This window comes from Podarcis raffonei, chromosome 7 (genome assembly GCF_027172205.1).
Source record: "Podarcis raffonei isolate rPodRaf1 chromosome 7, rPodRaf1.pri, whole genome shotgun sequence".
Classification (NCBI taxonomy): domain Eukaryota; kingdom Metazoa; phylum Chordata; class Lepidosauria; order Squamata; family Lacertidae; genus Podarcis; species Podarcis raffonei.
In genome coordinates, this window is record NC_070608.1 from 86,624,007 (window position 1) to 86,745,902 (window position 121,896).

Below are 121,896 nucleotides of genomic sequence, written 5' to 3' on the forward strand. Positions count from 1 at the left end.
ACTGCGCTGCCCCTCCACTCAATCACTGCTTCCCTGCTCACCATAACTTCCAGAAACCTGAGCTCTATTGTGGATATGCACCTTAAAAATATATATACTGCTATTGAAATGTTTCTCAAAATACTCGTATCAACACCTAAACGAGTTTGCTAATCATTGGATATCCCTACTTCTGCTTGTTGTGATTTCTCAATGTGATTAGTATTGCGATATTGTGAACATTGTGATTAATATTGTGACGAGCAAAACTGGTCTTGCTGGACTGTTAGCAGGAAACCTTGATTCAAGGGTCTTTTGAGATGGGGGTCCCTTACTGCCTCCTGCTGCATCTGCCTTGTTACACTCAGATCTGGAGTAGGGGAGCTCCTCTTCCTGGGTCGGGTGCATCCCTAACTGTGCTGGTCCCGTGGGTTACCCAAGAGGCGAGGTCCAAGTCTGATCCGTGGTCAAAGATGTAATGTGGAGGCAGTCCATAGTAGCTGAAGCTGGGTGCAGGGCAGGGAGTCGGGTGAAGTCAGGAACAGGCTTGCAAGCAGGGAGCCTGGGCAGGTCAGGAGCTCAGGCAGGAATTAGCAACCAACAATGTTGCTCCCACAACTTGGACCTGGGGCTGGCCGGCTTTTATCTGCCCCGAGGCATAGGGCGGCCCCGATCCTCTGGTGACTCGCCTCTCCTGGCCTGGAGGCAAGCACTCCTTCTGTGGGAACTTAGTTCCCTCCGCCTCTCTGCCCTGAGCCTCTGCAGCTCAGGAGAGGATGGAGGGTTACTGGACCCAGAGGCAACCTCAGCTTCCTCTGATGGGGCTGAGAGTGGAGCACCTGCAGGCAATGGGTCCTCCATCACCTCAGGAGCCAGAGCAGAGTCAGCTGATGTCCTCACCTGAGGATCCAGCACAGGTGAGGACCCTTCAGGCTCATGCCCCAGCTCAGCTGGTTCTGGAGGCGGGGAATCCTGTGCAGGCTGGGATCCCTCAGGTTCAGTATCCGAGTCCAAAACCCAGCCCATCACACTATCTCTAACAAGGCCACAGCATTTTGAAAGCTCTGAACACAACATTCTAGCTTCGTCACAGCTGAAGGAGTTACAATCTGAAAACCCCTCCCTTTATGCTCCGGTACATCTGGAATTTCCTTTTTGCCTCAGAATGTATTGCCAGGAGAATGGCCAGTGTGAGGCAATCCCCACAACCTTCTCTCTGTTCCAGAATCCCTGTTCCACAATCTAGAATTTTCTCTAGCTCCCCCACAACGGTTCCATTGCAGGGTAAGTAGACTAGTCTGCATCCTGCATTAACAAGGCCATTAACCATCTGCAGAACTGAACCCAGCGGCGGCTGCTGCTGCTGCTGCTGCTGGCAAGTGCCCAGCTGGTTCTGCAACTCAGTGCGGCAAAGTCAGAGGCAGGTTAAGAGAAGCAGAAATTAGGAGAGGGATAGGAGAGAGGCATGGGAGGAGGCACTGGAGAATGCTGGGGATAGAACACCGAAATGGGCTCTGTGTGTGTTTGTGCACTTACAGATTATTCACATAAATAGCAGAAGCTTCCCAGGGGGGCCTGGTGCCCTTTGGCAGGACTGAGAAGGCATCCACACTGCCAGCAGCAGCCGTGACTCTTCTGCAGGAGAGGAGCGTCTAGGCTCTGAAGAGCCCACGCCATGCAGTTGATGGAGGCACTGAATGTAGCAGTAGCCGCCGCCATCCCTTCTCTCCCAGAGTCAGGGCTGGGGGCCCAGAGAGGCCCCTGACAGATCCGGGGAGGGAGAGTTATGAAGGAAGAAAGGGAAGTGGCCAGGTCAGCGCTGAGCCCAGCGTAGCTTCCCCAGTAGCCAGCCAGGAACCTCTCTTGCCTGGGTGGGTATTTGCACAGCTCCTTCTCTCAGGCAGCCTGGCGGCCCTGCAGGAAGCTGCACCTATGTCTGGGGAAGGAGAAAGAGCCTACATCCCAGATGATTCCGACTTCAGCACTTTCCGGGACCAGTGTGAAAGCCAGGAAGGCTGGAGCAGCCGGTATAACAAGGGAGGAGTGGCAGTGTGGACCCAAATGCAGCAGGAGAGCAAGACTGTCCAGAAAATCAAGGTAAGGGGGTGGCATTCAGCTATGGTTTACTCAGAGTAGACCCATTGGAATTAATGAACACGACATTAATTCCAGAGGCTCTGCTCTGAGTAAAACTTACTTGAATGCCACCCAGGGGCCCCTGCCTGGGCTTGGGAATCATGGGTGATGATGCAGCACTGCCCACCCCCTTTCTGCCCCCTCTGATTTGCCCAGGAGCCTCTTCTCCTGCTCCTGCCCCATGAATGCTGGACTCCAAAACAAAGGTTGGCTCCAAAACAAGCATCCCTCTTGCTGCGCTCAGTTCTCAAATTAATCCAGGCTGCAGAATGTGCAATGCTGCAATTCAGCTAGAATGTTAGAGGTCCTGGAAGATCCTTTGGGCTCTCACATTCCCCTTTCCTCATCCTCTTTTCCCCTTTCTTTTTATCTCTGAGGGATCTCTGCTGTTTTAGCCTCCGAGCACATTTTACAGGCAAAAATATCCCTGTTCAGGTATCTTGGACATGAACTGAGATAGATATAGGGGAAGATAAGGCTCATTCTGTGTTTTTGAGTATCCTGCCCAGAGAATTGAACACTGTATATGGATTTGATAGTAGATAAAGACACAAGCTTTTGAGTTGTGGTTAGCCCTCAGAAGGAGGCTGATTCAGTTTTCACTCACTGGCTCCACACATCGTTTTCTTGAGCTCACATATTGACATTGAGGCGCTACTTATTCCATATCTGAAAGGCCTGGGATCAATACAATGGAACCTGGTTTACTTGTGTACATGAAGATTCTTTATTTAACAAACGGTTAATTGTGATTTACATGTTTACTAAAAAAAAAGTCACACTGTGCTTAGCGGAGTTTATTTATTTTCAGTAAGTGTGTCTAGAATTTCTAAGCAGAATGTTCAAAGGGATTCCTGTGACTTTAATGTTTGCATGGCTGAGAGAAAGTTCTGAGATAATGGCTTCTTTTCTCATGCCTTACTGGGCTGGGCAGATGGCAGGGAGGGAGACTGATGGTGAAATCAGTGCTGCTTATGCGTGGAGGTTTTCACGCTGCTCACATGATGTAATGGTCATCAAAATTCCAGCCTATCAGTGGCATGTGTGTACTCCAGAGGGCCCTGGCCCCATGTGCAGACTTCAGAGGGAGCACAAAGCAGGCGCCCCCAGCCTGGCCCAGAGCTTTTCTTCTGGGTTTGGAGGAACCAGCACTCATGGAGAGAAGCACTAGGCTGCACCTGCGTGGGGCGTGTGCTTCGTGCCCACCCAGTGCTGCCAGCTGGCCAGGCTTCCCCCTGTGTGGGTGGGCAGGCACTAACTCTCCCGGTCCAGGAATGGCCATAGCTCTCAAACCAGCCACTGTTGGTGGAAGGCCCTTCTAGATGGTATACACGTATCTGAAATATTCCTCTGCTGGACTAAATAATTCCTGTGCAGATACATTTAATCTTCAGGCAAGGGAGACTGGGCATCTGGAGGTCTCATTTCCAAACAGTGGAAGCCCCCAGCCCACCCCCCTGTGTGTGCGTGGATTGCCGATGGAATAATATGAGCTCTTCTGTACATGAGTACCAAGAAGAAAATAAGCACAAAAAAGAGAAAAGCCAGTATAAAAATGGGATAGCTCTTTTCATTCGGCATCTGGCTAGTATTTATTTAAAAAGGGGAACAGGATAATGAGCAGCAGATACCATCTTGCTAATCTTAGTCCATTGCTTTCATTGAACTGAGCTGAGATAGATGCAGATAGATAGATCCATGAAGTACCAACTGCCTGAGGCACTTAATCCTACAGACAGCTTTAGTTACAGGTGCCGTCATGACTTTGGTTACCACTAATCTGGGGTGGATCTAAACATAGGGGGGTAAACGCTATCAATAAGCCAGAAATCAGATTGTTTTAACAAAAGAAAAGAAATCTCTATGGGAAATCGTGTTTTAAAATTTCCTGCTCTCTGGCGCCATCTTGTGTTGCATGTTTATAGCACATTCAAATTGCTGTTTCTTTAAGAATGTAGCCGAGTCCTCGGTCTCTAGTTCAGGGTAGAAACCACCTGCAGACTTATGAGATCTGGAATCGCTTTCTCAGGCTGGATCTAGACACATCAAAAAAGTGTTTCAGGAAAACACATTGTAAACTTCAAAAAGGGAAATTATGATGGCGAAAGACGGGACTCCACAGCCCCATCTGTTGTCACAGTGATAAAATGCATATAAAGCGCTTTTTCTTTACTAATGTAGTTGAATGCTCAGCGGCAAGTATGTGGTTGCCCCCACCAGACATTGAGTGAAGAATTTCCATATTTCTTTCACTCCCTTTTTGCAGGGTTTCACCACCATGACATCATCCAGTCATGGTCACCTTGTATTGGTGGAGGGGATAGATGGGCTTCTTTGAACAACAACATTTAAACATGTGGAGATGAAGAGAGGGGATGGATGTCCCCCAAATTCCAATGCCTGGATGATGTGTTCAAGATGCAGACCCTCAAGGAGTGGCTGAGGAATTTCCTCTCGGGCCAGCTGCCTCTCTCCTGGAGCATCCTTTGGGATTCTCCGTCTCCTTGGGAACTAGAAGCTCAGAGCTGTGTCATGCAAGAAAGACCTTAAGAAAGCCAGGGAGGCCCAGGCACTGCCACCAGACAACCTGAGAGGACTATGTGGCTCCCAATTTTATACTGTTCATTTGTTTTAGTGTTTGAAACTGGTAAACCACCCTAAAGGGGAAGGTGCTATATAATTGCAAGAAGCAAAGACGTCGGACGCAGGGGCTATTGCATTGCACCTCACAACTGAGAGTAAAACCTTTGGGATTGTGAGAGGTTATATGTTCAACACCAGCAGATGCTAAACAAAATACCGTATTTTTAGCTCTATAAGACGCACCTTTTCCCCTCCAAAAATTAAGGGGGAGTGTGTGTGCGTCTTATGGAGTGAATGCAGGCTCCATGGCTTTGCGTTGCTTCCACTGAAGCCAGAGAGGTGCGTGTTATGGTCGGGTGTGTCCTATAGAGCGAAAAATACGGTAAACGAAATCCACTTATATTAATAAATCACACAAAATATTCACATAGCTGCCATTTTATTGATTTTGCATAATCCTTAAAGTTTCAGAATCCAGGTTTTCTTGGCACATAATTGACCTCTCCCCAAGTTATCTGCTTCTGTTCCAAATGGACTCCTGCTCCACACAGTTGCTTGTGATGGATTGTTTGAGCTAAGCCAACTGAAGAGAAAAGCTTGGTCTAAGTGCACTTGACCTTGTTTTGGGTTAAGGCGTCTCATTACAGAAGATCTGACTAATAACACAGTGATGGAATCTGAAGAGCCACGTGATGCAACTCTTGCTGGATTGTACCAGCTCAGACTGAAGCTTAGGTAACACTAAACTCCCTGCATGCAGAAAATTAATGTGTAAAGTAAAAGGAAGGCTCAGTCACACTCACTTTTTGCCCCATTCTTTCCAGGAACAGATCTGTGTTTAAAAGCTCTGTCCTAATGTGTTTCTTTTGTTTGTTGCTACTGCTCTGGAGCTTTTCCTGTGAAAACCCGCTCCTTAATAGCCAGTCAGGACAAACATCCATTCAGGTTTTTAGTGGTTTGCTCTGATAGAGCTTTAAAGAGCAAGTTTTTGTGAGGAAAAATCTGGAGCAAATAAAGGAGCTTTAAAGTGCAGACCATGCCTGGAAAAAAGCAGGGGATGCAAAGTTTAGCTTGTTTTATTACAATTTCCCTCTCACTTGCCCAGCCTTTGCCCTACCCCTTGGTAAAATGTTTTGCCTCAGAGTCTGATGACACAGCTGCTGTGCTTGCTAGCAGTTTTTCAGTGCATGATCACACAAATTCCTTGCCACACAGATGCGTATCGTCTGCCGTGATGTGCCTCCAGAGACGCTCTATGATGTTCTACATGACACCAGTTACCGCAAGAAGTGGGACTCCAACATGATTGAGACCCATGACATTGGACGCCTGACTGTCAACGCAGATGTTGGGTATTACTCCTGTGAGCAACCTTGCTTCTTGCACTTGACTGGCATGGAACCCCTGACAGATTATGTGGCTTCCTAGAAGAAAGCACTTCTTGTGCCTCTAAGCTACATCCCCATCTGTGCCCAGAGGGGCTGCTGGGCTTGGGGCTGGTGTATCTTGAGAATGCCACTGGATTACTCCGCTGCAATCCTAGACCCACTTACCTGAGAGTAATTCTTTCTGAATAGCCATGGGTAGGCCTGCACTGAAACCCTTAGTGCTGAGCTTCTTGCATTCCCCAAAAGAAAACAAAAAACTCAGCAAGGATTTTAAGCTGTAGCTGGATGGCCACCTATCAGGGGTGCTGTAACAGTGGGTTTCCTGAGGTCCCTTCCAGCTGAATGGTTTTCTGAGCAGAACACCACATTCTACATTCTGCCATGCACATTAAATAAAATGAATATTTGCTCAACTAACGTCTGCCCAAAACATGGCATGCAAACATGGCGTTTCTTTTTCTTTTAATGTGGGGTTCTGAATGGGCATTGGGGAAGGAATGGCTGAGGTAGAACTAGCAGTGAATACTTTGCTGCTCAGGTCAGGAAAACATTTAGCAAGGAGGACAGGTAGATCCAGGTACACACATTGGAGCTGCTTCATTAATGCTTGGCATTTATATGGTGCTATTCAAAACACATCTCTGTAGGCTGGTGTTATGTCCCCAGAACAGAATGGGGGTGAACCATGTTCTCTAGGCAATGTCTCTAGTGAGGCAGTATTTCCTCCTGGGGTTTTTAATTTCAGTATGTTCTTGCTAACCGTGTTTTTTCTCTTGCAGGGAGGTGCCCAAGTCCTCTGAAGAATAGGGACTTTGTTACCTTGCGCTCCTGGCTGCCCCTTGGCCACGACTACATGATCATCAACTACAGCGTCAAACATCCAGTGAGCCACATGCTCTCAGCTCCTTGCAGCTGATCCTTGGGTGGTGCTTGCGGTCCTGCCATGCTGCTCAGAATAGGAAGCAGGGATGGGCACCATCCCTGGCTTGGTACCCTGCTGGCAAGGAAGAGGAAGGGTTATAGAGCAAGGGGTTTCCCTCCACCCCATCTCTTCTCTTCCTTTGCTCATGCAGAGGCACAGAATTCCTTCTTCCTCAACCCCCTTCTCTCAGGCATGCCAGTTTCTCAACCCCCTTCCCTCATTTGTCATCCTTTAAGCCCCATTAAAAGCACGCCTTTACTCAAAGGAACCTAGGAAGTTGCCTTCTAGAGAGTCAGACCATTGCTCTATCTGGCTGAGTAGCTGGCAGCAGCTCTATGGGGTTTCGGAGACAGACAAGTCTCTTCCAGAGCTAACTGGAGGTTGAACCTGGGGCCTTCTGAATACAAAGCATGTGTTCTAGCACTGAGCCATGGCCTTACACCAAGTCAAGGGAATCATTTCTATCTGCTGTGCAGCAAGAATATCTCACTCACCTCTTCCTGAGTTGGCCACTGTGGGGAACTGGCAGCCTCCACAGTGGGATTGCCGCTGCTGCTGCTTCTAGGCTTGGCTATCCACCAGTTTCCTCCTTTCCCTCCTTCGCTCCCTCCATGGGCCCTGCTCCTACACCTGAGGGCCCTTAGTGCATATGCATCTGTTTCTACAAAGGGCTTATTGTGTGATTCAGTGCCTTCACGAGTTCCCCTTCAAGCGGACACTCATGTTGGTGACTGCATGTATGAACCAAGCCTTAAACTGTGGGGTCTCTCTGCAGAAGTACCCACCCCGAAAGGACTGCGTGAGGGCCGTATCCCTGCAGACGGGCTACTTGATCAAGGCAACGGACAAGAGTGGCTGCATTCTTTACTACCTCACCCAAGTAGACCCTCGAGGTGAGCATTTTTACGCCCAGGTTGTGGCTGGGAAAAGACAAAGCCTGAGGGGGGGGGGTTGTTCCAGGCAAGTCAATGTTGAGGGTTAAAGGCGGTAAATAAAGGGGAGATTTCCTAAGGCACAGATAGGAACCATTTTTGGCAGAGCAGGCCAGATTGCAATTACAGTGGTAAGTCGGGTTAAGTACTTAATTCGTTCGGAGGTCCGTTCTTAACCTGAAACTGTTCTTGACCTGAAGCACCACTTTAGCTAATAGGGCCTCCTGCTGCTGCCGCGCCACGGGAGCACAATTTCTGTTCTCATCCTGAAGCAAAGTTCTTAACCTGAAGCACTATTTCTGGGTTAGCAGAGTCTGTAACCTGAAGCTTCTGTAACCCGAGGTACCACTGTATCTGAGGTTGTTATGACACCACTCGCGAGTCGAAGCCATTGGCACCATGTTTCCCAAGTGCCTGGCAGTGAGGCAGTGCGCAGAAGGGGGGCTTTAACCCTGCTCTCTGCAGGGATTGGCTGTGCGATCAAATTCCACATGGAGGACCTGCTCACTCAGCCGATCCTGCAGGACTGAACTCGCCACCATCAGTTGAACTTGATTGTGCAGCCAATTCAGCCACGTCTCTACTTGCACCATATCTCAGGTGTGGGGCTGGTGGGTGTGCTTTGGGGAGAGGAGCCTTGCAGGATAGCAAAGGATAGCCAAAGGACCCACAGCGATGGGTGACGCACCTGTCCCATGGGGCACAATAGACTGGGCTCTTCTCTGTGTAGGAATGGTGGGAAAATACAGCAGTTATCATGGCAGAGATACTTGTGTGCAACAGCTTTTGGTAACGAGTGGATCTGGTTTGCTTTTAGGTTCATTACCAAAGTGGGTGGTGAATAAAGCGTCTCAGTACGTGGCACCAAAGGTAAGTTGGAGTTGTGTGGGCACATCCATGTGGCAGGATGGCGATGACTGAAGAAAGTTGCTAAGCAGGCTTGGGGGGGGGGATAACTGTCCATATTGGCACACTTGTGGGAATGTTCAGGGATGCAGGAGAGGATATATTGCCTGATAATAGCCTTTCCAACTTGTGTTAACAAGTTCACAATTTAGCAGAGAAACATTCCCCTTTTAAACTCAGCGGATGCGTTTGCTCAGGCTCGCTAAAGCCTCTATAATAACTGTTCTGGTATTTCCCCCTTATTCCCTCATAAAAGATAAGGCACAACACAATCTTCTATAAAAGCATAAAAAGAGTTTACTCACATTCTGTTCACAATCGGATCCCAGAAGGCAGACTTAGCTTAGAAAAGTAACATACACCTGGAAACTATCTCATAAGAAGACAGTCCCTTTGTCCTATCTTGGCTGGAAGCCAAGAGAGCATCTTTGGCTAAGTAGATGTTGCTTCTTCGATGCATGTAGTCAAAAAGAGAGAGAGATGGCTGCCCTGCCCTGTGCTTTTGTCTTACCTGCACAGGTGAGGCCACGCCCACCTCTAGTCACATGCAGAGGAAGTCTGCCCCAGCCCAGAAGGAAACAGGAAGTTTACCTGCTGGCTGGACAAACATTCCTCCCCATGTGTAAACATGTTCACTCTAGGAATGTTGTACTTGACTGCTCTTGTGTTTCACATCCCACAACACTGTCAAAAAGTGTAGCACAGCTAGAATATGGAAGAGCTGTGCTATGGGTGACACCTCTGCAGTTTTTAGGCCAGCAGCTCCCAAACAAGCGTGGCCCAGGATGTTTTGCTGCTTAAGGCAAACACCCCCCACACAGACACACACACCATGGGCACTCCCTGCCATTGCCATGGGCCCATCACCACCTCCTACTCCACAGGCACCCCCCGCTGCCACTCCCATCGCGGTGCAAGTGTGGTGGAGCCCATGGCAGCATCATGCCCACAGAGGAGGCAGAGGCAGTGTGGCGACGGGGGGGGGTGCGCTTATGGAAAATGTGATGCAGCTGTGGAGGAGGGGGCAGCAAGAGGCACGTTCCTCAGGCTCAGATCTGCTGCCCGAGGCCACCACCTTACTGCACCTCATGGGCATGCCAGCCCTTCAACCAAATTGTTTGCTCGGGGACATTAGGGAGACTCAAAAGAACTGCTAGTGTGCCCCAATAAAGGAATTACCGGTAAATAGCTGGTAGCTCTTAGGAGGGGCATGGAGATTTCTTCTATCAATCAGCCTCCTCTGAGGGCAGGAAATTTTGCCGTGACTGAATTCTATTTTATTTTGATTTTATATACTGGGATCTTTTTATGTGAACCACCCTGAGACCTCCGGGCATAGGGCAGTATATAAATTATTATTATTATTATTATTATTATTATTATTATTATTATTATTATTATATGAGCCAAAGAGACCTGATGTTCACAAAGGTCATCTACTGTACCTCTGTCTCAGCCACAGCCCTGAGCCTGCTGCCTCTGTCTGCTCATGTAAAAGTGGATCTTTGCTTTCAGTTCAGAGACACAATGCACATTAGCAACCAGATTTTTGGCTAGTACCAACTTACTCTCCTTTTACAGGCTATGAAGACGATCTATAAGGCAGGGCTGAAGTACCCAGAGTGGAAACGGAAGCATGACCCTGGCTTTAAGCCTTGGTTGTACCCAGAACAGAACACATTGCCCAGCATTAGCCTAGCTGAGCTCTCCCTGCAGCATTCTGACTCCCTGGAGAACATCGACGAGAGCGGTCTGTCTGAAGCCAAGATGAGCCTCAGTGACGACGAGGCCTGAGGCCAGGATCTGGATGCACAGCTCATCGCCGTCCTGTGGGCTGGGTGAAGCCTTCCACCATCCAGAACACAGCAGCTCCCACAGAGCCACCCAGCGCCCACCCACCCAACAGAACACAAAGCTCCCTGCCCTCCAACTCCCCACTTTCCAAGAGACGCGGACACACCAGGGGCATCGTTCAGCACTACTTTTCAAGAAGTGAATATATGACCAGTGGCCACAGTTTGCTCTTGCCTACTTCCCTGTTTGTGAATCTTGTTGGGAAGCACCACAATTGTGCATGGGATGATGGTTTTCAGGTGGCCATGACAGGTCCGCAGAATCTCAGTGCGCAGGAAGGGACACCACAGGACCAACGACCTGAGGTATCCTTTCTGCGCAGACTGAAGTGCAGAGTATCATTGCGGATCTGCCAAGAGCTTGTGGGGGTGGGGTTCTCTCACTTGCTGCTATGCATAATAGCCTTTTAGAGCCATTTGGTGGCACTCGGGGGACAATCCCACTAGCAGTGTCCTGGACTATTCACCGAAAGTTGACATTACGTATTGTAAGTGTGGAATGCGGCAGCCTCCCCTCAGACGGCACAGGACCTAGGAGGGCTGGAAGGTGGCCTTCACACATAATGCTAAGTCACAGATGCCAATGGGATAACCTGGGCCCGGTACACTGTATGCGGATTGGGGCCCTTGCATTCCTCCCTCTGTAATCTATTAGCAAGAACTGCTAGTTATGCACATATATTAATTTAGCCTGGCCTACCTCACAGGGCTGTTGCAAACGGGAAAGGCAGGATAGATGTACATGACCGTGAGCTCTTGGAAGGAAAAGTCACATGCAAATACATAATGCCATTCACAGATTGTGTAAAGAAAAACAAACCTGTACAATCCCAGAAAAGCAGCCCCCCCTTGTTTTAAATGCAACATTTTATAATTCTGTTACCTACTGCAAGATACCAAAACAATAATAATAATAATAATAATAATAATAATAATAAAGTTGGCCAACCCTGACAAATTGATAAACAGCAACAAGGAAAAAATATTGCAAGTATGTGCAGTTTCAAACTTTGCTATCTGAAGTACGAACTCTCAGCTGAGGCTACCTCACAGGGCTGTTGTAAAGATAAAAAAATGGGGAAAGGAAGACAATTATACTCCTTGAGATTCCAGCATTTAAAGCATGATACAAACAAAAGATAAAAAGGACCCCTGGACAGTTAAGTCCAGTCAAAGGCGACTACAGTGGTACCTTGGGTTAAGAACTTAATTCGTTCTGGAGGTCTGTTCTTAACCTGAAACTGTTCTTAACCTGAAGCACTACTTAAGCTAATGGGGCCTCCCACTGCCACCGTGCCACTGCCGCAGCACGATTTCTGTTCTCATCTGAAGCAAAGTTCTTAACCTGAGGTACTATTTCTGGGTTAGTGGAGTCTGTAACCTGAAGCATATGTAACCTGAAGCGTTTGTAACCCGAGGTACGACAGTATGGGGTATGGTGCTCATCTCACTTTTCAGACCATAGGCAGCTTTCTGGGTCATGTGGCCCGCATGACTAAACCGCTTCTGGTGCAATGGGACACTGTGATGGAAGCCAGAGTGCATGGAAATGCCTTTTACCTTCCCGTCACACTGGTACGTATTTATCTACTTGCACTGGCGTGCTTTCGAACTGCTAGGCTGGGAGAATCTGGGGCAGAGCACCAATCTGGAAGCCCAAGAGGCTCAGTGGTTTAAACCACAGCACCACCCGCTCCATGGTACAAACATACAACAGCAAGAAGCAACACTCTCAGCTCTCAGCAAAACACACACAAGGTGACATTTTGTCAACCTTGATAAGCAAAGCTTGTGTTAAAAGTAGGAATTTTAACTTGCTGCATCTGTAAAGTGCTGTAAGGTGGAATGTGACACATGAACAACATAGGAACATAGGGAGCTGCTTTGTATTGAGTCAGGCCATGGGTCCTTCTTTCTCAGTATTGTCTGCACTGACCAAAACAAACAAGATGAATTTTAACAGGGAGAAATGTAAAGTATTGCACTTGGGCAAAAAAAATGAGAGGCACAAATACAAGATGGGTGACACCTGGCTTGAGAGCAGTACATGTGAAAAGGATCTAGGAGTCTTGGTTGACCACAAACTAGACATGAGCCAACAGTGTGATGCGGCAGCTAAAAAAGCCAATGCAATTCTGGGCTGCATCAATAGGAGTATAGCATCTAGATCAAGGGAAGTAATAGTGCCACTGTATTCTGCTCTGGTCAGACCTCACCTGGAGTACTGTGTCCAGTTCTGGGCACCACAGTTCAAGAAGGACACTGACAAACTGGAACGTGTCCAGAGGAGGGCAACCAAAATGGTCAAAGGCCTGGAAACGATGCCTTATGAGGAACGGCTAAGGGAGCTGGGCATGTTTAGCCTGGAGAAAAGGAGGTTAAGGGGTGATATGATAGCCATGTTCAAATATATAAAAGGATGTCACATAGAGGAGGGAGAAAGGTTGTTTTCTGCTGCTCCAGAGAAGCGGACACGGAGCAATGGATCCAAACTACAAGAAAGAAGATTCCACCTAAACATTAGGAAGAACTTCCTGACAGTAAGAGCTGTTCGACAGTGGAATTTGCTGCCAAGGAGTGTGGTGGAGTCTCCTTCTTTGGAGGTCTTTAAGCAGAGGCTTGACAACCATATGTCAGGAGTGCTCTGATGGTGTTTCCTGCTTGGCAGGGGGTTGGACTCGATGGCCCTTGTGGTCTCTTCCAACTCTATGATTCTATGATTCTATGATTCTATGATTCTATGACTGGCAGCTGCTTTCCAGGGTTTCAGGAATGAGCTTCTCCCAGCCCAGATGCCATTGGGAATTGAAACAGAGACCACCTGCTTGCAAGGCGGATGATCTACCACTTTCCTAAGGGGGGTGAGAGAGAGAGAAGGGAGAAAGAGATCAGAGGGGTAGCACAACTCCAGATGACTGAACAACACTGGAGAAGCAAGTCACCACCAGGGCCACGAACAGTGGTGGTGAAGAAGGCTTTCATGAAATCTCCTCCCACACTGGCTCAGAATCAGTCATGACTCACCAGTCTCGTAAGTAGCAAATCAGAACTGGATTTCTAGACTCAGAAACAAGGAATTATCTGTGCTTCCCCATTTAAGGGACCTTCCCAGATCAGATGCAGACAGAAAATTATGTCTGTATAAAGAATTAATATTCATTCAGTGTGAATCAGTTTCAAGTTATTCTTTAAAGTCACAGCTTCTGTGTGGGGGTGATGAGAATAGGAACATCTTTTTCCTGTCAGAGTCCAACATTCATTCTCTGCTAGGAAAAAAATCTCACTCTATATAGAAAGCTGATGTATATAGAAAGCTAAGGAAGCGGGTGGCGCTGTGGGTTAAACCACAGAGCCTAGGGCTTGCCGATCGCATGGTCGGCGGTTCGAATCCCCGCGGCGGGGTGAGTTCCCGACTTTCGGTCCCAGCTCCTGCCCACCTAGCAGTTCGAAAGCACCCCTAAGTGCAAGTAGATAAATAGTTACCGCTTTATAGCGGGAAGGTAAACGGCGTTTCCGTGTGCTGCGCTGGTGCTGGATCGCCAGAGCAGCTTTGTCACGCTGGCCACGTGGCCCGGAAGTGTCTGCAGACAGCGCTGGCTCCCGGCCTCTTAAATGAGATGGGCGCACAACCCTAGAGTCGGACACGACTGGCCCGTACGGGCAGGGGTACCTTTACCTTTTACCTAAGGAAGTGAAACCAACTCCCAACACGCTGATATGCAGAATACTACAACAGCACAGATTTTGAGACAACTTCTTGATTTAAGATTTTGGCCCAGAACAGAGTTCAGTTTAGTTGGTGGTTAACAGCAGCACTCTTCCAGTAGGAGTAGGGAAGGGAAGACAATCCTTTTTCAGAGACCCAGCAAAGACATCCAGGAAATGAGGTGGCTCAGGAATGGAGGAGGGGTCCCACTAAATACAGCTGGGGAGCTTTCCTGTTTGGCCTGTGACTCAGGGAGCCTCCCAGTGTCCTGAGATTGGTTGGAAAGGAAATAGGAAGTTGCTGCTAGGCCTGAGATTAGCTAAACCCATCTGCCATTCGTTCAGATCCAGATCCGACTGATAGACATCGCACCAGCAAAGAGATGAGTTCCTACTCTTCCCCAACTCACATCCAATTTCATTCCAAAAATAATAATTTTTAAAATGCTTTAAAGTGCAGCTGCATGGAAGCCTTTTGTGTGCAATTTAGCACTGAATTTGATCTGGGTGGTGGCTGAGGGGGCAAATTATTGGATTAGTTAGATTAGCCTTTGCTGCAACCCACAGGATGTTTTGTTTGGGGAATCCAAGCCCCACCTCTGACCTGCAATATTAACACTTGACTCATTGCAGGGTTGTTGCTTACTAATCCCCAGCAATCCTAACAGTACAGAGCAGACTGCATTGCTAGGGCTATCCTATCTCAGCCTCAATAAACCTGCATAAATTTAAAACCGTAAGGACCATAATCAATTTCACCGTAAGGATTGGGTAAATCGGGGCCAGATGTAACTTCTGCACAACAAGGGAGTGGCTTGCAGGGAGGTGGGACCGATTCGGATGGTCCGCCCCTGCCACTTAATGGATCCAATTGGCTTCCAGAGAGTGGTAGGGGATGCTTTATCCCAAGTTGATGGCCTTTCAGCTGATTCCCTGGTGGCACGCTGGAATGCGGAGTTAACCAGGGCTATTGACTGTCTGGCTCCGAAGCGCCCTCTCCGATTGCATGGAGCCCGGACAGCCCCGTGGTTTTCCCCGGAGCTGAGGGTGATGAAACAATCGTTGAGACGGCTAGAGCGCCGGTGGCGGAAAACTCATTCTGAATCAGACCGGACACGGGTTAGAGCTCAACGTCGAGCCTACCAAGTGGCAATGGCGACGGCGAAGAGGGCCTTCTTCGCCGCCTCCATTGCATCTGCAGAAAACAGCAGCAGGAGACTTTTTCAGGTGGTTCGCAATCTATCGGAACCACCTGTACCACCGGGGCCTGGTAGGGACCCCAAGATCTCCTGCAATGCTTTTGCCAAGTTTTTTGCAGATAAAATCGCTCAGATTCAGAAGGAGGTAGACTCCACCGTGGGAGCAGGGCCAGGGCGGGAGAGTGCTAGAGTTCTGTCTGGTCCTGTTACATGGGATCAATTCCAATCTGTTACCTCCGAGGATGTGGACAGGCTGCTTGGACAAGTGAAACCGACCACCTGTCTCCTTGATCCTTGCCCATCCTGGCTGATAAAAGCAAGCCGGGAAGGGCTGGGCGATGGGCTCTGCGGGGTGGTGAATGCTTCCCTCTGTGAGGGAGCCTTCCCAGACCCGCTGAAAGAGGCGGTCATTAAACCGCTTCTTAAAAAAACATCTTTAGACCCGGCCAATTTGGCCAACTATCGCCCAGTCTCAAATCTGCCATTCTTGGGCAAGGTGATTGAGCGGGTGGTTGCTGAACAACTCCAAGCACGCCTGGAGGAAACGGACCATTTGGATCCCTTCCAATCGGGATTCAGGCCTCACCATGGGACTGAAACTGCCTTGGTCGCACTGGTTGATGATCTCCGGCGGGCTAGGGACAAAGGTGAGAGCTGTTTCCTAGTTCTGCTGGATCTCTCAGCGGCCTTTGACACCATCGACCATAACATCCTTCTGGACCGTCTAGAGGGGCTGGGAGCTGGGGGCACTGTCATACAGTGGTTCCGCTCCTTCCTCCTGGGCCGTGTCCAGAAAGTGGTGGTGGGGGATGAGTGTTCAGACCCCTGGGCTCTCACTTGTGGGGTGCCTCAGGGTTCTGTCCTCTCCCCCATGCTTTTTAATATCTATATGAAGCCGCTGGGAGAGATCATCAGGGGGTTTGGACTGGGTGTTCATCAGTATGCAGATGACACCCAGCTCTACCTCTCCTTTAAATCAGAACCAGTGAAGGCAGTGAAGGTCCTGTGTGAGTGCCTGGAGGCGGTTGGAGGATGGATGGCGGCTAACAGATTGAGGTTGAATCCTGACAAGACAGAAGTACTGTTTTTGGGGGACAGGGAGCGGGTTGGTGTGGGGGATTCCCTGGTCTTGAATGGGGTAACTGTGCCCCTGAAGGACCAGGTGCGCAGCCTGGGAGTCATTTTGGACTCACAGCTGTCCATGGAGGCGCAGGTTAACTCTGTGTCCAGGGCAGCTGTCTACCAGCTCCACCTGGTACGCAGGCTGAGACCCTACCTGCCCGCAAACTGTCTCGCCAGAGTGGTGCATGCTCTAGTTATCTCACGCTTGGACTACTGCAACGCGCTCTACGTGGGGCTACCTTTGAAGGTGACCCGGAAACTACAACTAATTCAGAATGCGGCAGCTAGACTGGTGACTGGGAGTGGCCGCCGGGACCACATAACACCGGTTCTGAGAGATCTGCATTGGCTCCCAGTACGTTTCCGAGCACGATTCAAAGTGTTGGTGTTGACCTTTAAAGCCCTAAACGGCCTCGGTCCTGTATACCTGAAGGAGCGTCTCCACCCCCATCGTTCAGCCCGGACACTGAGATCCAGCGCCGAGGGCCTTCTGGCGGTTCCCTCATTGCGAGAAGTGAGGTTACAGGGAACCAGACAGAGGGCCTTCTCGGTAGTGGCGCCCGCCCTGTGGAACGCCCTCCCATCAGATGTCAAAGAGATAAATAATTACCTGACATTCAGAAGACATCTTAAGGCAGCCCTGTTCAGGGAAGTTTTTAATATGTAACGCTGTATTGTTTTTAACACTGATTGGGAGCCGCCCAGAGTGGCTGGGGAAACTCAGCCAGATGGGCGGGGTATAAATAATAAATTATTATTATTATTATTACTTGGAATACAAGATTTCTACATCACAGCTGGAGCCTGGTCTAGAGCATGGGTAGGTGAACTAAGGCCCAGGGGCCGGATCTGGCCCAATCGCCTTCTGAATACGGCCTGCGGACTGTCCAGGAATCAGTGTGTTTTTACATGAGTAGAATGTGTACTTTATTTCAAATGCATCTCTAGGTTATTTGTGGGGCAAAGGAATTCGTTCATTCCCCCCCCCCAAAAAAAATAATAGTCCGGCCCCCCACAAGGTCTGGGGGACAGTGGACGGCCCCCTGCTGAAAAGGTTTGCTGACCCCTGGTCAGAGATATGACCAGGTGATGCTTCTGAGAACATCTCCGTGATTCTGAGAGGACCTGAGCACTCCAGTACAATACAAATCTTTATTGTGGTCTTCGAGCAGCTTAAAAGGATGGGATATAGTCATTTAAAATCTGGAAAGTGTTTTGGAAAGCTAAAAGGTACTAAAACAGAAGGTGAATGTAAAAGTCTATAAGAATTTAAAAGAAGCTAAAAGAATAAGGTTGATATATAAAAGACTTTTAACTATCAATTTACAGAGCACTCATATGTTCATTAAGTCTGGGTTTTGGCGCAGATCATCCTCGGAAGAATTTTGAGCACTGCTGTGCAGAATCCAGCAACATTGTATGTTGTTGCAAGGACTGGTATCTGAGAGCAGCAGGGAGGTATAGAATTGCCCTGTGCGCCCTGGGTACTTACGAAGTAGTGGGGAAATCAGGCTAATGCGAATGTCTCTGTGATACAGGCGCTAGAGAAGGACATGCTCTACCGTTTCTATTTGTCCCGAGTCCCAGGGGCATTGTCTCTCCGAGTAGCCAATCTTCCTGTATGCCAAGCACTCCAGAAAGAAATCGTGCGCTGAAAGGGGGCGTAGGGCAGCCTTGGACTTGTCCGTATGTATGTGTGCATATAGATGGCACAGCACCATGTGGGTGGATCCATTTGCAGGCTGGATGACCATGCCAATACCGCATGCACACTTATCACTGGTGTGCTAACTCTACAGATGAATGGGCTGACTTGCAGGTTACTCCTATCCAGTCCCTACGGGGCAGCTATGGCTGCGTGGGGGCATGCCTGAGAGTGACCCCTCCGTGCTCTGAATTGTCAGCCTTTGTCACTATTAAACGTAACTCAGTACAGTACTTTTTTCTTCTTCTTCTGCCCATTTCCTCCCTAGACTGCCGAGCGGCAAGGGCCGGGATCCCTGAGCAGGGCGAGCGGCGCCCTGCCCACCCGCGCACGACCCCTTTCTTCCGTCGCTGCCGGCAGAGCTCGGCGGCCCGCTTCCCCGGGGCTGCTCCGCCCTGCTGTTCTGCCCCTGGTTCCCCCAATCCCGGCCACGAATGCCGGCTTCTCCGGCCACCAGGGCAGCGAAGGCGGAGGTTCGCGGGGCCAGAGCAGGGCCGGGGAGGCTTCCGTCCGGCCCGCGAGTTGCGCAGCCCCGAGGAGGCAGGCGGAGGCGCCGCTGCTGCGCTGCGCGGAGAGGGCGATCCTGCCGGCGACGGGCCTGCAGGGGCGGGGGAGTCGCGGCTCAAAGCAGGCGGGCGCCACCGAGGGAGGGAGCCTTGGCTCCCGGCCAGCCCTGACCCGGCGCGGGGCGCGAGCTTCATCTCCTGGTGCGGACACGGGGACTTCGGAAGCGGCGCTGCGCCACTGGCCCATCTCGCCCAGCGCTGCCCACACTGGCTGGCAGCGGCTGTGCAGGGTTTCCGGCAGTCACTCCCCGCCCCACAGGGAGACGCTAACTTTTCTTTTAGCCAAAGCGGTAAGCGTGGGGGGGACGGGGACCAATGTTATTTCAATACTACTTCACACGTTTTTTCTGGCTGACTGCTGGATTTAGATTACCTGAGGCCGCTAAAGGCAGTTTCCAGGGAGCGAGCCCTCAGTATTTCCAAGGAAGCCAACTGTTAGCAGTGAATCCGTATGCAGCAGTGTGTGTACACATTCACCAGCTTAGTTGTAAATCAGCTGGCTGATTAAAAACTTTTTGTTAATAGAATAGTATATATGCTGGCTGCAGAGTTTTGATTTAAGTAAAGTGCGGAATGAATACAGTGCGGATTGTGATGGCTTGAGACCCTGCTGCTCCCTGGATTCCCCAGCCCCCTCACTCGGGTGCACCATGTTGTCTCCTCCTCCTTACTCCTTGGAACAACTGGACACTCAGCTTTTCCTGTCATCTTTGTTTAGACTTAGTTATGTTTGAGAGGACTCAAACCTTTTGCCTTTTGACTGTGGCAAACCCTGCTTTCTCTCATTTCCTTATATACAGACTTGCACGCAATGGTGTGTGCGGACTCACATGACAGTACACCTGCATAATACCTGGTGTGAAGGATCAGGCACAGTTCTTACTAAGGTCGTAAACCTGTGTCTTGGCTCCACTGCAGCAAATTGCAGGTGGACTTACATGATCAAATACTTTCTCCATACAAAGCATGTACTTTTTAAGTCAATGTTTTTTGTACTTTTTATTGATGGTTTTTTGTGCTACAGTGGTACCTCGGGTTAAGAACCTAATTCATTCTGGAGGTCCGTTCTTAACCTGAAACTGTTCTTAACCTGAGGTACCACTTTATCTAATGGGGCCTCCCACTGCCACCGCACGATTTCTGTTCTCAACCTAAAGCAAAGTTCTTAACCCAAGGTACTATTTCTGGGTTAGCAGAGTCTGTAACCTGAAGCATCTGTAACCTGAAGCATATGTAACCCGAGGTACCACTGTATATGCTGGCTGGTTAAACCAGGTGAGGGTAGCCGAAAACTCAAACTCTCCGTAAGTGAAGGACTTCCCCTGCATGCAAAGACAGGCTCCAGCGGATTGAGTGGGTGGGACCAAGAATGAGTCCAATGATCCAGAAGGTGGTTTCTGCATTTTCCGTAGGCAGTGGTGTCCAAACTTTTTTCAAAGAGGGCCAGATTTGATGAAGTGAAGGGCTTTGAGGGCCGACCAAAGAGCCAACCACAATTGAAGTTGTTGAGGGTTTTTTGGGATTTTACCCCAGGAAATAAACTGCCACAGGGGCCGGATTAAATCAACCGGCAGGCCGGATTAGGCCCCCAAAACGGACTTTGGACATGCCTGCCCTAGAGGGAAGTGAAGGGCAGATGGAGCCCATCAAGGTAGCCCATCTAGGAGAGGGAAACCCCTGATCCCAAACCTCAGCTGCCTTGCAGGACATATTTGGAAGAAGAAAAGGCTAAACCATACACAAATCTGGAGTGGAGTCCCTAAGACAGCTGGATGGCATCTTGGATGCCTCCATCTGGCAACTCCTACAGCCAAGCTGGTACCAAATGTCTTGGTCTGCTTTCCTTTGGACCACATCAGCAAGGCCAAAAGTGTGGTCTTGTCAACTGGGCAGTCCACTTCACTGCTGCTAATGCAGTGGTTGGACTTCACCTCTGGAGGCACACTCCACTGTCTCATCAAGGCAGATGGATGCTGACAACAACAATGGCTAATATCCTCCTCTCTGACATCCAGTTTTCTTTTTTCTTTTTTAATAATATTTATTAAAGTTTTAAAAGTATAACACAAGAAATGACAACAAAGACATCACAAAAAACAAAAAATCAAACAATCAAACAAAGAAAAATACACAAAAATAGAATAAACCTTCTATAACATGACTTTCATTAACTTGTTTCTTTGACCTCCTCACACCTCCCTTTTTTGTATTCTGCTTCAATTAGCTATTTCAGCAAATCCTTTCCATCTTTCCCAAATTTTTATCCATTAATTAGTCTTAAGATAGTGTAATTTTACCTTTCCTGCTTTCCATCAACAGTCTGTTTAACATAAATCCTTTATAATACTTATGCAAAAGTCACATAACTTCATTCCAGCCTCCTTCTAAACTTCCTTAATTTTACTATGTTTCTGTAAATAGTCTTTAAATTTCTTCCAATCTTCTTCCACCAACTCTTCTCCCTGGTCTCGGATTCTGCCGGTCATTTCCGCCATTTCCATAAAATCCATCACCTTCATCTGCCAATCTTCCCGGGTAGGTAGATCTTGTGTCTTCCAATATTTTGCGATGAGTATTCTTGCTGCTGTTGTAGCATACATAAAGAAAGTTCTATCCTTCTTTGGCACCAATTGGCCGACCATGCCCAAGAGGAAGGCCTCTGGTTTCTTCAGAAAGGTATACTTAAATACCTTTTTAATTTCATTATAGATCATTTCCCAGAAGGTCTTGATCTTTGGGCATGTCCACCAAAGGTGAAAGAATGTACCTTCAGTCTCTTTACATTTCCAACATTTGTTATCAGGCAAATGATAGATTTTTGCAAGCTTGACTGGTGTCATGTACCACCTATAAATCATTTTCATTATATTCTCTCTTAGGGCATTACATGCCGTAAATTTAATACCTGTCATCCAGTTTTCTATGTGCAGGGAATTTAATTTATACAAAAAGAAACATTTGATCAGTTGAGACCCCCACCTCACCCGCATGATGCATGCACACAATATGAAGCAGTTCAGCTCAGACACAGGTTGACCACCTCAGGACTTTGATATCTGGAGAAGTACACGGACACATTTCATGCCAAGTAGAATGAACAAGCTACCTGCATGCACAGTGCCATTGGCCTATGCACAAATATGCACTCCTAGTGCATGGCTGAAGTAATTCCTGTTTGGGGGCGGGTTGGAGAGAGCAACAGGAAGGAAGCCTGCACTGAACAATGGGAGGAAATGGGACAACTGGGGGGGGGGGAGGCTCAGCGAGCGCAAAGTGGTGTAATGTGCAGCAGCTAGATTCACGGAAAAAACATTCAGCCTGCGATGCTTTACAAGCAAGACTCCTAAGGATACCTTATAGCCTCCTGTGGCACCAGCCGCTGCACCCACGATGAGTGAAGAGGGGGGTGAGAACAGGTAAGCCATTGCCGGAATTACAGTAGTTTAATCCAGAGTAGTATCAGACTAATTCCAGTTTCTGTAGCAGTTGCGAAAACTTTCCTAACTGGGGATGGGAGTGAGTCAGGAGAGCTTCCAAAGGCGCATTGTGGAGCCGATACACAGCCATGGCTAAGAGACTAGCAGAAGCTCCCAGCTTCAGATCTTGAACGTACCATGAATGTGCTGGGTAGCTCTAAGCAAGCAGCTCAGCCCCCATCACCCGCAGCCTCCCAGAGGCACAAGACATTTCACAGCAGCGTAATGGAAGAGAAGCTCCTTGAAAGGGAAGTGCCAGGTATACAGGCCAAGTATTTTTGATATACATAATGTTGGGGAGAAATACGAGTTCTGGTTAATTCTTTTCAATAACCATTTTCTTTATTTCTTGAACACGAAGTGATTTGCACCCAACCAAGTGATATGGCCACATCCCTGAGAATGGCTGTGAGCAGGAGACAGACTGTGGTCCCTCCAGCAGCTGCTGCCGTTCTTACAAAGTAGAACGTGGTCTCGTTCAGTAAGACATTTGTGTTTCTTAAGCAAAAGAGCATACCTGGGATCATTTAATGCAGATTAGATACAGATCACAATTTTGCATCCTTTCTTTGTAAATTAAGCACGTCTTGATGGACTGTTGGGAATCTTTCCTATTCCAAGACTTTTGTACAGTGCCCAGAAAGCATTTGCTATTGGGCACCTAATTTAGGAATGAGAATACATGAGTAAATTCAGTATGTTGGTTTTTTTAATGCTGAAAAAAAGACCATCCCTGTTTTTAGAACATAGGGATTCTCTTGCTTGATTAGATCCAAATAATCCAGCATTCTGTTTCCAACAGTGGGCAGTCAGAATCCTCCAGGAAGCTCACAAACAAGGCATGGTGACATAGACCCTGTTTGCCCACCACCCCACTGTCGCCCCCCAGTAGCTGGCATTCAAGGGTACACTGTTTCTGAACTTGAAGGTTCCATTTAGACATGATAGCTAATCACAGTTGACAGACCTACCCTTTGTGAATTGGCCCAAACTTTTTAAAAAGTTTCTAAATTGGGGTAGAACTACATACAGCTGCATGCATCTGCACAAATGTCTGATGGCTGCTTTTCCAAAATAAATGCAGGTTTTCAAGTGGGATTTGGAGTTGAGAAGCCAAGGGTGGGAGGGAGATGGCATTTAACTCTTTTCTACCCACCATATCTCTGCTCCACATCTCTTTCTCTCTGTCATTAGATCAAACTAAAGGCCTATATAGTCCAGGATTCTGTCCTCACAATGTCCTGGTGCCTATGGGGAGGCCCACATGCAGGAAGTGCATGCAACAAAACTCTCCTGCTCATGGTCTCCTGAAACTGGTTTTCAGAGGTATACCACCTCCAATCCTGACAGCAATATAACACAGAGAGAGAGAGAGCACACACCACAAGCCACTTTGCCTTTTGCAGTGTTTGAAGCATGTTTGGAGATGCTGTCTCAAAGGTTTGGGATGAGGGTGGGGATGAAAAACCTGGTATAATAGCAGCATATATCATTTTAGAAATGAATATGGGACCCGGGGGAGCAGCTGGGGGTGGTTTTGTGCAGAAAAAAATGTGCGTGGAGAAATAAGCATCCCACCCCCCCTGCTTCTGCCACTTCTCCATTCCAAATCTTCTCTTCCCACAGCTTCCCTCCTAAGGGAAAGCAGCTGTTGTGCTTTTGTTGCACCCCTTTGCATGTAACATTTGGTTAGGATCTGACTGGTTAGGATCCCCCCTTGGTGCATCTTGAGGTCTGAGGCATCTGCCCTTCCAGAATAAATCGTTTTATTAAATTTGCTTAGTAACATAACATTATTATATATATTCTATAAAACAAAGAATACAGAACAAAATTCATTTATACTACAATGCCTAACTACATGTTAATATACTGTATATGGTTTCTGAAAAAAGGCTTACATAACAAAATCAATTCAAAATACCAGCCATGGCAAAGTTCCCATATTCCACCTTCTACAAAGCACCATGATGTGAAACTGAATTAAACAACTAAGGGAAATCAAATGAACACAAGACTTGGGAGTCAGGGAAATAAGTAAGAAATATATTATTTTAATTCATTTTGCAAGAACGATGATTAATCAGGAGTGCAGATTGCCCAGGAGTGAGACTTGCCGGTTCCAGGTTTAGACTGAATTTTTGTAAAGACCAGCACGCGCAAAGGAAAGTCATTGGTCTCCATCTATTTGGAGAAACCAGAGAGATTTCTGAGCCGATAGCAGGAAGGGCTTCTGCAAAACAGTGGGGGGGACCCTCCCATCCTGAGTCTGCCTAGCAGGCTGGATGCTGTCTTAGTTGCTGGCAGACGGGCTGTGAGAAGGAGGTCCTTGCTGTGTGTGACTCACAGTTTGGTGACCTCTCTCATGCCCTCAGCCAGCAGTCAGGCAGATTACAGCAGTGCCTTTCCAGTCACAAACCCCTCCCCATATTGGTCACCCCGGCAGAATCTCACTCCAGCCACAATCCAGTTGTTTCACTCTGGGATGGGCCTGCATCTTCCTGCACAGAGGACAGGGTTCTGAATGCCCTGCTGGCACTCTCACAGAGACAGCACAAGAGGAAGCTAGGCCTGACTTCTCAGGACCCGCAGAGACTGCATATCAGCCCAATGTCAGGACTCTGTGCAGAGCCAAGTTTTGTGTGACAGAAGTCTGTCAGCCCCATCTTCCTGAGAAAGTGGGAACTTTTGTCTACGCGAACTTTTAGCATGAAAGGTATGAGCACTAAGGAAGCCAGGCTACAGGAAGGACAATTTTATGCTGCTGAATTAATCTCAAGGTATATGAACTCCTGAGCCTTTTTATCTGCACAAATTGGACACAAGGATGGGGGTTCATGAGGCAAGCCAAGGATTCCCATACACTTAGCTCTTCTCCATTCCTCCCAGTTCCAGGAGAGATGTTCTGCTGCCTTCCTGTGCCAGGTTTTTAATTGCTTTCTTTCCTTTCCCCCAGGTGGTAGGCTGAAAAAAGCTCTTTCCTCCCTTGCCAAGGGGACATGCACCACCAGTGCTCTGTGGACTCTGACATTGCAGACTGGCTGGCCCTCATCCATCTGGAGAGATACTGGGATACCTTCAAGAAACATGGATATGGCTCCGTGAAAGATGTGATCTCTCTCAGTAAGGAGGACCTGCAGAAGCTTGGCATCACCGCTACTGGGCACCGCAAAAGGATTCTGAATTTAGTGCAACAAACTCGACTGCTTGTGAGGGACAGAAGTGGGCACATGGCAGGAGATGCTCGTCACAGGTCTGGCAAGTGTGTGGATTCTCTGGATGGGACTAACGCAACAGAGAAGAATGAAGTGGGCTCAAAGAAAGAAGTCTTGGTGGAAACTATTCCCAGCCTTGGGGCTGATCTTGACTCTGAAGACCATAGTCAGCATCCACGGTTGAACAAGGAACCAACGGCTCCTGTGACCAAGCCAGTGCCCAAACCCAGGACGTTGTTTCCTCGTGCGCACCAAGCAGCCAAGCCAGAGAAAGTCTCATTGGCACAAACACCTGCGTCTGTCTGCAATCCCACGTCTTGCTCTGAACAACCTCCAAGAACGTTTATTATTCTGGAGGGATTTGATCCAGGGGAAAGTACCACGGATGCCGAGAGGCTTGAGTTCAGTCCAAAGCACCAGGCAGGGCCAGGAGACAAAGTCCAAGGGGTCACCTTGCCACCTCAGAGTAGACCAAGGGAGGGCCACTTGGAATATGCTCTGCAGTGTTTTGCTCCTGAGAGCGGCATGAGTGGGGAGGTCAGGAGTGTGCATGAACTCACCTCCTCATCCACCTTCAAGAGCCAGCCTGAGGACACTGTCAGTCCAACGGAGTCGAGGCTGCTTCCTTCTGCCCTCACCAAGTCAGCCTCCCCAGAGGAGCAGAAAGAGTCTGTGTCAGGTGTCACTGGGCCCTTGCCAGTGAAAAGCATGGAGGCGAAGGAAACTGTGAGGAGTCAGCCTTCTGACCTGGTCAAGCAAAATGGGACTGTGACCATGGAGAATGCCAAGTGAGTATCTATGCCTTTCCTAGCAGTACTCTTTCAGGAAACCAGCAGAAAGGCCTCAGGTAAAATAGGAGTGGGGTCATTTGGTTGTGGCAGTTGCAGATAATTAGTTCTGCAGCCCGGTCCTTTGGAGTTGGTGACTGGATCCCTGCTGGACCTTGCAGCCAGCCAGCCAGCCTGCCTTAAGTGATGCACAAGGCTAGGGAGTATGTGGGCTGGAACAAAGGCCTTTTCATGGCTCTGAGAATGCATTTGTGCATTCCTGAGGAACAGCGTCCCACAACTGCACTACCTAGTATGCCAAAGGAAGCTGGTCCCATATAGCCCTCATCTTGGGTGATAGGATGGCATGGAACCCAGGCTAATTCGCATCCTGAAAACAAAAACACTGACCTTTTGCTCCACAGTCAGTTTGAGGCTTGCCAGGGCAGCTCTAGGGATCAGGGTCAGGTGGGGATGTTACAAATGAGTCCTTTAAGAGGTGCAGTGAGTTTTAGAGTTTTAAGTTCACACTGCAGGGCTTCACACTTCTCATGAATGTGGTTGCCAGGCCTGGTTCAGTGGTGTTAACTCTTGAGGACAGCTTCACTCCTAAAAATCTAAAATGAAACCCTATTACACTGTCAGCCAGTTCCAGGCAAAGTCTTAAAGTTAATACATAAAATGAGAAAGAGGTCAAACTTAACAGTGACCATGACAAATCCAGAATGCGGCAGCTAGACTGGTGACTGGGAATGGCTGCCAAGAACATATAATCCCAGTCCTGAAAGACCTACATTAAATTGTGCTCGGAAACATGCTGGGAGTCAAAGTGTTGGTGCTGACCTTGAAAGCCCTAAATGGCCTCGGCCCAGTATACCTGAAGGAGATTCTCCACCCCCATCATTCTGCCTGGACACTGAGGGCCTTCTGGCGGTTCTCTCCTTGAGAGAAGTGAGCTTACAGGGAACCAGGCAGAAGACCTTCTCAGTAGAGGTGCCTGCCCTGTGGAACGGCCTCCCATCAAATGTCAAGGAAATAAACAACTATCTGACTTTTAGAAGACAGCTGAAGGTAGCCCTGTTTAGGGAAGTTTTTAATGTTTGATCGCGCATATATATATATATATATATATATATATATATATATATATATATATATACATTCTGTTGGGAGCTGCTCAGAGTGACTGGGAAAACCTAGCCAAATGGGCAGGATATAAATAAAATATTATTATTGTTATTGTTATTGTTATTTGCTGTATGAGAGCAGTGCGCTCTGAAAGATGGAGCACACACGGACACACACATTACTGATATATTGTGTTAAGCACTTTGTCTGATTACAGCAGCATAAAATTCAGGGGTGGGGAACCCCTGACCCCTGACCCCAGCTTGGCCTCCAGACTTCCCCATTTGACCCTCTAGAATAGGCTTCCTCAACCTCGGCCCTCCAGATGTTTTTGGCGTACAACTCCCATGACCCCTAGCTAGCAGGACCAGTGGTCAGGGATGATGGGATTTGTAGTCTCAAAACATCTGGAGGGCCAAGGTTGAGGAAGCCTGGCCTAGGACATTTTGGAGAAGCTATGCTCTCCCACCCCCACCTTGCACCTGGCATTATACATACATTGGGAGCTTGAGGTGGTCTCCCGATGGTTCCTCCATCGGAGCAAGCCTCACTACCACCCACCTGTCAGAAGACGCATGGCAATAGCATGCCTTGTTCAAGGCGGGAAAGCAGCTTCCATTACTGGTTGCTTTGGCTGCGTGTGCTTCAAAGAACAGTATTTGGAAAGAGAAGTGTTTTCATCCTCCCAGTGCTGCTCTTTGAAGCAGCCCTGCGCTGTCCAGCACTAAGCAGGATAGACCTCCCCCCCACACACACACAAATTAGCTGGTGTGAATGGAGATCAATCCAGCCTGAGTTGGGTGTGTTGAGCGGTCTCCCTGCAGGACCCTCTTACCCACCCAAACATACTCAGTTTGGCTGGGCTTTAGAATTCAAAGCACCTCACAATCAGCAATGCACTCCTAAAAGGGAGGTGAAAACTTTTAGCCTTGCATTACTGCCTTCAAGGTGCTTTGAAGTTCTGACTCTGGGACTTCAAAGCACCAGATGTCATTTGTGATGTCACTTGATGGGCAGACCCACCCACCCTGTCACTTTTGTCCTGCGAGGCAAATCCTTATGAGGTTCTGGTACATAGAGCCAAAATGGTTGACACATCCCTGATATAAACGAATAAAACCACAAACTACATGGCTGGCTGTAGAGTAGAGGGAATGTTGCTGTGGATGTGGTTGGCAGGTGCGATAGTTTTGAATATGATGCCTGGCTACTTGGCTAGGTGGTAGGATGAAAAGGATGAATTATCCAGGAGTGGCTGTGAGCAAAGTGGAGGTCTGAAACATGGTATCCCTCCTGGGTTTATATCTCTGCTCCATTCTTGCAGGTCCTTGGGACAGCTCTGCCTAGATCATCCTCCACAGGGACTTGATAACAGATCAGGTGAGAGCGACAACAGCATCCTTTGTCCACGTAGCTATAGTTCCTTGGAGGTTTAGCTATTGCTACATGGGAAGAGCTAGAACCACATCAGACACAGGAGCCAATGAGGTGGATGGACACTGTGAGAGTAAATGTTTGTTTGGGTTCCATATGCTCCTAAATCTGAAAGCTGTACAGGGTCTATGCACACTTCCTAGGGGAACTGGCTGTGTTTACCCTTCATGGGCACAGGAGCCTAGGAGTTCAGAGCCCACCTGAGAAATGCTAAACAGACAAGACACAAGGGGCTCTGAATTTGTTTGGAACAGCAGCGGTGAAGAAGGAAGAATGTAAATCCCCATTGTCAAAGCTCCTACATGTGTGTGTTTTGCATTGTGAGAAAAATAGCAGTTGGAGGGTGGATTAAGATTGGGGGAAGGGCCCTTTTTATTCAGGGGACTCGGCTATACAGCTGCAAATAAAAACATTTTAAGTGTGTTGTAAAGCGCATTATACAAATGTGACACTAGATGGCGTATTTTTCAAAACGTTTTTTTTAAAAAAAGCATTTTCACGTTTTTGTATCTCATCTGTTTTGGCGCTCTTGAGAGACAAGAGACCAGTGAGGGCTTTTCTTTCTGCCACTTCAACCCTCCTGACATTTCAGCTTTTGTTTCCCCACAGGACCTGTTGAGGACTCCATCAGTCCCTACTGCGAGAGCATGTTTGGGCAATGGTGGCCTACCCAGGAGCAGGTGAGGAGATATGCAAATATGGAGTAAGGGGCAAGGAGTGGGAAAGCCAATGAGAATGCTTTGCATTGATTCCTGCTCAGGCTCAGTTCTGCTAATTCAAGAGTCCACCTTATCCCTTATACACCCAGTCGATCACAGGAGAGTTTCTCCTGCAAGTTCCAAAGATCTCAGAAGCCCGCTCCACGTTAACTCCGAGCGGGGCTTTTAGTGTGGCTGCCTCTGTCCTGTGGAACAGCATTCCTGCTGTGATGCAACAGGCACCCATGAGCTGCACTTTCGAGAAGCAATTGAATACATTTTTGTTCCCACAGGTTATTTCAGCTGGATAAATGGGCTGCAAGGTTTCAGTCTTGTTTAAAATGTATTTGCTGCTTTGTTTTGAACTGTTTTTAATTATCCTACTTGTAAATTGCCTTGAGATGGTGGCTTAGAAGATGATTAATAACAAGCACAACAACATCAGCCACGATCAAAGCAGCTGCTCATTACACCTCAGAAGTGGTTAGGGAGATGCCAGAGGCCTAGTATGGCACCCCACTTTCTATGTTCACCCCCACTTTTCTGAGCAATGAGATGCCCCAGGCACACAGCACTTAACCAGCATTTGGTTTCCCTTGGAAGGACATTCTCTGGAGGCTCCCAAAGTTCTGTAATAATGGAGCTTATGTCCAAAAGCACATAAGGTCTAGCATAGCTGGAGGCACAGCTTAGCACTCCCGACAGACAGCCAAAGGTGGCCAATACCTTCCTGCCCTGATTGTGAGCTTTCTCAAGGCATCTGGGTAGCCACTGCTGGAAACTTAAAACTAGGTTAGATTGATCTTTTGATCTGATCCAATCTGGCAGCTTGGTGTGCATCAATTTGTACACAGGGCATAGAGTTCTGGAGCTTGTCTTTCAGCAGGCAAAGAAAAGGAAAGGAAACAAGAACTACCTTTGTCTCCTAAACATTCTATGAGAATCTTCTTCCAGGCTGCAGGATCCCTTGAGTGGCAGGAATACGAAGAGTTGCCAGAATGTGCACCAAACCAGGGAGAAGAAAGGCCCGTGTAAGTGGTTTTAGCTACTATTCTCTCCCTACTTCTCAACTCTTTTTTACCAGTGTTAAAAATAAGCTGAAAGGGGGGCAGGGACACACTGGGAAATATCTCCGAAGATGGCATCTCATTGGTGCAGACTGCAAAGAAGTTCACCAGACTAGACAGTGCAGCGTAACTGCGGGCATGGGCTTTCACCAGGTGATGATCTGGTTCTGCACTACTAGTGGTTGCCTGTCTTTCACGTGAAGCAGAGAGGGACTCACAGGACCGGCCATCACTCAGGGCTTGTCCACACTTCCGCTTGTCCTGTGCCTAGAAAGCAAGGCTCTGGGCAGTTTTTTGCTTGACCTGCACTTTCTAGGTACGGGTCTGAGTGGTTTTCCCCTTGCCCCACTCCTTTCCCAGGGAAAACTTGCTCTTTACCTTTGAATCAGAACAAATGGCAATCTGCAGAATATCTGATTTCCATTTGCTCCAGTTGAGTGCTAAAGAATGGTTTTCCCCAGGGGGAAGCAGTGGGACCAAAGGAAGTGTGCATAAGCCCTAACTGTACTCTAACTCCCCCTCTCTTGTCAATTTCAATGAGGAGAGCAGGACAGAGGAATGGGACTGGCAGGGGCTGGTGTTCCTGTTTCCTGATCTTCTGTCTTCATTGTTCCTCTAAAGGGCATTTTGAAAGGAACAGGATTGCCCTTCTTGCTACCAGCTGTTGTGCGAGAGAACTGAATCGGTTCTATAGCTGAAGGGCTGTCCATGCTTCAAGAAATAGGTCTGACATCTTTCTTTCAGGAACAGAAATACCAAGATAGAAGAAAAGAGCCAGTCCATGCAGCCAGTCCACATTGTCCAGAATGAGACTGAGGGATACTTTTCAGTGGAGGCTCTGTGGGCCAAAGGCTCCCCATTCAGACTCTCTGACCACCTGTATCCTGATGAGACTTCAGAGGACCTAACCATCTCCCCCTATGCCAGCTATACCTCGCTGTCAGAGCGCTCGGTCACTGTGCTCAACGGCTGGCTGGACAAGCTGTCTCCACAGGGGTAAGTGGCAAGGGAAATGCGCCAAGTTAAAACAGGCTCTTTGCTTACTTGCAATCATTTATTTGCCTCTTTCCCAATAAACTGCCTAGAGCAGTGCACACAATTTAAGCATCAGAAATCACGCAAGCTGAAGTAACTACAAACACAAAAACAATAATTACATCTCTGCCGGAAAACTGATAGTTCTGTTTTGGTAAAGAGAAAGGTCCTGGACAGGAAGAAGAAATGCTGAGATTTATACACACCCAGAAGTGAAGGGCAGGAGGTCCTTCTCTAAGCCCTGATGTGTGAGAGGAGGCTGCATCACTCTGTGAAGGAAATGCACTCTGCACATGTGCAGAGTATTTAATCAGTAAACAGATCGACTTAGTCTTTGGTGGATCGATCAGCAAGGGCAATTTTTAATGAAGTGCCAATTAGGAACGTAACATGTTTTGGGGTATTTGAGGCTTTTATTGTTGTTGTTCTTACTCTTTCTCTGATTCTATACTCCAAATTGCCCCCAGTTGAAGATGACCATGGGGGGGGTGTCACATGTGTTTCCAAGCAACATGGCTTTAGGTGTTCAGATTATCTCTGAAAGGCACATATATTGAAGTTTTGGTAATAAGCACATTTATTGAACAACTGAAAGGTGTATGATTAGTCCATTAAACAGCCTTTACTCTTCAGCCTTAGTTGAGAGGCTTTCTACTCGAGAGCTGAAACTTTTTTGCACTAAGCCTTAAACCAGGTTCTAGGACTGAGCCCTGCTGGTACCAGAGTCAGGCCTTTCATAAGCTCTAGCAGTGCAGAGAGGTGCCCCTGATAAAGGGTCCTGGACTCAGCCTGCTCTCCTTTTATTCCCATCAGGAACTACGTCTTCCAGCGACGCTTTGTCAGATTTGACGGGAAAAGTCTCATGTATTTCAACAATGAAAAGGTGGGACCAGAAGAAGAGAAACTCTGGCTGCTAAACGCTGCACATTTGCTGGGGGGGGTGCTCAGGGAGACCCAAGTGGGAGACCAAAGGGAGAAGACAATGGGAGGTCCTGGCTCAGCTGAGGAAGGGTGGGCCTTTCTGTGCATGTGGAGGAGATATGGCTGTGGGAGGGGTCATTGTGAGACAACCATCCATTTAGGGCCCCAACATCCCATGCATGAGCCTTTGACCCATCTGTTTATTTTCAAGAGCCCGGTTGCCAAGCTGGTTTGTTTTGTTTTTTTGCCTTCCGGCTGGGGAGGGAAAACCAGATCAGCGTAAGATATAACTAGATTGGGGAAATGGCAACACTGAGCTCCCTTTGTCTCTTGCAGGAGCCGTATCCTAAAGGTTTGGTTCCCCTCTCTGTCATTGACGTGGTGCGCTCCACCAAGGACAACAAATTCCAAGTTGTCACGAAACACAGGATCTTTGTCTTCAGAGCTGAAAGTGAGGGTGAGAAATCCCATCTTGAACCCCAGAAGAGAGCACCCGCTCTCTTATTTTTATCTGTTTCAAATATTCGTACACACACCCCCCCCCCCTTGTGATCCTGTTCACTGCTCACACTTTGCCCTTTTCACTTGACTTGGTTGAGAGAAGGAGAGCGGCCTGTAGCTATAGCAAGAGCTGTCTGACAATGGAAGGGACTCCCTCAGGAGGTGGAGATTCTAGTTCCTTGGAGGTTTTTAAGCAGAGGTTGGATGCTTTACATGATTAATTCGTTCAGACCCCTGGGCTCTCACTTGTGGGGTGCCTCAGGGTTCCATCCTCTCCCCCATGCTTTTTAATATCTACATGCAGCCTCTGGGAGAGATCATCAGGGGGTTTGGGCTGGGTGTCCATCAATATGCAGATGATACCCAGCTCTACCTCTCTTTTAAATCAGAACCAGTGAGGGCGGTGAAGGTCCTGTGTGAGTGTCTGGAGGTGGTTGGAGGATGGATGGCGGCTAACAGATTGAGGTTGAATCCTGACAAGACAGAAGTATTGTTTTGGGGGGACAGGGGGCGGACAGGTGTGGGGGACTCCCTAGTCCTGAATGGGATAACTGGGCCCCTGAAGAAGCAGGTGTGCATGTAACTGGGAGTCATTTTGGACTCACAGCTGTCCATGGAGGCACAGGTCAATTCTATGTCCAGGGCAGCTGTCTACCAGCTCCATCTGGTACGTAGGCTGAGACCCTATCTGCCCGCAGACTGTCTCACCAGAGTGGTGCATGCTCTAGTTATCTCCCTCTTGGATTACTGCAATGCGCTCTACATGGGGCTACTTTTGAAGGTGACCTGGAAAGTACAACTAATCCAGAACACAGCAGCCAGACTGGTGACTGGGAGTGGCCACTGAGACCATATTACACCAGTCCTTAAAGACCTACATTGGCTTGCAGTACATTTCCAAGCACAATTCAAAGTGTTGGTGCTGACCTTTAAAGCCCTAAACAGCTTTGGCCCAGTATACCTGAAGGAGCACTCCACCCCCATCATTCAGCCCAGACACTGAGGTCCAGCGCTGAGGGCCTTCTGGCAGTTCCCTCATTGTGAGAAGCCAAGTTACAAGGAACCAGAGAGAGGGCCTTCTCAGTAGTGACACCCGCTCTGTGGAACGCCCTCCCATCAGATGTCAAGGAAATAAACAACTATCCGACTTTTAGAAGACATCTGAAGGCAGCCCTGTTTAGGGAAGTTTTTAATGTTTTAAGTTTTATTCTGTTTTTAATGTTCTGTTGAAGGCCACCCAGAGCGGCTGGGGAAACCCAGCCAGATGGGCGGGGTAGAAATTGTTGCTGTTGTTGCTGCTGTTGTTGTTTGTGCTGCGTGTGTCAGTTCCCACTGAAACTTTACTCTGGCCTTTGGCAATTGCCCCTGCAGCTCAGCGGAATGAGTGGTGTAGCGCCTTGCAGCAGAGAGTGGCTGAGCAGCGGCTGCTGTGTCCCCGGCCGTGCCTCAGTGGCACCACTCATCTCCAAAAATCCGGGCACCTGGAGCTCAAAGGCTACAAATCCAAGCTATATGTGGTGCTTGTCCTGGCTGAGATGTGGTTATACAAAAGTGAACAGGTGAGCGCCAGAGCCTTTCAGCAGTCGGAAGCCCAGTCTAGAGAACTTTCTCAACCTCCCCAAATACTTTTGAAACAGATTTTTTGCTGCTGTGCCTAACTTAGGAGTTCGGAAGAGCAACCTGGGGCCACTCTATGTTTTTTCTGCTCCTCGCACTTGATAAACTGGGGGAAGAGGTGACCTTTTGGCTTTGAGGGCTTTCCTTGGGCGGAATTGGAAGGAGAAGGACCCTTGCTTCTCCATTAGTAGAATAAATAGTATTGTGTCTGGTAATGGGATTGGGATGATGTCAGCACTGAGGATTTAACTGAAGATTTAAAGCTGTTGGAAGAACAAGTTAGCAGCCAGCATTTCTAAACAAAAGAAATGGAAGGAAACGTGTTTTGGCTAGTTTTTATGGCCTTTGCTTTTGTCGGGGATAGAGCTGTAACTCTGTAATGGGAACATCACTGTGACTATAAGCTGAAGTCTGATTATTATTGTACCAATTTCACCCACAGTTCTTTAAAATGGGCGTCGCCATCTGCCTCATTGAGATGCATGGCGCCACTATCCGAGAAGCCAAAGGCCGCACCTTTGAGCTCATCACCCCATTCAAAATCTTCAGGTAAGACACATTGGTGTTACAAAGTGGGGGGTGCATGTGCTGAAGAATTGCATGCTGGGTAGAACCAGCATTAAGCACTGGCATGACTGAGCTCCTGCCAGGCCAACAGCCCAGCAAGACCCACTGCTGATCCTAGAAGCTGGGCCAGTCTCTCATTTCTACATAGAGGTGCCTGGCAGCAGCAGAACAAAGAAGAGTGCAAGAGAGCTGTGCACCCCACTGCCTCCTCCATGTACACCTTCCACTGAGAAATGGAAGATTGTCCCCAGAGAGCCCTGCAGCACCACAAGGCATTGAGCAATGGCTCTTCCACTCTTCTTAGCCATTGGAGCACAAGGAAGTCTTGCTCCACCACTGCTAGGTGCTCCACGCATGAGAAAATGGCAACTTGCCCCATAGACAACATTGGTAGGACATCTGGGTAGAGTAGAATACCAGCTCCATCATGCTTCACTCCCTCCATCAGAGCCCTGGAAATTTTTGTGGCGGCTGGAGATGGAGGCATGATGGAAGGTAGGCAATCCTGTGTCCAAGAGCTCCCCCGAACCTGATGCCAGCACCCCACCTGCTCAGGTATCTGAGAAGGGCAGGGTAGAAGAAGAAGAAGAGTTTGGATTTGATATCCCGCCTTTCACTCCCTTTAAGGAGTCTCAAAGCGGCTAACATTCTCCTTTCCCTTCCTCCCCCACAACAAACACTCTGTGAGGTGAGTGGAGCTGAGAGACTTCAAAGAAGTGTGACTGGCCCAAGGTCACCCAGCAGCTGCATGTGGAGGAGCGGAGACGCGAACCCGGTTCCCCAGATTACGAGACTACCGCTCTTAACCACTACACCACACTGGCTCTGGGTATTGTTTTCTCAGGACATGGGGAGGGTTTGAGGAAAACTGCAGTTTATTTAATGTCATCCTTGGCTTTGTCTGGAGCAGAAGCAGCAGCCCATTTGGGCTCTGGGTGTTGCAAGCAGAATGTTTGTGGCACTGCAGGGTGTTTTCTGGGAAGACATAACCTGCAGTGTGAGATCTGTGTTCCCTTAGTTTTGGAGCAGAGTCTGAGCGAGAGAAGAGGGAGTGGATGGAGGCCCTGCAGAACTCCATTGCTGAGACACTCTATGACTATGAGGTGGCTGAGAAGATCTGGTCAAACAAAGCCAACAGGTTCTGTGCCGATTGTCGCACCTTGAGCCCGGACTGGGCTTCCGTCAACTTGTGTGTGGTGATCTGCAAGCAGTGTGCAGGCAAGTGTATCTGTGTGTTGTTGTGCTCCTTCCCATCTGCAAGATGGTGTGGATGAGGATGTCTTGTTTATGAGGATATGCAGGAGGAGAGATGGAGGAGAAGGCTGCTCCATACCTTTGGTGGAAGGCCAGGACTAGGCATTCTGGAACTGGAAGCAGTACCAAAATGTGAGTCCCACAACCTAAGCTACAACAGATTTAGTGTTTCTGACAGTGTGCCTGAGGCCAGAACAGCTTCCAATCACCCACTCAACCGAGTTTTAAGTGCTTTATACTGGAGTTAATGAGCAGCTCTGCATGAGGCTGGAGCTCAAGAGCTATTCTCATGGCCTCACATGCAGATGCGGCTACTTTGGGCCTGGATGTGAGACTGGCCCTCTGTGCCACCTGCAGTTGCATCGCATGTGTGTCATATGAAGTTTATGCTTTTATAGCCTCCCTGCTTCCACAGGTCAACACCGGAGCCTGGGCTCCAGCATTTCAAAGGTGCAGAGTCTGAAGCTGGACACAAGCATCTGGAGCAATGAGATGGTTCAGGTACTAAGCCTTTCCTTGAGGGCCCAGAAACTGAAAAAAATAATAATAATGGTAGGGACTAGGTAAAGGGTAAAAGGACCCCTGACCATTAGGTCCAGTCTCGGACAACTCTGGGGTTGCGGCGCTCATCTCGCTTTATTGGCCGAGGGAGCCGGCGTACAGCTTCCGGGTCATGTGGCCAGCATGACTAAGCCGCTTCTAGCGAACCGGAGCAGCGCACGGAAACGCCGTTTACCTTCCCGCCAGAGTGGTACCTATTTATCTACTTGCACTTTGACATGCTTTTGAACTACTAGGTTGGCAGGAGGAGGGACCAAACAATGGGAGCTCACCCCATCGTGGGGATTCGAACCGCCGACCTTCTGATCAGCAAGCTCAGTGGTTTAACCCACAGCGCCACCCGCTAGTAGGGATCTACAGATCTAGAAGGGACTAGATCTGTAGAAATGCAGAGCACAGTTGTGGAAAGGAAGGATGGATGGATCTAGTATTAACTTGAGATTCTTGACTAGCTTAAGGTGCTCTTCTTCTTTGACCCCCTCTGGGGATCTGGAGTGTGCTCTTCCTCCAAGTTGAATGTCACCCCAACCCTCTTTCTTAAAGCTATTCATCATGCTGGGGAACGAGCAAGTGAACAGGTTTTGGGCAGCGCACCTCCCACCTTCTGAGGCTTTGCACCCCGAGGCCAGTGCTGAGCAGAGGCGAGAATTCATCACTCGCAAGTACCGCTATGGGCGCTACCGCATGCCACACCCACAGTACAGCAGTCAGGAAAATATTTTGCAGGTAAGGCCATGATGTAAGTTGTTATGTATTTGGAAACCCTTCCTGAGGATGCGAAGCAGCTATGAAGGGGCTGCAATTCCCACATGCGAATTTCAGGGCACTGTTCCACAGAGGCAGGAGGCGGGAAGCCATTACTGTTACCCAGAGGGCTGTTGAGCTGCCTTTCCCAGAGATTCAGACTGCAGCATCTGAAGCTGCTGTAGGAAGTCGGCTACCTTGATTAGCTCCACTGACCGCTTTTATTTTCTCAGGCTCTGTGTGTGGCTGTGTCTGGGCCTGGACTTCTGAAGAAAATGTTGCAGTTCTTTGCAACCACCAAGGAAACTGAGGCAGGAGGTTGCGGGTTCGTTTCTAAAGCCAAGCCCTGGGGCAACAATGGGCAGGACCAGCAAGGCAACTGCCCAGGTAACCTCAGACATGTCTCTGTGTGTGTGTTTATGCAAGAGGATAAGCATTTTATCCATTTAATCGCATCACATCTTTCCCAGCGGACACTCCTAAATTTTGTTGCTATGTACTTGTTTCCTGGTATCAGCTCATAAAAAGTCTGCTAAGTGTGTTTAATTTTACATCACAACCTTCTACAAAAACATTAGTTTCCTTTACCAAAACTACTCCTTGGAATTTGAAGCAAACTATAGGAGTATGAAAGTTGGTTTTGAGCAAAGACAAGCTATTGTTTTTAAATGAAATTATTTGTACAGAAGGTTTCATGTTTGTCAGCTATTGAACTTCCACTCAGTTCTACATAAGTTCTTTGCACTTCCTGCTTGCCTGCCTCATTCGTAGAATACTCTGTAGATGTGTGTTCAGTGACAATGTATGAGCATTCCTTAAACAGGATACGCAAATGAATTTTGTGCATTTGATAGGCAATGTCAGTGTGGAGGAATTGAGCGCAGAAGGAGTCTACAATGAGATTACACAACCTGTGGTACACCAAGGCTACTTGTACAAGGCCCCAGTTGTGACAAAAATGGCTGCCACCAAGAAGAGCAGAGAGGGTAAGTGTGAGGAAAGGGTAGGCCCCACAACCTGTGGGTCAAATGGAGTAAGGCCTTTGGCCAACGCGCCCTCTCTCTCTCTCTCTCTCTCTCTCTCATGTAGACTTTCAGAAAGTCTGGTGCTCACTGGAGAAGTTTTTCCTCTTCTATGAAACTGACAGGAGCTCTGAGCCCGTGGGGAAGATAGAAATGGCTGATGTGATTTCACTGGGTGTGAACAGAACAGATGGGCTGGTTAGCCCTATCTCCTCAGAAAGGTATGTGAGAATATGACATATTCAGCTCTTGTCCCCTTCCATCTAAAAGCTATCCCTAAAATGAATCATGACAGAAGTCAGGTCACATCTGTGTGGTGTGTTGCTAGTGGTGATGCCACACAGTTGCTCTCCCTGGCAGCCACCGGATGTTTCGTACTACTTCTTGTCATTCATGTGCTACCAGAGCCGTCTTTCCCATTGGTCTTAGTGGTTCATTGCGCCAGGGTGCCGGCCTCTCAGGGGCACCCTAGCAAGTGGAGGAGCTGCACTGCTTTGCCGGCAGCCTCCCCTTTCCCTGCACGCCCGCCAGCTGCACCCCACCAACTGTATGGCTGGCGTGCATGCAGCTTCCTTCCCAAGCCTCCGCAGGAGGAGAGTGATCCCCACAGAGGCTTAGGATGGAAGCTGTATAGCTTCCCTCCCAAGCCTCTGCATCTGCTAAAGATGGCCCTGCTCCTGGTTGTTGTTCTCCTACTGCTTCCTGGCAAAAGGAGGCACGCAGCCTTCTGGGGCTGCCTTCTCGGGCACCCCGACACCAGATAGCATGTCCACCAGCATGTTTTCCTACTTAATCACTGCCACCACGCTGGGGATTGGAGCGGTGAGAGAGGCAGAGGACATTTTCCACCACCCTCTCCCTTGTTTTTTAGTTGCGGGGTGGGGGGGCGCCGGAGGGATCTTTGCACCACGTCACTGGATATGCTTAAGACAGCCCTGTGTGCTACTGTTGGTTTTCACAGTGCTTTGCCCTCTTCATAGTGGCTGCTTTTGCAGTAACTACAATGAAATGACTTACTATCATTCATGTCTCAGATGTAAATGGCCAAATAATTACTCCATATGTCAGAGGAAACCATGTACAACATTTGTACAGCACTGGAACCATTTAAACCTACCCCTCACATAGACTCCTGTAGAAGTTAAAAAGCACCTAATGTAACCACCTTACTGAAGAAAATACACAAGAGAAGGTTACTTTAAAAAAAACACCACTCCCTTAAATAGAATTAACTATTCATTGCAGAGAATGCGGAAGGGGGCATTTAAACATGGCAACAGTTGGTATCTCTTTTTTAAATATGAAAGAAATATTGGTGTCTAACCCAATGCTTTCAAGTGAGATCATGGGAAAGAAAAGAAATGTCAAAAAGCAGTACACCTGCCTGATATCTTGTTTTACCAGGGCTAGGAGTTTGCAGGGAAAGCGGTAGCAGAGTGGTTTCTTTAAGAAAGTTACACCACATAAAGACCCATCTGCGAAGGTCACATAAAGTAACAGAAAGCGAGGACAAATCAAGGAAAGTCAGATTCAGAGGACTGTTGCTTGGCAGGGCTTTGGCAGGACAGCCGCCCATGAGCTCTGCTGGCCGTCCCTGTCGCTCACCCCTTCTGGGATGAAGTTGCTTCAGCAAATATCTAAAGCCTTACAAAGGTTGGCAGTGCCTCTTCTTCTGTTCCCTCCCCCGCCCCCGCAAAAAAACTGGCTGTGCTCTTTGGAGGGCCTTGGTCCAGTTCTGTCACCGCTTGTTTCTGTGAGGTGAATGAGAAGGAGCCACTGCTGGGAACTGGCCCTTGGAGTCTGAGGAAGGCAGAATCACACCAGTTTCCTCCTTGTGTGAGCAGCCTGTGACTCTTTCTCATGTGAGGCATGTTCCAGGGTGTGGCTGAGCACTAACCTCCTGCAAGATGGAGGAGATCCAGGACTGCATTTCTCAAAATTTCTGTTTTATTCTTTTTAAAAAGTGCCTGAATGGGATTGAGGCCACGATGCTCTGGGACAGGAGTTCAAACTTCTGTCTGCACGGTTTTCCCAATCTAAATTGTCCTCAAAACTGCTATTTTCCTTGCTGGGGAGAATCGTAGAATTGTAAAGTTGGAAGGGAACTTGAGGGTCATCTACTCCAACCTCCCTGCAAGGCAGGAATCTCAGCTAAAGCACCCATGACAGATGGCCATCCAATGTCTGCTCAAAAAGCTCCAATGAAGGAGAGTCCAATGCATCCCCACTAGCAGTTCTGTGAGGCTGGGGAAGAATTTGTGTTGGGGAAATGACCAGAGGTGAAAGCACTAAGACGTCTCTATTTTAGCACAGAATCATAGAACTGTAGAGCTGGAAGGGACCACGAGGGTCATCTAGTCCAACCCCCTACAATGCAGGAATCTTTTGCCCAACATGGGGCTCGAACCCATGACCCACAATTCTGAGATATTAAGAGCTTTATGCTCTAAGCTATCCCATGCTTTATGGCCTCATGTCTTGCCTGTTCTGGCTCTGAGTAAAAGTGGAGGAATTGCTTCCCCAGACAGCCATTCTCCATGACCCTATCATTTGCTTCAAGCAGGTTCCACTTCACACTGGAACTGTATCTGAGCAGCGAGCGAGTGCAGCAGCTGGGGACTGATGGGCCAGACAGTTTGCAGTCCTGGGCCAGTGCCCTTGGCAAGGTAATGGTGTGGAGCAGTAGCATCCCATGAAAAGTGTCAAAACACTGGAGTATTTATGAACCTCCAAAGCACAGGCACCACCTTCTCCTAACACAGCCAGTCAAACTATCCTTCATTAGGGCACTCTAATCCCAGGTCCAGAATGTGATCTCTCTTTTGTCTACCTTTGTCCCATTTATTGTTGTTGCTGTTGTTGTCATTCTTTATTTCAGTATTAGTCACTTGGCACTTAGGAGTCCCGAAGTGTCTCACACAGTTTTAAAAGCATAAAGCATGTCATTGGAGAAAGGAACAATTGCTATGTGGTAGATTCCTCTGCTCTGGTTTCATGCCAGACTCATCTGCACACAGCCCTGTGCCCCGTCCGTCTTCCAGTGAGGCTGTATCCTTCTGACCTGACCATATACCATTCCTGTCCTCAAAGAGGAGGTTGATGGGCCAATACCCAGCTTGCATGCTCTGGCCAACCTTTACAGGGCCTGTGCATTAGCCTTTTGGCTTGCCTCTCCAGGTCTGCTTTCTTACTCCTTTGCAGTGGTTCACCCCTCTCAGCTGCCACTGCCTGCTGGGCTACGAGTTCCAGAAAGTGGGCAGACTCTGCTACAAGTCAATGTTGAATCCCAATCAGTGGCTGCAAGGTTTCTTCATCCTCCAGAAATCTCATCTCTTCATCTGCCCTGGAGAAGAGGGGGCAGCTGAGGACAGCATCAATCTGCGGCAGCTTCAGGAGCTCAGTGAGTAATCCCTGCCCTAAGAAAAAAGAGAACAGCCCCCAACTTTCAGAGCAGCCCAGATGCCAACATTAGCCTTTGAATGTTATAAACTTACTGCTTTTATTATTATTAGTTTTTCTGGCATGGAATAGAAGCCTCATTCAGGCTTAGTTGAAGGCATAGGGCTGCACCCTTCTGCACGGAGCTCTTCTCTGATTTCCCTATCCACTGCTTTTTTCTCCCTTGTAGGTGTTGTTCCCCTTGCTGATGATCCAGAGAAGAAAGAGATGCTGATCCTGGTGGAGATGGGGCGGTGAGATGTGTGAGGAGGAAGGGCCCTCAGATAATTCAACAGAGCAAAACCCAGCTTTCCTTGGGAAAATGTGGTTAGCAGCAGTAGGGACTGGCTGACAGAAACAAGAAAAGAGCATGCTAGGAGTTGAGCCTGCCCTGAAAAGCAGAGTCAGTCTGCAGCATTCTCTTCCCCTTCAGCAGCTTCCTGGTGGAAAAAGCCAACTGGCTGCATTCTAGATGCAGAGTGTGCCTTCCTCCCTTCAACCCATCCTCAGGGGTTGTTATCCTGTCTGCAGGTAGACCTTCCAGTGCTACAGAGTGAGTAGAAGAGCCGACAGCAGCAAGACAATCTGCCTTGGTTTTGCCCACCTTGCTTGGCTCCTATTAGCCAAAGAGGAGGAAGATAGGGTAGCTTGCAAAACCTTCACAGGCAAGGAAGTATCTAAAAACTACGGATTCGGGAGCAAATGCCACCAGTACCTGGTGATGACATGACACTTCTTGAGGAAGAAGCAGGCCCTGAGCTATGAGTCCTCACTTTCATCTTCCTCCTGCTCTTCCTACAAATCCACCACTCCTACAAAATGGAGATAGCTGCCAGTCGCTGCTGATCCAGCAGTAGTTCCAGTCCAGCTCAAGCTACACCTGAGCAGTGAGTGGCTCAAACACTTTCATAAGGTCAGGTAGAAGGCCTGTGGTCTCTTGTATTGCCTGATGGCTTTCCCAAACTTACTTTTCCTCTGCACTGTCCAGGCATGGCCTGCACTTTAAAGTTCCATGTCCAAGTGCCCCCCTTTTTTTTGCACAGAAGTTTCCCTGTGAAAACCTACTCTTTAAAGCTGAATTGGAGCAAACAGCAATCTGCAGAAAACTCAAATTGACGTCCACTCCGATTCAGCTTTAAAGAGCGGGTTTTTGCAAGGAAAGCTCAGCCCACCCCAAAAAAACAAACCACCATGCTCAGACATGGAGCATTAAACTGCATGACCTGTGCCTGGAAAGAGCAGGGTGAGAGCCGAGTGTGTCCCCAGAGTTCCTGACAACTGATACAGAGCTCACTGCCTTGGCTGTCCCCACCTCAGCATCCATGCCTGGGAATAGCTTTGCCTGTTTCCCTGTTATTCTGCCAGTTTCCCTGCATCCAGCAAGCATAGAGGAGCAAGATCTAGGATATGTCTGGTTTTAGAACAACTATATAAAGGTAAAGGTACCCCTGCCCGTACAGGCCAGTCTTGACAGACTCTAGGGTTGTGCGCCCATCTCACTCAAGAGGCCGAGGGCCAGCGCTGTCCGGAGACACTTCCGGGTCATGTGGCCAGCGTGACAAAGCTGCATCTGGCGAGCCAGCGCAGCACACGGAAACGCCGTTTACCTTCCCGCCAGTAAGCGGTCCCTATTTATCTACTTGCACCCGGGGGTGCTTTCGAACTGCTAGGTTGGCAGGCGCTGGGACCGAGCAACGGGAGCGCACCCCGCCGCGGGGATTCGAACCGCCGACCTTTCGATCGGCAAGCCCTAAGCGCTGAGGCTTTTACCCACAGCGCCACCCACGTCCCTAGAACAACTATACTCTGCGCCAAAAAGAAGAGTTAGTGGCAAGCAGGGGAGTGGGGAGGAAACAGTGTTAAATTATTGTGCTGTAGAGGACAGTATTAAAGGAGTGTTAGTAATAAAGGGGTGGGAGTAATATCCAGAAAATAGAGGGTTGCGATGGAGCCAATGAATTGGGCTTGAGTGTGGCAGGGGGACGGGTATGTAGTTCTGAGAACAGTGGACTTGAAGGAAGAAAATCCCAAGTAAGAAAGAATGGCGTCGTGCTGGACATGGAGAGAACTATTGCACTCATGTCCTGCCTGTGGACTTCCTTAGAGGCATCTGCTTGGCTGCTGCGAGAACAGGATGCCGGACTGAAATGGGCCTTTGGTCTGGTCCAGTGGGGCTCTTCTTGCTCTCCTAGGTCTGGCCCAAACTCTAGAGACAGGTGCCACCCTCCTCGCCTTCCAGTCGCACTCATTCTGTGTTCTGTTTTAGGACATTCTGTCTTCAAGGAGCATCGCGGCTGGACTTTTCCGCATGGTGCGCAGCTATTCAGGCTTCAGCAGGGGGGCAAGGGAATGCTCTGCGTGACCAGCAGCTCAGCAGGAGTGGCATCCCCATCATCGTGAACAGCTGCATTGCCTTCATCACCCAGTATGGTGAGTCCCTCAGGGGCTCTTCCCATTGGCCAAAAGTCAATATTCTACGGGGAGCCAACGCATCAGTGGCCGTCCACCACCAAAAACAACATGGGGAATTTTACCTGAAAGTGGTTGAAGGAGGTTTTAAGGAGTGAAAGGGTCGTACAGTCTCCATTATCTTCTCTTTGCTGGTCTTCTACCCAATATTGCAGCATCTGTGGCTGCTTTGTGCAAAAGAAAACTGAGCATTGTGTGTAATGTGAGTCCCACTCTCACACAATGCATATAAATCAGTTGCAACTTTTCCTTCCCATTTCCTGCCTGGGATCTCCTTGCTGATTTTTCATATAACAACTGCAAAGACACAGCCCTTAGGTGCCATTTTTTTCACTGGACTACCTTTCTCTCATTTCCCCTTCTCCTCCATCAGGGCTACAACATGAAGGCATTTATCGGAAGAATGGAGCTAAGTCTCGAATCAAGACTTTGATGGAGGAGTTCCGACGGGATGCTCGAAACGTCAAACTGCGCATCAGTGAGAATTTCATTGAGGATGTGACAGACGTGCTGAAGAGGTTTTTCCGGGAGCTGGAGGATCCTGTTTTCACCACATACCTGCACCCTCAGTGGAAGGAGGCGGCAGGTACCAGCCTTCCTGTGCTGCTGCTCCTTTATACGCCAGCCAGCAGCTGAAGCCTCCTTTCATTCCTTAGATCCCAACTGCAGTGGGACAACTTTTGGAGTTACATACAAAAAGCTTTGCTCGCTGCAGGGATACATTCGAGCCACAAAAGAAGTTGTCTTCCAGTGCCATATCCCGTGAATTCTATGATGTCAAGAAAAACAAAACTGAGAGTCTGCCTACATGTGACCCTAACAAACTGATGTGCTTTTAAAAATTAAATGCCAGCTTTTTCAGGGCATGGGGGTGTCAAAATTGTAACATGCAGTGAGGAGAGAAGGGGAGCTTTAAGTCTTTGGCCCTGGCTGCAGTCTCCATGAAATTCACCTCTTACGCACACAGAGAGAGCAAGAAAGCTTAAGAAAAAAAGCTTCATTTGGTTCTAAAGGGAACTTTCCCCCTAATGCTACTTGCCATGCTGGGCAGGTGGCTTTCACAGAGATTGTGGCTACAGCTGGAAACCTTTCCTCCCTGCATGCTGTGATCTGGATAACAATCCCCACACACCAGAATTGCTAATCCCATTGTTAATATTACCTGCAGTTGGGCTTGTCACCCAAGAAAGCCAGTGCCAATCAGAATAGTTGATACTGAACTTTTGTTGTTGTTGTTTAGTCGTTTAGTCGTGTCCGACTGTTCATGACCCCATGGACCAGAGCACGCCAGGCACCTCTGTCCTCTACTACCTCCCGCAGTTTGGTCAAACTCATGCTGGTAGCTTCAAGAACACTGTCCAACCATCTTGTCTTCTGTCTTCCCCTTCTCCTTGTGCCCTCCATCTTTCCCAGCATCAGTGTCTTCTCCAGGGAGTCTTCTCTTCTTATGGATACTGAACTAGATTGGCCAAATGGACAACCTGATTTGGAAAACAGAGTAAACTTTTTTTAAAAAAAATCACAGCCAAGCATTCTTTGTACCAGGTTGCTCAGGAAGAAAAGCTCTGTTGCATACAAAAGATCTCCCCAATTGTCAGAAAAGGCTCCCTTCTTTTTTGGTGTTCTTCTTGCTTGTATACAGCCCAGTATGTATTGATATAATTAAAGCAGAAGAATGTATCAAAAGCCATCTGAAGCAGCACATGTTGACCTGGGAGGTTCAAATCTCCACTCAGCCATGAAGTTTTCTGCCTCTGCAGCTAATCTGCCCCTTAGGGTCGTTTGGAGGATTAAACAGGGAGGGATAGAACCACTTATGCTTTTTGGAGGGAAAGTGGGATATCAATGTAATAAATAAATAATAAAACAGAACATAATATAATATTTAGAGTGCATGTTTACCAAAATTTAATTCTATGCTGCTTCCTTTCAGCAATCTCCCAGAAGTCCCAAAGATTGGAGCGATACAAGGAGCTGATAAGCCGCTTGCCCCGCCTCAATGGCCGGACCCTGGCTGCTCTGATTGGCCACCTGTACCGGTCAGTCTATACTCGCCCTCAGTGGCCTCTGCAAAAATATCACTCTGTGCTTCCCAGAGCTCCTGTGGAAGGTGTTCTGTTTAGAACAGAAAACACCTTTCAGACCCTGGATTTAAAATCAGGGAAATGGTGCCAGGAGGGATTAAGTCCCCCTCCTGTAGTTCCACAGTCCCAGTCTAAATTCCCTCCTCCTTCACCACTCTGGTTGCTTTTAAGTCCTAAGAAAAGATGGCACACCTGGATGACACAACGCGAAATGGTGATGTGCATGAGAGATCAGAGGCTGCTAGGATTTCCATGGCTGGAAGAGTGGTAGACATGGAAACTCTTTCTAGTTGAGTTCCCTCTTCCAGGGTTATCAAACCAATCCAGTGCACAGTTCTTCTGCAGGCTGCTCTTCTTTGACAGTCCAGCTTCTGCTTACCAACTTCAGTAAATGCTGTGCTGTGGCATTGGTCTGTTGATATCAGGACATGGAGAACCACCTAAAAGTTGCAGTTCTTCCCACTCTCCCTTCCAGCATACTCATTCAGTCCATAATGGAGTAGGGGGAATGTGCATGGACTGAAAAATAACCCCCCAAAAAATATGTTTGTGTCCTATCAAGCAGTTAACCTTTTGAGTAACATCCCCTGCTTCCCCCACCCGTTTGACTCAGATGTTGGAAGTGGAGAAATTGAGAAAGTTATGCTCCATTCCATACTGTTCTCCAGACTTCAAGGAAGATGTTAGGAGAGATGGGAAAGCGTCAAAGAAAAGAAGATACTGCATGCAGCCTTCTGGTCCACCTGTGGAGGAAGGACATCAGAGATATAGGAGATAGAAGGGAAGCAGCAGAGGGGGCCATGTCTGCACATGGGGGAGATTGGTGGATAGATGCAAACATGGCTACCAGAATGCCCCTTGCTTGGAAGAGTGCTGGCCATGGAAGCGCCTCCGCTCACTCCTGCAGCTACTCATGGCCTTCTCTCATTTGATATTGCAGGGTTCAGAAATGTGCTGACCTCAACCAGATGACCACCAAAAACCTGGCTCTGCTCTTTGCACCAAGCCTTTTCCAAACGGATGGAACGGGGGAACATGAAGTCAAGGTGATGGAGGAACTGATTGACAACTATGTTCCTATCTTCAATGTGAGTCGCCTGCCTCTTCACCCAACTGCTCTCCCTGTTACTTCACAGTAGGCCTCTGCCTTTTTGCATCCATGCTAACTGCATTGCTTCTCCTGCCCTGTAGATAGAGGAAGACCAGGTGTTGCAGATGGACCTGGAGAACAGTTTGATTACTACCTGGAGGGATGTCCAGGTATTGCAGTTTCACTTGCCCATCCTTTTGGCATGTTGCCCAGCAGATAGGTAGGCAACCACAACAGCCCAAGAGACATTATGCGAGGGCTTGGATCCATGAGGATTCATAAAGGCTCCTGATTCTGTGTGGTTAGCATCCCCTGCAGACAAATCTTCACTGTAGCCTAGTAAAAATAATACTTAATGTTTGTGGGTGGTCTGAAATACTGAACATTAAGATCTTGTCACAGAAAAGTCCCTGTTCCACATGCTTACACAACAACCCACACGCATTGGCTGTACCACCAGAAGGGTCTCCTCCACAGACTCTGCAGATCTTGGGAAAGGCACTCCTTCAGGTATTTAGGCCCCAAGTCATTTAGGGAATTCTAGTCCAAAGTTTACACCTTGAATTGGGCAAGGTAGCAAACCAGCAGCCAGTTCAATTTCTGCAGGACTGGTGTTGCATGGTTAGCTCTGGGTGTACCTCTCGGAACCCTCACATCTGCATTCTGCACTATCTTCAAGGGTATCCCTTTACAAGTAGCCTAAACAGAATTATCCCCTCACCTTACTCCCTACAGCTCTCACAGGCTGGTGATATCATCCTTGAGGTTTACCTAGAGCAGAAGAACCCTGACTGCTGTGTCACACTTAAGGTGAGCAACAGTCCTCTCAACAGCCACTGTCCCTTGGTGTCATTGGGTAATATGGGACTGAGGCCGCTGGCTTTTTTCACAGAGGTGGAGAGATCAGCCCATGAAAGGCTGCTTGTGTGAGGAAATCCACTGGAGTGGCCAGAACCACAGAGCTGCCCCTGGGCGTGATGGAGGGGCTCTCAGCTCTAACAGAGACATAGAAATGCCTTTGTACTTCATGGCCAATTTCCAATTCTACGCTGAAATGCATTAACTGATTGCAAGATTTGTGTATAATGTCACTCTGCACCTTTACTTGAGCACATGCTGACATTCCTGCCTCTGGGTTGGCTGACTGAATCGTGCTTGCTCACCACCTCGCAGGTGTCTCCCATAATGAGAGCAGAAGAGCTGTCCAATCAGGTGCTGGAGATGCGAAATGTGGCACCCAGCCTGGACATCTGGCTTACCTTTGAAGTCTTAGAGAATGGGGAACTAGGTAAGCAGATGATACCTTTCTGTTGAGTCTGTGTGCCAGGAGAGCTGTAGAGGGTTTTCAGAGCTTCACAGATGTGTCCAAGACATTCTTTTATTTGTTTATTAATTACATTAAAAAGGCCCACCACTTGCTTAACAATAATTACATTAAAATACAGCTTTAGAATATGTTCCTAAGGTTTTCATGCCACACACATGAAATTTGCACAAAATCCTTGACCCTGTAATAACAATCATTTTTGTGAATGCTCTTCCCGCTCCCTGAATCTGGTCTCTGGACATGCATTGGACTCTTTCTGGCCCTTGTTTTTCAGAGCGCCCCCTGCATCCCAAGGAGAAGGTCCTGGAGCAGGCCCTGCAGTGGTGTAAGCTGCCCAAACCCAGCTCTGCTTATTTGCTGGTGAAGAAGGTTCCCATTAGGGAAGGCAGTTGCCTCTTCACAGGTGAGTGAGCATGCCCTTCTCACGTAGCCCAGCTTGTTGGTGTCCTGGAAACAAGCAAGTCAGCCCCTGCTCACTTTTGCGATATAGCGGTAGAGTCTGGGGCCAGTGTGGTGTAGTGGTTAAGAGCAGTAGACTTGTAATCTGGGGGACTGGGTTCGCGTCTCCGCTCCTCCACATGCAGCTGCTGGGTGACCTTGGGCCAGTCACACTTCTCTGAAGTCTCTCAGCCCCACTCACCACACAGAGTGTTTGTTGTGGGGGAGGAAGGGAAAGGAGAATGTTAGCCGCTTTGAGACTCCTTAAAGGGAGTGAAAGGCGGGATATCAAATCCAAACTCCTCCTCTTCTTCTTCTTCTTCTTAGCCAAGGTAGCAGGACTGAGAAATTCTGCTTGAAATTCTGCAGAGTTGTGCCAATCAGAGGGGAAAAAATGCTGGTCTCAATGGGCCACAACTCTGATTCAGTATTTCCTGTGTTCATAATGTACTGGCCAGGTATTTGTACAAAGTTATTTTATGGAGGGGCTGTAGCTCAGAAGTAGAGCATTTGCTTTTCACCCAGAGTCCCCAGGTTCAATCCTCACTTTCTCCAGTTAAAGGATATCAGGTAGCAAATGATGAGAATGATTACTGTGCAAGACCCTGGAGAGTTTCTGCCAGTCAAAGTGGAGCACTGTGCTTGGTGGGCCATTGGTGTAAGGCTGCTCAGTGTAAGGCTGCTTCGTTCAGATTCATCACAGAACCTCAAAGCTGAAAGGAGCTACGACTTGTCTGTTATTTGGCCTCTGAGTGCTGGCTCCATAATTCCACCGCCCTGAACATTGTTAGGCAACAGTGCCTTGCTGAGTGTAAACCTCTCCGCCAATGTTCCCATTTCCTTGCAGGTGCTAAACGCGAGAGCCCCAAATGTGGTCTGCTGAAGTGCCGCGAGGAGTTGCCCAAACTCCTGGGCAACAAGTTTCAGGAGCGCTACTTTGTCATCAGGGACCGCAAGTTGCTTTTACTGAAAGAGAAACGGGTATAGCAACCCAACTAATACATTTGTTTATTTTAAAATGTCACATCCTGCCTTAGCTTGTAAAAAGCAGCCCAATACAACTTCCAAAAAAACAACCATTAAAGCAAACCAGCAATAATCGCTCTTAAGGTTTGGTTGTAAGTTGCTTTGTGACCAACAAATTTAATAATAATTGAGGGCTACTGGTTTTTTGGCTGCCATTATCTTGGTATACCAAGTTTCAGAGCTTGGTACCATCTCAATAGCTGAAAAGCACCATGTATTTCACAAGGACTAAATGATCCTCTGTACTAATCCTTCCTTCATCCCAAAGATAGACTCTCATTATTACAGATTTCAAGGAGTGGTCCTTCCATTCTTTTGCCCCAAACCACAAAACTGTAGGATACCCAGAGGGCCCTGAAGATCTGTTTTAGTAGAACAGAGTCCCTTTGTCTCTCCAACTTCCTTTTTGTCTCTTTCCATCCAACCTCTCTCAAAAAGGCAGCATCTCCCCCTTCCATTGCCCAGATAAAGGTAAAGGTACCCCTGCCCGTATGGGCCAGTCGTGTCCGACTCTGGGGTTGCGCGCCCATCTCGCTTAAGAGGCCAGGGGCCAGCGCTGTCCGAAGACACTTCCGGCTCACGTGGCCAGCATGACAAGCTGCATCTGGCAAGCCAGCGCAGCACACGGAAACGCCGTTTATCTTCCCGCTAGTAAGCGGTCCCTATTTATCTACTTGCACCCGGGGGTGCTTTCGAACTGCTAGGTTGGCAGGCGCTGGGACCGAGCAACGGGAGCACACCCCACCGCAGGGATTCGAACCGCCGACCTGACGATCGGCAAGTCCTAGGCGCTGAGGTTTTACCCACAGCACCACCCGCGTCCCCATTAATTAACCCCAAATAGCAATAACCCCAATTGCCCAGTTAATTAACCCCAAATAGCAGATAAGAGTTCTGCCCTTTCTTTATATTTTGGAAAGCTAATAATGCCTTATGCCTTTGGAATGATGATTGCACCTTCCGGTTCTCTATCCTCAGAGTGCTAAGCCAGAACGGGAATGGATGCTAGACATGGCCAAGGTTTACATGGGGATTCGAAAAAAGCTGAAGCCCCCTTCACAGTAAGTGACTACGGGATCCCACTGAATTTACAGTAGTGGGGTTGTGGGGGAGACGCCTGGCCTGCAGGCCAGACTTGAACCACCAGACCTCCTTGTCTGGCCTACAAGGCCATTTTGGCCAGCAGTTGCACTTGTTGTCCTATATGACATGGGAGCTTGGGAAGCGCTGCCCCCTTTGAACTTTGACAGGTGTCAGTCACCTGATGTAATTATGACATCAGATGAATGACAACAGGTGATTGTCTCACTCTGTATCCATCTCTGCTACAGGTGGGGTTTCACTCTGGTTCTAGAAAAGCAGCAACTGTGAGTATCCTTTCTATGTTGCTTTGTTCTTTCAGTGTGAGATGAGCTATTCCTCCCACTTTCCCTTCCTTCCTCCCTCCCTCCCTTGGCTCCAGGGCTTTTCTCATCTCAAGCACTGTGTGGGACAGGATGGAAAGAGCCTGTCACAATGGGACTGCCTCTGATGCATGAATGTGACTATAGTCCGTATTAAAATGGCAGGTGGAGTACCACCCACTTTCTTACAGGCTGCTGTTCAGCCTGAGAGTGCAGTTGCTCAGGGACACACCAAAGGGCTGCTTCCATCACTCGTGAGGGCAGTTCACTGGCTAAGACCAGCCGTGTCTGGCTACCGCTTACAGCTCCCATGCCCATCAGGCAGTGTTAGGGAAGAAGAGAAACATGAATCAAATGAGGTGACGGTGTCCTGTTCACTGCCTCCTTTTGGAATCTGTTGTAGCATAACTGGGTAAACTTGGAAGAGATTCAGGTGCAAGCCTTTCCCTCAATTACAAATCCTCCAGTCCTAATCTCAGTGGCTGTGAGTTGCAATGGCTGAATGAAACTTCCATAGTCAGAGACAGCAAAGCCCCTGAGATTCTGAGGACAAAAGAACAGTGGGTGGTCCATTCCCTATCACTGAATTTAGGAAGGCATCTGTCTGGCCATTGGTGGAAATAGAATGCAGGTCTTAGGTCCAATCCAACAGGGCAGTTTTGATGTTCTTTTGAGTCCTTTCCCTGGATAAACTTCACCAACCACCTTTAGCTGCTCCAGGGAATGCACCACAGCCTGTTGAGCTAGGGAGTAGGGTGGGACAAAAGTCACCAATGTTGGCAGTAACAGGGAGTGTTTGTTCCACAGGTATTTAGCATGCATGGGGCAATCTGATCTGTGGGACTGGACCACCAGCATCCTGAAAGCCCAGGTGTGTAAGAAAAGCACTCAGCCAGGAACATGAAGTGTTCCCTTCAGTCCAAGTTATGCATAGGGAATTGCTTTCAAGTAGTTTGCTAATGAAATATCTGTGATTGACCATAACACTGATGTGATAGTTTTGTTCTGATTTGTGGTGTCATCTCCACAAAAAACGTTTTCTGGATTGTTCATCCTTTTATCTGGCAACGACTTGCCTTTGTGGTGACAACACCCAACAGAGTCTTACCTGAAAATATATTCAGATGGGAGATCTGCCATGGGTCACCCCTCAGGAAAAAGCTCAACTATTCCTCCTTCAGGTGAAACTCACCTGTTTTCACTCCAAGGACAAGTTGTTTCAGATTTTCAGTGCATTTGTTGGAGAAAATGGTTAGAATCCAATGTGCAAGCATTTATGCTTGCATGACAGGACTTCTCTTTCTCCTCCTGCCCCCATGCATACCTAGCACCCTCCCCAAATTTGCTCCAGAGGTTTGGGGGAAGTTCTGAAACAGATATGAGGGGGCCACAGGGAGAAGAGAGGAGGGAAAGTCCCTTTGGGCAAGTGTGAATCTTTCCACCAACAGAGTGGTAGGAGGAGGGGTTCTTCAATCGCAGCAATCCTACATGAGAGGGCCAGAAAATGAATGCCTCCCTTCTTTGCTATATGGCTACTTCTGTTTTGCAAATGAAGGTGGGCAAGAAAAATTGTGGCTCTTTCACCCAGCAAAGACGGGATTCTTTCCTTTCCTACAAGGCACAGTGAAATGGGGCGAATTGTGTGTGTCTGTACCCACACTCTTGTGCAACATAGCAATGATGTTGTTGAAAAGCCAGAAAATTAAAAGGGAAAAGGAGAGGATGATGTTGCCCCTTTTCTATTCTTTTTTTTTTAACCATAGCCTTTTTAGTGTTGGGGAGGTACATTGGCTGTGCTTCTTTTTACTAAACATTTTGCAGCCGCCGCCTCCTCCAGATGCAACTCTTTCATTACTAATGTGAAGTTCCCTAAAGGGTTAATGATGAAACCCAGATAGAAATAATCAGAAGTGCCATAAATAGTCCACTGCTTTATAACAGGTTTTTGCTTTGCATCCATTTTCTGCCTGCAACGATAAAAGGGAAAATCTTTGAACTCCGTTCCAAATAAAAAACCATTAACAGAGCTGCAAACTTTGCACGCTAAGCTTTCTACCAAACATCATCTTTGCCTCTGACAGCAGGTGCCTGTGTGATTGTGGTGGGTGCTGGGCTTATTGTGCATTTTAAATATTCCACATAAGTTAATGCTGCATTTCCAAGTCCTATACGCAGACAGACTGCATTTGTGACCAACTTATGGTGGAAGACAACACCCATTCTCTGTTAGCCTGCCCCTTACATAGAGACCCAATATATCACTTTCTGAAACCTTTGTTCACACAAGCCACCAAGTACACCCCAGCAGAAAGGGTTTGGTTTCTTTTAAGTGACAATAATAGCTTTGTAACACAGAGAGTGATCCTCTATGCACTGGCTGCAAAAAAGAGAGGAAAAAGGAGATATGGCGATTTTATCTAAGTTGTTTTGGTGATTCAGTGGTTTAATATGAAATCAAGGTACAGTGGTACCTCGGGTTAAGAACTTAATTCATTCTGGAGGTTCGTTCTTAACCTGAAACTGTTCTTAACCTGAGGTATCACTTTAGCTAATGGGGCCTCCCGCTGTTGCCGCACCACCGCGGCACAATTTCTGTTCTCATCTTGAAGCAAAGTTCTTAACCCGAGGTACTATTTCTGGGTTAGCGGAGTCTGTAACCTGAAGCGTCTGTAAACTGAGGTACCACTGTACATTTAAGAGTGTTGGTGTCTCTGGTATCTTCTCTCATCATGGATGCCAGCTTATATTATGGTTGTATGTTCTGTAATATTTTATTCATACTATTGCTGCAAGTTGGTCATGACCTTTGGCTTGAACAATAAACTTCTGAACTTAATAATAATAATAATAATAATAATAATAATAATAATAATAGTTGCCTGCCTCTTGTGAAGGAAGCATGTTGGTTCAACAGGTAGTCACTGCAAGCGGTTAGTATCTATTACTAAGAACACACTTATAGAATAACCAAAAAAAAAATCCATTGCATCTTCTACTCAAAAGGGCAAAATAACCTTGCAGGCCTGAAACAAGAGATATCAAAGGATGTCTCTCTCCTAAAATCAGTCTCAAAATGTAGCAACTAGCCAGATGAAATGTGGAAGGGGCAGCCATGTTTTGATGTATTTCTCCACAACTCAGCTCACTTCCAGTGTCAGACCTGGGTAGGGAGAAAGCATCTGAAGCAATGGCACAGATTAAGGCAGGCTATCAGCTGCCCTCATGCACATCTTTTGTTGTATGCATTAGAGCCCCATACCTAGGAGTAGGGAATGTCTGACCCAACGACCAGACGCAGGGCCCCACTGAAGCATGCCATGGGTGGCATGACGTCAGTGAATGTGTTGTGACTGGTAATATAAAGAAATCGTTGTTGACTTCCCTTCCTTTAGCATGACAGCATCCGCCCGGTCATCCTGCGTCGGCGCTCGTCTTCTGACCTATCCAAGCAGAAGTTTGGCACCATGCCCCTGATCCCTCTACGGGGAGACAGCACCAATCCCACCATGCTCTCTGCTAACCAGACCCTGGTAAGGCTGCATGACCTGGCTCCTGCTGAAGCCCTGTTCTTCCATGAAACAAGAGCAAGCTGCAAAGCATGCGCAGCTTTACAATCCCTGTGCTCAAATGTAAAGCATTTCCTTCTGCTGGTTGTATGTCCTAAGAAAGTGGTACAGTTCGTGCCAGAGCCCAAGAAGAGTAATTGGTGGGTGATCTATTTCTGTGTTTAGCCGCAGTTATGAGAGAGTCACTTCCTCATTACAAGAGGAATTAATTCCCACATGATGTCTGAATGTGCTTTATTGAGAACACTGTCTTTGCTCATGAGTAAACCTCCCCAGCCTCATCCATGAAGCCAGGGCCTCTATCTTAGAAGAACAATTGGCAATGAAGCAACCAACGAATTGCTTCTAAGAAAGCTCTTCTCAGCCAATAAATCTGAATTGGTGTTCACCTTGAGCAGATCTCTTAACTGGTTGAGGAGGCACCAGCCCCTTCACCTTGTGGGCTGGAGGGCCTCCTCATGACTTATTCTTCTGGTGCCCTGGATTGTAGGTGGAAACTGCATGCCCAGAAAGAGCAACAGCAGAACCTTCTGAGAAGAGAATGAGGCATACTTTGCCCCTCTTGCTTTTTCTCCAAAGGAAAAATGGGATGGTACAAAAATAAAACCCAATGACCCCAACCTCTGGGTCTCTGCTAAGCTTTCCAAGTCATAACCAGGACTGATTAATCTGCTCTTCCTTCTTGTCTGCTTGTGGTGTGAATTGCATCATCTGATCACTTTTATTCCTCTTGTTTGCAGCACCGCCTGCACACACGAAGGACACTGTCCATGTTTTTTGTAAGTACCTATGCATTTACAGTATTACATACTTATCCTGTATCCCTTACACTGTTAATAGAGGGGGGAAATACAAAGCTTTCTCTCAGAGTTAGATCTTGAACCTTTGTCTCACACAGAACAGGGTGAACCCTCCCAGCTCTCACCTGGGAGCTTCCCTTTCTTCTTCTCCCAGCCTCCCACCCTGGGAGACCTTCCCTTCTCTGCCTCTCGCACAGGGTCTTTCATCAGCCAGCCATCACCTTCCTGTGTGTACCCTCATTAACCCAGAGAAGAGGACATCAAACAAAAAACAAAGCAAAAGCATAGTAGATAAAAGAGAGAGAGTAAAAGCAGGAAGGAAACGATAATGAAAAAGAGGTCCCCTCCATTTCATCATCTGTTGCCTCCCACTTTACTATTCCACTCTCACATTCTGGCAGACCTTGATCGGTATTTTCCTTCAAAGGTTCTGTGCATTCTTTGGTTTGATCTTCCTCTGATGCATTTTCATTCACCGTTTTATGCATCTCGGCTCCAAGCCAAGGAGGAATCCGGGCCGTGGTGCTGCAGAATGTCTGTGGAGTGGGCAAGCGCTCCCTCTTCCAAACCCGGTTGGATCTGGGCCATCCCAGAATGGAGACTAGCCAAGCTGTCTCCCCTGAGCCTTGTCAGAAAACATTGCCCATGCATGCCAAACAAAGTGTGAGCCACTGACAAGCTTAGTTGCCTATAGCCTCACCCAGGACTGCCATCTGCTATGGCAAGGAGAAGGAAGGGTGGCAGCCTGGGCCTTGACTTGTGGTTGAGGCCTATTAGACACTCACACCTGCAGTGTCAGAGCCAAAACAGGGCAGGAGGCCAGACTTCTAGGATTTGTGTGAGTGCACACATAGTCCTGGGTAGCTTACTAGACTAGGCCTGAGCCTCAGGCAATTAGGTTATTGGTGCAAGCTGCAGAGACCTAAAATTGCAGAACCAGGGCCAGCCCAACCTTGAGGCGGACTGAGGCAGCCACCTCAGTGGCAGAATCCCATGAGGCAGTGTCCCCGTGGTGTCCCACCTGCTCCTGCTGCCACTACCACTGCAGAAGCAACAGTGGCTTCCGGTGAGATTTTGCTGGAAACCGCTGCACAACCCCAGTAAATGAGGTTCAGTGGTGGTGGAGATGGCACCTTCCTGTTTTGCCTCAGGCGGAAAAACAGGACAGGCAACCCCAGCTCAGAACAATTTTGGAATGTTTCTTTCTGCCTCGAGCCCAAGCAATGGCAATTCCATTAATGGCCTCCTTTTGCCTTGACTCCTCACAGCCAATGAAAATGCATCAGGATTCACTAGAGGAGCAGCAGGAGGCGGCCGAGTCTGAACCTGTCTATGAGGAGGTGGGAAACTTTGCCGACATGGGCTTTCTGGAGCTCCAACAGTCCCTGCTGCCTCCCGTGGACCGAACCAAGAAGCCAGTTCCATGCTCAGAGCAGGCAGTATCCAGCTCACTGCCCCCCTGCCCAGCCCCCAGGACATCTGGAATCAACGTGGCAAAAGGATGCTGCTTTGAGAGGACCCTCAGGCTGGAGGAGGGGAAGGACCTCCTCCCAGACAAGCTCCCAGGACACAGTGTGGCCCCAAGTGCCGCTGTAGAGAGAATGACCGAGTTGCCTCAAGGGTCGCCTGCCCCAGACTGGGAACAGGGGCAGTCAATAGAGGCACCTGCCTCCACTCCAGAACATCCAATGGGAGAGGAGCCTCAGGCTGGTGCCCCCAGGAAGAAAAGCTTCCAGTCAGACTTGTCCATCAGTGACAAACTCATGCAGGAGCTGAGTTCTGCCATCCTCCGGAAGAAGGAGTGCCAGGAGACACCTGCCACAGTGGGGAAGCAGAACCCCCGGGATGGGGCCCAGGCACAGCTGGAAGGGTCACGGGATCAGAGGACAGAGATTCCTTAAACTGGAACTAGGCTCAGCGCAGTCCTGAGCATGACATGAGTCGCGGGAGGCTGCTGGTCTGCATCACGTCTCTGCCTGTGATGGGTAGAACCAAGTACCCTGCCTGGAAGCGTTGCATTAAGAAATCCTCTCCTCCTCTCGAACTATTTTATCCTTAGAGTTCCCAGCCACTTCTAGAGAGGAAGCGTGGTGTAAAGCAAGGTGGGGTGATATTTACTAAGGCAAGGGTGGTGCCCCCCTCAGCTCCACCCATATCCACGTGCAGAATGTGGTGCTGCGTGCAGGATTCAGGTTCCTGGGAACCTCAGCTTTCATTTTTACAAGTTTCTAGCCCTCATGCTAAGATTATACTCCTGCCTGCCTATGCGCAATGCCTGAATGAAATCATAGAAGTCAAATAGGTGGCTGAGTATGTCCTGTGATAATCTGAACATGTCACAGACTTCAGCTGTTCATGGTGCAAAATTTGGATGGCATGGCCATCTTTTTCTGTTTCGACAGGCCTGCACAGAGAATAGATGTTCTTGAAAAGGTAAGGAAATCCTGAGCATTCCCAGCAATATTCATACTGCCACTTGGAATAAATGAATTTTGTACAACAGAGAGCAAGAGAGTTTGTTTATGCTGAGTTATCTGGAACAGAGCTGGTTAATGTGCACAGTAGATATGGGAGCCAAAGGTTTGTTCATACCGTATTAGAGACAAGTAAATTAGCCACAACTGCTTGAAGATTGGAGAAGGGAATGCGGTAAACCACTTCTGAGGTGGTGATGGTGACTGGGTGAAGCTCTGAGGAAATGTCTCAAGACTGCACATTCCAGTTGGCCCTCAGGATCCTGAGGCAGTTAAGAACACACTTCACTCTTCTCAGTTGGACATCTGAACTTCATAGAATCATAGAATTGGTCATCTAGTCCAACCCCCTGCTATGCAGGAATCTCAATTAAAGTATCTATAACAGATGACCATCCAACCTCTGCTTAGAAACCTCAAATGATTTGGATCACCACTGGGACATGTGCCATTTTCCTGATGAAAATTCCCCTTCCCTTTTTGCCCTAGGCAGCAAAACATGCAGCTACACATCTCTAGGTTTTGCCCTGTGGGACAAAAAGCACCATGGAAGTTTTTTAAATCAGGAGCTTTAAATACCCACCCATCCCTACTGCTATTTTATTTTTTTTAGTTGTGGCTTTCCCAATGGTAACATCAAATCTGATTCTCAGATTCATTTATGAGCCAGGCAGCGAACTTGAAATCATTGGAATCAAATCTAAATATTTATGAAAGGGAAGCCAAAAACAGAGCCAGCTATTCATCTCTGTTCAATAAACAATTTAATTCCCAATATATTATAAAGGAGGAAAGAAGTGTATTAAGGGAACTAACAGGGTAATTTGAGAGAGGACAAAGTTTGAAAGAAACACATGTGGGCTACATATAGCAAGTGTTAAAAAATAACATAACATTTAGTTTATATTCAAAATGTCCTTTCCAACATTCAACAAAAGGAGAACTCTCATCTGCCAGCTGAAGTCAACATGGCCCAAAATTCAAAATCCAGCCAGGTGAGCGCTTGCTTCCAAAGAGGCAAGCTGGACATCCTGACCAGGAGATGCCATATTATGGGCAAGAAAGAGATAAGAGCTATGAGGCATTCAACTCTGCTCTTAGGACCTAGCCACTTAACAATTAATATACAGTGGTACCTCGGGTTACATACACTTCAGGTTACAGACTCCGCTAACCCAGAAATAGTACCTCGGGTTAAGAACTTTGCTTCAGGATTCGAACAGGAATCGTGCTCTGGCGGCACGGCAACAGCAGGAGGCCCCATTAGCTAACGTGGTGCTTCACGTTAGGAACAGTTTCAGGTTAAGAACAGACCTCCGGAACAAATTAAGTACTTAACCCAAGGTTTCACTGTATATAAATATTCCCCAAAGTGAACAATTGATCAGAGGTGAATAAATAAATGCACAGGGAGCATATGTTTACCCTGTTTTCATATTTTTAAAGGGCTGCTGTGGCATTCCTACGGAGCCCCTGGTCATCTCACGGACTATTGACCCGTACACCACTGTTCCGCTGCCACCAACCAGGTCCTCCCCGGTAAATCACTTAGCCTCAGTCAGGTTCTCAAATTAGCAAAGAAGAGTGTAGTTTATTGCAGACACAAACAAAGTTTAACTGCATTCCAAACGTTGTTACTCTTTACCTTCTTAGTCTTATTTTATCCTGTCTCTATCTCTACTACCTCCCCTCACACAAGAACCAACTGCACTGTCTCTCTATTTCCAACTCTCTGCCAACTGCTTTTCCAACTGCCTTTCCCAACCAACCAACATACTAAAACGAACCAACTACCCACTAAAACCAACCAACTACCCACACCCAAACCTCAGGCTAAACCCTTTTATAAACAGGTAGGCTCCACCTCCGACTTTCCTACTGGTCTACATATTAACCCTTTCTCTCCCCCTGTACAGACATTTTCAAATGAACAGGCAAACACCACATCCCTCCCCCCTTAAAGAAGTTTGATCAGGAGGGATAACTGAACAGAGTTACACTCCTGATCAAACTGCATTAGACATTTAAAACAACTCAGTTATCTACAGGAAAAATTATTAACTGTCCATGGTTAACCTTCACCGTCGGGTCTCTTGATAAAGCATCGGCCACAATGTTCAGGGACCTTTCACGCTTCTTATGGGGAAATTGAACTCCTGCAGCAACAGGGCCCTCCTCATCAGTTTGCTATTAGTTCTCATCATCCTTAGCCAAAGCAAGGGTGAATGATCGGTGCACAGTATAAATTTCTGGCCCCAGGTGCATGGTTTTAATTTCTGTAGGGACTAGACGATAGCAAAACATTCTTTTTCTATCATGGTAAGGTGTTTCTCTCTGGGTAGCAATTTCTTGCTGACATACCTGATCGGATGCAGGTTGTCTTTCTCTCCCGGTTAACACAGCACAGCTCCAATCCAGCATTCTCAGTAACATATTATAAAAAATTAGAGGAAATAATAACACCCAAATTACAATTAATTATGAATGAAATTTTAGATAAAGGAGAAATACCCAATTCGTGGCAAGAAGCATTGATAACCCTTATCCCAAAGCAAGGTACAGATTTGAGACTTATAAAAAACTACAGGCCAATATCTTTATTGAATATAGACTATAAAATATTTACTGGAGTTCTTGCAAATAGAATGAAAACTCTGCTAAAAAGGGTAATTTAAAAAGATCAGGCAGGATTTTTGCCAGCCAGACAAATAAAGGACAACACTAGAATAATTATAGACTTAACAGAATATGCCGAAATGAACCCAAGTAAAGAAATGCTTTTGGTAGACGCTGAAAAGGCATTTGACAGTGTCTCTTGGAAATTTATGATCAAAACCTGTGAAAGTTTAAATTTAGGTAAAAGATTTATGAATGGAATTCAAGCAATCTACAAAAAACAAAGAGCCAAATTAATCCCAAACAACGAAATTACAGAAGAATTCGACATCGAGAGAGGGACACAACAGGGATGTCCTTTATCCCCACTCCTATTTATAGCAATATTAAAAAGGTAAAGGTACCCCTGCCCGTACGGGCCAGTCTTGACAGACTCTAGGGTTGTGCGCCCATCTCACTCAAGAGGCCGGGGGCCAGCGCTGTCCGGAGACACTTCTGGGTCACGTGGCCAGCGTGACAAAGCTGCATCTGGCGAGCCAGAGCCAAACACGGAAACGCCGTTTACCTTCCCGCTAGTAAGCGGTCCCTATTTATCTACCGGGAGTGCTTTCGAACTGCTAGGTTGGCAGGCGCTGGGACTGAACAACGGGAGCACACCCCGCCGCGGGGATTCGAACCGCCGACCATGCGATCGGCAAGCCCTAGGCGCTGAGGCTTTTACCCACAGTGCCACCCGCGTCCCATTATAATAACAATATTAGAAACCCTATTAATAGCTCTGAGAAAGGACGAAGAAATAAAGGGCATATGTCTTGGTACACAGTGTTACAAAGTAAGAGCATTTGCAGAAGATGTGATCATTACAACCGAAACACCAAAAGAAATTATAAAAAAGCATTAGGAAGAATGAAAGAATTTGGTGAAGTAGCAGGATTTAAATTGAACAAAGATAAATCGAAATTGATAACTAAAAATATAGGTGAGAAAGGGAAAAAGGAACTAGAGGAAACAACAGGACTTAAAATAGAAAATAAAGTGAACTATTTAGGGATATGGATTACAAATAAAAATACAAATTTATTTAAGGATAATTATATCAAAAAATGGAAAGAAATTAAAAGAAGTATGGATAAATGGGGAAAACTAAAACTATCATTAGGAGGAAGAATATCTATGATTAAAATGATGATACTCCCCAAAATTCTATTTTTATTCCAAACGATTCCAATAGGAACTAAATATTTTATAAGCTGGCAAAGAGATCTTGCAAATTTTATATGGCATGGGGAAAAGGCAAGGATAAAATTAGAAGTAATGACGGGCCCAAAGGAAAGTGGAGGATTCGCAGTGCCAGATTTAAGAAAGTATTTTGAGGCAGCGTGTTGGTGTTGGATAAAAAAATAGATATTATTAAAAGATAATGAAGTCCTAACACTAGAGGGCTGGGACAAAATATACAGCTGGCACGGCTATTTATTCTATGACAAAAAAGAACGACATAAAAAATTTACTAATCACATAGTAAGAAAGGCTCTATTGGATGTCTGGGAAAGAACAAAAGGAAAAATTATTGAGAAAACTCCCCAATGGGTTTCACCAGTGGAAGCAACCACAACATTAAAGAGTAATGTAAAAGAGACTTGGCCAACATATAGGGAAATATTAGAGGATGTAGAGGGAAATATTAAATTAAAAGCATACGAACAATTACAAACATTTAGAATAAATTGGTTACAATATTATCAATTAAAAGCAACATATGAAAAAGACATAAAAAGGAGGGATTTGAAAATAAAACCTCAAAATTAGAAAAGGAAATATTGCAAAGCAATAAAAAAATACTTGCAAAAATATAGATAATGAAAACCACCTTAGAACAAGAGACAAAAGGGGAAAACATGTTAAAATGGGAGCATGATTTGGGATATGAGATAGATCTGGAAAGATGGAAAACTTTTTGGGAGGAAAACATAAATTTTACTGCGTGTGATTTATTAAGGGAGAATTTCAGAAAAATTCACCACAGATGGTACCTAACCCGTAACAGATTGTCAAAAATAAATAAAAGGAGCAATGACAAATGTCGGAAATGTAACAGAACAAAAGGTACGTTATATCACATGTGGTGGACTTGCCCAAAGAGTAAAACCTTTTGGGACATGATCCATGACGAAATAAAAAAATTGATAAGGACATCACACACAAAAAAGGCAGAGGCATATCTATTAGGAATTCTAGATAAAGATATCCCAAAAGATAAAACTAACTTATTTCTATACGCAACAATAGCGGCAAGAATTTTGATTACTAGCTATTGGAAAGAAGACAGCATCCCAACAAAAAGAGAATGGTTGGGGAAACTTTGTGAGTACCTGGAATTAGCAAAACTGATGGATATAATAAGGAGAAAATCCAAAACTATGGTTATGAAGCAATGGGAGTTCTTAAATGATTATTTACAAAATCAGGGCTCAACTACAAAAATCTGGTTGTGTTTAGAATACTCTTGTGCGTAATATAAAAAAAATACAAAGTGAGACATTAAGGAAATCCAAAGGGAAAATATGAAGAACAGAGGTTCTGACGAACGGATTATTAAAAACGCGTGAGGTAAACAGTGGAAGTCTTTTTTTAAAAAAACAATTTATTTAAGGTAGTTAAGGACAAGATGAAATTATACAATTGAATATAAATATAGATGGGAAACGGCTATGTATTGTGAGTACTTACCTACTTTTAAAAATTTTCACTTATGATCTTTTTCTCTTACTTCTTTATTCTTTCTTTGCTCTTTTTTTCTTTTTTCTGATATCTTTCATTTCACTGCTTTATCGTGAATAGCATTTTATAGAGGTATAAATAACTGTAAATATGAAAAGAGACAAAATATTCTCTAATTTTTTTTCCTTGGTTAGATGTATTTTATTTTCTTTTGTATTTTCTTTCGTTGTGAATATATATGTTTTCTAATTTGTACTTAATAAAAATATTAATAAAAATAAATAAATAAATAAATAAATTGTTATTTAGGGGAATTGAATTTAATTCTAAACTATATACTGGAAACGTGGGAGATTACAAGGGGTAAAAAAAACATGGATGTACCGTGCCATACCAGAAGCAAAAAAACTTGTTCTGATGAATTGGAAGAGCCGCAAAAAGATTCCACAGAGCACATGGATTGATAATATGGACAGACTAGCTACATACGAACGAATTGCATGTCAACGCAAATTAATGAATAAATATGAAGAAATCTGGAAGGAATATTTAAGCGATAAGGCGGACGGTGGTGGGAAGTAGGGGGATGAGAGGTGGGGAAATATTGTTAAAAAGGTGTAGTCATAGGTATATCAGTACTCAAATTTTAAATGTTAAATTGTGTTATAAGCATTATTGCAGTTTTTGTTGCGTGTGTTTTTTGTGGTTGTTGTTTGTCTTGAAAAAATGATTAAATAAAAACAAAAACAAATACCAAAGCAGCACAAAAGAGTCCAAGATGCTGGTAAAATAAGTAGCAAATTCAAGACACAAGTACCAGTGGCTATATGGACAAAATGAGGACTGAGAAATAATAAAGATGTATCAGCAGATGCTTGAGGCCTGAAGAAGTACCGTATTTTTCGCACCATAAAGGTAAAGGTACCCCTGCCCGTACGGGCCAGTCTTGCCAGACTCTAGGGTTGTGCGCTCATCTCACTCTATAGGCCGGGAGCCAGCGCTGTCCGCAGACACTTCCGGGTCACGTGGCCAGCGTGACAAGCTGCATCTGGCGAGCCAGCGCAGCACACGGAACGCTGTTTACCTTCCCGCTGGTAAGCGGTCCCTATTTATTTACTTGCACCCGGAGGCGCTTTCGAACTGCTAGGTTGGCAGGCGCTGGGACCGAATGACGGGAGCGCACCCCACCGCGGGGATTCGAACCGCCGACCATACGATCGGCAAGTCCTAGGCACTGAGGTTTTACCCACAGCGCCACCCGCGTCCCACCATAGGACGCACTTTTTCCCTCCTAAAAAGCAAGGGAAAATGTGTGTGTGTCCTATGGAGCGAATGCAGGGGGAGGCAGGCGGGAAAAGCCCTCAAGAGCTGCACACAAGCTCCGTGCGCTCTTGCGGGCTTTTCCACAGGAGGGAGAAGGGACTGACTGGCCGCATCAGTCCCTTCTCCCACCTCCCAGAAAAGCCAGGAGAAGCCGCGATCTCTTTAAAGGGGTTGCACGGCTTCTGCGGGCTTTTGCGAGAGGTGAGGGAATCCCCCCCCCCTCCCAGGAAAGCCAGAAGAAGCCGTGCAGCCCTTTTAAAGTGTGCGCGGCTTCTGCCGGTTTTGCGGGAGGTGGGGGAATTCCCCCACCTCCCAGGAAAGCCCTCCGGCAAGCCGCAATCTCTTTAAAGGAGTTGCGCAGCTTCTGTGGGCTTTTGGGAGACGTGAGGGAATCCCCCCACCTGCCAGGAAAGCCCTGCGCAGCGTCTCCTGGCAAGGAGAGGCTGCACGGGGCTAAAGGGGAAGCCAAAACAGCGAGCGGGATCCACCCCACCCCCTGCCTTGGCTTGCTCCATAGCTGCGTGCAACCCCTCCGGCAGGGAGAGGTTGTGTGCAGCCTGTACGCTGCTCTTTGGGGCTGGGGGGGGGAGATTTTTTTTCTTGATTTCCCCCCCTAAAAACTTGGAGCGCCCTATGGTCCAGTGCGCCCTATGGTGCGAAAAATACGGTACATAGAAATCTTTTTGGCTGCAGGCCCTACTTGTTACCTTTAATGCCACTGAGGTGTCACTTTTCAGGCCATCCAAGATGGGTTTGAATCGTTCCACTTCATCCATTTCTGCTCGTTGTGTCAGTGCCACCAGAACGTGCTCATGCCTATGTAAGAGTAAGGAAAATAAATCAGTAACAGATTATCTGGCAGTGCAATGCTAGCCATGCCTACTTGCTAGTCCCAATAAGTTCAATGAGATGCACTCCCAGGTGCTTTAAAGATGGCAGTCTGACTTTCATACGCTCGCAACAGGAAACTATGTAAGAGTTTGATAAATTGTGCATCTACTGTATTAAAATTTCTAAAAACTGTTAAGAAACAATGTTGCCTTGGATCCAGGGGACCAAAAACCCTCCTAAGCAATATGGAGTAAGATGTGGGGCTTCAAAGTGGGGATGACCCCAAAGCTTACACATGCTTTGTTCAGCTTCTGCTTCTTAGGCTTCAGGCCGTTGTGCAGATTACATGCACATTAAAACTTGCAATTCAAATGTAGCCTTCCGTTTTTAATGTATTTTGAAAAGGATCCCAAGTGCTAGACTGCCCACCTATGAAATACAACTAAACCAAAAGATAAATCGCCTACAGTCACTTACATATCCACAGGCTGAGGCAGAATGCAGAGGGCAGACAGTAGCATGATAGCATCAATCATCATGGATGGGACTTTGGGGTCAACGGCTCTTGCCAAAAGCAGGATCCCCTCCTCCGTTTCAAGCATCGTCTTAATTCCAAACTAAAAGAATGGGGGGGGACACCCATTGAGTGCATGCACATACAGAAAGGTTGCCAATGCCACAGGAAGAGAGTAAGGCAACTGTCTAACCTGGGAAATAGGTGTATGGGGGGGCAAGACCCCCCCCAAGCGGACATGTGCAAAAGTGATGTTGGAAAGATCCCATAAGTGTGCAAATTTAACAAGGGGAGCATCTCAACTGAGAGTAATCACACTGGAGGTTTCTCACTCTTAATCTAGAAGTTCATTTACAATTCATCTCTCCTCTCCTCAAAGTTCTGATGTGCTCAGCTTGAGTTTGACCAAACTGTGGGAGGCAGTGGAAGACAGGAGTGCCTGGCGTGCTCTGGTCCATGGGGTCACGAAGAGGAGGACACGACTAAATGACTAAACAACAACAGCAACAAACCTATATACATTTTAGATTAGATTCCTCACACTATTTCCCTCTTATCTTCAATTCTGCTCCTTGTTTAATTTACACTGCCTCTTCGTTCTCATCAAGTTTCTCCTTTTTTCTTCTCCCCTTTGCTTCATCTTGCTACCTTCCAATACAATACGGTCCCTATTTTCAAATAGCTCTGCTCCCTTGCTTCTCTTACTTTCTTATTGCTTTCTTCTCCCCTCTTAACCTCCATGCTGCTGCTGCATGTTGGCTGGAAGGAAGGCGTGGCTGCGCTCTGCTCCAGGTGGCTGCCATCAGCCTGAGACCCTGCAATATCATCTGCCTTTCCATCAGGTATATAGAAGGGGAAGGCTTCCAGAGGCGAAGCACCATGTGCAACACTACTTGGCATGACACTTGGTGTCACCATGGAGCACCTCTGTTTCTCTGCCCAGCACCAGATTTCTCAGTGGTGACCCAGGTCTTGGAGCCTGAGCTTCCACAGCAGTATCTGCCTGCCATGAACCAGCTAGGGCAGCAACAGCAGCAGCAGTTGTGTTTAATGTTTATGATAATATTTTATTTCTTTGACAATGATGCGGTTTCAAATGTGTCTTTTATATTTGATCTCCTTTAGTACTGTTTTATTTTGAAATGTTTAAGTTTTTTGTTTGTGTGTTTGTTAACTTTGTTCTGTTAATCGTGCAGTCTATATTTGAAATCTTTAAGATAATATTTTAGTTTCCTGCTAGCACTGTTGCTTTGAAAGTATACTTTATATTTGAATTTCTTCTACAAATGTTCTATTTTGGATTGTTTTATTTGTTTTAAAAAGGATAAAATGGTATAAAGGACTTGCAGGGCGAGGGGTCGAGGGGTCAGGCAGGGAGCCCGGCACGTGCGGAGGGAAGGAAGGGAGGGAGAACTTCTGCCGGGCACCGCCAGCTCCGGCCGGGCTGAGAGGGACGGATCCGGCATCCGGGGGCCGCCAAAGCCCCCCCTCTCCCCACCGCCCGAGGGAGATGCCGCCGGCGGGACACCTGCGCGGGAGGGAGACGGAGACCTGCCGGGGCCGCTTCTGCCCGCCTTTCCCCGGCCAGCGCGGGACGAGGCAGAGGACGAGGCGGCGGCGGGGGCCGGGCGGGCGGGCAGGTGCGGCCCCGGCAGGTCCTTCCCGCTCCCTCCCTCCCTCCCTCCGGAGACACTCACGAATTTGCGGGACTTCCCCCCGCCGCCGCCGCCGCCTCCTCCGGGGTCTCCTCCAGGCACGGCCGTCGCGGGGGCCTCGTCGGCGGGGACCTTGCTCTTCTTCCTCTCGCGGCCGGTCCCGCGCGAGGGTCCCCCGCTGCCGCCACTGCCGCCCTCCATGGCGGGGCGCGAAGTCCGCGACCAGGACGGGGGCAGCTGGGCTCTCCTCCCCCGGCGCAGGCAGTCAGTCAGTCAGTCAGTCAAGGAGCGAGCGAGAGGCTCCTGACAGCAACGGAGCTCGACGCCCACCCGACGGGACCTCTCAACGGCCGGGCAGCCGCGCCTGCCGAGCTCCGCCTCAGCCGGGCTCCGCCCTCCGTCACAGTGGCTGCTCCGCGCGCCGGCCCGCCTCCCAGGAAACAGGGCCACGCCCACCGCGGCGGCGACGTCGCACGTGAGACGCAGCCACGCCCCCTCGCCTCCCCCGCCCAAAGCAGAGGGAGAGAAAGGCGGTTGGTCGGAAATCAGGAGAGCGCAGAGATAGGAAAATGGGGAAGAAGGGGGCATGTGAGCTCGGAGAAACAACTTCCAAGATCCTTTCGGCGCTCTCCTTCTCTCTCTCCTTGCCGGCCAGTCGTTCTCTACTATGGAGAAAGATGCAGACAAATAGCTCTCTCTCTCTCTCAATAATAATAATAATAATAATAATAATAATAATAATAATAATAATAATTTATTATTTGTACCCCGCCCATCTGGCTGGGTTTCCCCAGCCACTCTGGGCGGCTTCCAACAAAGATGAAAGATACACTAAAATGTCACATATTAAAAACTTCCCTGAACAGGGCTGCCTTCAGATGTCTTCTGAATGTCAGGTAGATGTTTATCGCTTTGACATCTGGTGGGATGGCGTTCCACAGGGCGGGCGCCACTACCGAGAAGGCCCTCTGCCTGGTTCCCTTTAACTTGGCCTCTCGCAATGAGGGAACCGCCAGAAGGCCCTCAGTGCTGGACCTCAGCGTCCGGGCAGAATGATGGGAGTGGAGACGCTCTTTCAGATATACTGGACCGAGGCCGTTTAGGGCTTTAAAGGTCAGCACCAGCACTTTGAATTGTGCTCGGAAACGTACTGGGAGCCAATGTAGGTCTTTCAAGACCGGTGTTATATGGTCTCGGCGGCCGCTCCCAGTCACTAGTCTGGCTGCCGCGTTCTGGATTAGTTCTAGTTTCCGGGTCACCTTCAAAGGTAGCCCCATTGCAGTAGTCCAAGTGGGAGATAACCAGAGCATGTACCACTCTGGAGAGACAGTCTGCAGGCAGATAGGGTCTCAGCCTACGTACCAGATGGAGCTGGTAAACAGCTGCCCTGGATACAGATTTGACCTGTGCCTCCATGGACAGCTGTGAGTCCAAAATGACTCCCAGGCTGTGCACCTGGTCCTTCAGGGGCACAGTTACCCCATTCAGGACCAGGGAATCCTCCACACCTGCCCGCCTCCTGTCCCCCAAAAACAGTACTTCTGTCTTGTCTCAAGGCAGCATCAGGCACGTGGCTTCTTTGAATCACTTTCTTTGGGGGGTTTACCTGTCTCAGAACATAGAACCAGGCACTTCCCTCCCCTTTGCAGGCACAACGGAATGTCTGTCTTCCAAGACAGAGCAAGGTCAAGGAACAAAGACTACACTTAGTGTGTATGCACACCCTCTGGAATCTGTTAAATTCCAAATAAAGTGCTCTTGCTGGTGCCAGGGTGTCAGGATGATCTGTGCATCAGTTTGCCAGTGGTTGGTCTCCACCTCCACCACGTAAATCTGCTTAACCCTCATATTTTGAAACAATCTGAAAGATGCTGTTGGCGAATTACAGATTAACCAACCCCAACCCCCAACAAATCATGCTGGAGAATTTGGATGAGGTGGAGATATCCCTGCACCCAGCCCAACCCAGAGACACTGCCCTTGTTGGCAGGGCAGTTCCACCAGCAAGAGCTTCCCCACTGTATCTGCCCAAACAAGGGGCACAAGCTACCACTGGCAGCATTGTTAGCAGCAGCCAAGAGCAATTTCCAAAATGGAGTGTTTCAGGGTAGAGGTGGGCTAGAACCCAAATCAGCCGGGCTGCTGCCACATGATAACAAGGGGCCCAACCAGGATCCGGATGCCGATATAGTGAGCTGACATTTTCCTCTGCATACCACACCTGCTCTGATCAGCACACGCAACAAGGTTCTATAGGTGGCAGCGGCTACTCCATGAAGCCTTGTCATTGCTTTTGAACTATCCCCCTAAGTTATCTAGATACTAATAACTTGCGGAAACTAAATATGCTACAAGTGAAATCAGCAACGTTTGAACATGTAGGTCCTCAACTTACCACTATATGGAAGCTCCTCACTAATTGCTTCATCTACAAGTAATGATGTTTCATAAGTCCTAAAATGAAAGGCAGAGTACAGTGAAGTCTTCACATGACACAAACCTGTGCCATTTTATATCCAAGGAAGGTGAAGCCCCAACCCATTATCAACAAAAGTTTCCAGAAGACTCACCAGCATCGGGCCACATTGCGAACTGTGTAGCCACCTCCTCCTAACACCAGGAGGGGTATGTTGAAACTCTTTACATATTCTACACATTCCCTAGGATTCAAAGTTATAAAATTTAGAAATGAATTCCTCTCAAATTTGCTTACATTCACCTATGTGTTGTACATAAACCATCACCCTTCATATGGCTACAAATAGGTTTTGGGAAATTTACAAATAACTAACAACACAGGCTCTATTTACTCAGGTGTATGCTCCTGAGCGCGTTAAAAGTGGGAGGTTTATTTCAGACTGGTCAAAAGCCCAGAAAGATATATGCAGCACAAAGAGTCAGTGTGAACTCTCTAAAGTCCTAAATATTGAAAAGATTGAGTAATGTATATTATGTATAAATACACACAATAACTTATTCTGAGCTAAATGCTGATCTTTCACTACTGACTTCAAAGGTGAAGGTTGAAAAAAAGTAAAGAGAGCCTAGGTAGGTATGTACTATTAACCCATCTGTACCACCTCAAGGTAATTCTTAGTATAACTGTAGGAGGCATACACAATTAATAAAGAACATAAAGAACAAGCAAAACCTGTAAACTTTCTGCTTATCTTGTCTTTGTGACAAAGCAGATAATTGTGCAGGTGTGCCTTATAGAACACACCTGCCTACAGAGGGGGACAACTGATCCAAACATGTTAACAAAAGTGGAACAACAATACCATCACTACTACAAAGCACCAAATCAACAAAGTTTGACATAACACTACATTATTGCTCAGAAAATCAGAAACGAATCCTCATGAGCCAGGATGAGAATCAATTCTCAGAATGGGGAGGGGGAGAGACAGGGTTTCAGACTGTTAAGTACCAAGGACCAAAAAAGATGTGACACAGAGATAGATTAATGCAGGGGGTCGCCAAAGTTTTTGGAGCAGTGGGCACATTTTGAATTTGGGGAAAGTGCCTGTCACAAATTGACTGCTGTTGGGGCAAAGCACAATTAGAGCAAGTACACGCACTGCTGTTTCCCCCTTCCAGACCTCATGCTTATTGTGGGAAATAAGCTATGTCCTGCTTGTGGAGATCACATGGCAATTATTTCACACTAATAGGAAAAATAAACAAGGTGGCCACACCCCTCTCTCACATCCACACACACATAGAGAACCATCTCTCACGCTTCACAAATGCCTCTCCCTCTCTGCCCAAGTGCATCTTTCACTCTCTCAAAGCACACATTCATCCATACTTCTTGCTCACATACGTATCTCAGTCTCTCACAGACCATATGCATGACTCTCCCCCTTCCAGCTCTCTCTCATACAAACACAACACTACACATGCATTTCTCATCTCTCTGCTCAAGTGCATCTCTCCCAATTACACGCAGAACCCCTTCAAGGGGTGAAGCAAGTGGATACCACCAGCTCCACATGGCTGGCAGGCAACAAGCAAGCAAAGAGAATGGACCATTAGGTGGGCAGAGAAGCAATCCCTGCCACTTCTCCCCACTCCAAAAGCAACCCCTCAAAGCAACCAGAATGCAAGAACAACCCTTCCAGCTTTGCTTTATTTTTAACTGAAGCAACCACAAAGGCTCTGATTTTTATCAGACCAGCAGCACTGTTTTTGCAATATAGTTCATTCACCATAGCAAGCAGCTATTTAGCCCATATCAGGAAATAAATATAGTACACCTGCATTTTTCCACTGTGGGAGGCAATAGCAAGTTCATCGGAAAGCAGTTTTTACTGAAGCAGAACAGGTGGGGGTGTTAAACTTTTTCTCATGCTGTTTTTCAATCACATACACACCAGTTAATTCCACTGTGTTTTTCTGCTGCAGGGCTAATAGTCGCTTTGTGGGAGGGGTCAACCTCTCCCTCACCCCTCCAACACCACTAGTCCAAACAAATGTGATGCTCCCACAGCTGCATTAAAGGGTAAAAAAGGTGGGAGATCCAATCACATCAGTTTCAGTTCCAATGTGCCCTTTTACTCAACTCATTAAAGGGACTCACCCATGTCCTCTTATGCTGAGGTTAAAGCAGGGGTAGGCAACCGGAGCCGGCCCATTCACCTTCTCAGTCGGGCCCGCAGATGGTCTGGGAATCAGCATGTTTTTACATGAGCAGAATGTGTCATTTTATTTAAAATGCATCTCTGGGTTATTTGTGTGCATAGGAATTCGTTCTTTTTTTTCAAAATATAGTCCGGCCCCCCACATGGTCTGAGGGACGGTGGACCTGGCCTTGTTAAATCAAAGACTGGAGTTCTGGGGAACTCAAAAGCTTTCCACAATTTTGCATCACTTTGCTTGGTTCTAATAAAGGTTTTGCCCAGCTGGCTTATGAAATGCTTTCTTATGGTCACTGAAGGCAAATACTTCCTGCACCTCCTTTGACAGCTGGTCAGCCCTTGCTAGGTCGAAACGCAAAGCAGCTCAGATGTATTGCAACCTGTGGAAACTTTACCGAAATGCCAGCAGATAACTCTGGCTGAAGCTCTTGCAAGCAGACCCTGCAAAATGTAAGATTTACACTATGATTAGAAAGCTCCTCCCTTGCCAGCGACCTAAATGAAAGAGGAGCATTTGTACAAATAACATCTGTCCACGAGGTGGTGCTAAACTGCCACAAGTGGCAAGGCTGGGCATGAATCATTTTCTCATATAAAAAGGAGGACAATGCCATTTTGGCTATTACTGCCAGCCCACACAGTACAGCCTGGGGTGCGGGTGTAAGGGCAGTTACTTAGGAAACAATGAATCTGACAACTGGTCTCTAGTTGTTTGCCAGATATGGCCCAAAATTATTTAGAAACATCTTCAAAACCATAGTGTGCCTTTTAAAAAGTACTACAACGACAGAAAAGAAGCTTTGGGAGCTGCAGTTGGGATCAAAAGAGCAGGTAGAGATCAATAGAACTGGCAGGACCAGTGAGGTCGGAAGTGGCCAATGCAAATATTTAGCACAAAGCATCTTCCTTGGGTTCAGGAGTGCCTGTTGTCACAGTTGCTTCTCTGCTGGAAGAAAGGTTGTGTGGCCTCCGTGCTCTCCTTACCGTCCTCCTTTATGAAGAACAGCCAACATTGCAGTTCACACCGGTTTTATCACATTTCAGAGCTGCTGTCACAATTTCTAGTGTGGGTTCATACCACAATAACTACTCAGCAGTAAACCTGATTGCATTCCCTGGGGATTGCTCCTTCGTAAGTGTAGCTTGGCTTGATTAGCCTTTAATGTGCTTCACAGGACTGTTCACAAAGGACCCCCCAAAATTCTATGCAAAACTATTGTCTCTCTCTCCCACCCCCCCGCTTATTCTCTTCTCTGTCTTCTTTCCAGAATGTGGAATAAGGTAGAGGAATATTAAGTGGACTAGCAGCCTGTTCTCAGTGCTTTCCCCCTCTAACAAGGGGACTTGCCAGAAGTCAAACCAAGGTGGCAGCAGCCAGAACAGCGTCCGGGGTCAACAGCTCTTAGGCCTGGCTGTGTAAGAAATATCTACCAGGCCAAGGGTGGTATATAGATTTGATAAATAAAATAAATAAATAAATGGAATGTCTTGGCCATAGCAATGTTTTGGGGTTGGGATTGGCTGAGCAGCGCGTAGAACTGGTCAGCCACAGGTTGACAGGAATGATTCCAGGAGCCCCTCTAAGTTTAAACAGAAGTACAATTGCGGGTGGGGGGGCAGGAAATATAGTTTAAAGATTTTTGGTGAATTTTTTGGGGGGAACATGTTTGTTTGTTTGTTTGTTTGTTTTTGCTTGTAACTTCCCCTTTGTAAAGGGATGTGGGTGGCGCTGTGGGTTAAACCACAGAGCCTAGGACTTGCCGATCAGAAGGTCTGTGGTTCGAATCCCCGCGATGGGGTGAGCTCCCGTTGCTCAGTCCCTGCTCCTGCCAACCTAGCAGTTCAAAAGCACAAAGTGCAAGTAGATAAATAGGTACCACTCTGGCGGGAAGGTAAACGCCGTTTCCGTGCGCTGCTCTGGTTCGCCAGAAGCGGCTTAATCATGCTGGCCACATGACCTGGAAGCTGTACGCCTGCTCCCTCGGCCAGTAAAGAGAGATGAGTGCCACAACCCCAATGTCGGCCACGACTGGATCTAACGGTCAGGGGTCCCTTTACCTTTACCTCCCCTTTGTAAGGCAGATACCCTGCTTTGCTCCAATGAGCCCAGCCTTGATTCCCTTCCTCTCACCTGTCTGCTCCAACTCTTCCCCATCCTGAAAGAAGCACAGAGAAGAACCGTTTTTCAGGACATCCCCCTGCTTTTTTGAATGAGGCAGCTGCGTATGATACTATACTATAATATTATATATTAATTTATACCCCGCAGGCCCCCCTCCAACAGACAAGGGCTCAATGAGGCTTACAGATAAAAACCGCTAAAAACCTAGGGGTGGGGGGTAAACAATCATTAGAACAACTAAACATCAACAATTAAAAACCGTATAATAGTCAGGGAAGTTGCTTTGGGAGCCTTTTTGGCTGGAGAGCGGGGTACTGATGCTCTAAAATGAATAATATAAACAATACATATATAAGATCTATTAAAAGCCTGCGATAAGAAGAGCGCGGCCCCTGCCATTAACAGCAGCCCGTTCCCAAAGCGCACCGCTCAGCGCCGCCACCGCCTCCTCCCAGTCGCCAAAGCCCCGAGAAAACGCCCCGTGGGAAGCGGCGGGGAGGCGGGCAGGGGCGGGCGGCGCTCTGCGGAGCCGGGCGGAGCCAGGCCAGCCGGGCGGCGCGGCAGTTCCGGACTCGCCTCCCCGCCGCCGCAGCCGCGCTCTGGACCCGCTTACCGAGGTCGCGAGGGCGGCCGAAGGAGGCGGCGAAGCGGGGCGCCCAGGAGCCCGTCGCCATGCAGCCGCCGCCGCGCAAAGTAAGTGCCTGCGTGCCGGGCGCGCGGAGGAGGAGCCGGGGAGGGCCCTCCTTGGCACCCGGGCACAGTCGGGGCCGCCGGGTCCCCGAGACGCGCTCTCCGCCCCCTAGTCTGAAAGGGCGTGCGCCCTTGAAGGGGGCGGCTTCCTTGGCAGCGCCGCGTCAGGCTCTAAACTAGGGGGGCCCCCAAACTTTGGGGAACCTGTGGGCACATTTGGAAATCTAATAAGCTCTTGCGGGCGCCACAAACGACCCATTTCGCAGAAGGAGAAAACCGTGGAGATGTGCAGAAGCTCCTCCCAGAAAACGCGGGGGGGGGCATCTACGCACATCTCAGAACAAATGAAACACAGAGGAAGGGGAAGGGGCAACCCCCCCCCAAAAAAAAAACAAGAAAGCAAACAAACACTCGTTAGATCTAAAAATTGGGCAGGGGCTTGGCTGGTGATGGAGGGGGTCTTGGTGGAAGGTGCCACAATGCCTGTAGAAGCCATATGGAGCCCCCCCTAACCTCTTGGACTCTTATGCATCATAATTCCTAGCCTTTGTATTTAAAGCGCTTAGCATCCACTCCCTTGTCATCCTTGCAACAACCCTTTTGCAGAGACTGAGAGGAGGAGTGACTTGCCCAAAGCTACTTACGGAGTTCATGACAAGCAAGATTTGAGCCAGGGGCTTCTAGACGCTGTTGCTACACCTGCTCCATGTGGGTTGAGCTCCTGGAGCTTCTGCCCACTGCTGGTCCCTGAGGGCAGCTGTTACTGGGGTCCTGCTGGTCCTCTTCCCACTGCCTCTGGGTTCGTAGCCTTACGGTTCCATTCCTGTGCAAAATAGGGGGTTCCTTTTCCTTCTGCTCCAGGTGTGTGTGCTTGCCTGCTCCTTGCCCTGCAGGAGGGCCTATTGCCATTGATAAGGTGCAAACTCTCGTTCTTCTGCAGGTTAAGTTGACCCAGGAAGTGAAAGTGCGCCTCATAGAGCAACTGTCAAGCCTTCAGAACAAGCAACAACGGGAGCTGGAACTCCTAGAGGACATCAGGTAACAAACTGAAATTGGGAACTGGGCAAGCTCCTGAACAGGTTCTGCCACAGGCCTAAAGGCTACCCTTTCCCTCCCCTGTTAAACAGCCTAAGACAGCCTTCCTCCTTACAGACATTGAATCAGAAAGCAAGGGATGGAGGTTGACCTCTTGCTAGTGGGTGACCCATGAACTTCCGAGAGCCTACTGCTCCTTATCCAAGAGGCTTAGTCTGTAAAGAGCATCAGCCTTAAGCTAGAAGTGTGGTTCACCTGCTTACATAAATCCAGCAGTCATTTGTGTTGATTCTGTACCTGAAGTTACCATGTTATGTTTCAGGGACTCTTCCAATGGATCAGTGGTTCATATTTAAAATGTGGGAATTACTGGACAAAGCAGAGTGGTGCTGAGTAGCATGTGCTCAAACCTGAGCCATTACTGTGCAAGATTGAGGCATCTCAGGGCCAACGAAAACAACAGCTGCTCAGTAGTCCATTCCCCCCCCCCTTTTGCTGGAGGCCATGTGAGTTAAAATAATGTGAGCTGCTGGGTTATTAGGAAAACTGCTCAGTTGAGGTCTTCTCTGGAATTTTCTGTCAGGAAGTATGACACACTAATTGTTGTTTCGTAATTATTACTACTTTGAACTTGTTTTTTAAAAGCACCATGCAATTTCTGAGGTTACAGTCGCAAGGGGGAGTTGGGTGCATGTTAGCTGGGCTTCCGCTGAGTCCCAGAGCTCTTCACCCAGCAGATCTTGAGAGTGAGATTGTTCCCTTGCCCTTAGATTCTGATTGTGCAAGAAGATTGGGCTGTGTGGTTATTCAGGGCCTTTGTCTTCTCCTTGCTTGCAGGTCCTACAGCAAGCAGCGATCTGCCATTGAGAGGGAGTACGGGCAGGTGAGACAATGCAAGGCTTCTGAGCTGCTTGCTTGAAATATGTTGCATGCTCCCATTAAATTGGGTGTAGCCAGCGACATATCATGGCGGGGTGGTGGTGGTGGATGTTACCAAAAAATGTCTGGCCTTAGTAGCGGCCATTTCCCCAGGGTTTAGAGCTCTAACTAAGTCGTGTCAAGAGATGGATACAGACTCGGCTTGTGCCATCCATTGTAAGCCAGCAGTCTTCCCTAGCTGAAGGAAGTGACCCAGTGAGCAGGCAAGGATCATTTGAGCTCTTCCTTGGAGCTTATAGACCTAAAGAGCCGGCTGCAGCTGTTTCTTATTACTTTTTCTACTTGGAAGTGGGCAGACGAAGAGTCAGCTGTAGCTGGAACTTGTACAGCAAAGGGTCTTGCAATCACTAGAAAAAGCTGAAATAAGAGGTGGTACTTATCTGAACATAGATCTGATTCCCACCTGGGCCATGTTTTGGAGAGGCCTCCTGGGTTATGCCCAAGCTATGCTATCAAACCAACATGCCCTGAAGGCCTAACTTCCTCAGCAAGCTACTAGGCTTTATGTCCTCACATTACTGAGTGTTGCTGACAGAATCCTACCCTTTAGCTCTCCTGCCTAATCTCTGATTCTCTCTTGGTTGCATCTGGCCACTGCACACATAGATGGCTTCGTTTGGCTGTCCCCACTGAGGCTTGGGCCATTATCTCTTGAAGTCCCAACCTGGGATTGCACGTGAGTAGGAAAGTGATCCCTTGGTGTATCATATCACTCGTCTGCATTTGATCTTCTGCCATCTTGTTGGACAGCATCCTTTTCATTCCTCCCCATTTGCTTCTTGCGAGCCATTCACTGGTGTTGATAAGTATTGTTCCCATCCTCCTGGGGGGTGACATAACTGTAATGGGACTGGCCTTGGAAGGGTCCCCCCAGGCACTTTGCCTGTCTAGAACTGGACATGGAAGATGAGTTTGGGGACAAACATGCCTTTTAGGTCTGATTCTCGTATTCAGCAGGATCGTGTGTTAAGAGATTTCTGGACTGCTGAATATTACTCCATCTAAAGCCATAACTCATATGTTGCATTTGAACACTTTTCAAAACAAGAGAAGCCAACATGCACTTTCAAAAGCAACTCCAAAAGTCATTGGAGTAGAGAAATGCCAGGCAAGGAAATTGTTAAAGACCTGTTCCTCTTCTCTTCTCTTCCTTTCTCCCCGCCCACTGGCAATTTTTCTGGTTTAAAATAAACTAATTATAAGTCATATTTGTGTGTAGGAAGTAATTCTATGCCTCTAGAAACTAGCCTGCCTCGGGAAAGGCTGGTTTTCTGTCTGCTGAAATAGGGAAGCATTTGAACATGCACTGCCATCTCCTGCTGCATGAACTTGTACATTTTAGGAAAGGCTTCACCACGTGATTCTTCTGGTCCTTTTAAAGTTCATACCCTGTTAGCATCTACTCTCCTTTTGTGCTACCCTCGACATGGATTCACATAGACAGTTTGGGACTTGTATTTTCTGTATGGGAGACCCCATACAGGCAAAGGGGCTGGGAGCTGTGTGTGCCAATCCATCGCCAGGAAGTTTGCTTTTCAACAGCTTTTCCAAATTTGTGAACATTATTTTTAAGCCAAATGTGAATATATATATGTGTGTATGTGTGTATATATATATATATATATATATATATATATATATATATATATATATATAATTTTCATTTATATACATTACAACAATGATTCAACTACAATTTTAGCATTTCCAGCTTCGACTCCCTTCCCTCTCTTTCTGCGGTTCTTTACATTTATTTTCATCCTTGCCTGTCTTAATTTATTCTTTTATTCATCTATTCTCATATATATCTCATATATATTTTTGAACTGCAGGTTTTTACAATAATCCCGCCAATGTCTTGATCTGTTTGCAGATTATTTGTAAATACTCAATAAACCATTTCCATGCCTTTCTAAAAAGTTTGTTATTTTGATTTCTTATTCTTCCGGTAAGTTTCGCCATTTCTGTATACTCCATTAGTTTCTGTATCCATTCTTCTTTCATTGGGACCTCTTCTTCCTTCCATTTTTTGGCAAATAGCATTCTTGCAGCTGTGGTCACATACATAAATAAATTTCTATACTGTTTAGGTAGCTCTGATCCCATAATTCCCAAGAGAAAAGCTTCTATTTTTTACGAATGTTATCTTAAACATCTTTTTCAATTCATTATATATCATTTCCCAGTAAGCTTTAACCTTATTGCAAGACCACCACATATGGAAAAAGGTACCTTCTTTCTCATTACATTTCCAACACTTATTTAATTTTGATTTATACATTTTTGCCAATCTACTAGGTGTTAGATACCATCTATATAAAATTTTCATATAATTTTCCCTTAAACCATAACATACTGTAAATTTTATATTCATATTCCATAATTGTTCCCATGTTTCCATTTCTACGTTGTGACCAATATCTTTTGCCCAGTGTATCATTGAAGATTTCACTTGTTCGTCCTTTGTCTCCCATTCCAATAACATTTTAGACATCACTTTAACATTACAGTTTAACAGGTCTCTCTCTAGTTGTGATAGTTGTTCCCCAAACCCCCGCTTCATATCCTTTTTAAATACTTCATTCAAATGATGATATTGTAACCATGTTGTTAACACCCCAATAAATCCTTAAACTCTTTTAATTAAAATTCTCCACCCTCCTCTCTTAGCAAATTACTAAAAGTCACCCAACTTTCCACCATATTTTTCTTTTTCACCGCTACGGCTTCCAAAGGTGAAAGCCAAAGTGGTGTTTCAGTCTCTAATAAGTTTTTTATATTTATCCCATATTCTATACATTTCCCCCCTAATTATATAGTTTGTGAAGCCTTTGTGTACTTTCGCCTTTTCATACTACAAATAAGCATGCCAACGAAAAATATTATCATGACCTTCCAAATCTAAAATATGCGGGTTCTTCAATAGCAACCATTCCTTCAACCAGCACAGACAAAATGCTTCATAATATAATTTAATATTTGGCAGGGAGAAACCTCCTCTCTCTTGCGTGTCTATTAGTATTTTATATTTTATTATTGTTTTTCCCCTAGCCAGTTGGGCTCCAGTGACGGAGGTGTTTGAAAATGCTGTGCCCTTGGTGTTTCAAGATCAATGTGGTCCCTGTAACACAGCTGATGACTGGGGAAAATGCGTGCATTTAGATCAGCTGCATTTGGCTTGCGAGTCTTGCAGGATGGGACAACCACTGACAGTGTTTCTCATGCAAGGGCTGGCATGGTGCTGACTCAGCACTGCTCCTGTGGTGCACCTCTTTGCTACTCCCAGTGCCACATGGGGCTTGTCAAGCAAGCAATTACCATATGTTTCGCCCTATTGGGCGCACCGGCCCATAGGGCGCACCTAGTTTTTTGGGGGGGAAATAAAGGGGGGGAAATGTATTTTTTCCCCCAGGCGCGGGGCTGGGGCGGGGGAAGCCCGAGCTTCCCCAGAACCCAGCCCCCAGAACAGGCTGCTGCCCGCAAGCCTTGCGAGCCCGGCGGGACCTCCCGCCGGGCTCACAAGACTTGCAGAGAGCTGCCCGAAGCCCGGGGTGCACAGCGCCACGCTCCCCGGGCTTCGGGCTGCAGGCAGCTGTGCGCAAGCCTGCAGAGCCTGGCGGGAACTCCCGCCGGGCTCCGCAAGCTTGCGGAGAGCTGCCCGAAGCCCGGGGTGCACTCCACTGCACTCCCCGGGTTTCAGGCTGCAGGCTGCTGTCCGCAAGCCTTGGGAGCCCGGCGGGAACTCCCGCGGGGCTCCCAAGGCTTGCGGATAGCTTCCTGAAGCCTGGAGAGTGAGAGGGGTCGGTGCGCACTGACCCCTCTCGCTCTCCAGGCTTCAGCGAAAGCCTGCATTCGCCCCATAGGATGCACACACATTTCCCCTTCATTTTTGGAGGGGGAAAAGTGCGTCCTGTAGGGCGAAAAATACGGTAAAGCAACAAAGCCATCATGCATGGGGGAAATTGGTTGCATGAACTGACTCTGAGTTACTGTCAGGAAACCGCAGTATTCTGAACCTTGGACCAGTGATAACTTTGCCTTATGCTGTTTTGAGTTTCTGAGCACACCTGCGTTCAGGTTTTATTTTAAGAATTGGATGTGCTCAGTCAACACACTGAATTCCCGCAGTCCTACACCATGGATAAGGAGGGTGCAAAACATTCCAGGATGTGCTTGATGCTGAGCATCTTCCCTGAGACGAGAGCACCTGCTGTGCAGCAAACCAGTAATATCGGAAGCTGCCGTGTCAACATAATACTGGCTCTTGGGTCTTTATCAGATGCTTGTTACTTTTATAGTCTTCTCCCTTAAGTGGTGAAGATATTTCCCTATAGCAAATACATATGAAAGAAGTGAAGGAGAAGAGTTAGGACAAAATCTTTAACATTTATGAAAAATGGATATTGCCCCTTTTAGGTGATACTTAACTGATGGGAGGAAAAGAGGCGTCTGATAATTAAGTAGCGCCCCTGTTCCCATGACCAAAAGTGCAATATTTTCTTGTCAGTTAAAGCAAATAAGAAGGGGGTGGGGAGTGGAGGACAAGTCTTTGTGCATTAACTGGGCAAAGTGACAAATGGTCAGTTCACAGGAATTGTTTCGGCCATACCATTTCTATTATTCTTTGCAAATAAGAGGACTTGCGTCCCAGGAAAAGGCGTTTCCAGAGAGCCAAATTTTGTGCTGTATTGGTCCATTAAAACAGGGGTGGATAGAAGGGAGGTCAAGATCTACTGGAGAAACTCTGGGTTGTTTGCAGTAGATTGCCAATGACTTTTGAGTTCCAACTGTTACAGCAACTTTCCCCCCAAATTAGGATGCTTTGGGGTATAGGGAAAACTAGGAATGGGTTTTTGTGTGAAAGGACTGTGAGCTCAGTTTTGGTACTATGCATAAATTCCTGAACTGAGATGTACTCCGGGGGCCCAGGTACCTAGTGCATGGGTGTCCCTCTTTCTAAGTGTATTTTTGGTCTTTGTTGGAAGCAGCCCAGAGTGACTGGGGAAACCCAGCCAGATGGGCAGGGTACAAATAATAAATTATTATTATTATTATTATTATTATTATTATTATTATTATTAGTGCTAGAGTTCTGTCTGGTCCTGTTACATGGGATCAATTCCAATCTGTTACCTCCGAGGATGTGGACAGGCTGCTTGGACAAGTGAAACCGACCACCTGTCTCCTTGATCCTTGCCCATCCTGGCTGATAAAAGCAAGCCGGGAAGGGCTGGGCGATGGGCTCTGCGGGGTGGTGAATGCTTCCCTCTGTGAGGGAGCCTTCCCAGACCCGCTGAAAGAGGCGGTCATTAAACCGCTTCTTAAAAAAACATCTTTAGACCCGGCCAATTTGGCCAACTATCGCCCAGTCTCAAATCTGCCATTCTTGGGCAAGGTGATTGAGCGGGTGGTTGCTGAACAACTCCAAGCACGCCTGGAGGAAACGGACCATTTGGATCCCTTCCAATCAGGATTCAGGCCTCACCATGGGACTGAAACTGCCTTGGTCGCGCTGGTTGATGATCTCCGGTGGGCTAGGGACAAAGGTGAGAGCTGTTTCCTAGTTCTGCTGGATCTCTCAGCGGCCTTTGACACCATCGACCATAACATCCTTCTGGACCGTCTAGAGGGGCTGGGAGCTGGGGGCACTGTCATACAGTGGTTCCGCTCCTTCCTCCTGGGCCGTGTCCAGAAAGTGGTGGTGGGGGATGAGTGTTCAGACCCCTGGGCTCTCACTTGTGGGGTGCCTCAGGGTTCTGTCCTCTCCCCCATGCTTTTTAATATCTATATGAAGCCGCTGGGAGAGATCATCAGGGGGGTTGGACTGGGTGTTCATCAGTATGCAGATGACACCCAGCTCTACCTCTCCTTTAAATCAGAACCAGTGAAGGCAGTGAAGGTCCTGTGTGAGTGCCTGGAGGCGGTTGGAGGATGGATGGCGGCTAACAGATTGAGGTTGAATCCTGACAAGACAGAAGTACTGTTTTTGGGGGACAGGGAGCGGGTTGGTGTGGGGGATTCCCTGGTCTTGAATGGGGTAACTGTGCCCCTGAAGGACCAGGTGCGCAGCCTGGGAGTCATTTTGGACTCACAGCTGTCCATGGAGGCGCAGGTTAACTCTGTGTCCAGGGCAGCTGTCTACCAGCTCCACCTGGTACGCAGGCTAAGACCCTACCTGCCCGCAAACTGTCTCGCCAGAGTGGTGCATGCTCTAGTTATCTCACGCTTGGATTACTGCAACGCGCTCTACGTGGGGCTACCTTTGAAGTGACCCGGAAACTGCAATTAATCCAGAATGCGGCAGCTAGACTGGTGACTGGGAGTGGCCGCCGGGACCACATAACACCGGTTCTGAGAGATCTGCATTGGCTCCCAGTACGTTTCCAAGCACGATTCAAAGTGTTGGTGTTGACCTTTAAAGCCCTAAACGGCCTCGGTCCTGTATACCTGAAGGAGCGTCTCCACCCCCATCGTTCAGCCCGGACACTGAGATCCAGCGCCGAGGGCCTTCTGGCGGTTCCCTCATTGCGAGAAGTGAGGTTACAGGGAACCAGACAGAGGGCCTTCTCGGTAGTGGCGCCCGCCCTGTGGAACGCCCTCCCATCAGATGTCAAAGAGATAAATAATTACCTGACATTCAGAAGACATCTTAAGGCAGCCCTGTTCAGGGAAGTTTTTAATATGTAACGCTGTACTGTTTTTAACACTGATTGGGAGCCGCCCAGAGTGGCTGGGGAAACTCAGCCAGATGGGCGGGGTATAAATAATAAATTATTATTATTATTATTATTATTATTAGGCACTATTTTGCACTTGACCCCAGCTGGTAGATGTTGGTGGGGTCTCACACAACCTGCATTCAAACCATGGAAAAACAGAATGCTGTGAATGGCGAGCAATTAATAACGTTGTCCATTTTTTTATGCAGTCCTACTTTTCTCTTAGACGTCAGTGGCGCTGTGGGTTAAACCACAGAGTCTAGGGTTTGCCAATCAGAAGGTCGGCAGTTCGAATCCCCGCGACGGGGTGAGCTCCCGTTGCTCAGTCCCTGCTTCTGCCAACCTAGCAGTTCGAAAGCACGCAGTGCAAGTAGATAAATAGGTACCTCTCTGGCGGGAAGGTAAACGGCGTTTCCGTGTGCTGCTCTGGTTCGCCAGAAGCGGCTTAGTCATCCTGGCCACATGACCCAGAAGCTGTACGCCAGCTCCCTCGGCCAGTAAAGCGAGATGAGTGCTGCAACCCCAGAGTCGTCCGGGACTGGACCTAACAGTCAGTGGTCCCTTTACCTTTACTTTTCTCTTACGGAGTTCACTTCAAATTAACATGGTTCCTCAGTGGCCTCCCATGCAGGCAGTGGCCAGGCCTGCTTAGCTTCAGCCGTGCTTCCCAAGCCGCCTATAATAAAGAAGATAGTTGCTGATAATAGCTAATGGAGCCGGAGAATCTCCACACACACAACACCCCCCCCCCGGCCTCCTCTTCTTCTTCTTGGAACTGCTGTGGAGAGGAAGAGCCAGCCGCTGGAGGCCAGTCTTACATCTGCAGCTCAGCAGGGGGGCCACAACACACACCCTGGGTGACTCATCTGCTAAGTTTTCTGCATGCGGGATGGGGAGGGATACCCAAAAAGAGCCAGTGGCCATATTTGCAGGAGCTTTCAGGGAGAGGGAGGGCTGGCTTGTGTTGTTGTTTCGTTTTTAACTACTCTTCATATCTTTCTTGCAGACTTAACATGGGTGGAAAGGTGGGGCACAAAATGTTTCAAAATAAATACACTGTATATATTTACAGGCATTGCAAAGGCTGGCAAGTCAGTACCAGAAGAGAGATGGGCAGCGTGGCTGGAGCGTCGCCAGTGACTCCAGGTGGGGAATTGGGCTTTGTGGCGAAAGGAGCTGAGTTGCCTTGCTTATTGGGGAAGGGGCTCGCCTGGCTTAGCAGGTGGAAAGGATAGCTTTTGAGGAGAAGGGGGACATCTTAGTCTTGTACTCATCTCCCAAGCTTGGTGTTCAGCTGAATCCAGCTTTGATCTGTTCTCAAGGCTAGGCCAAATAGCAATACCACCGTGTTTAATTACATGTGTTTTTGGTCATGTACATGGGTAGGCAAACTAGGGGCCGGATCTGGCCCAATCGCCTTGTAAATCCGGCCCGCAGACAGTCCGGGAATCAGCATGTTTTTACATGAGTAGAATGTGTGTTTTTATTTAAAATGCAGCTCTGGGTTATTTGTGAGGCATAGGAATTCGTTTATTTCTGCCCCCCCCCCAGGTCTGAGGGATAGTGGACAGGCCTCCTGCTGAAAAATTTTGCTGACCTCTGGTCATGTATATGCCTGGGGAAATGTGGCTATTGTTCTTTTAAGTGCCCAGCTCTTTGAATTCAAAGAGCCTTTTCTCTTTCCTTTCAGCTCCTTAACCTATAATGTTGAAAACCTCTTAGCAGAAAATGTGGTGGTTTTTGATATTGCATTGTGGCTTTATGCCTTTCTTTAATCAAGACATCTGTCAATGCAGTATCTGTGCTTGCCCTTGAATTTTAGTGCAGGAAGCAAAAGCGCCACCCGGATTACTTTCTTCCTCATTATTACTTGGGAGGAAGGAGGCTCTGTTAGCTGGAAAGCAAAGAAAGCAAGTGGGAGGAAGTAAAGAAGCAGCATTAAGCCATCGTTCCAGCGAAATGAGGATGTGTGCGCAACAACTGGATTCAGGAAATGGGTGGAAGGATGTGAGGAGCAAGGAGGGAGAAGCTGGCAACTGGAGCACACAGGCCTGGCAGAAAAACGAGGCAACTGAACCTTGACACAGTGGATGCTGTTGCCTTGTGTTGTTGGTCTAATGCAGCCATTCAATAGAGCTTCCTCAAATTTAACCCCAAGGCAAGTTCTAAGAATCTTGGAGGATGTTTTGTGGAGAGAGAAGCTGATGCAATGAAGCCCAAGCTCTGAGCCTGGATGGGGCTTTATACTCGAAGAGCTCAGGAAGTGGTTTTAGCACTTCAGGAGGCTGCTGATAGATATCGCTGTGCACATAGTTTAATGGGGACTGAGTGCATAGCTGTCAACCATCCCTTATTTGGTGGGAAAGTCCCTTATCCCAGCGCTGTGTCCCGCTGCTGTCCCTTATTGATGATGTCCCTTAAATTTCCCGGGTTTCAAAGGAAGCAGCTCCTCTCCCTCCCTCCCTGCCGGCCAGGGAGGAAGGAGGCTCCGACTGTGTTGCTTGGCTGCGTTGCTCACCCAATAAGGAGTCTAAGAACGACTGGGGGGTGGAGCTTGCATGCCTTGTGCCAATCAAATCGGCCACGTTGCCTGGGGACTCGCCTTTGCTCAGCGCTTCCCAGCGGAGAGGTGACGGTATTTTTCCTTGCTGCATCCCCTTTGCTGGGTTGCTGCACTGTGGGAACCACCACTTGAGGCTTCGTTTGGCTGCTGGCTGGGCTTTCTGCCTTTGGCTCGGAGGGGCTCAGAAGTTGAACATCACTGTGCTCCTTGGAAAATCCCTTATTTTGGCTGCTGATCCCTTATTCTCAAGGCTGCTGGTCCCTTATTTTCAAATCTGTAAGTTGACAGCTATGACTGAGTGCAAATCAGCAATTGTTTAGAAAGATGCAGCCGGTCGGTCTGTACTGCATGTACCATGCTGCTTAGTGCAGTGGCTGTCAGGGAATGAAAAACCCTGGTGCTCCTGGAGGACAGAGTCCTCAGACCTCATGAAATCAGAAGCAGGGGCTGGTGAAAGCTGGTAACGCCTTGACCTCCTCTAATATTTCTGCAGGAGTGTCTTTGGAGTCTGGAAAGGTGTGATCGATGGCACCGTCTCTTCTGGTCAGTCCAGGCTGGCTGCCTCCGATAATTATCGCAGTGTGAGCGCAGAGGCAGCTAAAACCGCTCGTATGTCAAAAGAACACTTGTTCAAAAAGGTACTCTTTGGGTGGGCTAGGAGGGTCCTAGTAGCAAGCCTTTGGGGACAGAGAAGCCGTGCTTGGCTCTGGATGGGGAGGGGTCCTTGAGACTCCGCTAAGGGGTTGAGCAGCAGCTGGCAGAGGGCAGGATGCTGAATGTCGGACCACTTCCCTACCTGCTCTCCTAGGGCATGGACCAGCTGCTGAATATCCAGACTGAACTGCTGGAGACGGTGAAGGAAGTCAGCAAAACCAAGAAGCATTACACACAGATTGAGCGGTCCAGTGAGGTAGCCAGAGAGAAGGCTGCCGATGTGGATGCCAGGTGAGCCCCCGGTTCCCTACCCACCAAGCAGGGGAATCCCAAAATGTGAGTGCCAGGGGGTCCCAGTGCGCCCTGTTGTTCTCGCAAGTCTCGCATGGTCTGGGACTTAAGATAGAGCTTTCCAGAGCTGAGCATCACTTGGTGGTTCACATCCAGGGGATCTGTGGGAACTGATGCCTGTCCTTTCCCTCCCCTCCACAGGCTCAGGAAGAGTGACCACGGCATATTTCACACAAAGGCCAGCTTGCAGAAGCTCAGTGCCAAGGTCAGAGGCCCATCCTGCCACCCCACTGGGACACTGAAGTGGGTTATAGAGGCCTGAGGGATGCGCCCGTCGCACAGCTGGCAGAGAGCTTCCCCATGTGGGGTGTGGGTTTGGTAGGCCTTTGAAATGTCGAGTGCATGGCCCTCTGTTCCTCTCATTGCAGTTCGCTGTGCAGCTGGCAGAGAATTCACAGCAGCTGGTGGTGGCACGAAATGAGTACCTCTTGACTCTGGCGGCTGCAAGAGCCCACCTGGAGCACTACATCCATGTGGAGCTGCCTGCTGTTTTCAAGGTAAGAGCTCTCTTCTTACACTGCACACCTTCTCCTCTGAGGACCTGGGCAGCTTCTTGTATAGCTGTGGCAGGCCATAACTTTGAACAGGAAAACCCTATGTGAAGGGACAGTGGTACACAGCTTCCTCTCCACTGACACACACTCCCCTAGTTTCCAATTTCACCTTCCTGCAGCTGTGTCCTTTTAAAAAAAAGGTGGGGAGAATTGCATGTTTTTTAGCCTTCCCTAAAATTCTTGGATTGCTGCCTACTGGTGCGCAGGATTTTAGCTACTACGCAGGATTTTAGCTTGAACCAAATTCTATTTCCCAGTTTCTTGCCAATCCCACAAATATCTTGCCTCAAATAGGCCCCTGTTTTTCTCTCAAGGAGTGCAGGGAGTTGCCTCATTTTGGATGACTCCCTGCACTGCAGCAAGTTTGGGCGGAATGATCTCTCTTCTCCTACGTGTACCTCTGTCCTGGAGGAGCCTCCCTTCCTGTTCCTCTTCTCGCTGTGCACCACCCAACCTGTTGGATCTGTGTTTTGTCAGATGCTGGATGGTGACCTTTATGAGCGGCTCAGAGACCAGCTGACCTTGATCAGCAAGACAGAGCTGGAGGTCTGCCACGGCACACAGGAACTTTTCCAGCGTGTTCTAGGTACATCTGCACAGGTAACAAGGCGCTGATAAATGACTGTGTTTCTAGGGGTCTGTAGGGTTTCCTCAAAACTGCTGTTCTCCTATTGGGAGAAAAATATAGGCATATTTTTACATTTGATGTTTTCAGATCTCCTCCAAGAGAAATCCCTCTGTGACTATTCTAAAGCTTTCTGAAGAAGAAGAAAAATTGAGAAATACAATCATGGATCTCCAGTGTCCCTTCTGTTTTGGCCCTTATTCTCTTGCCTAGCAAGTTTGGACTTTCTTCCCCCACCTTACATGTCACAGTTTAGTGTTGCTGTGGAACAGCCATTCCCCAAATGAACTTGTGGTAGCCCTAGGTCTTTGTTTCCGAGTTAAGCAACTTCAAGTACTTTTCTTTGGGACCAATCTGAAGAAAATGATAACCACCTTGTTAGACCTTCTCTACCTTTTTTTGTGGAATAACCTGTGAGCCCTCAGAGGCCTACCAGCAGGTGGGATAGGGTTGTCTCTTAAGCTTTTCCAACCTCCTGAAGCCCACCAAGCTGCACAAGACTTCATCTGCCTCTGGTGCCCTCTTGGTGTGTGAATTGTTGGAGGAGCAAAAGACTTGTATGGTGTTGTTGTGGAGCTCAGTCAGGAAGAGTAAAATTTGGGACTGGGTGTAGGGAGCACAAGCAAAATTAAAGAAAAAAGATGGTAACAGACGGGCCACAGAGATCTATAGGACAGGGATGGTTGACGGATGGGATAAAGAGAAGCCTGCAGAGAAAGAGGAGATTGCACTATGGGATGTGGAGAGAGGAGGAGCACCTGAGAGATTGTGGGAGCAGGAAAATGTAGCATAAGAAAGGTGAGTAAAGGGTAATGGGTGGAGTTACAAATACCTTGAGGACCACCGACCTGGACCTTGTGATCCTTATTTGAGACCCTCCTTCACGTGCCTCCTGCGCTAGAGGTCCAGAGGGTGGCAACACAAGAATGAGCCTTTTCTACAGTGGCTCCCTGTCTGTAGAATGCTCCTCCTAGGGAGGCTCGCCTGGCGCCTTCATTACATATCTTTTTTTAAAAAAAATAATATTTATTACTTTTAAAGATTACAAAAAAGGAAAAGAAAAGAAAAGAAGACAAGAGAGAGAAAAAACAAAAGAGAAAAAAAGCAATACAATACAATATATAAACAATACAAAACACAACCTAAACACATTAAACTGAACACATTAAACTAAACTAAACAAAATCTTAACCCTAACCCTAAATAAAACAAAACAAAAACAATTTAAAAACATACATCACACCTTTTCCATACTCTATCATTCCCTTGTTCCCTCGACCTCCTCTCACCTCCCTTTTTGTATTCCACTTCTGTTAATTGTTTCAGCAAATCCTTTCCATCTTTCTCTATTTTCTATCATATTATAAATATCTCGACATATTTTTAACCTTATTTTCCATTAAGACTAAAATACTTATATATGCTTAACTCCTTATAACATTTCTGCTAAGGCCATAAAATTTCATTCCACCATTTTTCTATCACTCATTAATTTTACAGTATTTCTATATATAAACTTTAAATTTTCCAATCTTCTTCCACCATCTCCTCTCCCTGGTTTCGGATTCTGCCAGTCCTTTCCGTCAATTCCATAAAGTTCATCAACCTGGAGATCTTATGTCTGAGGCTCTTAACTCTTTTCCAAGTCCCTTCTGCAGGTCTTCTTCATATTCTTTAATGCTAAAGAGCAGATCTCGGGAAGACTCCAACCTAACAATACTTTTATTCCTTCTGGACAGGTCAGCCAAATTTCCATAGTTGAAGCTAAGATCCATAAAGTGTTTCAGGACATGTTTCAAGTTTCCTCCAAATCCAACGGCCCCCAGAACTTCAATCTCCTCCAGACCCAAGTCCATGTCCCAAAAGTCAGTTAATCCCTGCATAGAGGGATCTTTCCAACTTTCCCGCCTTCATTACATATCTTCAGGTGCCAGGCAAAAATGTTTTTCTATAGCCAGGCCTTTGGCTGAAGAACATTCTATGGCCTTTTAAATGTGTTTGTAGGAGGAGGGATTGTTGGTTTGTTTTTCTGCTATGTATTTTGTGTTCTCATTATATATATATTTATGGTTTAAATCGCCCTGTGCTCTTTGAATGAAGGGTGGTATATAAATTTAATAAGCAAGTAAAAAAATAAAATAATTACAGAGATATCATTTACAGAGATATCAATTACAGGGATATCAGAGAGCCAGTGTGATGTAGTGGTTAAGAGCGGTAGTCACGTAATCTGGGGAACCGGGTTCGCGTCTCTGCTCCTCCACATGCAGCTGCTGGGTGACCTTGGGCCAGTCAGACTTCTCTGAAGTCTCTCAGCCCCACTCACCTCACAGAGTGTTTGTTGTGGGGGAGGAAGGGAAAGGAGATTGTTAGCCGCTTTGAGACTCCTGAAGGGGAGTGAAAGGCGGGATATCAAATCCAAACTCTTCTTCATCATTTACTCATGCAGAGAAAAATGAATATACACTATAGCACAAAGATAAAAGAGGTGGTGACAGATAACCGGATTTTTAAAAAAAGAAAATGCTGCATCAAATATGGCAGAAATACTTTTCTTAGTCTGATGTAGTCTGGCTCTCTTAAGGATGTAAAAATCTACAAGTGGTCCTTGAGTGATTTGAGTTGGGCCCTCAGATTTAGCTGATGAAGAACGTTGCAAATGTGCACTTGAAATGTATGTTGTTCATCAGAATTGTGTTTGATAAAATAAAATAAATAAATTCTGGACCACTGAGACTTTGGACAAGGCAGCATTGCCAGGGGCTCTTTGGAACACAGAAACAGCAGAGACCCTGTGCCAGCAGCATTTCCTCCAGCAAGGCAGTGAAGACAGCGTTCTCTCTCACTTGATTGGCATCTCTCAGACTTGCTTTTCTTCCTGGTTGTTCTTGCAGGTGTGCCAGGAGCAGAATCTCCTCCTCTTCCTCCAGGATAATGCTGCATTTTCAGCGATGGTCATGCAGCCCTTTCAGCCGGCAGGAGCTGACCAGGTGGTAAGAAAGAAGCAGGTCCTCCTCTAGCCCTCGCCCAGGAGGAGAAGGGTGTCTTCGGACAGGGCTGCTAACAGGCCTATTTCTTCCCAGACTTCTCTTCTGCATGAAAGTGGCAGCAGCCTTGGGGAGAGCGGGTTAGAGAAGGAAGCACGTCGCTGGGCCGCCCGAGCAGCCAGAGATTACAAAATACAAACTGTCAGTGAGCAGGTGAGCAGCCAGGCTTTATTTCCCAGGAAACACTTTCCATGTGATAGGACTTGTCCATGAAATTAGAGAGGATAATTCCGTTTTTCTGGTTGTACTTTTATCTTCTGCATTATTTGGGTGGATGGATATGAACTGGGAATAGCATAAAATCCTGTGAAGAGTTAGTGTCTGGGAGCAGGGTAAAATGAACCCCTGTCTTCACCCGTGAAGAAAAAAATCAGTTCTCTTCCTGCTTAGATCAGGAGAGCAGGGTTTTTGTGGGGCTCCAGTCCTTCAGGGCCTTGTGGTTGCTTGCACTGGCAAGTCCCTTCCCTTCCATTCCCCTTTGGGCAGTCTCCTTAGAATTGGGGCCCTTTTTCCCTAAAAGAGGAGGAGCAGCTGTCAGAAATTGAAATGGAGGTTTCCAGGCAATCCCCCCCCCCCCTCTACTGGATAAAGCTTTTGTATTTCTGGAGCTGACAGAGGAGAATTAGCAAACTTCTAGGAGTCCAGGAGATGTTTCCCCAAGACAGGAGCCCAGCCAGTTATTCTGTTCTAATTATTTTTTTCACTCTGAAAAGAAGAACAGACTTCACCCTGTTTCATGATTTCACCTCAGCAGCCACAAAAAAAGTTTTATAATTTCATTAAAGAAGACGTGGCCTATTGCAAATTTTGACGTTCCTGTGGCTGTTCTAATTTCAAGGGCCAAAGACTGACGCAAGGTTTCCTTCCGGATTCCTGAGACAAGAAAACAGAATTTGCCCTGAAAATGTTGCTAGGATCACTTAAGTATTCAATATTGGGTTGAGCAGGTTCTTCAGAGAATGGAAGCCAGGAGGCAGCAGGCCCCTGAGGCAGAGATGACCACCATGGAGAAGCGGATGGAGGAGATAAGAGAGAACCTGCGGAAGGCTGAGGTGCGTCTGACTGCAGGCTGCCTGTGCATTTTCCAGAGTGGTCAGCAATGCTTGTCTTTCTGAAGCTGTCGGCTTTGTGCCATTGATATCCCTTGCGGGCTCCCGGCATTTGTGTCCTGTATGTGTGCTTTCTGGTGCTTTTGCTGACTTGACGGCAAATATTGCAGGAGTGAAAGGAGCAGGCTGCATTGCCCAGGAGAAAAATTCCAACTGAAGGTATCCAGCCCATCACCCCATTTGACTGTATTTTATAGCCAGGGGGCTAGAATCTCCATGCTCTGTAAAGTTTAACTTGTTGAAGAGGTGAAATATAGGTTAAAAAGGTAAAGGGACCCCTGACCACTAGGTCCAGTCGTGGCCGACTCTGGGGTTGCGGTGCTCATCTCGCTTTATTGGCCGAGGGAGCTGGTGTACAGCTTCTGGGTCATGTGGCCAGAATGACTAAGCCACTTCTGGCGAACCAGAGCAGCGCACGGAAACACCGTTTACCTTCCCACCGGAGCAGTACCTATTTATCTACTTGCACTTTGATGTGCTTTCGAACTGCTAGGTTGGCAGGAGCAAGGACCGAGCAACGGGAGCTCACCCCGTCATAGGGATTCGAACCGCCGACCTTCTGATCGGCAAGTCCTAGGCTCTGTGGTTTAACCCACAGTGCCACCCATGTCCCAGAATAATAGCATCCCAGAATAAACAGGTTAATGCATCATCATATTGAGACTTTGATGTTTTATCCTGTCTGATGCAGTTAGTCAGTCACAGGTGGATCTACATTTGGAAAATGATTTCCGCCAGCTTCTCATCTCCATTGCTCTGCCTTGTGTGTGATAAACCAGATTTCAAACAAAAGAAATTTCTGTTCTTTTATCGAGGGAAAGGAGCGTATAAGATGCTATGGAAAGGAGGGTGGGCGAATGCATGGAGAGAGCTCAAAATCAATAGCAGAATTAGATTCCTAGTTTCAGAACAACAGGAGGTACCATTGCATTAGGTTCCTAAGTGTTTTGCAGGCAAACATCACGACTGGCTCCTGGCCAAGCATGTATAAAATGTGCATTTTAGGTGTAACCAAGAGCTTGTAGCACCCAGTGGGATTCTTGCCTCTCCCCCTTTTTTTGGGACAGACCTCTACAGTAAAAAAACAGAACCCCAGACAGAGGGGTAGAGAGGAAAGCTCCATCCAGCGGCATTGGTCCTGTGTGTATACGTGTTGTGGGACTTTGCATTTAAAAAAGAGAAAGGAAAAGAAGGTTGGGTGGGAACTGAGGAGGGGCAGCCTTCTACCCTGCCTTTGCTGCCAGGGCACTGGCTTCTGGCTGTCATTCAGAGGGTGGCGTTCTTGGTGCTGAATGGCAATCCTAATCTGCTAGCTGCTTTTCTCCATTTGAAAGACCAGGCTTGTCATTTCCTTCTTTCTGCTTGTGGTTGGATGTGACAGTTGTTTGAGGAAGGAATTGCTGATTCATTCCTTGATCACAGGACGGTTCTTGCCCTCTCTTTAGATCAGCAAGGTGAAGGCGGAGGCCCGGCTGGCTCTCCTGCGTCAGGCTGGCCTGGATGTCGATACCTGGCTGGCAAGCAGCATGGGGCAGGTGCTGGACGAAATGGAGCAAGAGCGGAGGCTCAGCGAAGCTCGCAGGTCTGAGAGAGGCTCCACTCCGACGGTAAGCGTTGCCTCTCCCCAAAGATCAGCTCCCAAACCCTTGGAAAGAGCTGCGCCCCCACCCCAGGCCCCGTGAAGGTTGCTGCGTCACTCAGACACGTCCTTCTGCTGCATGGGAAGAACACATGGAAGAGGCTTCTGTGGAGTTGGTGGTACATCTGAAAAGGGCATCTTTGAGACACTAGTTTCAGGGGAAGAGAGACTCTTCAGCCCAAGGGCTGCAAGGAGCTTTCAAACTTGTCTGCATTCTCTTGCCCAAACTGGGACCATTCCCCCTGCTTGACTGAAGTCTGTCTTGGGGACAATCTGGGTAATAATAATAATAATAATAATAATAATAATAATAATAATAATAATAATAATTATTTATACCCTGTCCATCTAGTTGGGTTTCCCCAGTCACTCTGGGCAGCTTCCAACAAAATATTAAAATACAGTGGTCTGTTAAACATTAAAAGCTTCCCTAAACAGGGCTGCCTTCAGTTGTCTTCTAAAAGTCTGCTAGTTGTTGTTCTCTTTGACATCTGATGGGAGGGCGTTCCACAGGGTGGGTGCCACTACCGAGAAGGCCCTCTGCCTGGTTCCCTGTAAATTGGCTTCTTGCAGTGAGGGAACCACCAGAAGACCCTCGGCACTGGACCTCAGCGTCCAGGCAGAACAATGGAGGTGGAAACACTCCTTCAGGGCAAATATTCCCATTCCCCATTCTCTTTGTGATGTGGTGTTTCCTTGGAGTGGAACCCTCTTTCCCCCCCCCCCCACCCCCAATGATCTGAGATGCTGTGTCTTTGGCCTGGAGCTGCCTTTTCTTTATATTTGATTGGCCTGTCATTTTAGCTTCCCATAGTTGACAGTCATAAATCTTCCACCAGGCAGAAGACTTCGATCTTGCTGAGTTTGATGACTATGACGACAACACGGAACTGTTTGAGGACACAAGGCCAAGTCCAAGCATGGTTCGTGCTTATCCTTCATCCTGCAGAGTATTTTTCCCATACCAGGTAATACTTCTTTTCTTCTCCCAAATATGAATTGCTGCTTGCAGCATGCCCTTCACAATAATTTATCATTACAAAGCTCAAAAACCACTTCTAGGTGGCTTTTCAGGGGCTTCAGCAAGGGCACTGCCAGAATTTTGGGGTACCTTAAGCAAGAGACTCTCCAGCCAAGCTTCTTACCAGCAAGTGATGTAAACAATAACAAACAAAGGGAGTAGAGCTGGAAAAATGGGATAGATGTTTGCCAAATGTCTTCACTCCCACACATACCTGGATTTTGACAGTGATTCCTCGTGTATTACTCTGTACCTGGAAATCTCAAACAGTGGCACATTTGAGACATAACAAACCACGGCTTCATGATGCCGGAATGAGCATCATCATCATCATCATCATCATCATCATAATTTATTTATACCCCTCCCATCTGGCTAAGTTTCCCCAGCCACTCTGGGCGGCTTCCAACAAAGATTAAAAATACATTAAAACACCCGCCATTAAAAACTTCCCTAAACAGGGCTGCCTTCAGATGTCTTTTACGGATAAGATAGCTGCTTATTTCCTTCGCATCTGAAGGGCACCACTACCGAGAAGGCCCTCTGTCTGGTTCCCTGTAACCTCACTTCTCGCAATGAGGGAACTACCAGAAGGCCCTCAGCGCTGGACCTCAGTGTCCGGGCTGAATGATGGGGGTGGAGATGCTCCTTCAGGTATACAGGACCAAGGCCATTTAGGGCTTTAAAGGTCAACACCAGCACTTTGAATTGTGCTCAGAAACATACTGGGAGCCTGTTGCTTTCATGCATGGGGAGGAGCCTTCTGGTTTGCCACAAACCATAAGCAGAAGCTTCTAATTTCCTTTCCTCACCCATGAAAGGAAGAAAGGAACCTTATTCCTCTGAGGCTCATGGCTACGCCTTCTCATGGTGAGAAACCATGGCTGGTCATTGATGCCTGAGTGAGTAATCAGTGCTGCAGACTTTGTTGTGACTCTGCGTGTGTTCTTGCCTGCCAGGCCTGCCAATCAGACGAGCTCTCCATTGCGCAGGGTGAGGAGCTGGAGGTCATTGAAGACGGCGATGTGGAGGAATGGGTCAAGGTTCGTATAAGGAAACTGGGTCAGGTTCCTCTCTGCTATGGGACTTGGAAAAACCTTCTGTGAAAATCTGCCTCTAGGGTGCTAAGCAAGAGTATGAATGGGTGCTGAGCAACTCTGTAAGGCATGCTGGAGATGCTTGGACACGTGGAACCATTGGTGTTCCATCTCTGGCAGCAATGCCAGTGCCAAGATAGAAGCTGAGCACTTTGGACCTAAGAGAGCAGAACCCAGATTGTAGCCTTGGGGGCAGCCTGGCTGTGTTCCCCAGCCACACATGGTAGGAACGCACCAGGGCAAGCTTGTTCAAATATGTTTCTTAGTGTCACTTCTCCTACCTGACTTCAGGCGCGTAACAGTGCAGGACAGGTCGGGTACGTCCCTGAGAAGTACCTCTTCTTTATGGATTCAGTAAGCAGGGAGCACCCAGCCCCAGATGGGAATGCCCAGGAAGAGTCCTCTGATGTGGCCTTGGAGAGGGAGCTGACCAACATCATGAGCATGGGCCTGATGCTGGAGCCTGGAGGTGCGTCTTGCTGGGGGGGTGGGGGGCTGTGAGCTATTAGCAGAGGGTGCAAGTGCATGGCGGTGTCAAGATATGGGCCCGGCATGGCTTTTCTGCCCTGCCCGTCGGATCTCCTGTAATAAAATTCCAAGGGAGCCTCTGCCCAACCTGGCTAGTGGAAGAGGCGGCCTGCCTGCACTTGAAAGGGTTCAGTTTATTTACGCTTTTTATCCTGTCCTTCCCCCAACACAGTAAATGGCTGCTGATCCCACCTGCTCTGTAAGACCAGTTGTGTCCTCTGTTTGTTTGCAGCTTCCCTGGTGCGAGCCCTTTATGACTACGAAGGGCAGAGCTCTGAGGAACTCAGTTTCCCCGAGGGAGCCATCATCCGAGTGCTGCCCCGGGAGGAGGGAGCAGTAGATGATGGCTTTTGGAAAGGAGACTTCAATGGGAGAATTGGAGTCTTCCCCTCATTGGTTGTGCAAGAAATAACTGGCGCTCAAGAGGGAGCTGAGCAGGTGAGTCCCAGGGTGGCCCAGGAAGGGCAGATCAGCTTGTCTTCCTCCTTATGGTTGGCAGGGCCCAGGAGTCCTGGTAATAGTTACTGGGATCCACAGATATGGACACCTCAGCACGTGCCCTTCCTGCCTCCGGGGAGCATGCCAAGGCACCCTAGAAGCTTGGGGCTGAGGAGGTAGTTGAGCAGTCATGCTGTGCTTCAGAGGTGCTCAGAGGGGAAGCAATCTGTTTTATGATCTAAGGATAATCATACCAATTTGGAGCCGGGTATAAAGTTATTATCACCACCCCTGCCCATTCCCCAGCTAGAAAGGGGGCAGCATCTTGCTTTTGATGTCATACTGAGCATTAGATGCCTCCAGAATACAGCACGAGCCCTTGGAGCATGTGCAAGGTGCTCTTTTCTTCATTGTTCTTCCAGCTTTTTCATGGCTGAGCCCTGCTGAGCCTGGTTCCCACTCCAACACAGGGTTGTGGGGACACACTCGGCCCACATTCATTTTTCCACTTAGTGTCTTAGAAGTTTTCTTCGCTTGCTTTGAGTCTGATGGCAGCTTGGCTTTCTTGTTTCAGGAACTGCTTTCACCATCTCCCCCAGCCTTCTCCCCTCCAGTCCTTGATCATGCATCTCCTCCAGACATTCTGCTAACAGGTGAGTTACTTAAGAAACCAGCATCTGGAGTCTTTCCCCCCTACCCCACAAAAAAATGGTGGTTTCTGGAATAGTGTAGTTGTGTTAGAGAGAAGTGATGATATATACAGATCTCTAGTATGCTGTGAAAACATGTTTGTGTTTCTGGAGAAGTGGGATTGAGAGAGAGAGAGAAAGAGAGAGAGACCAAGTTAAGGGCCAGGATTTCAGCAGTCCTTCGCTGCTCTGCACCACTTGAGTGTTGTCATTAATGTTTTTATGTGTTCCCAGGTGGCTGGCAAGGAAACATGCAAGATTCCCCTGACCTGAACGCACCACGCATTCGCCCAGTAAGTTGTTGCCCGTATGCCGTGATGGGATGGCCTCAATCCCCCTGTCCTTTATCCCCACCACTCACAAAAAAGTTCATTCACATATGAGCATCCTAGAATGCAAGTAGGTTATGATCTAATCTTTGACGTAATTTGACTAATTATTATGAGCATATTTATCTCTCAGGTAGAGAAAAAAAGGCAGAATGTTCCATTTTGGCCATAAAGGGAGTGCTCAGTCTTTCTAGAATGATCTTACACACGAGTGGGGCTTTGTAGTCAGCCTTGCCTGTTAGGTTTGTGTTCTACTAGAACCTTAATAAGAATTTATATTGGAGAAATTGAAGGTTTGAACCCACATTACAGGAGGTAACCAGAGTTTGTCAATCTTCTGTTGGGAGGCAAGAAAAGTAGAGTGGGAAGAAAAAACTTGAGATGATGATAATTTTTGTATCCCACCCATCTGATTGGGTTGCTCCAACCACTGTGGGCAGCTTCCAACTGAATATACAAAAACACAACGCAACATCACACATTAAAAGCTTCCTGATACAGGACTGCCTTCAGATGTCTACTGAAGGTTGTATAATTCTTGATCTCTTTGACATTGGATGGGAGAGAATTCCACAGGGCAGGTGCAACTACTGGTTCCCTGTAACTACACTTCTAGCAGTGAAGAAACCACCAGAAGGCCCTTGGAGGAGGATTTCAGTGTCCGGGCTGAATGATGGGGGTGGAGACACTCCATTAGGTATACAGGGAAGCCATATGGGGCTTTAAAGGTCAACACCAATACTTTGAGTTGTGCTTGGAAAGGTATTGGGAGCCAATGTAGATCTTTTAGGAACAGTTTTTATGGTCACGGCGGCCATTCCCAGTCACCAGCCTGGCAGCCACATTCTGGATTAGTTGTAGTTTCCAAGTTGCCTTCAAAGGTAGCCCCACATAGAGCACACTGCAGTAGTCCAAGCAGGAGATAACCAGAGCAGGCACCCCTCTGGTGAGTCACTGCACAGACAGGTAGCGTCTCAGCGGGCATACCAGATGGAGCTGGTAGGCAACTGCCCAGGACACAGAATTAACCTGTACCTCCATGGACAGCTGTGAGTCCAAAATGACACCAAGGCTACACACCTGGTCCTTTAGGGGCACAGTTACCCTATTCAGAACCAGGGGCTCCCCCACACCTGCCTGCCCCCTGTTTGCCAGAAACAGTACTTCTGTCTTGTTCAACCTCAGTCCATTCAACCTCAATACATTGACCACCACCCATCCTTCAACCGTCTTCAGACACTCACACAGGACCTTCACTGGTTTCAGTTTAAGCAGTAGGTCGAACTGGGTATCATCCACATACTGGTGGACATCCAGCCCAAACCCCTGGTGATCTCTCCCAACGGTTTCATATAGATGTTTAAAAAAACATGGGAGGTAAAGTGTAACATAAATGTCAGCAATACTCCAGACTCCTTCTGATGGATTTTGAGAAAAACACGAATAGGGTCCTAAGCTTGCCCCTTTGTGGGCAGTGCGAGAACTTTACACCCTTCAGAAATGCTGCCTCCCCCCACCTTTTCTTTTTAGGTTCGGGCTCCCCCACCTCCACCATCGAAGGCTCCAGAAGATGACTCGCTGCCCAGCCACAATTAAGTCCACATCTGCCAGGGACTTGGCTTCCCAAGAAGGCTTGAGCGCTTTGGGGGCTGGTGGGACCAAAGCAAATCCATTTCTGCTTGGAGTTCTTGGTTCCTCTACCTGCTTTTGAGCCTGTGCTCACACCTTCCAGCACCAGCAAGCTAGCAGTGGGACGGAGGTGCTGAGAGGAGCATTGCTGCTGCTGCTGCTGCTGCTGCGATGAGCTTCTCTACCTCAGCACATGAGTACATGCTCAGATGGATGGACTGCACCAGAATGGACTTGCCAGGGAATGTTGAAAACTAGTTTGTCTTTCTCTCTGCACTGGGGTTGAGCCCCACAGCGTAGGACCTAGAAACGGCAAGTTCTGTTGGCCTTTGACATTCCTTGGCAAGCATTTCCCTTTTTCCTGTTCTGTGGTTTGAGATGGGAGCAGGTCTCTCCCTTTGCTTTAAATGCTGCTAGCTAGCATCTGTCTGCACTTTGTCTGTCAGAACTATTGACAACGGCCGGGTCTGCTGCTCTTCTTTTTCTGCCCCTTGCTGAGTGAGCTGGCGCCTGTGCTGCGTCTTTGAGAGGCAATAGATGGGCAGGTACTGACCGAATAAACAGACACCATTCTGCACGTCTTCAGCATCTTTAATAGGGTTAGTTTTTGTTTACACTGTACTTAAACATGAAAAGATGTAGGGCGAAGGCAGAGGTGGCCTTCGGTCATGGCTTAACTAGAACACAGAAGACTAGAAATCACAGGGTCTGGGGTAGTGTTTAGTTGGCTCATCTCCCAAGCCAGGTTCTGGTCTCCTAGCGAGGGGAAAGCCTATCCGGAGCCACAAGAGTCTCCAGGATCTGTGTTGAGCAAAGCAGCCCCCACCCCCACCCCATGCAAGTCCCCACACATACCACATTGAGCCCCACAGCGAAGGGGCTCAGAGTTAGGTGCTATTTGGCTGCTTCAAAGAGGATGGTGTGGTTAGTAGACACTAGAGCAGGATCTTTGCAAGGATTTATCACTTAGGGGAGTGCCTGTTTGTAAATATTGCGGTCTGAGGCAGAATTCACATTTCCTCTTGTGTAACTGCTGCTCCTGAGTTGTAATTCTAGCTCCTCTGATTGTCGTGTGTGAATGCTGGAAACCAGGGAGGCTACCCTGGGTCCAGCTACCTGCCTAAGTGCAGCCCCCAGGGCCACTGTATTCCCTGGTCAGGATGGGAGTGGACACTCAGACTTTAAGCCGGCTAAGCTGAGTCACAGCTACGAGCAGGGCAGGCAATGCCAAGGGCCTTCTCCCCTTAGTTCAAAACTCACTCCACCCACATTGGCCGAGTTCTCTTCCTGCTGTAAGCAGTAGCTGTATTTTATTTTTTAAACACTAATCGTTCACTCAGACCTGACTGGCATGCAGGAAAATGGGCTATTGCTGAAAGGGCAGCGCCTGGAGCGGGATGTGAGAAGGATCCTGAGATACAAATCTGGGATTCTTCAAAGCACCGCAAGTTGAGCCCCAGCATGGAGAAGAATGGGATTCTTACCAGCTCAGGCATACCGGTGGCTCCCGCCATCCCACCCCACAAGTCGCATGGTTGCACACAGGGGCCTTAGCAAAGCTTTCAACAGAATGAGGTTTCAGCAAGGTGGATAACGCCACAACACGGTCCCGTTCCTGCGCTCTTCCGCTGCTGCTGCGTGAGTAGCTGTTGCAATGGGGATGAGGCTCTTGCCAAGTGTCATAGTTCTACTGGTGGAAGTGGCACATCCTTGCCAGGCGTGGTGTCGCTCTTCTGGCCCAGGCGTGAGTCGTTCTGGCCGCCTAGTTCTTGCGAACCTAGTGTTGGCTCTGTGTGCATCTCTCTGCTTTGCAACCCTGAACGTGGAGCAGGCAGGCTCTGAAAGAAAATGTTGAAGGAAGGAGCATGAACAGAAACATCTACCGAAGGCAAAGGATGAGGTGGCTGCCCTCCATCTGTAAGCAGCCAGAGTTCCACTGCAACTTTCACAAGGGGTTAAAAGGATGACCCAACAATGGCAGGCCAGAACAACAGTGATAGAGGTGCCCCCCCCATGGGTAGCAGGTGGGCAGGAGGCGTCACATGCTCCTCCATCCTCCATCCTCCTGTCTCCTGAGCAAGTGGAGAATTGCTCTGTAGCTTAGGAGTTCTGGCATCACTCCTGCCCTCACTGTCTAGAAATATTCTTTCCAGTCAAATGCTAAAAGAAAGCTTGGTGAGCGAAGTCCTCAGGAGTGGGGCCTGACCATTTCCCTCCTATTTTATGTGGCAATGCTAATCCTGCTCCCTCCCGTCCCCAATCCTACTGGCCGGTTCAGTCTTGGCTCCTGTGACCTTGCTTTGTTGTCGTTTCCATTGCTGCTTGCCCAAGTAGATGTTTCCTCCCTCACTCCATTACAATAGGGCTGTTCTTCCCCCCAGTCATTGTTCCCACTGGGATACTTGAAGCCTTCTGTGGGTGGGGGCGGGCGACATGGGTCTCCCTTTTCTCACACAGGGTAAAAAACTGGCTGCATGTTAGGACCGTGATCCCTTTCCTTGCCCTACTGTGTCCTCCTGTCATCCTCGCCCTCCACCAAGAAAGGTTAACACCCTCTTGCCTCCTGGTATGAACTGATTCTCACTTTTGGTTTGAAATTTCTGTTGCTACCCAGACCACCCACCCTTGCTTTCCAGCAGCTGAATTTCCATCTCCATGCAGTAGGAGTGAACTGCCTCTCTCCTTTTTTCTCTCATACTAAGCAGCTCAGAGTCTTTGTTTACTGTGACATGGCTGTTAGAATAATTCATATTTTTCTGTGTGAGCCCCTTACATTGCAATCAATCAATAAAACACACACCTGGAAGTGTTGCTCTCCAAAAAGCCTTATCCCTGTGGTGGGATCTGAACCCTTCTTTGGGGCAAATGAGGAGCCCTATAACTTCTCTTGGCCTGCACATACCTCACAGGGCTGTGGATCTGACTGGTAGTTTTAACTAAAATGTCACTGCTTCTAGGTATGTGTGGAACTGACCATAAACATGGTAAAAGGGCTGTTCTGCTGCTGTCCACACTGGGGCTGCCCAGGGGATCACCTAAGGAGAACCCTGGATCTTGTGGGTGCAGCAGGCATATGTGCTTATGGGCCCAATCTGATGAGCTATGGCACTAGATCTGTGAATGCTTTTTGGCGGGATGCCTGCCGAACGGGTCAGTGGCTATCATCACAGTGTCCCCAACACCATTCCTCGCTGAGTGAGGAGATAGGTGCTTAAAGGGTGAGGAGGTGAATGATGGTGAAAGTTGAGCTCTCCTATGTTCTGCGTAGGTGGAAACCCTAACCTAATACTTCACGTGTTCCCGGAAAGAATCTGGGCCTGGGGCAGGGATACCTCTCTTCCCCCGGGAAGCAGCAGTAGACTGGCAGGCTGTGAAGCTTCCACCTCAGAGCAACATGGTTCAGATTGCTCTGGTGCCTGGGGATGACAAAGAGAAGCCCAGAGAGCAGCAGTCCCCGTCTGGTTTCCGTGTGCCAAAGAATCCCATCCCCTCTTGCCAATCCAGTAAAAGCAGAGCTACTCCCAACCTGCAGGTTACATACTTTGTCAGGCAGTCTGGTCTCCCCCCCCAGCATAACGCCAGGAGTGGCTTTGTGGCAACACTCAAAGCCTCAGTCCCAGCTGTTGACAAGCAGAGTGTGGAACTTACGTCACATGGATACTCCTGGGTCCTGCACCACCAGCCTCTGCTCCTGGGAGGAAAGAGGCAAGAAACAAGCAGGGAAAGGGTCACACCGGCAGCTTAGGTTACGAGAAACCCCAGAAACCCCACAACATGGCACCTAAGGAGTGGGGCAAGAGTGGCAAAGAGGCTTCTAGGGGTCCTGGAAGAACACCCAGGCGTCCCTATACTGGCTAGGATTTGGCCAGATGGTCTATGCCAACAATAGCAGGGGGTGGGAACTGGGTAGGCCGTGTGAGTGGGTGAGAGATGCCAGTGCCTAGAATGGTGGGCATAGGTGCCAACTCCCTGGGGCCCCTGGGTGCCTGAGCACCCACAAAATTCCCCATGAAGGGGCCGGGCAACCAAAAATTTTGGTGCCAGGGCCATGAACGCTGTATGGTACCCACGGCCCCGGGCACCCACAGTTGTGGGGCCAAGCTGGCACTGCTGATGGTGGGCACTGGTGCCAGGAGTTGCTTAGGAATCATGGCTCTTCCTAGGCATGTGAAAACCCTCAAGGAGATTTACAGGTAGGAGCTAATTGGCACTCACTGAAGTCTTATGAGGTAGATATGGGATTAGAGAGCTTCAGCAATGCTTCTATAAAAAGGCCAGTCAGGGAAGGAGGTGGAATCCAGTCTAAGGACCATTTTACATGTGACAATTTTAATGGGCATTGCAAACTCATGATGTGCAATTGCTAAAAGGTATGTCTTCCTTTTTTAAAAAATTAATGTATACCAGGAAAGCACATCTTAAAATAATATGAGTTTATGGGCCTGTTCTACCTTTAGGTAGGCTGAGGTGGCACATCTCAGATAGCAGATATGGGGCATTATTAAAAGGTAGCAACCTGCCGATTAATAATTTACTAATAATTTTATTTACTACTGCCAGAGAGGTTATATTTATATTTTGCTGCTTCAGGCACTAAAATAACTTGGGCTGCCTCTAAGTGGTATGCAATTCAAAATTATGGTTTTAGCAGGTACAGCAGGTAGCATCCTGTCTATATAAAACTCTATGCTCCTTCTCCTCCACCTACCAAATTCTTTCTGTCAAACCAAGAAAATGTTGGATATGTAATAATGTCAGTGTAAATGGGGTAAGAGGTTACACACCAAGAACAAATATGAAACCCAGTTTAAGCAATAATAATATACCAGTTATTTGAGTGTCCTATTTCAAATAGTATGCAATTTTTCATTTCTGCCACTTCAGAGATAGATTGGTTTCTACATCTTTTGACCTCGTAACCCTCTATGGATATTCTGAATATAAACGTTACTGCTTCTAAGCTGATTTCAGCTTGTATGTTGTTTGCATTCCATCATTTAACCACAACAAGGCAGCTATCCTAGAAGTTATTAAAATAATACTTGTGAATTTGTATAGCTTTTACCCAAGCATTCTGTAAAGGGTGCCTCTGCTGCCTCTCTGGCCTGCATTTCACTATTTACAATGACGTTTGAAGCAAAAACACTTCATTTCATCAGCATTTGCTTGCTTTTGGCAGTAAGCAACACTTCAAACACTTATTTCCTCTCCTCTTTGCTGTTGTATCACCATTATTACCTGAACTCATTACAGTCCTGTACCTTCCTAGTTTTATCCTTTTATGGTTTTTTTAAATGTTTTGATGTTCATGGAACTAAAATTCTTAGTGCTGTAACATTTGGAAGATTAATGTTCTTCCCAAATCTATCCTGCACTGGGAAATCCTTTTGCAGCTACCTTGCTGCCCTTATTTTCATCACAGTTCTTCCCTTTGGAGAACTCTTGCTTAGTACAGACACAAATAGATTTGGGGTGGTGGGAGGACTTAGGATATGCATTTCCTGCTTTTCTAGCAAGATACAGAGCCTCCCTCAGATCATTTTGCCCAAGAACAATAGTTCAGAGTCCGGCACATGCAGCAGTGTAGCTAGCCACTTGGGTGCCCGGTGTGGGGGCGTGTCCTGCAGCCAGGGGCGGGGCGAGCCAAGCCTCTCCTCCGCCTCCCCCTCAGCTGTAGGGCAGCTGAGGGAGAGGCAGTAGGCAGGTGCAAGTCCCACGCTGCCGTTTTAGGCAGCGTGGAACCTGCAGGCGCCTAAGTCACCGCGTCACTCCTAAAAAGTTTCAGGAGTCCATTTTTTTAAAAAAACCCTCCTTTTGTCACCCCTCTCAGTGAGGACACCTGGGGCGGACCACAGCCCCCCACGCACTCCCCTTCCTCCGTCACTGGGTGCATGTGTCATTAGAGGAGGGAAGGGGAAGCAGAACTCCCTCTGCAGCAGGAAAACAGTGCTGCACCAGCTTGTGTAGGTAGGTAAGTGGGCACAGACACACCTTAATTCTCAGTGCTAGGTACTCTGTGACCCCTGCTTGAAGATTGGATTTTTTGATACATGTAAACAGTTACCCACTGGCTGTTTATCCTCCTCCACTATCTCAAGAGAATCTGTGAGTCGCAACCCCTGGCCCTTTCAGTGGCATCAGTTTGGATGTGCTATGAGGGCTGTTACCTGTTAGTCAACAATGCTCTTAGTATCCCTGTGCACAGAAAGAGAAATGGGGTGTCCCGTAAGACGAGGAAAGAGAGGACATAACAGTATCTACCTGGAGTTCTGTGCTGTTTGTTCTATTGATCTCGTTTCCTGATATATCTAGTCTGGCTGCTACTTTTTCTGATACATCATTAGCTGCCCTTTGAACACCCTCGTCCTCAGAGGCAGCCACGTCCTTATCCAGCCTCTCCGGATCCTCTGACCCAAGGCACTTGGGTCCAGTAGAGCAGTTTGTCTCGGACGCATTGCTTGTTGCAGTCCCTAGGAGGTTGGCCTCTTGCAATGAGCAGGGCGTAGGGTTTTCTTTCCTCTCTGGTCCGTTCATGGAGACATCTGAATTGGCCGTTGTGTTCAAGGGGCCTTCTCCTTGAGTGGACTCATCTGCCCATTCTTCCTTGGACCCTTTTTCGCTTTCAGGATCTGCCTGCTGGAGTCTTCCTTGCTGAAATTCACCTGTGTGAACGATTCCATTCTGGGAGCCCTCCCATGCGAGTTTCTCGTTGCTGTGGGCTTCCTGGTTTGCGTCAGCAGATCCAAGGTCCTGTTTGCTACCAGGGAGAGACTCGTCCTGTTTCTTCCCAATATGGGTGACATGAAATCTGGTGGGGGGGGGATAAAGGAAGTCAGGTGAATCAACAGTGACAAATCATCCTGTAAGATCCCTCATCTTCTGGGTTGCAAGGTCTCCTGACAGAACAGAAAGCAAAACTCTGAGGCACTTGGTTATATTTTTTGTGGATAAGATACTAACCATATCCTACTAGCTACTCTCCAATGCAGAATAACATACCTTTTCCCTGGATACTTTCAAATAGGTTTATTATTCCTGTATTTTGGTGTCCACCTCTCACTCTCCCCACGGATGCTAGATTAGAAGAACATGCTAAGGAAAAGGAGCGAACGTTTGAATGGGGAGAAAAGGCTGAGCATGAGCCCTGTGGAAACCAGTTAGGGAGCCCTTTCCCACATAATTTAAATCTTTTCCTCAAAGGAAAGAGGCTAAAATTGCAACACTTCCAAGTCAAACCATGAGACACTACTCATCAAGCTGGTGCTCTGACCCCCTCACTCTTTGCCTTTGATTTATTTTCATTTTTCATCTGGCAAGTATGCCTAATAAACTAGCTGAGAATATAAATACACTCTCTCTTATGGAGCCAAGGCAAGCACCATTCGCTCACTAAGAATAATGGCAAATCTCTTCATGTGGGCACAGTGTTGTGAGGCACTGGATGAGCCATCGGAGGGTGTCCCATTCAAGGGGTCCTCTACTGTGTCTTCATTAAACACCTCTTATTCAAAACAGATTGGTTTTGGTGTGGAAAGTTTCCTTTTCACCATGTGAGAAATGATGTGTCCTCTTCTCTTTTGTTGCTGCTTTTCATATGCCTGGCCCTGCAATTCCGTGGCCCCTGGAAGGCCAAGAATTCTGACCTTGGAGAGGGAGATGCAGTGCTGGGTTCCCACCTTCTCACTATTCTGGAAACCTCTGTAGTCCTGGCCCTACCAACATTAGGAGGACCAAAAAGGAGCTGGACCAGAGGGAGGCTCAGCTTCAAGTATCCAACACCTGACCACATCCTGACATGCCCCAAAATGGAGATCAAACTATGTTAGCTCGGGAGTCAGAGTGTCTCAGTTCCCACCAAAGCATAGTTATTGTTTATATAAACCCTACAAAAAGCTGGTGTGGATCCCCTAAGGAGGTTGGATAGTGTCTTGTATGCCTCCTTCTGGCAACTCTTGCAGACAAGCTGGTGCCAAATGTTTTCCTTTGGGCCACATCAGCAAGACTGCGGGTGGGGGGGGTGGCTCTTGTCGTCTGAGCAGCCCAGGACCTCCAGACACATTGCATGGCTTGAGCCCCAGAGAGCTCACTTCGGTGCTGCAAGCGCAGCAAAAACAACGCAGGGGCGAGCAGTTATGGGGGGGGGGGAGTCACTCCTGTGTCGGTCTCTACAGCCACAGCAGGCTCTGCAACTTTCTAACAGTTTGGCCTCACCCCCAAAGGCGCACTCCTCCATTGTCTCCTGAGAGAGATGGGTGCCAACAACAACATAGTTGTTTGAATTTTTCCAAGATGAGCGAGTCATTTTATTATTATTTTATGGTATGTTTTATTGCACTCATACCTTTTATTGTACCAGTGACTTAATATTTTATTTGAGGGTGCAGTCTACAAATATTCTAACTTTTTAAATATATTAACCCCCCCCGTTTGTTAGGAGAGGGAAAATGTAAAAACAAAACAACTGAAGAAAGCACCCTTGCACACCTCGCTCCTGCCCTGCCACTTGCTATGGTGAATACCTTCTCCCAACCGAAGAATTGCAAAGTGAATTTCTTCTACTCCCTTTACACTGATTTTCCAAGATGTTGTATTAGGTTTTTATGCTGAAATCTAGTAAAATGAAGGATGGCGTGGAAATAAAGAAAGACCTGTCTCTTGATAAATACCTGCCCACAGAGAAGACCGTGGTCTCCCCCGGGTGCATCTTGCCCTTGCCCTCCTTGGAGCGGCCCTGTCGATGCAGCGGGTGCCTCTTTTTCCTACTGCAGTGGATGCAAGGGGCTTGCGTTGAGCCCAAATGCACCGTGTGGTGATGGGGCAGGCCAGCATCTTGGCTGCTGCGATGTGGGCAGAGGCTGCTGGAGAAAAGAGAACAGAAAGCTAATTGCCACTACAGTCATTGAGCTCGGAACATAATTGCCCCAAACCACTCAATCTAAACAGAAGGATGCAACCCTCAAGACACGACCAGCACATTAGCATGAGACAAGCACAAGAGGTTCTGAGATTCACACAGACAAATGTGACCCATGGAGTTCAAGCTACCAGGAAGTTCTCCTAAGAAAGCCCCAATGAAATAAATGTGAGTGCTACAAAAACACAACCCCCACCCCCACACCACAAAAGATATGAAGGTAAAGGACCCCTAGATGGTTACATTCAGTCAAAGATGACTATGGGGTGCAGCGCTCATCTCACTTCAGATTGAGGAAGCCAGCGTTTGTCCACAGACAGCTTTCTGGGTCATGTGGCCAGCAGGACTAAACCACTTGTGGCACAACAGAACACCGTGACGGAAACCAGAGAACACGGAAATACTGTTTACCATCTTGCCACAATGCTACCTATTTATCTACTTGCACTGATGTGCTTTTGAATTGCTAGGTTGGCAGAAGCTGGGACAGAGCAAAGGGAGCTCACCACTGTTGAGCAGATTCGAACTGCCAACCTCGGTGGTTTAGACTACAGCGCTACCCGCATCCACCACAATACAACCCCAGCATGGACTGGGGAGGGAAGACCCCATTTGGTTTTTCTACCTCAGAAACCAAAAGCAACCCGAACTGTAATGAAATGAAATGTTGAGGGAGCCATATGAACACCAGGGATTCAAGCCTGGGCTTCCCCTTTGCCCTTTTCTAGCGCAGAGACAAGGGCTTTAATCTCTCCATCTCTTCCTCACTGACAGCTGACCTCTAGCCCAGTCTTCAAGGAAGGATGGCATAGCAGAGATTCCCAAGATGGAATAGGCCCTATGGTGCACCTGGACCCTGTCCTCACCTGGGCACAGGGACCGGCAGTGGGAGATCAGCGTCACCATCTCCCAGCATTTCCTTCAGGACTTCCACATTTGCTAACAAAGGGGAGAAAGAAGAAATGTGTCACAGCCAGGTCCTCATGTACAGGGACTTCCCAACCGTTAAACCAAGGTTAAGCCTTACCTTCATTCTGAATGATGCACTTCACTATCTTCTCTACAGTGTCCTCATTCAGCTCCTCATCTTCATCTGAAATAAAAAGATATGGCAGTGATAGAAGACACATAGGAACTTTTGTGACGGGATAAATCTCCATACAGCATCAAAAACCTTGAAATGCTCAAGGAACAGCTAGCCCCGTGCTTCAGCAAAAGTGACCTGGGAAGCTGTTCTCTCTAACAGAGGTGTGCAAACAGAAGTGGCTTCCTGGGTGGGGCCTCAGCTGTTACTGCAACTTCCCAGCAGGTGAGGTACTATCAAGAAGGAGAGGCAAGGGGGCAGGAGGTTGGCATAGTGCAAACCATCAGCGGAACCAGCCTGACACCCAGCTGGTGCATTTGCACTGTGCCAATCTCCCTGCTGCCTTGCCCCCTCTGCCCTGGCAAGCAACAGTGAATTAGGAAGCTAACCTAGCAGCCCTGTCCCACCCAACAAGCTACTGGGGGAGGGACCTGTGGCCACAAGCAGCCCTTGGCCTGATTTCATGCAGGGGCAAGGAGGCACAGAGAAAATGAGCTTCTTTACACCATTTGTGGCTCTGTCGCTCCCTGCCATTGCCATATGTGGCCTCTGACCAGGGCCAGCCCAAGACATTTTGGCACCTGAGGTGAGCCACAAAATGATGTGCATGTCCCTGCCATGGAACAAGGGCGGGGGGAGAGCAGCAGGGCCTCCTATTCGCCAAGAGGCCTCTGTAGAGACAACATTGGGGGGGAGACTGCTGAGGAGACGCAGATCCGGCCTCCAAGGGATGTGATGCAGCTGTTTCTGCCACCAGTGCAATGGCAGGAGGTGATACATTCCATGCAGGCCAGATCTGCTGCTCCTATGGATCCCGCCACCTGAGGTGGTTGCTTCACCTTGCCGGCCCTGCCCCTGACAGATTAGCCCTACGGGAATGTGATCCTCAACAGAAAAAAGGTTCCCCAGCCCTGCTCTAGCAGATCACGTAGCAGCACAGTCTGCCCATAATCGTCCTGATATAATTTGAATTGAATCTCCCAAACTCAGGGGTGCCATTCAAAGAAGCCAGTCACTTCCCCACACATTTCAGTCCCTGTGTTTATTCCTCAGGAATACCTGTATTTCTTGACAACCCACTACTTCTACACAATGTGGCAATTGTCAGAAACAATTACTTATAAAGATAAATATCTCTCTTAAATGTTGCTTCTTCTTTGCAATCTAAATTCATAGAATCATAGAAGAGTTGGAAGAGACCACAAGGGCCATCGAGTCCAACCCTCTGCCAAGCAGGAAACACCATCAGAGCACTCCTGACATATGGTTGTCAAGCCTCTGCTTAAAGACCTCCAAAGAAGGAGACTCCACCACACTCCTTGGCAGCAAATTCCACTGTCGAACAGCTCTTACTGTCAGGAAGTTCTTCCTAATGTTTAGGTGGAATCTTCTTTCCTGCAGTTTGGATCCATTCGACAGAAGCCATGCACAAACTCTTGAAACTTTGCATTCCCAGCCACCTGACATCTCTCTAGTAGATGTAGAACAGCTAAGCGAAGCCCACAGTGATTGTTTATAAACAGCTCAATAATCATGTGTTTCTACTTGATAAATGGAAAACGGCCATTTACAAAAGACAAAACTCTGTAGCAAGGTTAAGGCTGCCACAGTGCCCTTCAGAGCAACGGAGCTACAGTCTTTTTGATGCCACTCTGCAGCAAAGGAAGTGCAGGGAAATTTGGGTTCAAATCCCCTCACAACCATAATGTTAACTAGGGCAAGTCACAATTTCTTATTCTAGCCCACTTTATAGCTTTGTTGTGAGGATAAATTCATGTGTGCCACCTGAGCTCTTTAGGGTGAAAGTAGAATGCAACCTTGATGAAAAGCTAATAAAAACTAACTACTACAGCTTTTCTTTTTCTTTCCCTGCTCATCTTTACCTATCCTCCCTCCCTCCTCACATTTGGAAAATAGCAGAAACGTGGCCCCAAAATGCCCATAGCTGCATCGCATACAATGGGGCTCAGGCCGCAATCACAGGCAAGTCTGAGGGACATAATAGCCAAGAGCACACATCAAATTTTCAGGCATCCCATTACAAGGACATTCCTGGCCTGAAAAAAGAGTGAGGTATCAAAACCAGCCCTTGTCGCAGGAGTGAGCTATGCCCACTGGAAGATCCTGCTTTCAGGTGTGGCTGGTACCCACCGATTGGTCAGGTGGAAGGCAGGGACTCAAGCAGGAGGCGGAGCCAGGGCCAATGACAGGCAGAGCCAACTCCCTCTAATTTTGTCCCACCCTCTTCCCTACTGAGTCCTACAAGGGCAGCCCTGAGCCATGGGAGGAGGAAGCCAATAGGCAGTGCTTGCCTCCTAGACAGGATGCAAGAAAGGCAAGCAGGTTGGGGCTGCTTGAGGGCAGACTGAGGTGGATGGCACAGTGCCCCCATTTGCCCTAACAGAGCAGCCTCCACTTCCTCCTTCATCATCCAACTTTACAGTGGTACCTCAGGTTAAGTACTTAATTCGTTCTGGAGGTCCGTTCTTAACCTGAAACTGTTCTTAACCTGAAGCACCACTTTAGCTAATGGGGCCTCCCGCTGCCACCGCGCCACCAGAGCACGATTTCTGTTCTTATCCTGAAACAAAGTTCTTAACCTGAAGCACTATTTCTGGGTTAGCGGAGTATGTAACCTGAAGCATATGTAACCCGAGGCACCACTGTAGTTGAAGTTGTACGGAAAGAGTTTAGCTGTAGGTGCCAGAAAAGGCAGTGTTTCTCTTCTGTTGTTGCCCTCCATCCCACCTTGATTCAGAGTCCTAAATATTGTTTGCCGCTCAGTTCAAGAAAACCATTGTGGTGGAGCGACCTGGGTTCAAGTCCTCACTCGGTCATGAAGGGCACTGGCTGATCTGGGGCGAGTCTTCTAGCCTCTCACCTACATCACAAGGTTGCCTGGGGGAATAGACTGATGCAGGGAAAGATCACTCCGAGCTCCTTGAACAAAGGTAGGATAAAATAATGAAAACCACTCACACCCATCTAAGTTCAGATGCCCCTAATTCTAGGATGCAACCCACCATGATATTCTGGTCCTATTTTCCTATGTGTTTCAGATGATTTGGCATGAGGCTGGGACAAGATGCTTGGAGAAGTATAGTCTCTCACTGGCTTATTAAACCCTTGGTCTTCATAGAGTCGGAAGGGAGTGTGAGAGTCATCAAGTGCAAGACTCTTTACGCCCAACATGGGGCTTGAACTAAAGACCCTGAGATTAAGAGTCTCCTGCTCTTACCAGCTGAGCTATCCTGCTGTCCTCTGTGCACAAATTCCAGCAGCAGAGGGATGACTATCCACTTGGCTATGGTTCAGCAGGGATTTGAACCAAGAGATTCAACCTCTTGCATCGATCTAGTATTTTCTGGCATTATTCCAAGGCTACAGTTTTGCAAATTATTAAATATGAGCTATTAGCTCCAATTTAGTGAGGTGACTTTAAGCAACGTGCAAAAGAGCTGCAAAGTTGGTGATAGGGAAGGGAGACCAGTAACGTTTTTTGCTTAGATCCGGAAATTTCAGTTCAGATCTGGGTCATTCCCATCGAGCACAGCAAGAAAAACGTGAATAATACTGGACTGCATGATGGGTGAAAGCAGAGTTGAGCAGAGCAAAGCCAAAGTCACAAAACCTAAAAGGATGGGAGCTGTCAAGACGGATGAAGCGGCTGCTCTGAAAGCCACCAGCAGCCCACATATAATTACTTTAATCCCTCCAGCAAATTGCACCCGCAGAATTTAGGCTGGTGGGGTAAAATAGTGATGCTTTTTTAAACGTAGAGTTCTCCATGCCCCCTTCTCCAACTCATTATTTGCTAGCCCAGGGCTGGCGAACTCTTGGTCTTGAAGGAACACCGCTTTGCGCCTGCGGGTGGCGGGGAGCTTCGTGCTGAGAAAGATAGAAGCCCCCCGCTCGCTGCTTTCCCTCTCTGCCCCCTCCCCCTTTACTCACCATCTTGCAGCTGGGTCAGAGACTCCTTGTTATCAGAGTCGAGCTCATCCCGGAATGTCCGGCAGCGGTAGCCCTTCTTCTTCAGGACGTGGCAAATGAGGAATCCCACGAGTCCCATGACGAAGAAGACCAGGACCAGCAGGAACAGCATGGAAACGCTGTGCTGGTGGTCGGCATCGTCCTCCCCCTCGTCGTTGCTGTGCTCCGACATTCGGATCTGCGAGAGAGGGAGCGCGCATGGCTCAGGGCCCGCAGATACCCACGTGCCTCCTTGCCCACCCAGGCCAGTGGCGCCAAGGTGCCCTGGGCAGGTACCGGGGCTCAGCTCCCTGTTTCCTGGGCTCCCCCACTAATCGAAAAACACCCCTCTGGTGAGAAGCCTTACTGAGGGCTTGCGGAAAGTTTATCGGGGAGGTTTCGCTTGACTTCCAGAAAGAGGTTCCTGGAGATTTTACCAAGGGTCTTTTGCAGCCATCTGCCTCAGAAGTCAGGCGCAAGGACGAGCAGTCCAAGGGCAAGAATTCTCAGCCAGATCCCCGGGAGAGAGGAGGTGCTGCTGCTGCTGCTGCTTCCCTAGGAAACGTCCTGCTTCCATTTTGAGATGCTTTGACTTGAGAAATGCGTTTCCTCACGCCTCCCGTTTCTGCCTTGGCGGTTCCCTTCTCCCTCCCTCCCTCTCTCCTTCCCCTGCTAGAGGTTTTCCAAGGACACGGCGCCAGCCTTTGAGAGCGCGCGGCCGCTCTCGGCGGGACGAAGCATCCCCCAGCCTCCCTCTCTCTCTCTCTCTTTCTCAATCTGTCTGTCTTGGTCTCTCTTTCCACCTCCGCGGCTCGGCTGAAGGATGCTTCTCAAGGACACGACCGGTGCCGCACTCCTGCCGCTGCCTCTGCAGCACAAACCTCGCTCCGGAGAGGCGCGACGGCTCCCTCCCTGCTCCTCCTCCTCTTCCTCCTCCTGTGCAAGCACCTTTCCCCACCCCCATCACCCCCCCGGCCGCTCCCCTCGTCCTGCTTCTCGGTCTCCAGGCACTGCAGGTCCGAAATACTCACGGCCGACAAGGAGGCTCTCCTCCCGGGACGCCCAAGTCAGCGCTCAGCGGAGCGCATTCCGGCTGCCGCAGCAGCGACCAGGCAGGCTCCGCAGCTGCTCGCCAGGCGGCCCCCAGCTGGCCGCGCACCTTCCGCGCGCGCAGGAGCCCAGAGCATCGCGCGCACCTTCCTGGCGAGGTGCGCGCCCGCCGGGCCTCCCCGGAATCCGCATGGGCTTCAGCCTCCTCCCAAGAGCGTCCCAGAGCCGGGCGAGCGAATCCTTCTCCCCGGGCCACTAGGCGCTGCTGCCCCCTCCGCTCCCTCGGATGGCGCGGGCGCCTCCAGCGGGCGAAGCAGCGACGCGCTGCCACCGCCTCGGCGCGCACCTGAAGCGCCCTTCTTCCCGCGAGGCTGTCCCTTCTGCCTCCCGTCTCCTAGCAACCCCGCAACTCCGAGGCCGGGTACCACTCGCAGCATCCCTGATGCCTGTCTGGCAAGCCGCGCACATGGCGGGCTGCTGCCGCCCTTCAGCACAAGGGCTCGACTATGCCTCCCGGGTTCCCCACAACCTCTCCAGAAATCTCTCAGGCAGAAACCGGGTGGGGTCCGGGGAGAGGCTGAGAGAGCACCTTCTGGGGACTGAGTGAGAGGCAGCAGCTGCCAAAGCGCCTCCAGGAGCCATTTTGCACAGACTTTGGAGGGAAGGCATGTCACCATCTGACCCCGCCGAAACGTTGCTATTCCGAGGTTCGGCATCAGGCTCAGTAACTGGAAGGCTTTCCAGACCCTGTTAAGGCCAAGTCTGGGTTGGATCATATCACACTGCTGGTGGGTACTCAGGCCTCCAGATGTTTTGGGGACTACAGCTCCCATCATCCCTAGCTAACAGGACCAGTGGTCAGTGGTGATGGGAATTGTAGTCCCCAAACATCTTCCTGGAATGCTAGTTTCCCACGTGGAGGGAATTACTGTGTGTTCATATTGCTTGCCTTAGAGCACAACAAAGTGTGTTGTCCCCCACTCCTCTAATGCATTTCTCAACTCATATCAACTTCAACTTCTCAACTTGGACTACTATAATGCACTCTACGTGGGGCTACCTTTGAAGGTGACCTGGAAACTACAACTAATCCAGAATGTGGCAGTTAGACTGGTGATTGAGAGTGGCCACCGAGACCATATAACACCTGTCCTGAAATACCAGTACCTGCATTGGCTCCCAGTACGTTTCCGAGCACAATTCAAAGTGTTGGTGCTGATCTTGAAAGCCCTAAACGGCCTTGGCCCAGTATACCTGCAGGAGTATCTCCACCCCCATCATTCAGCCCAGACACTGAGGTCCAGCGCCAAGGTTACAGGGAACCAGGCAGAGGGTCTTCTAGGTAGTGGATGTCAAGGAAATAAACAACTATCTGACTTTTAGAAGACATCATAGGGAAGTTTTTAATGTTTGATGTTTGATTGTGTTTTAAATATTCTGTTGGGAGCCGCCCAGAGTGGCTGGGGAAACCCAGCCAGATGGGTGGGGTATAAATAATAAATTATTATTACTATAACTTCATATCAGCAGAGCTTCATTAATGTCAGATTTGTTTTAGTACACACTAGAGGTTGTTAATGGAACAGGGAAAACTTGTCTAGAGACAAAATAAGAATAGCTAAACGACTCCAGTTGTTGTCAAGCTGCTTTGAGAAACACATCAAACAGCAGTACTTTATAACAAAGTGCATTTTGGATAACTTTGTGAACACGGATTTAAAAGCCCACATTGGAAAATGCAGGGAGAGCACAGGAAACAGGAGTGTGAAGACAGTCACAGATTTGGGGAGCAATCCCTCAAGCATCTGGTGTAAAGCAAACTGGTGCAATTTATGTGAATGTAAAGTTACACCAGATCCAAATTCCTTCAGCAGCACAGCTGCTTCCCTGCCTAAGCCCAGAAAAGGGAAAACAAGCTTTTAAAATAGTATTCTATCCAAAGTTTCCAAGACTGAGAGGAATTGGCTAAGCATCCAGTCTAGCCCCACCTCCTCCTGGCAAGCTCTCTAAACTGGCCTCAGCTGAAGCAGCTTTAGCTCCACTGGCTGAGCCCCAGCTGAGCCAGGGTTGATTGACTGATTTACTTATGTGCAGCTTTTCATTCATGAACTGTGCCCAAAGCGCCTTACAGCAAACATTCAAAACAATGAAATACAGAGCATGGAAATTCAAACATATGAAATACAGAACATGCCAGTGAATTCAAAAATGACAAAATCGACAATTTGGCAAACACAGAATAAATTCAACATTACAAGACGAAAGCAAATACTATTCATTTATTAGGTACATAAATGAATAGCAAAACAAGAGTCAACCAACAATAAAGTTTCTGGCACTGGTCTTGCTGCACTCCAAGGAGCCTGGTTTAAATGCTCTTTGGGGAAGAGGGGTAGGGGACATACAGCCGGCTCCAGAAGTGGCTGACAGGAGCAAAAGGATGAGCAACTTATGCCGGCAAACCTTCTGCTGAGCTGGGTTTGGGAACTTAATGCTGACTGAGCCAGAGATCTGATTCATCCTAAGCTGCTCCTCCAAGGGATCTTGCCATAGGAATGTTCCTTTAAAGGAGAGCATTCAGTTATATGAGCCCTCACCAGAAGCCTGAAGTCAGAAAGCCACATATAACCTCCGTACTCGGCCTGTGTTTTAACTTGATATATATTTACTGATGTCCCATTTGTGCTCATTTCAGCTTCCCAGGACACTTTGTAAGTTACTTCTGATTAGCCATACTGGAACAAGCAAACTTGAGGGACAGACTGCTCCATGAAATTGATGGATTTACAGTTATTGCAGAGGCTCAGAGCTATCACTTGCACACTGGATGCAACCAAAGATTGGTTTTTTTTATAAAAAAAAAATCACACTGTGTGCACTATTTGGCTTACCAATGCTGATATATCTGTGTTAATACCTTGTTAATGTGAATGGCCCTCTGTGCAAGTCCAAAAATATGGACACTGTGGGCCCTCAGGCAAAACATGTGTGTGTCCACTTCTCACTTCAGTGGGCTCAAACAGGCTGTCACTGCCCCCGGCTGTTGCTGCTGCTTTCCATCCACACTGTTGACTGCTCATTTGCCAGCAAGAGAGCTGGAGGTGAAAGAGAGAGAAGGCAGGAGCAGCTCCTTCTCTACTTCTGCACCATCATAGTTCTGATTCTGGGCCAGAGGGAAGTGGAGGGGGGACTAGTGAAGGGTGGCAATAGGAAGGAAGGGAGGGAAGCAGCAGAAAGGGGACAGGGGCTTGTTGACATTGGTGCCGGTGTAGAAGTGTGAGACCCAGCAAGGGCCTGACCACATTGACCCCTCAACCTGCTCTCCTTGATCTCTTTTTCTCATCTCCAGTCTATTTCAGAAACCTTTTAAATTAATAACTGGGGTCAGCTGGGTTTAGCTGAGTGCAATGCTCTTTCCATTTGCTGAGCATAGGGCACCCCTTCCCACCCCCAAATGTGCTAACTCTTCTTTTCCCCAAACACCACAACTCTCAGCTGCCATTGTACATCCATGGGATCCTCCTGCACATGAATTGTCACATGGTGGTGTCCCCAACCTTTGGCTTTTTATCAATATAGGACTTGTAAAGTCAGGAGGAGATTGTGAGGTTGTAAGAGCAGCACTAGGTTCTCCGAAGAAGAGCCATGATCGGCTGAAGCCAGCCTTGGAATAACACTCAATACATGAAATGACTTCTGAGGATGTTTACACAGGCATAATGCCTCTTTGTGCCAATAGCCACTGGTGGTGCAATCTGAAATCTGTTATGTATGTATCTCACAGGATAAAGGCTGCGGAGTACTTCCTACGCTCTGTCTCAAACACTATTAAAAGTACACACTAGAGGGGCTTTCTTAGCATGCCCAGTTTTTTCTCTGCTTCCTCATCCCTGTTTTGTTTTTTTTTTAAAGCAAGCTTTCAATAAGAAGGTGTATTCTGGAAAACTCAAGTGGCTTACCCCTCACTATTTTGTGATTTCAGTTGGTCTTTGTTGGCATCTGTCTGTTTTGAGAGACAATAGAGTGTCCCTCCCCATAACACAATATGCAAATTAGGTAAAGGTAAAGGGGCCCCTGACCATTAGGTCCAGTCGTGGACGACTCTGAGGTTGCAGAACTCATCTCACTTTAGCACTTTGACTAGGTGGGCAGGGGCAGGGACTGAGCAATGGGAGCTCACCCCATCCTGGGGGATTCAAACCGTCAGCCTTCTGATTGGCAAGCCCTAGGCTCTGTGGTTTAGACCACAGCACCACCCACATCCCACTATGTATATTAGTTGGTCCTAATAAGGCTATTCTCCTACAGATATTATTGGATTTTTTCTAATGGTAAATGGCTACTATTTATCTGTCTATGAAAGAAAAATGTGTATTTGAAAAGGGAATATATTCTTACCTCTTTTCCTGCTAGGGTAAATGCAGCAGTAGGCCCCATGGCGCAGTTAGCTTTAAGGAAGTGTGCTGACTTTATCTCACACTTGCACCTTGCTGATCTCGGTGACCCTCCATGCCTCCTCTTCTCTCCCAATCCTCAGGGTGGCCAAAACTGTTTTAATGTCTAAGCCAATTTGAAAACTAGAGGCAAGAAAGAATATTAAAATGAGAAGGGATACTGTTTGCCAGTTTCAAATATTTTTGCATATGACAAAAAGAGCAAAGGATTTAAATGATAGGAAGGTAAATGTATGTTGAAAATAAAGAGGTGATTGTAATCCAGTAATGGTACAATTGTGCTGGGATCTATAGGGTATCTAAGGAAGTATGATTGCTTCCTTTTAAAATTGACTGCAATTTTAATATTAACATTTTTTTAAAATACATGGGAAATGTTGGATGGGTACCAGTGGTGCATTAAGCACAGATGGATATACAGTATGCTTGACAGGTTGACTCACTAGATTCTTTCCAAATAATTTTCCTCTTCCTCTCAATAAGGCATAGAGACAAATCTGAATATATATAATTTAAAAGTCCAATTCTTTGAGCAAAGACCATAGGAATGTGCCATGGGGCAGATGAGGCAGAACCCTCAGATACGTAGCATTCTTTAAAAATGAAAACAAAAGGAGACTAAGTTTCTGGCATTTGTAGAGCCTGAGATATGAGGCAAAATATGCAGGTACTTGTTTGTTTTGTGATAAATTTGCCTACTCCTACCTTTCATTGTTCTTGGTGGGTGACTAAAGTAATAGCAATGAATGACATTTAGGAAACCAGATCTAATCAATTAGACAAAGGAAAAGTTGGAGTGCGACACCTATTGTCTATGACATGGGGAGGCAACCTGAGGCCTGGGGGCCGGATCTGACCCAATTGCCTTCTAAATCCAGCCTGCGGACGGTCCGGGAATCAGTGTGTTTTTACAAGAGTAGAATGTGTCCTTTTATTTAAATACATCTCTGGGTTATTTGTGAGGCATAGGAATTTGTTCACCCCCCACCCCCAAAAATATAGTCTGGCCCCCCACAAGGTCTGAGGGACAGTGGACCGGCCGCCTGCTGAAAAAGTTTGCCTGGTCCACAATTTGGAAGCTGCCCAGAGAGGCTGGGGCAACCCAGTCAGATGGGGGGGCATATTTGTTTGTTTGTTTACCTTGTATGCTGCTCTGGGGAAATCCAGAATTTGAGTGTAACTGTAGCTGGGGATTAGTGTGTAAACTCAAAAATAAAAAGTAGCAGCAA

General features: G+C 47.8%; 4 protein-coding genes and 1 long non-coding RNA gene across 16 annotated transcripts; 3 read left to right on the forward strand and 2 right to left on the reverse strand.

The window, feature by feature from the left end:
- The first annotated feature begins 1,263 nt into the window (after positions 1-1,263).
- Positions 1,264-10,865, forward strand: LOC128418009 (START domain-containing protein 10-like). The gene is made up of 6 exons (XM_053397333.1): positions 1,264-2,076; positions 5,914-6,061; positions 6,866-6,969; positions 7,784-7,901; positions 8,758-8,810; positions 10,428-10,865. The coding sequence occupies exons 1-6, from the start codon at positions 1,912-1,914 to the stop codon at positions 10,638-10,640; spliced, it is 801 nt and encodes a 266-aa protein (XP_053253308.1). The 5' UTR covers positions 1,264-1,911; the 3' UTR covers positions 10,641-10,865.
- Positions 10,866-19,241: 8,376 nt separating this feature from the next.
- ARAP3 (ArfGAP with RhoGAP domain, ankyrin repeat and PH domain 3) lies at positions 19,242-59,146 on the forward strand. Of its 7 annotated transcripts, none has more exons than XM_053397336.1 (34): positions 19,242-19,286; positions 25,429-26,475; positions 28,907-28,962; positions 29,626-29,696; positions 30,669-30,745; positions 31,526-31,777; positions 32,630-32,699; positions 33,074-33,194; positions 34,610-34,797; positions 35,298-35,404; positions 36,441-36,640; positions 37,092-37,177; positions 37,781-37,963; positions 38,215-38,368; positions 38,836-38,967; positions 39,071-39,224; positions 41,567-41,669; positions 42,205-42,403; positions 42,632-42,695; positions 44,708-44,871; positions 45,284-45,496; positions 46,844-46,949; positions 47,935-48,082; positions 48,186-48,254; positions 48,820-48,894; positions 49,258-49,372; positions 49,686-49,814; positions 50,697-50,830; positions 51,854-51,936; positions 52,207-52,242; positions 53,086-53,149; positions 55,671-55,808; positions 56,585-56,623; positions 57,913-59,146. In XM_053397336.1, the coding sequence occupies exons 2-34, from the start codon at positions 25,472-25,474 to the stop codon at positions 58,543-58,545; spliced, it is 5,367 nt and encodes a 1,788-aa protein (XP_053253311.1). In that variant the 5' UTR covers positions 19,242-19,286; positions 25,429-25,471; the 3' UTR covers positions 58,546-59,146. The 7 variants fall into 7 exon arrangements, 6 of the variants coding, with proteins under 6 accessions (XP_053253311.1, XP_053253309.1, XP_053253312.1 ...); XM_053397334.1 differs by lacking the exon at positions 19,242-19,286 and adding an exon at positions 22,278-22,412; XM_053397335.1 differs by lacking the exon at positions 19,242-19,286 and adding an exon at positions 25,169-25,252.
- A 7,343-nt stretch (positions 59,147-66,489) lies between these two features.
- LOC128418015 (uncharacterized) lies at positions 66,490-73,148 on the reverse strand. Its single transcript, XR_008331642.1, has 4 exons — positions 71,349-73,148; positions 71,174-71,232; positions 67,087-67,226; positions 66,490-66,594 (listed from the first exon to the last, which is right to left on the reverse strand). It is a non-coding gene; the product is annotated as an uncharacterized LOC128418015 (long non-coding RNA).
- A 3,029-nt stretch (positions 73,149-76,177) lies between these two features.
- FCHSD1 (FCH and double SH3 domains 1) lies at positions 76,178-101,533 on the forward strand. 3 transcript variants are annotated; one of them, XM_053397345.1, is made up of 20 exons: positions 76,178-76,233; positions 77,171-77,268; positions 78,103-78,148; positions 85,996-86,069; positions 87,980-88,124; positions 88,295-88,431; positions 88,633-88,696; positions 88,860-88,988; positions 89,523-89,645; positions 92,565-92,663; positions 92,754-92,870; positions 93,665-93,769; positions 95,272-95,433; positions 96,305-96,433; positions 97,446-97,529; positions 97,875-98,052; positions 98,344-98,549; positions 99,124-99,202; positions 99,473-99,531; positions 101,098-101,533. In XM_053397345.1, the coding sequence occupies exons 1-20, from the start codon at positions 76,213-76,215 to the stop codon at positions 101,161-101,163; spliced, it is 2,121 nt and encodes a 706-aa protein (XP_053253320.1). In that variant the 5' UTR covers positions 76,178-76,212; the 3' UTR covers positions 101,164-101,533. The 3 variants fall into 3 exon arrangements, with proteins under 3 accessions (XP_053253320.1, XP_053253321.1, XP_053253322.1); XM_053397346.1 differs by having other exon boundaries at positions 92,565-92,660; XM_053397347.1 differs by lacking the exon at positions 76,178-76,233 and adding an exon at positions 78,811-78,880 and having other exon boundaries at positions 77,206-77,268.
- Positions 101,534-101,766: 233 nt separating this feature from the next.
- Positions 101,767-120,686, reverse strand: RELL2 (RELT like 2). 4 transcript variants are annotated; one of them, XM_053397352.1, is made up of 9 exons: positions 120,612-120,631; positions 119,131-119,376; positions 115,146-115,362; positions 111,138-111,203; positions 110,977-111,049; positions 109,863-110,051; positions 107,458-108,004; positions 104,845-104,887; positions 101,767-103,034 (listed from the first exon to the last, which is right to left on the reverse strand). In XM_053397352.1, exons 2-8 carry the CDS (start codon positions 119,197-119,199, stop codon positions 104,846-104,848), a joined length of 1,203 nt encoding a protein of 400 aa, XP_053253327.1. In that variant the 5' UTR covers positions 119,200-119,376; positions 120,612-120,631; the 3' UTR covers positions 101,767-103,034; position 104,845. The 4 variants fall into 4 exon arrangements, with proteins under 4 accessions (XP_053253327.1, XP_053253326.1, XP_053253328.1 ...); XM_053397351.1 differs by having other exon boundaries at positions 109,863-110,054; positions 120,612-120,628; XM_053397353.1 differs by lacking the exon at positions 119,131-119,376 and having other exon boundaries at positions 109,863-110,054; positions 120,612-120,686.
- Between the last annotated feature and the right edge of the window lie 1,210 nt (positions 120,687-121,896).

What these genes read in the sequence shown, in the direction of transcription:
- LOC128418009 (XM_053397333.1), top strand. Translation starts at nt 1,912, where the DNA reads ATGTCTGGGGAAGGAGAAAGAGCCTACATCCCAGATGATTCCGACTTC. An exon ending in ACTACAGCGTCAAACATCCA is followed by an intron (nt 6,970 to 7,783) that starts GTGAGCCACATG and finishes GTCTCTCTGCAG; the next exon opens with AAGTACCCACCCCGAAAGGA. An exon ending in CTCAGTACGTGGCACCAAAG is followed by an intron (nt 8,811 to 10,427) that starts GTAAGTTGGAGT and finishes CTCCTTTTACAG; the next exon opens with GCTATGAAGACGATCTATAA.
- ARAP3 (XM_053397336.1), top strand. Translation starts at nt 25,472, where the DNA reads ATGCACCACCAGTGCTCTGTGGACTCTGACATTGCAGACTGGCTGGCC. An exon ending in AGGCAGTTGCCTCTTCACAG is followed by an intron (nt 49,815 to 50,696) that starts GTGAGTGAGCAT and finishes ATTTCCTTGCAG; the next exon opens with GTGCTAAACGCGAGAGCCCC. An exon ending in CCAGCATCCTGAAAGCCCAG is followed by an intron (nt 53,150 to 55,670) that starts GTGTGTAAGAAA and finishes CCCTTCCTTTAG; the next exon opens with CATGACAGCATCCGCCCGGT.
- FCHSD1 (XM_053397345.1), top strand. Translation starts at nt 76,213, where the DNA reads ATGCAGCCGCCGCCGCGCAAA. An exon ending in AGCTGCCTGCTGTTTTCAAG is followed by an intron (nt 88,989 to 89,522) that starts GTAAGAGCTCTC and finishes GTGTTTTGTCAG; the next exon opens with ATGCTGGATGGTGACCTTTA. An exon ending in CTCAAGAGGGAGCTGAGCAG is followed by an intron (nt 98,550 to 99,123) that starts GTGAGTCCCAGG and finishes TTCTTGTTTCAG; the next exon opens with GAACTGCTTTCACCATCTCC.
- RELL2 (XM_053397351.1), bottom strand. Translation starts at nt 119,199, where the DNA reads ATGTTTTGCCTGAGGGCCCACAGTGTCCATATTTTTGGACTTGCACAG. An exon ending in GTGCATCATTCAGAATGAAG is followed by an intron (nt 111,050 to 111,137) that starts GTAAGGCTTAAC and finishes CCCCTTTGTTAG; the next exon opens with CAAATGTGGAAGTCCTGAAG. An exon ending in ACGGTCTTCTCTGTGGGCAG is followed by an intron (nt 108,005 to 109,862) that starts GTATTTATCAAG and finishes CCCCCCCACCAG; the next exon opens with ATTTCATGTCACCCATATTG.